The sequence below is a fragment of the Odocoileus virginianus genome, chromosome 5, assembly GCF_023699985.2.
Source record: "Odocoileus virginianus isolate 20LAN1187 ecotype Illinois chromosome 5, Ovbor_1.2, whole genome shotgun sequence".
NCBI classification, from domain to species: domain Eukaryota; kingdom Metazoa; phylum Chordata; class Mammalia; order Artiodactyla; family Cervidae; genus Odocoileus; species Odocoileus virginianus.
In genome coordinates this window covers 2,439,452-2,561,347 of record NC_069678.1, presented here as the reverse complement: position 1 = coordinate 2,561,347, position 121,896 = coordinate 2,439,452, and the positions used below count along the sequence as shown (strand labels likewise).

The 121,896-nt window shown below is 39.5% G+C and overlaps 1 protein-coding gene across 1 annotated transcript; it reads right to left on the bottom strand.

Annotated features, from left to right (window-relative positions):
* Nucleotides 1–732: 732 nt before the first annotated feature.
* Nucleotides 733–103,912, bottom strand: WARS2 (tryptophanyl tRNA synthetase 2, mitochondrial). Its single transcript, XM_020911317.2, has 6 exons — nucleotides 103,793–103,912; nucleotides 49,126–49,383; nucleotides 21,669–21,749; nucleotides 18,151–18,236; nucleotides 3,231–3,349; nucleotides 733–1,346 (listed from the first exon to the last, which is right to left on the bottom strand). Exons 1-6 carry the CDS (start codon nucleotides 103,880–103,882, stop codon nucleotides 898–900), a joined length of 1,083 nt encoding a protein of 360 aa, XP_020766976.2. The 5' UTR covers nucleotides 103,883–103,912; the 3' UTR covers nucleotides 733–897.
* Between the last annotated feature and the right edge of the window lie 17,984 nt (nucleotides 103,913–121,896).

Here is a 121,896-nt window from a genome sequence, read left to right as displayed (position 1 = left end):
ATGTGCTGATGTAAAAAGCACTACTTCGGAATAAGGAGTAAAGGTTTTGATCTTTTCTTTTTCATGGAGAGATACTGTACAAGCTAATAGTACTCTCTGAGCCTCATGTTCTTCAAATAAAAAATGGCAGTTCCTCTCCTGTAGATTCATGATGGGCTGATGACATTAAACTGAGGGACAAATGCGAGGCAATACATATTAAGAACATAATCCATGGACCTGGGCTTTAGTACAATAAATAGATCAAGTTGAAATAATTCAACCTTCTCAGAAGGTTATATCATGTATCTCTGAATAAAAAATATGATAATAATACTGTCTAGAAAAATCAGTGTGGTCTGTTGGGAAACAAGCAGATTAAATACAATAAAGCAGGGATCATCTCAGTGACAAATGACTTATTTTTATGAGCTTTGATATGAGATCTGAACACAAATTGGTCCAAATGGCATTCCAAGGATTATAAGTCTAAGACTTCTACACATTACTTTTTAAAAAGGTTGGGATATATAAAGGGAGCACCTGTGATGGTAAGGACTCCAGAGAGAGACAAAAAATGAAACACCCATTGGCCAAATTAACTACTACTTACCTCAATCACATTTGTGTGAATAAATTAAGGCAATGAGCATGCATCAAATAATTGAGGATTCAGATAGTTATCTGAATATAGTTATGCCTTCTGGGCTTTTTTTTTTTTTTTGCTAGAGAATTTGGGATTCGGAACACTGCTTTATTTGAAACCTACAATTCTTTATTCATCAAATGAAACCAATGATCAGATGTACCAAATTATGTGTCCCTAAACTCTAATTGTTTGCTTGTGAGAAAAGCTGCTTTTATCGGAGTGCACAGACCACAAGATAGAAAAGTCTTTTGGGGACTCACTGAAACTTCTTATAGAAAGCCCACCAATTTCATCACCTCCTGACAGACGGGATATGCTAATTCTTTGGCTTTTGCCGACCCAACTTGCAAAACTTTCTCTAAGTGGTCCTTGTTCATCTTCAGTTTTTCAATCTCACTCCTAATTGGAGCAAATTTCTCAATCACAGCATCTGCCACCACCAGCTTGTAACGAGCAGTGTCCATCCCAGCACTGCGGCGGACCACCTCCTCCACGGGGAGCCCGGTCACCGCTGCGTGAATGGCCACCAGGTTGGACACGCCCCCTCGGCTGGCGGGCTCGTAAGTCACCTCCGACGTGAAGTCCGTCATAGCCTTGCGGAACTTCTGCACTATCTCCTCCGGGCTGTCGGTTATTCTGACAGTGGCCAGTTTATCGGGGTCTGACTTTGACATTTTGGCAGAGGGATCACGCAGGGACTTTACCTTCTTCATTGATGCTAGGTAGAAACACCAACACACGTCCCGGGGTGGGGGTGGGGGGGTGGGGGGAGATGTAAACAAAATAACAAAACACCAATAGGAATGTTAGTGTCTAGATCTTAGAAAGCAGTGAGAACATCAAATAACTTCATTATTTTTATCTGGTTAAATAAATAACAAACATTCACTGTAAAAAATTCAAGCAATTTGAGCAAGCATGAAAGTAAATGTGTACTATATGTAATAAAATGTTAATATTTTGGTCATATTTTCATGTAGCTTTTAATGCATATATGCACATAAAAACATATAATTTTATACAAGGGAATTTGTATCAACTATACTGTGGTGCCATGCATAGTTTAAAAAGTATTCTCTGTTTCTTTCCTCTTTGCTCTTCTCTATAGGCTAATCACTCCCTGCCTACGACTACTGCCCTTCCTACCTCCATGCCAGTTTTCACAACCTATGGCTTCTTTCCATTTTTTACCATTAATTAGGTAATTATTACCTAAAATTACCAACACACACACACACACATGCACGCACACATGCATGAGAGTGAGAAAAGTGACTTTATTGCTCTGATAGAATAAAAATGTTATGCTGTGCTTTATAAAACCAGTATTATTAATAATTGCCTAATTTATGGCTATTACAGAAACATATAAAGTTTATATAGGTAAAATAAAATTGTCCAAAGCAAGAGAATAGTCCTTATTGCTAAAAGAAGTTTGATTTCAATGCATGGGGTGCCCTAAATATATTTGTATGAACTGCTGGAATAACTTAGGAATTTATATCCATCTTCTGCTTCTAAATTGATACTAGGCACATGTTATACTCTTTAAAATGCTGTCAGCTTAATAAAGATGGGCAGAGTTTAGGTTCACTGATCTCTGATCCTGCCATAAGTTAACATTGCTACCAAAATATTGATAGAGATTTACAGTTTCTTTCCTCGATAAGATTCCAAACTAATGTAGCTTTGCAAGCCACAGGTGAGGTTTTGGACTCAGTAGGTAGAACTGTGTACTCCATCTTAGTTGCACGTTGTGCATAAGAAGACAAAGTATGAGGATTATCAGTGCCCTCTTGGTTTATCTAGATTATGATCCAGTGGTCTCACTCTTAGTACTTTTGTTCTACTGTGAACAGAGAAGGCAAGGTCAGCTGGCTTTGGAACAAGAAGAGCTTGGTGTAGGGTCCAGGTTTGCAACCAGCTAGAAATATGACTTGGGCACAAAGCCAGCCTTGCCAAACTTCAGTTTCCTCATCCACAAGCTAGGGAAAGATACCTGCTCTACCAAAAAAGATGTGTTTAGAAATACATATATATGTATGTGTGTGTGTGTGTATATATATATATGGCTTCCCAAGTGGTGCCAGTGGTAAAGAATCCACCCACCAATGCAGGAGATACAAGAGACACAGGTTCAATCCCTGGGTTGGGAAGATCCCCTGGAGAAGGAAATGGTAACCCACTGCAGTATTCTTGCCTGGAAAATCCCATGGACAGAAGAGCCTGGTGGGCTATAATCCATGGGGTTACAAAAGAATCAGACACGACTGAGTACACACACACACACACACACACACACACACACACACCCGTGTGTGTGTGTGTATATATATATTCTATTTTATAATGAAAATTATTATTTCTAATTTCCAGTCTCTCTTATATTTTTCAAACTTCCTTGGTTATTTTATTCAATAATCCAATGAGGCCTACTAGTCCTAAATTACAGAAAAAGATGGGATTCTCATTACAAATCTTGACGCCTGTTCATGACAAAGCCAAATATAATCCCAAGAAAGTTCCAAATCTCTTACTGCATCATCCAATCCTCTCTCTTCAAAATGCAACCTGATTTGACAATCTCATATTTGTTACTTACTCAGAATGGACTTGGGTACTGGGAAGAACTCCCCATACTTCTTGTTAAAACTCTGTGCTAGATCCTGAACTAGCTCCATGTGCTGGACTTGATCCTCCCCAACAGGAACGTGTGTGGACCTTTAATAAAAGACAGACAGAAGAACTCAGCAAGGCTCCTGCTTATAATGAAATGATATTGCAAGCAGCTGCATTTCCCGTGCCTATGTCACTGTTGGTGTTCAACAAATGTTCACCAGCTATAGAGGGAATGTTGAGACTCAAGTCTTTATCTGTGTATCAGACAGATGCCATGGAGATGTTTGTCTACCCTAGTTCTGTGTCTTCCATAGCAGAAGAATACAGCCTTCAGCACCAGTGTGACAGGATCTTGCTGGGAGAGAGGAATGGTATCCTAAAGAGCATATGCTCCAAGCATAATTGTATTTTAAACCACTCCTCTTCCCCTCACCCAGTCAGCACATATTATCCTAGCTTTGACCAGATGCTTTTTACTTCAGCGCTTGCACTCACACTGCAAAGACACTCCACCCCACTCTTCAAATCACAGATGGCAGAAAGTTCTTCAGGCAAGAGTTTCCCTTTCTGTCACACAGGGAGTGACTCAAAGTCTTTTTTTGGAATATTGTCTGTTTTTATGTAAATTGCAATCACAGAATAATCAATATGCTAAGGGAACTTGAACAAAATCTATTAGTACAATGTAAATGGATCTCAAAAACAATGTTGAGTGAAAAAAGCATCACAGAAGATGTGTAGAGTACACTGACATTTATCTTAAAAGTACATATGACAATATTACATATTGTTTATAGATGCATATATAAATATAAAAACATGCTGGAAGGTTCTCCAAAGATTCATGATCATAGCTGCTTCTAAAGAAGGAAGGAGAATGGGTCTGGGGAAAGGAACAAAGGAGATCTTGATTTTATCTGTAATATTTTATTTTTATTTATTTTAAAAAATAATTTATTTGATTTTGATTGCACGATGTTTTATTTTTTTTTTCCATTTATTTTTATTAGTTGGAGGCTAATTACTTTACATCATTGCAGTGGTTTTTGTCATACATTGAAATGAATTAGCCATGGATTTACATGTATTCCCCATCCCGGTCCCCCCTCCCACCTCCCTCTCCACCCCATCCCTCTGGGTCTTCCCAGTGCACCAGGCCCGAGCACTTGTCTCATGCACCCAACCTGGGCTGGTGATCTGTTTCACCCTAGATAATATACATGTTTCGATGCTGTTCTCTTGAAACATCCCACCCTCGCCTTCTCCCAGAGTCCACAAGTCTGTTCTATACATCTGAGTCTCTTTTTCTGTTTTGCATGTAGGGTTATTATTACCATCTTTCTAAATTCCATATATATGTGTTAGTATACTGTAATGGTCTTTATCTTTCTGGCTTACTTCGCTCTGTATAATGGGCTCCAGTTTCATCCATCTCATTAGAACTGATTCAAATGAATTCTTTTTAATGGCTGAGTAATATTCCATGGTGTATATGTACCACAGCTTCCTCATCCATTCGTCTGCTGATGGGCATCTAGGTTGCTTCCATGTCTTGGCTATTATAAACAGTGCTGCGATGAACATTGGGGTGCACGTGTCTCTTTCAGATCTGGTTTCCTCAGTGTGTATGCCCAGAAGTGGTATTGCTGGGTCATATGGCAGTTCTATTTCCAGTTTTTTAAGGAATCTCCACACTGTTCTCCATAGTGGCTGGACTAGTTTGCATTCCCACCAACAGTGTAAGAGGGTTCCCTTTTCTCCACACCCTCTCCAGCATTTATTGCTTGTAGACTTTTGGATAGCAGGCATCCTGACTGGCGTGTAATGGTACCTCATTGTGGTTTTGATTTGCATTTCTCTGATAATGAGTGATGTTGAGCATCTTTTCATGTGTTTTTTTGCCATCTGTATGTCTTCCTTGGAGAAATGTCTGTTTAGTTCTTTGGCTCATTTTTTGATTGGGTCATTTATTTTTCTGGAGTTGAGCTGGAGGAGTTGCTTGTATATTTTTGAGATTAATCCTTTGTCTATTGCTTCGTTTGCTATTATTTTCTCCCAATCTGAGGGCTGTCTTTTCACCTTGCTTATAGTTTCCTTTGTTGTGCAAAAGCTTTTAAGTTTCATTAGGTCCCATTTGTTTATTTTTGCTTTTGTTTCTAAAATTCCGGGATGTGGGTCATAGAGGATCCTGCTTGATTTATGTCGGAAAGTGTTTTGCCTATGTTCTCCTCTAGGAGTTTTATAGTTTCTGGTCTTACATTTAGATCTTTAATCCATTTTGAGTTTATTTTTGTGTATGGTGTTAGAAAGTGTTCTAGTTTCATTCTTTTACAGGTGGTTGATTAGTTTTCCCAGCACCACTTGGTTAAAGAGGTTGTCTTTTTTTCCATTGTATATCCTTGCCTCCTTTGTTGAAGATAAGGTGACCATAGGTTCGTGGATTTCTCTCTGGGCTTTCTATTCTGTTCCATTGATCTATATTTCTGTCTTTGGATTGCACCATGTTTTAGTTACAGCATGCGGGATCTTTGATCTTTGCTGTAGAGTGCAGGATCCTTTTTTTTTTTAGTGTGACATGTGAACTCTTGGTTGTATGTGGCATGGGAGATCTAGTTCCCAGACCAGGGATTGAACCTGGGCCCCCTGCATTGAGAGGGCAGATTCCCAACCATTGGACCACCAGGGAAGTCCCTGCAATATTTTGTTTTATTAAAAAATGAAAATGGAACTTTCCCTGGCAGTACAGTGGTTAAAACTCTGCCCTTCCAATGCAGGAGGTGCAGGTTTGATCCCTGGTGGGGAAACTAAGATCCCATAAGTTTTGTAGTGTAGCCAAAAAAAAAAAGAGAGATATGTAAGATGAAAATTATCAACATATAAAGACATAGTGTATAATGATTTTAATCCTATATATAAAGTTTGCTGTGTTGGAACATGAGGAGGTATATCAAACAAAGGAAGATGAACCATTATAGAGAAGTCTTGATGGGGAAAACATTATACTGAAATATTACTAAGGAAGGAGACAGGTGATTTTAAGTATGTAGTGTTGGTCTAGGAGTTGACATTTGATAATACAGTTAATAACAGTGTTGTAGTTTCTTGATCAAGGACGTTTAATATTCTGCCTGTGGAAGCATCAGCCTTAGAGTACACTTGAATATTTAAATGACAATTGTACATATGAGTGGAAAAATAATAACTTTTCAAAACAGCCACAGAAAAGAAAAACTGCTAGAAAACTATGGTTATAGAGAGAATCTACTAGCCTCATGGTTAATTAGTGGTCCCTGGAAAACTGGAAGAGATTATTTTCCTTGTGCATTACTGTCCACAGGCTACTGGTTTATTTGAAAAAATTGTCTAGAGTATGAGGAAGTGAAGGTAGTTTTGACCAGCATAAAGACTAGCTACTTTATCCCTGATTTAAAGCTATATTACAAACCTACAGAAATCAAAACAATATTGTACTGGCACAAAAACACACACAGAGACCAATGGAAGAGAATAGAGTCCAGAAATAAACAAGTGCATGTACAGCTAATTAATCTATGACAAAGGAGGCAAGAATATACAATCGAGAAAAAACATTCTCTTCAATAAATGGTGTTGGGGAAAATGGACAACTACATGTAAAAGAATCAAACTGGACTGGTATCTTATATCATATTCAAAAATTAACTGAAAATGGATTAAAACCTTGAATGTATGGCCTGGAACCATAAAATTCCCACAAGAAAACATAGGTGGTGATCTCCTTGACATTGGTTCTGACTTCATAGGGAAGGACAGCAAGAGCAAAAATAAACAAATGAGATGGTACCAAACTAACAGGCTGCTGTGTGAATGAATTAAAAGTAAAGTGCTGAAGGTGAGAGACAGAAGCAGGATGAAACCTGGGAGCAGGTATCCTGGTGACTGTTCTTTTTCATGTAATACATCTGCTCAGAGAATGAAGGAGCCAGGCAGGCAATAGGAGAAAAATCTATCTAAGGCACAAATACTAATCTAGTTGAGCAACACAAGCAATTGGGCTGGGGCACAACACACGATTCTGCCCTGCTGAATTCTGAGCAGGGAACTCAACTAGCGTCCCAGTAGACAAATGGCAGACACAAGGGTCTTCATAGATTTTTGTCTGCTGGCAAACACTATTTGAATATAGTTTTCTTGTTCTGATATGGATTTTAAAAATCCAACACATAAAAACGAATCTAGGTGGCCCAGTGGTTAAGAATCTGCCTGCCAATGCAGGGGACATGGGTTCAATCCCTGACCAGGGCAGATCCCACATGCTGAAGGGCAACTAAGCCTGCACACCACAACTAGAGAACTAGACAGTAGCCTCCACTCCCCACAACGAGAGAAAAGCCTGTGCAGTCACAGAGACCCAGTTCAGCCCCCTCCCCAAAAAGAAAGAAATCAGTTGATCAAACAAACAAGTGAAAGACCTCAATACAAGGCCTATGAAAAATATAGAATGAAGCAAAGGGAACTTTACTCTTCAGACCCTGAGCAAAGTCAAACTTTTGAAAATGAACTTTTACAAGAAACAACTGTGTGTGTGTGTGTGTGTGTGTGTGTGTTTTTTAACGAAAACTGTTGGGTAACCTCAATAGGATTCAAAAGGGCATGGCTGTTATTACACACAAACAAGAAATCACAATAGAAGAAAAACAAACATAGGTGTGGTGACAGAAAACCATGAAATGAAGAGAAAGTAAGTAAGATGATGAAGGAAACCAAACAGATAATAGAAGAATTGGGAGCAGTAGGAGCAGAATGCTAAGGATGGGATGTATCAGTGACCTGGAAGAGAAACTTGAAGCTCTTCGAGAACTCAGAGCAAGAGGAGAAAGAGAGAAGCATGATGCGCAAATGACAGGCTGCAGGGCCATCCTCTGACCTACAACATGGTCCTCCTCGGGAAGACATCAGGACCGTGTGAACAGAAAAAATAACCTAAAACAGAAGGAGAGATTAATGAATTAAGAACAAAGAAGTAAGCAAACAAAAGTGAGTATACTTACTGAAGGAACACAGCAAGTTTCAATTATAAAAAAAAAAAAGAAACTGGGACTTCCCTGGTGGTCCAGTGGTTAAGACTCCACAGTCCCAATGCAGCAGGCATGGGTTTGATCCCTGGTCAAAGAAGATCCCACATGCCTGGTGCAGAAAAAAAAAAAAAAAGGAAAAAAAATCCTAGAGAGTCACACCAAAACACAATCCAGAAAAAATGTTAAATTACAAACTTAAAGAAAAATCCTATAAGCCAATAGTTAGAAATAAAGACAGAAATAAGAGAAATAAGGTTGATAATACAACATTGAAACCATGTTTATAGGGTTGTGAGAAAAAAGTATTAAAAACCTAGCCAAGCTGTGTTTTATATGTGAACTATACTACTAATAATTGAGGATTTCCCTGGTGGCTAAAATGGTAAAGCATCTGCCTACAATGTGGGAGACCCGGGTTTGAGCCCTGCGTCAGGAAGATCCCCTGGAGAAGGAAATGGCAACACATTCCAGTACTCTTCCCTGGAAAATCCCATGGACAGAGGAACATGGTAAGCTACAGTCCATGGGGTCGCAAAGAGTTGGACATGACTGAGCAACTTCACTTTCACTTTCATACTAATAATTGGGCTTCCCTCATGGTTCAGTGTAAAGAATCTGCCTGCAATGCAAGAGACCCAGGTTCAATCCCTGGTTCAGGAAGATCCCCTGGAGAAGGGAATGGCTACTCACTCCAGTATTCTTGCCTGGAAAATCCCATGGGCAGAGGAGCTTAGTGGGCTACAGTCCATGGAGTTGCAAAGAGTTGGACACAGCTCAGCAACTAACACTTTCATAATAATAATGATGATGATGATGATGAGGATAAAATAACTGATAATTGAACACTTCCTATATGCTTCACACTTTGCTAAGCATTTTTAATGCATTCTTATTGTACATAAATCAATTCTACAGATGAGGTAAGCTCAACAGAAAGAAATTCTCAGACTGGAAGAAAAATTATAAGGACTGGAAAAAAATTTGAAGTAAATCTATGGACTAAAGAACTCAGATATGGAGATGCTGAGGTATAAGGACTGGCTAAAAAAGACTAAGAACATAAAGTCTAAATTTTGGTTACAATTTGAAATAGAAAATGATATAGTTTGAAATCAAGTCATTTATGTAACAACAGTCAATTGAAAATCCCAGGTTAGTTTACAAAATCAAAAGCAAGTGTGAGTATAGACTCAGGATCTGCAAGTGTAATGAATAACTCATCTTAACCACACAATATCACAACATTTTTTACTTGAAAAGATTAATGAAAGAGTCAAAAATATATTTTCAAAAAGAGACAAATTGGTATACAAATGGACAATGGTCAAACATTCTATGACCAAAAATCTCTGACCCAAAACCTCTGGAGCAACCAACCAAGGAAGACAAATCAGTCCCTGCAGGAATGGACCCAGCATGGTCAAGACTTGGTTAATAACTGCCAACATCGCAATTCTTTGTCAAACTTAGGACCAACCAGAGAAAGTCAAATATATTTTCCAAACCAATCACATAAGATGCCCCATTTCTAGTTAGCCTCCAGCTTCCCCCTGGCAACAATCTCTAAACAGAGCATCTCTGAAAGCATCTCCTTTCCTATAAAGCCTCTCTACTCTCCCACCTGCCTGCAGAACACAAGTGATGGTGGCTGAGTCTCTTGCTGTGGCAAGCTCTGAAAGCCTATTTGTTCTCATTTGGGTGGTCTTTGTTTAAAGATGATCACTACTAGAATTAAAACCAGAAAGCACATCTTCAAAATCACTGGAATAGATAAAAGCAAAGAAAACACAATCTCTCTATAGAGCAAAAGGCCCAAAACAAAGAAAACATTAAAATCATTAAAAACATAAAATATTTAATGATGTGGAAAAACATAAGACAAAAGAAAAAACCCATTCAGGATGCAAACTTTTTGGAAAATATATATAATGTGCAGTCAGATAAAGAAGAGGCCATAGTGGTTAGTGTGGGTGCTCTGGTGTTAGGCTGGGGTCAGGTTCTTGCTCTGCCACTCACCAGCTGGGTGTTCCTGGGTGAGTTGTTTAAACTAAATCCCTTTTTTTAATTTTTAAAGCTGACTAATAACAGTTCCTACTCACAGAGTTGCTTGAGGAATGAGTAAAATAATGCATGCAAAGTTCATAGTTGGTGCCTGGTATGTAGTGTGCAAACAAGGAATGTTTGCTGCAAAATCCGGTTTGGAGGAAATGGCATGTGTGTGAGTGTATGTGTGTGTGTGCGCATCTGTGACTGTGTGCATGTGCTCAGTCGTGTCCAACTCTTTGCGACCCCATGGACTGTAGCCCACCAGACTCCTCTTGTCCATGGAATTTTTCCAGGCAAGAATACTGAAGCAAGTCACCATTTCCTACTCCAGGGGATCTTCCTGAACCAGGGATTGAACCTGCATCTCTTGTGTCTCCTGCATTGGCAGGTGGATTCTTTACTACTAGCACCACCTGGGGGAAATGTACCAATATGTTAAAAAGCATAGAAATAGTAGAAGTGATTTCTCACTTTTTCCTGGTTGAATATAGAATGCTTAAATTATATCAGAACATTGAAATGAATTTATGAGAGACTTGACTCTCCTGCTACTGAACTCTATAAAGACAGAAAACAAGATGATGAATCCTGGAAAGTTTATAATTCAAATATTTAAGGCAGGGAGCTGGATCTATTGACTGTATTGCTCTTGTATTCTACCAGAATGTTCCTCTCTTAACTCTTACTGGTGCCTTGATTTCAGGTCTAAGCTTAAATAACACCTCTTTGGAGAAGCCTTCCCTAACTCTACTTTCCAAAGTTAGCTTCCCTGTTATTCTTTTTTCACAATATCTTATTTATTTTCTTTATAGTGTTAATCCTGGTCTAATAAATTTACTTCATTTGTTTGCTTATTTAATTGTATCTTGCTTTCTCTCCTGCTAGCAAATAAGCTTTTTGAGACCTTGTCTTGCTTTTCAATCTATTTCCAACACCTAGTAGAGTTGCTTGGTAGGAGGAGCACAATAAATATTTATTCAATAAATGAATGATCTCAGGAGGGAGTAACTATAGTCTATATAGGTTTAAACCAAGAGAAAATTATAATAAAATCCACTCATGATCAGAATGAGTTAAAATCATAGCTCCGTTAGCTACTATTGAGTTACCATAGCCAAGTTTCTCACTGTTCTAAAGCCTCCATTTCCTCTATTAAATGAGGATCATAATGGTGCTGACCTCTTACTGTTGTTTCAAAGATTAGATAAGCTAACCAAGCATAATCCTTGATAGTAAGAGCTCAATATACATGGGTTATTAGTATAATGTAAATGTATTAATATCTGACAGCATGAAGGACAAAATGATACAAGAATGATAATATTGGGATCTTGATGTGTGGTACATTGTGACTTTTTTCAAACCAGGACTGTTTTCCTTTTTGATAGCAGACTCATACCACAAACATAAATATCAACATAGAATCCCAGAGACAGCCACAGACCTGGGCAGCAATCCTGACTTGGGTAGAAAACATATTACAAACTGGCTGTTCATATATCTGATTAGGTAATCCCCAAATATAAATGGTATGATATAGGACTTCCGAGGAGTCTTTTAATTTAAGGAAAATAGGGACAGGATAATGAAGGGAAAGGGAAAATCCAGGGACCATGACAAAGGGTCAGGAAGTCATTTCTCTTCTTCGAAGGTCAGTAGATTTATTTAGGAAATTCTACAAAATCATGTCCAGTGATGTCCTTTCACATAGCCTGGAGCAGAAAGTTACTGACTTGATGAGAAATGAAAACAAAATTTTTCCTTTTTAAGTTTCCCGCAGTATCCACAATCCTGTACATGCCCCTATCTGAGGTATACATGTACTCACCACACCTTCCTAAATTTCTCTTCTGTGACTGGACTTTGCACTCCTGTCTTGTAATTATAGTAAGGGTGACATGCAGAGGTCATCTTGACTGCCCCAAACCAAATTAGCCAACAGGGTAGGTTAAAAAGCAATTACAGTAGCCCATAGGAAATCACAATGGACTGCAACTAGCACAGAAAAAACAATTACCATAATCAATACACTTTAAGCACATCAAAATGAATATTTCCACATGTCAAAATGGTTCCAGATTCACAAAGCAACCAAACTAAACAGAAAACACATTTAGTTTTCATAATGACTCTGCACAAGTCTTTGCCTTCTGTTGGATCCTTGCCTCTTTGCTAACAATCCTGAGAGGTTTTGCTTTTACAAAAAGGGATTAAAATTTTTTTTAATTTTTTTCACCTGGACTGATTGCTCCACTTGGCTTTTTCATCTGATTTTAGTTTGTTTGTTTCTAGTCTTTCCTCCCTCTGCTCCTGCTGCTCCTTTCACCTCCTATAATTCATTTTGGCCCTTCCTTCGCATCCATTGAGTTTACACTTTACATTAATTCAGCCTGTCTTTGATTCTGCTCACTTATGGGGCTTATTCTCTTCACATTTTCAACCACTCTCCTCACAGTCTTCCTTTCACTTCAAATAATTTAGTGCTGTTCTTTTAAAATTTATACCCTACATAATGATCTCCATATTAATGTCTTCTCTTTTTCCCCATTTTCTTTTTTTTTCCTTACCCTGACTGTACTTTCTTAGACACAACATAAAACAAAAGTCTTTCATAATTTTGATTGTTATAACTTCTGTCACACAGCAATGCGTCTGATCTTCTTTGGTGACTAAACCATGTTTCTTTTGCTTCGTTCCTTGTTGCATCTACATTCACTTGGGATCCACCCCAGCCCACAGGCAGAATTAGTGTCCAGATGAATAATCATTGCTCACATGTATCGGCTCACAGAAATTTGTTCCTTTTTTTTTTCTTTTTCTACTTCTTTGGCTGTGTTTGTGCATTTTCAGCGCTGCTGCCTTTAACCAACCTGGCTGGAATAGGGCTTTGGTGCTGCTCTTCCGCTCATAAAGGATGAAATCACCACCACTGGTTGCTTGTCTGATATACGGTAATGACTCCTTAATTTAGCAATTATTTATTGAAGATCTACGCTGTGGAAGGCCTGGTGTCAGGACTATGCGAGACATAAAGAAGGTTTTAACTTGCAGGGAGTTAAAGCTTCCAGGAGAAGAGAAAACACCACATGAAGTTATAAATCTTCTGGCTAGTCCTTCTACAGTACTCCCTATCTCAGTGACTGGCAACACCACCATCAATCCTGCTGTTTAAGTCAGAACCCTGGGGACATCCCTGACGGCTTTTTCTCATACACATCCAATCCATTATGAAGTCTTAGCCATCTTACATCTTAGCAACTTTTAAATTTGTCTCCTCCCTTCATCTTCACTGCCACCTTCGTGGTCTAAATGGACTAATGAAAGAGCCTCTTAGTAGCCTACCTACCTTGGCTGAGCCCCTACAACTCATCCTTTGTATATTAATCAATTCTCTTTTAAAAGTATAAATCGGATCATTTCACTCTGTTCTTAAAAGTGCACAGATTCCTTCCCCCTGCTTTTAGGAGAGTATACTGAATTGTCTGGGGCTTCCCAGGTGGCTCAGTGGTAAAGAATCTGCCTGCCAATGCACGAGATGAGGGTTCGATCCCTGTGTCAGGAAGATCCCCTGGAGAAGGAAATGGCAACCCACTCCAGTATTCTTGCCTGGAGAATCCCACGGAGGGAGGAGCCTGGTAGGCTACAGCCCATGATGTCACAAGAGTTGAACATGACTGAGCAACTAACACTTTCACTTCACTTTCTCAAGCTTAAGATGGTCTCAAAACCTCCATTCTTGGGTTCTTACCGAGTTCTGCCAAAACACTTACATAAATCTTTCATACACTTAACTGGAAAGCTCCTCTTCCACTGCCTTCCCTCATATTTGTTCTCTAGCCCATCATGGGCCACTCATCCTAATGCCGATTTTGACAAAAGAAACTTGAAATCTATAATAGCTCTGCACATCAACATATTATGAGGGGCCACATATAGATTTGCTCGTGAGAAAAAAAATATGAATTTTTTGGTATATATTTTTGTTTTTTTGTATTTATCTATATTTATAATGTATATATTCATAAACATTCTAGTTATCATAGTTTTCAAAATTCAGAAATATCTCAAACAAAAAATACCCCAAGTGCTTGAGCTCTGTTGTAGGGGAAACAATGGTACAGGCTAAAAATCAGACCTGGTTGAGTTCTGCCTCTGGTACTTATTATCAAGCAATTAGGAGTTTCTAAACTTTGGAAGGAAGCACAGTAAGACAGATGAGACATGTATGTCAGCAGAGTAAATGTTGTAGTAAGCAGAGCTGAGTTTACTGTACTTGTCTGCACACTTTGCAGTGGCCCCAAGGACACACATGCCCAGGAAATGGGGGGTGTGCACAGTGTGGCAACAGTACTCCTGGGAATAGTCTGAAGGAAGATGGCAGGAGAAAAAAGTCCAAAGGGACAGAGTCTGTGAGCTGGAGCATGTGTGGCTGGTAACAGGATGTCTGGCCTGAGACCAGACAGGACAGAAACATAGGGTTGTTTCTCTTAAGAAAAGGAGCATGCAGTTTCTAGCTCCACATCTTTGATCTGATTGTGGCATTACAGGTAGGTAGCTTCTAGGCTAAGGTAGGAGACAATCATCTTGAATATAGATAATTACCTTGGATTTTTAAAAAAATTATTTATTTATTTTAGCTACCCTGGGTCTTAGTTGTGTCAGGTGAGATCTTCGATCTTCATTGTGACATGTGAGGTCTTTTAGTTGTGGCATGCAAACCCTTGGTTGTGGCATGTGGGAACCAGTTTCCTGACCAGGATTGAACCCAGGCCCCCTGAATGGGGAGCACAGAGACCTAACCACTGGACCACCCGGGAAGTTCCAGTTCCTAGTTTTATGGAAAAATACTTTTGTTTAATAAATTAACATCAGAATCCTGACAGGAATAGACAAAAATCTGCCACCGTAATTTTCCTCTCAGAAAATAGGAAAAATGAGGGAATCTAATGGCATTCTTAGTGTATATTCTAACCACTAAATAGATCAGGAAGAGTTAAAGAAGGAATATTTATATTATGAGTTGTTGTTGTTTTTTTTTTGGATACAGGGGGATAATTGAGGGTGGAAAAGAACTACTAATCCTTAAGTCTTAACCAACTGTGAGAACCTGCTGACGCTGGGCAGAGTGAGACAGACAGGAAGCTATTGGAAAGCTCTTGGTGTTTACCTGCTACATCTGAAATAACTATTGTTTTATGTAAGAAAAGAGGACATTCTCAACCTCACACTTGGGGTGAAAGAAAGGTAGATGACATGATAAATTTGAGGATGTTAAGGAGCTACTTTTGCCAATGTCAGTTTTTTAAATTGTTGTTTGTACTCTTAAAATCTCTGTACTGAGTATATACTAGGTGATATCAATTTATGCAGAATTTAATACGACCCTGAGCTATGTACCATGAACCCACTTTAGAGATGAAAGAAACTGTAGGATTTTTATTATTCTGCCAATTATATTTTTGGGCAACGGATGAAAACAAATTCACCATCACTTTGGTATACATGATCTCATGCTGCTCTGGTTATTCATGTGATGATCTCGCCTCCTCACATAACTCATGACGGGCTCCTGAAGGAGGGTGAGCACTGGCCTCAGGAGACCATGATCACACCCGAGCCTACTCTGTCCACTGTCTGGCTCCGCAGCTTTGGGCAGATTGCTTAGCCTGCCTGGGCCACATCAGTAGAGCAAGGGATGTGGAGAAGAGGCACTTTAGAGCTCCCTCCCACTCTCTGTTCCACAGTATTACAAAAAGGTCAATCGTTCTTGTTCAAGCTCGCCTTTTTTTCATAGCGCTGAGTTTAGAGGACTCTCCCATGAGAGCTCTTGAACTGTTAAAGAAATCTGCTGTGCTTGTGTGCTTCCAAACCCTGGTGCTGAAAAATCAGCCTCTGGTTCTATGTAGAAGAAGCCCTTAAAAATGGAACTAGACATAAGACTGTGATAGTCAGAGATATCACCATCAAGCATAGACAAGGGACGTATTTCATTATAATCCTTTAGGAAGGATTTTTCTCATCTTTACAGGTGGCAAAATCAAGGTTCTTTGTAGAACCTTTCTAAGTAAATATGCTACTTCAGTGGGGAACTATATTATTAGATCCTTCTTAGACTTTCATTTGCTTCTCCTGGAGAAAAATGTTCTAGATTTCCCAGGATAAGTCAAAAGTTTCTTATTATAAGTAATAAATGCTATCAGGGGCTCAGCATTCAAGTTAAAATAGCAAACAGACACATAATCATAACGTGAATCAAACTTAATGAAATGAAGACAGCTTGTATGTGCTAATGGACATTCCTTATATGCAAAGCTGAGCAACTATTTTTCTGGCTGTTTCCACCATCATTGCACAAGGGCTCTGGGGTCATGTCACAAGGAACATGCACTATCATCTCCACGCTATTATCACATTTACATGCAAAGAATTCCAGTTTTCCCACAGAAGAGGCACTTTTATGGGGGTCAGGGCTTTAGAGGAAGGGAGTAAAAAACACTCATAGAATTTCTCCTTTTCCTCAGAAGCTTTCACTTTAACAATGCTTGGCCATGAGTGCCTGCTGACTGGGAGGCTTTATCTCTAAATGGCCAAATAGGTGTCAAGGGAGGTGATGTGGGGATAACAGGGAAGAACTGGAAGAGGAATGGGGTCGGAAGCCCTGGCCAGTCCTACAGAGAGTGGAAGGCATTGGCATCCTCAGGTTGTAGAGTCTTGAGACCTGTAAGTGGCGGCAGTAGCTGATTTATAGATTATGGGTTCAGGAAAAGTGAGGGCATCTTATAGCATGTTGAAAAACTTGCTCTCAGGTCCAATACAGTAGCCGCTAGCCACAGGCAGCTCTTAACCAACTAAAATTAAATTAAAGTTAAAATTCAGTTCCTGTCAACATTTCAAGTGTTAACAGTCACATGTGACTAGCGGCTCTGGTCTTAGAGCAGATAGAGAGCATTTCCATAGCTGCAGCAAGTGCTATGGAATAGCATTTCTTGGGATGCTAGATTATCTGAGAAATCAATATTTAAAACTCTTGAAGTGAAATTATTACTAGGGAAGGCTATATCCTATACTGGTTAAGAACACAGACTCTGTACCTAAACTTCATAGACTCAAATCCTAGGTCCAGGCCTTGCTATCACCTGATCCCAGGCAAGTTACTAACCACTCTGTGCTTGGTTTCCACATCAGTAAAATGAGGATTCTGATGGTACAGATTCTAAAGGTTGTTGTGAGGATTAAATGGGTTAATGTATATAAATTACTTATGACTGTTTGCAACCCATAGTAAGTGCTATTTAAATGCTACTTCTTAAAATTATTAGTTTCACATTTAAACATATTTCTATTTGTTGTGGTTCAGTCACTCAGTCGTCTCTGACTCTTTGCAACCCCATGGACTGCAAAATGCCAGGTTTCTCTGTCCTTCACTATTTCCTGGAATTTGCTCAAATTTACGTCCATTGAGTTGGTGAGTTGGTGATGCCATCCAACCATCTCATCCTCTGTCGTTCTCTTCTCCTCCTGCCCTCAATCTCTCCCAGCAACAGGATCTTTTCCAATGAGGTGGCCAAAGTATTGGAGCTTCAGCCTCAGCATCAGTCCTTCCAAAGACTGTTCAGGGTTGATTTCGTTTAGGATTGACCGGTTTGATTTAGCATTATTACCGGGGAATAGATGCAAATAGATTTATGTGTCTGCCCTGTGCTGTAACCATCCTTCCCCGTGAATTAAATCTTTCAGAGCTAGGTGACACTCTCTTGTCAGCATGACTACATTTAGGGCTGGCTGAGCGCTGCTCCTTACTTGTACAGCAGAATGTCAGCTGCCTGGAGCACCGGGTATGTGAGCAGCCCCACGGTTCCATTCTGCTTCTCCTTGGCAGTCTTTGCCTGTAGGGTGAAGACAGGAGAGAAACAAATCTGACATGAGCCTAATTATAATGCTAAATTAAGAAATCTTAAAAGCAAGCAAAGGGTGATCTGAAGCCACCTGTAACAACATCCTGACTCAGTTCCTTTTAGCAAATCTGGCCATCTTCCGGCTGGCTTGTCTCCACATTCCAGGCCTAGGCAGGAAAATAAGGTGAATCCGCTTCCCCGCTGTACCTTGAAACGATCCTGCACTGCCACTATTTCTTTTCCATTTTATTAAAATAAAGGTCCAAGATTTTCTAGACTCCAAATCAGATAAATTCCAGATTTCACAGGGAAGGTCAGAAAATATCATGGAATTATATCAGTTAACATCAAATTGTTTGTGGAAACTTTCCAGAAGTCTCATACTGTGCTATTGACAAAACTGTAATGCCCCCTTAACATCACATTAAAACAAAACCCTGAAAATCATGGCTTTAAAAACAACGAAACTAAGAGAAATTTTCATCTTACCAATTCTAATGATCTGTCATGATCTTCAGGTGGGAAAGCAGTAAGAGTAAAGTGATTTCAATGAACAGTACAGGTTGTATAGACCAAAATATTTCCTTAACAGCAAAGCTAATGGAAACACCAGAGGTGATATAAGAAATATTTAACAACTGGTGAGTACTGGGTGCTGACTATAAACTACTGGTATGCACACCATTAGTATCAGCCCTAGTGGTACTAACCCCCTTGCTACAGGAAATTTGGCTTTCTGGGTAGAGTCGCTTATTAGCAGGGACTATTGTTGCAATTCACTGGTAACTGCTTCCAAGGTCTAGGTATATCATACCTGTAAACTGATAAATGGGGCCTCCCATGAGGCACAGTAGTAAAGAATCTGCTGGCCAATGGTTCAATTCCTGGGTCAGGAAGATCCCCTGGAGAAGGAAATGGAAACCCACTCCAGTATTCTTGCCTGGAGAATCCATGGACAGAGGAGCCTGGTGGGCTACAGTCCATGGGGTAGCAAAGAGTTGGACACAACTAAGCACGCACGCTAAATTGATATTTTGGTGTGTAAATAAGTTTTATTTGTTTATCTAATATGAATTACCTCTCTGAAATCCAGTGATTCCTGAATGAAATGAACAACTCAATTTATAAACTTGCGTGATTCCGAGAATCAAGCTCATACATGCCCTCACAGCTCAGGCTTCCTAAACGAAAATGCAGACATACGTTTTGAGGCTGGATCTGAATACCATAGTTTCTCCCTTTAATCGTCTTAATGTTCCATAATTTAGTTACAGGCTTTTCTGATTACTTCAAGCAATTTTTGGCTTGTTTTTGCTGCTTAGTCTCTAAGTCATGTCCAAGTCTTCTGCGACCCTACGGACTATAGCCAGCCAGGCTCCTTTGTTCATGGGATTTCCAAGGCAAGAATACTGGAGGAGGTTGCCATTTCCTTCTCCAGAGAACCTTCCCAACCCAGGGATCAAACCCGTGTCTCCTGCATTGGCAGGAGGATTCTTTACCACTGAACCACCAGGGAAGCCCAGTTTCTGGCTTACAGCACTACTACTGCTATAGGCTATTCATAGGAAATTTGAAAGTTGACCATACAATTCCTTCAGTACATCTCATTATAATGTCCATGATAAAGGTCAGTTTGCACTGATTATCAGGTAATTCTAACAAAAATTTAATTTGGAGACAAACAAATGAGAAAAGAACCCAACTTTTGAAAATTGCTACTGTATTAGATTTATAGTCTTTTTATATTAGAATACTAGATCTTGAAACCACAAAGGAAGTGGGGAGATGTGGGGAGTTCTAATATTTATTGGATACCTATTATGGGCCCCAGATGCCTCACACCTGTGTTAGCTCATCAATCTCAGCAGCCCTGATCCTATACTTCTACCCCGCTGTTTTGCCCCTCACTGCCCCAATCAAAACCAAGCTAGGGCTTCTTAGATCTTCCCATAGAACTGAAACCTTGTTCTCTTAAAACTTTTCATACTTTGATTTTTTGTTTAACTGTGCATGCATGCTAAGTCGCATCAGTCGTGTCCAACTCTGTGCAACACTATGGACTGTAGCCTGCCAGGCTCTTCTCTCCATGGGATTCTCCAGGCAAGAAGACCAGAGTGGATTGTCATACTCTCCTCCTGGGGATCTTCCTGACACAGAGATCGAACCCATATCTCTTAAGTCTCCTGCATTGGCAGGCAGGTTCTTTACCACTGGTGCCACCTGGGAATCTGTTCCAAAATAGACTACAAACCTCACAAGAGGTGCTGCATCGATCCATCTTGGCGACTGTGATATCTCCAGCACTTACCGTGCTATGAGACTAGCAGAAGGCATCATCAGTATTTGTTAATGAAAGAATGATGCTCAAAGGCATTTTCAAGCTCTAGGATAAGACTAGCTTTGAAATCCGTATTTTCCCCACAAATAAGAAATCACAGACTAGTGGAAGACTTATTCAGAATGCATTCACTGGCAACATGTTACCAGGAGATCCTCAGACACTATTTTAAAGTGGGAGCATTTCCCATTAAATCAGTTCTTTTAAAAGTGTTTCAGTGTTCAGTTTAGCATTACCATATTATGATAAAATGGGAAAGTCTTGCCGCAAACCAACATATGATAGAGAACATTATCAAATTTTGTTTCTAACTCCTGGCAGGTAATGATTCTACAGCACCACCAGTATGTCTTATTCAAGTACTGCCAGTTTAAAGCTCTGTTTCTCTCTGTAGTGTATGTGAAGCCTTCTGAACAACATTTTAAGGAAATCAGTGGCCCTGAAAATATGCTAGAAAGAAGTCTGATACTAAAATTAGTGTTCATGTCCTGGAGGGCTATGTACCTTCAGGTGTGATCCAATTACAAAATTACATGGGAATACTATGAATTACCCAATTTATATTTCTCAGTTGAACTTCTTAGAAAAAGAACAGACTTAATTTTTCTGTGAGTTTGAACTGTTGCTTAGACTCAATTTGTTTAAATGTGGAATAAAATATGTAGTCTCTTCTCCCCACAATGATAACCTTCAGGCCTTAATGGCCAGTTAATTCTGGTGGAGGCAACCTCAGGGTCTAGTAATCCAGAAATGGTGATTGTTTGTTAATTAGAACGTGGCACATTCAAAGTTATTACCAAGTCTATCTAACGGTCACTCAGGACTGACCAGGCACAGATAAAATCAAATAATGGATATTTTAAACCAGTTTTTCAGTTCGAAAGAATCTTGGAGAAACCTTTTATTTTCTGTTTCATATCCTGAAGCGATGAGGTTAAAGATACTGGTCTTGCTAGCCACTAGTGCATAGCAAGCCAAAAAACTCAGGATTCCCAGAGCCTAACACAAAAATAAACAGAGGGGGAAAATAGCTGCAGTGGGGACTGAACTTCTTTCTGTTTATTAATCAGATCACTGGCATTTACCTTCCATTGGTGTAAATGTTGTAATCGAGGTAATCTGACCATGCAGGTAAGGATCCAACTTAATTGTGTGTGCTCAGACACCTGAAGAAATAAAATAGAACATTAACAAAGGTGGTCAATATCATCTTGCATATAAGGCAAAACTAAATGGACAACAGGTATTACCTTGACTAAAATATCCCAGATCATGGTAATTTAAAAAATCAAGGGAGTTAATTCATAATGCATAGAATTTTAGATGCAGAAGACATCTTAAAAACTACCCAATACCATTACTAGTCTAGTATTTCAATCTTCTTCACAACATCCCTAGCCAGCAGCTGACCAGACATTGCTTCAGCATCTTCAGTGAGGGGACTTCATTATGTCCTGAGGCATCTATTTCAGCACAGGGGATCTAGTCAGGATTTTATAATAACTTTGTATGGGGTGTAATCTATAAAAATATGGTATCACTATGCTGTATACCTGAAACTAATATAATAAGTCAACTATATGTAAAAAAAAATAAAAGCCAAGGAGAAAAGACACCCATGCACACGCATAAATACGCATACACACTGGTCCAATCCTCTAAATATATGAAAGCAGCTGTAACATCTTACATGTAAACGGCAAAAAAAAGGTACTGGACTGAAAATTAAAGATTGAGTCCTTTAGACCCAGAGTAGTTTGAAATTTAGGAGTCAATTTATCATCTGAAAGGGTGTTTTTATAGTTTCTATTTTTCCTTTTTTTTTTTTTTAAGAAGAGGTTTAATCAACAAGAAAATATAACCTTTTCCCAATTTGTTTTTGTTTTAACCAAATTAAATCAAGTCACCAAATCTGGCAACAATTGGGATGATTCTTGGGTCTGGGCCAGGTTCTAACTGGTCACCGAGAATTTAAGGCCTATGCATCCCGTTTCAGGACCCTGGGGATTTTGAGCCCTTCATCCATTGTGGCTTTGTGTGTGTGTGCCCATCTGATTTCCTTAAAAAGCAGAGACTGTTGCCAGCTCTGGAAAGTGGCCCCAAATGTGTTCTTTGTGGGTTTTGCAAATGGAACATAAAGGAATGAAGCTGAATCAGCCCAGGCCTATTTTACTAGCAAGGAATCGCCATCTGGCATAAGATAGTTTCTCGGTTTTTTTTTTTTCCCCTCAAGTCATGGAGAGGGAAGAGTTGTTTTTCACATGTTTGACAAGGAATCGCTTTTAAAGTTTTGCAAGTTGCTGGGCTGAATCTGTCATCTTTCTTCCAAGAGGCATTTGGGGTTCATCGAGGGCAGTGACTTTGACAGCACTGTCCATGCAAATTGCTAACTGCTGCTGTGAACAAACAGCTATCAGACAGAAACAGGAACCCTGGCTGGAAGCAAGAGGGTTACAGTCGCTTCCAGTCACCAGCAAAACACATTGCCACTTGAGCTAATAAAATAAGAGCTGTTTTTTGACATGAAAAACTAGGAGAGACTTTTTTTTCCTTCTTTACTGAATTAGGAAAGGAATAAAAACACTGAAAATAACCATGAACATGTGGAAAGAGACAAGATGATCCCTTTCCTTCAACTAGGGCTCAAGAGCTCAGCTTTGGTGATATGCAAACAGATACCACGACGTCTCTATAAAGTCAAGTATTTTCCTTGGAGTAGCTTTATATTTGGATATATGGAATGAGACCTACTGAATATTCTGCAGAGATCTTCCTGGTGTTTCCAAATAATGTGGCATAAAATTAATTCAACTATTCTTATATAGAAAAAAGTAAGAGTTTTTGGTCAAAGACAATTAATTTTCATAATTTATCATTAATAAGTACATCAGAAAGGTACTATACTTTAGGATTTGGCTCTCTTAATTTATTCATATTCATGGCTACTGCTTGGAAGCGATCAGATTTCTATCTGGAGAAAGTGAAAATGGTATTAAATATAGTACATGCTAACTATTCTTGTGAAATCACAAATAAAATAAAAATATAACCCGTTTCAGCCACAGAAAAACAAAAGCATGGAACAATAAAGTGGTCTATTGACCATCCACAAACAAGTCGGCAGTGATTTAAGATTTCTGACCTCTTAATCATAACAAATGAAGACATACGTCTTCTGCAGTTACAGTCATTTTGCCTACCTTGTCCACTGCTGTAAAACAAGAGTCTGGCACACTACAGGGGCTCAATAAATATCTGGTGAATGTATCAACAGTAACAAAGGCTGCAGAAAGAATGGTTAGGACCACAAAGAATCCATTAGCTTTAGCAACAGACTTGGTAATCTGGCCAAAATCAGTTTCAGGGGAGTGACTGGGATGAATGCTGAACTATAAAGCGGTGGTTGAAATGTGACTAGGAGGCAGCATATAAAGATAGATGTACAAGTAAAGCATTAAGCAGAGTTCCTTGTGCTACACAGTATGTTATCATTTGTTATTTATTTTGTATATAGTATCAATAGTGTATATAAAGCAACTATATGCCAGTAAAAATTAATTAAAAAAAGAGTAACTAAACAAAATGTATGGCAAACACCTGTGAAAATATGAAATGTCAAAGTAGTATCCATTAAATATGGAACAAGAAAAAAAAGGAAATAAAGGAAATATAGCAGAGCTCATAAGAGCTCTCTCTCTGAGGTTAAGCCATGGTTTCTGAATGCTAGTTCTGCCACTCATTAGCTGGATAACCCTGTATAAATGACTTAACCTCTCTGTGCCTCAGTTTTATCATGTATAAAATGAGATAGGTTAACAACAGTATTCACCTGACATTGCTTGGTAGAGTACCTAGCATTCAGTAAGCACTCAATACATGATTGCTATTCTTGTTCGGTCCCTAAGTGGAATCTGACTCTTCGTGAACCCATGGACTGCAGCACGCCATCCTTTCCCATCATTTACCATCTCCAGAAGTGAAGTCGCTCAGTCACGTCCGACTCTTTGTGACCCCATGGACTGTAGCCTACGAGGCTCCTCCATCCACAGGACTCTCCAGGCAAGAATACTGGAGTGGGTTGCCATTTCCCTCTCCAGGGGATCTTCCCGACCCAGCGATCAAACCCGGGTCTTCCTCATTGCAGGCAGACGCTTTAACCTCTGAGCCACCAGGGAAGCCCCTTCTCCAGAAGTTTGCTCAAATTCATGTCCATTGTTTCAGTGATGCTATCTAACCATCTCATCTTCTGCTGCCCTCTTCTCCTTTTGCCTTCAATCTTTCCCAACATCAGGGTCTTTTCCAGTGAGTCAGCTTTTTGCATCAGGTGGCCAAAGAATTGGAGCCTCAGTTTCAACATCAGTCCTTTCAGTGAATATTCAGAGTTGAATTCCTTCAGGATTCACTGGTTTGATCTCCTTGCTATCCAAGTGATCTCAAGAATCTTCTCTGGCACCACAATTCTAAAGCATCAATTCTTTGGCACTCAGCCTTCTTTATGGTCCAACTCTCATGTCCTTACATGACTACTGGAAAAACCACAGCTTTGGCTATACAGACCTTTGTTAGCAAAGTGATGTCTGCTTTTTAATACACTGTCTAGATTTGTCATAGCTTCTCTTTCAAGAAGCAAGCATTTTTTAATTTAATGGCTGCAGTTACCATCAACAGTGATTTTGGAGCCTGAGAAAATAAAATCTGTCACTACTTTTACTTTTTCTCCTTTTATTTGCCATGAAATGATGGCATCATATGCCATGATCTTAGTTTTTTGAAGGTTGAGTTTCAAACCAGTTTTTTTTATTCTCCTCTTTCACCTCATTAAGAGGCTCCTTAGTTCCTCTTCATTTTCTGTCATAAGGGTGGTGTCACCTGCATATCTGAGGTTGTTATTTCTCCCAGCAATCTTGATTCCAGCTTGTGATTCAGTCATTATAGTTATAGAAATTTCAGAAAGAATCTTTTAACTTTTTATGCTGAGATAATTATAGATTTACTTATAATTGTAAAAAATAATACTAATGAGAGATCCAGTATACCCTTCACTCAGTTTCCCCCAAAGGCAACACCTTGCATAAATATAGTACAATCTCACAACCAGGAAACAGAATTTGATACAATCCATTCACCCTATTTAGACTTCACCAGTATTACCTGCACTCATTGTGTGGGTGTATTTAGTTCAATGCAATTTTATCATATGTGTAAGACATTTCTTTTTTAAGGAGGATAGAAACAAAGGTAAGTGGTAGGGATTGAGAATTAAAAAATTGTTTTTTTTTTTAAAGTGGGATAAACCTACATCTTCCTCTGACACATGAAGAAAAGAAATAAATACAGATGAGGATCTATCTTGTGGGATAACAGTGGAGAGCAGAAAGTGAGAGAACTTCAACTCTAATGGGCTCCGTTATCTCTGAAAACAGAAGACAGGGGGATTACAAACAAATGGGCTAAGAAATATACTCAATGGAATTGCTGGGCTTGATAGGAAGGAAAAAAAGTATTCTGGAATAGAGCTGTGTAAGACTTGACTCTTTGCTGGTGCTTCTGTGAATGAAAGAGGACAATCATCTTTAGAATACACTCATGAGGAAACTGGTATTCTTCAGGGCTGGCTAAAATTTTTTTGCCTAAACATTTTTTAAAATTTGTAGAAAAAATAAACCAGTTCATTGCATCTTTAATTTCCTTTGGTCAGTAAGAATTTTTAATAGGATCTTAAAAGCACTAAACAGAAGGCAAAAATCTTGGTAATTGAAACTAGATTAAAATTAATAACATGTTTTTATCAAACACCACTATTAAAAGGGGCTTCCCTGGTGGCTCAGACAATAAAGAATCTTCCTGCAATGCAGGAGACCCGTGTTCGATTACTGGGTTAGGAAGATCCCCTGGAGAAGAAAATGGCAACCCACTTCAGCATTCTTGCCTGGAGAATTCCATGGACAGAAGAGCCTGGCGGGCTACAGTCCATGGGGTTGCAAAGAGTCAGACACAACTGAGCAACTAACACTTTCACACTGGTTGCTTTGCTTGGGAATTCTTTCCAGGCAGTAAACTGGAGCCATTGTCTCCCATCTCTCAGGGATCACTTCCTGTCCTTCTTCGCCTGATGCTGAAGTCTCCTGAACCATTAAAAGAGGGGCAGAGGGACTTCCCTGGTGGTCCAGTGGTTAGGAATCAACCTGTCAATGCAGGACATGGATTCACTCCCTGGTTTGGGAATATCCCACATGCTGGAGAGCAAATAAGTCCGTGCACCACAACTACTAAAGCCTGGGTACTTAGAGCCAGAGCTCTGCAACAAGAGACGCCACTGCAGTGAGAAGCCAGCGCGCTACAACGAAGAGTAGTCCCTACTCGCTGCAACTAGAGAAAGCCTACCTGCAGCAATGAAGACCCAGAACAGCCAAAAATAAAATAAATAAATAAAAATTATTTTTAAAAAAGAGGAAAAAAAGGAAGTCGCAGGGTGGGAAGGGATGTTTGCAAACAGAATACTCTGGTATACAGACTATGTAAAGAATGCCTACAAATTGATAAGAAAAAAGCAGTATAACCTTATGAAAACCAACCAAATGTTCTAAGTACAAATTAGTGATACCACTACACACTCACCAGAATGATTAAACTGAAAAACCCAAAATAATACCAAGTATGGTCAGGATATTGAGTAAACAGAACTCTTATACTGGGCTGAAGTGAAGTGAAAGTCGCTCAGTCGTGTCGGAATCTTTGCAACCCCATGGACTGTAACTCGCCAGGCTCCTCGGTCCATGGGATTCTCCAGGCAGAATACTGGAGTGGGTTGCCATTCCCTTCTCCAAGGAATCTTCCTGAACCCAGGGATTGAAGCCTGGCCTCCTGCATTGCAGGCAGATGCTTTACCTTCTGAGTCACCAAGGAAGCCCTTTATACCGTGCTGTGGGAATGTAAACACTGTTCCACCACCTTTGAATGCTGACTGTATCCACTAATACTCAGCATTCATGTAACACATGACTCAGGTATTCCATTTCTATGTACATACCTTAACAGAAATGTTTACATAAGTTCACAAAAATACACGTGCAAGAATGTACTGTAATAGCCTCATATTGTAAGTAATCCAAATGTCCACCTACACAGAATGCATATATTGTGGTATACTCACTCAAGGGAATACTACAGCAATGGGGAAGACTAAATTACATTTAACAACATGAATGAATCTCATAAACATAATGGTGAATGAAAGAATCCAGATGTAAAAGAGTATGTACTAAATTATATTGAATTTAAAACCAGGTTATCTTGGGAAAGGGATGGTTAGTAAATGGAAAGGGGAATAAAGATCAACACAAATTACCCATGTAAGCTACACATGGGTGTGTTCAGCTTGTGAAAATAGGCAAAAGGCTTGTAAATCTAAATACATTTGGTCTTGAATAAAACAAAATGAAAACTTTTCTGTTGCTTAGAAAAGGTGGAGGGACTGCTGGAACAGCAGAGTAACAACCTCTGAAAATCTGCTCCTCCATAAAAACTATGAGAACACAAGCAAAAACTATCAAAGTCAAGTTTTATAAAACTCCAGAAAATTAACCAAAGGCTTGCAATCATCCGAAGAATAATTCAGAAAAACATTACAGTCTCAGTAAGAACAGACAGCCTGGTGGCATTTTAACTTGCTTGATCCCCATCAGTCTCTCCCCGTGTCTGTGAGGCCATGAAAACAGCAGCCTAGCAGCCAATGGTAGGGAAAGTAGAGGTCTGGAGCTCCTCATAAAGACCCAACCCCAGATAATCGTCACTACTCAACCAGACAGCTGCCCATTCGGAAAATGGGGAAAAGCCCCTCATTTGCAGGGCTGGCGATTATTTGACCTGATTTAGAGTTCACTCAGTCAGAAATGCCTTCTCCTTAGCATATGTTTCAAAAATAATCACCAGTAATGACTTAATATTACTGCTGTCTGAGGGGCTGATACCAGGAGGAGAAAAACAAGATGCTGGCTAAAAAATCTTATGGAGAAAAGCTGGGAAATGATATGCTTATGGAGGGCTTTGAAAAGATATGACATGTTCCTGGGCCTCTGGCAAGGAATGCCCAGAAAAAATGTGAGAAAACCCCAATCTCTTACCTCTGGCTCATCTTGAGGCCCTGTGTAAGCCCCTCAGCAAAGGGTTGAAATACAGGATCAAAGCATTTAGACATTTCTGCTCAATCATTGGTGGGCTCAGTAGTAAAGAATCTGCCTGTCAATGCAGGAGACACAGGTTTGATCCCTGGGCTGGGAAGAGCGCTGGAGAAGGAAATGGCAACCCACTCCATTATTCTTGCTGGGAAGTCCCATGGATAGAGGAGCCTGGCAGGCTACAGTCCATGGGGTCACAACGAGTTGGACATGACTAAACAACAACAACAACCAGCTCAATCTTTACCTGAACACTAAGCTAACCCAGCAGAGATTGTAGTGACCACACAGGACTGTGAAGATGGACTTTACAGATTTGCTGCAGAAAAGTCAATCAGCAGACACAGCAACAACAACGAAATGAACCCTCAGTGGTGGGCAGAGAGCAGATTTCACTAGTAAATTCCTATAAACATTGAAAAAGTCAATACCAATTCTTCACAATCTCTTCCAAAAAAATAAGAGAAGAAGGCACTCTTCCTTACTCATTCTAGGAGGCCTGTATTACACTGAAACCAAAACCAGGCAAAGGCATCATAACAAAATAAACTATAGACCGATGACATGAATATACATGCAAAAGCCCTCAACAAAACACTAGCAAATTAAATTCAGCAACATACACAAGGCATTACACAACATAATCAAGTGGGATTTATTCCAGAAATGCAAGCTTGTTTTAACATCCCAAAATCAATCAATGTAGTACTATACTAATTTAGAAAATGTAGTACTGGTATAAAGATAGAACATCACTGCAGATGGTGACTGCAGCCATGAAATTAAAAGATGCTTGTTCCTTGGAAGAAAAACTATGAGCAACCTAGAGAGTATATTGAACAGCAGAGACATTACTTTGCCAACAAAGGTCCATCTAGTCAAAGCTATGGTTTTTCCAGTAGTCACGTATGGATGTGAGAGTTGGACTATAAAGAAAGCTGAGCACTGAAGAATTGATGCTTTTGAACTATGGTATTGGAGAAGACTTAAGAGTCCCTTGGACAGCAAGGAGATCCAACCAGTCCATCCTAAAGGAAATTAGTCCTGAATATTCATTGGAAGGACTGATGCTGAAGCTGAAACTCCAATACTTCGGCCACCTGATGCAAAGAACTGACTAATTGGAAAAGACCCTGATGCTGGGAAAGACTGAAGGCAGGAGGAGAAGGGGAAAACAGAGGATGAGATGGTAGGATGGCATCACCTACTCGATGGACATGAGTTAGAATGGACTCTGGGAGTTGGTGATGGACAGGGAGGCCTGACATGCTGCAGTCCATGGAGTTGCAAAGAGTTGGACATGACTGAGTGACTGAACTGAACTGAACTGATAGATCAATGGAAAAGAAGTGAGAGCTCAGAAAGAACAGTCTCTTCAACAAATAATGCTAGGACAACTGAATATCCACAGACACATAGCTACATGCATAAGAATGAGGCTGGGCCCCTACTTCTCACCACATATAAAAATTAACTCAAGATGGATCAAGGACCTCAGTGTAACAGCCAAAAGTATAAACTGCTTGGGAAAAAAACTAGGAGTAAATTTTCCTATTTGACCTTGTTGTTAATCAGTGATTTGCTAGTCCATGACTCCAATAGCACAAATAACAAAAGAAAAAAAAAAAACAGATAAACTGGTCTTTTTTTTTCCCTCTCTTTTTTTTTTTAATTAGTTGGAGGCTAATTACTTTACAATATTGTAGTGGTTTTTGTCATACACTAACATGAATTAGCCATGGATTTACATGTATTCCCCACCCCGATCCCCCCTCCCACCTCCCTCTCCACCCGATCCCTCCGGGTCTTCCCAGTGCACCAGGTCCGAGCACTTGTCTCATGAATCCAACCTGGGCTGGTGATCTGTTTCACCCTAGATAATGTACATGTTTCGATGCTGTTCTCTTGAAACATCCCACCCTCGCCTTCTCCCACAGAGTCCAAAATTTTCAAAGGAACCATCAAGGAAGTAAAAGATAATTTACAAAACAGGAGAAAGTGAGTGAAGTCGCTCAGAAGTGTCTGACTTTTAGTGACCCCATGGACTGCAGCCTACCAGGCTCCTCCATCCATGGGATTTTCCAGGCAAGAGTACTGGAGTGGGGTGCCATTGAAGTTACCTGTAAATCATGTCTGATAAGAAAGTTGTATCCAGACTATGTAAAAAACTCATCCTTCAACAATGAAAAGACAGATAATCCAATTTAAAATGGGCAAAGGATTTGAAAAGACACTTCTTCAAAGAAGATACACAAATAACTAACAGGCACATGAAAAACTGCTCAACATCATTAGTCATTAGGAAAATGCAAATCAAAACTAAGCTGAGAAAAAACAATACATTGAGCTATCACTTTACACTCATTAGGATAGTTAAAATTTAAAAAAAAAATGGACAACAAAAATGCTTGAGGAAAGAAATGAAGAATTTGGACTCCTATACAGATCTTCTTCAACTTACAGTGGGGTTACCTCCTGATAAATCCATCGAGTTGAAATATCCTAAGTTGAAAACGCATTTAATACAGCTAATATATAGAACATCACAGTTTAGTCTAGCCTACCTTAAACATGATCAGGACATTTACATTAGCTATATTTGGGTAAAATTATCTAGGACAAAATCCATTTTATAATACAATGTTGAATGTTTCATGTAATTCATTGAATACTATACTGAAAATGAAAAACAGAATGGTTGTATAGGTATAGAATTGTAAGTGCGTCAGTTGTTTACCCCTGTAATGATGGGGCTGCCTGGAAGCTGTAGCTTGCTGCTGATGCCCAGTATCATGAGAGTTGCTAGCCTGGGGGGAGGGGGGGGGGGATTAAAACTCAAAATTCAAAGTACCATTTCTGCTACAATATTTATTGCTTTTGTACCATTGTAAAGTTGAAAAACTGTAAGTTGAACAATCCTAAGTCAGGGACCCTTTGTACATTTGTGGTAGAACTCTCATACCAAGTAGTGTAGCCACTTTCAAAACACTTTTTAACAGTTCCCCAAAATGTTAAATATAGAGTTACTGTATCACCCAGCAATCTCATTCCTAGATCTACACCAAGATAACTGAACTATACAACTATAAAAAAACTTTACAGAAATTTTCTGAGTAGCATTTTTCATCTGGAAAATATCTGGGAAAAATGCATGCATGTTCTGCTGCTAAGTTATGTCCTACTGTTTTGCGACCCCAAGACTGTAGCCTCCCAGGCTCCTCTGTCCATGGGATTTTCCAGGCAGGAATACTGGGTTGCCTTTTCCTTCTCCAGGGGATATTCCCAACCCAGGGATCGAACCCACATCTCCTGCATTGGCAGGTGGATTCTTTACCTCTGAACCACCAGGGAAGCCCCCTGGAAAAGTGGAAACAACCCAAATACTAACTAATGAATTCACTGACTAATGGATGAATGAACAAAATGTGGTATATCCATACAATGGAATATTACTCAACAATAAAAACAAATGAAGTACTGATAAATATTACCAAATAGACAAACCTTGAAAACACGATGCTAAGTGAAAGAAGTCAATCACAAAATGCACTTGTAAGAAATGTTCAAAACAGGCAAACTCATAGAAAACAAAGTGAATTAGAGATTGCCATGGAAAGGGGAGAGGAGCAAAGGAAGTGACTGCTCATGGGTACTGGGTTTCATCATGGAGTGATGAAAATGTTCTAAATTTGACTGTGGTGACGGATGCACAACTCCGTGAACACTAAAAGTCATTTCACTGTACACTTTAAATGAGTAAATTGTATGGTCCTTACCATGGTCTATCATGATCATCTCTTCCTACTCAACCCTATAATGTCTGGATTCTAATCCTCCTCCTCACTCTCTTTGCTCTCCCTTCTCCAGCCATGCTGACCTACTTACGTTTCCTGAATATACCAGACACACTCCCCACTTAGGGGCTTGGCACTGATTCTTCTCTGATAGCAATTCTCTTTCCCCACATTACTCACCTCACTAACTCCCTCACATTAAATCTTTGCTATAATATTATCTTATCTTACCTTATCTTACCCAGCCATGCTGTCTAAAATAACAACCTGTTTCCCTCAACACCACTCCCAATTCCCCTTAGCCTTTTTCTATATAACCTATCACCTTCTAATATACTTTGTTCGGTTTATTTATTATAATCATTATTTATATTGTGTCACTTAAATACAATTTAAGTACCATGGTGGCAAAGATTTTTGTCTCTTTTCTTCATTGATATGAGTATCTGACACAGGATCTGGGACACTGCAAGTATTCAATAAATATTTGTTAAATGAATGCATGAAATGAAAACATTAAAGGTTTGTCAACAGGGTGATATCTAGATAAAAGGTGGCATATTTGTATAATGGCACACTAACCAAATATAAAAAATTAACATGAGATCACAAAAACATACTGCTATGTGGGAAAGGGAAATTGCAAAAAGATTCTACAATACAGCACCGCTTGTATTATTTTTTTTAAACCACACAATTAAAACTATTGTATATTGCTCATGGGATTGCACATGAAAACAGGTGTGACAAATTGGCTAGACTGATACAGGCCAAGTCCAAGATTTCATTGCCTGAGGATAGAGAAAAGGGATGCAGGGAGGAGGGGTGAGAGGAGCGGGCAAGGAAAGAAGGAAAGGTTCCTTCAACTTTAATACAGGAGATTTAATACAGGAGATCAAGCAAATATGACAAAACGTCAACAATATTCATCCTTTGTTTTGGGAACATGAGTGTCTGTTATACTATTTCCTGTGTTTTGCTGAATTTAAATTTTTTCAAAAACATTTAACAAGTACAGCAGAGCATGATACAAAAAAAAAATACAGTTGCCAGGTATTGATCAAATCCATTCAAGCAATTAGCTAATTCAATAAATCTTAGATCAACCATCTAAGTGCCCCTTGGGATTTTACTATTTCCTACATAAATGTTATCTTCCCAGGAATCAGGTACTTTTAAATTTTGGTTTGGGCACTTGTAAGACTGTTCAGATACAAATTCCCATTTATTGTTTTCTCTCAAAAACTAGCAATTTCATGCTGAGTTATCTTTATTAGACTCTTATCATCCCCATCACAAATCCCCCTAACAGGGGCCTTGTTTGGGGATCTGATTTTAATTAAAAGAACTCTGATTTTAATTAAAATTAAAAGTTTATCATTGATAAACTTTCATTCACTCTCTTCAACTGGTCTGCCTCCTGTTGGTACTTCTGTTTGCCAATGAATATCTATCAGTACACATTTGGATTTTTCTAAACTTTTTTCTTAGTCCAATACTTGCAAAGATAAATAAGTAGCTATTTAAGTCTACTCCAGACTGAAAAGTCACCTCCCTCTAAGTTCTATTGCTTAATTTATACATGTGTATGTGTAAACATATGTATTTTTTTTAATCTATAGCAGTATATTAGTCTGCTTTTTTTAGCTTATGCTGGGTAACAACCCTAAATAAGCCGCTCCTATAGCAATGGTTTCTTCTTCATTCACATCATGTATTAGTAGCTGTAGGCTGGCGTGTGTGTGTGTGTGTGTGTGTGTGTGTGTGTGTATGTGCGTGCACGAACTCAGCCATGTCTGACTCTTTGTGACCCTATGGACTGTATCCCACTAGACTGCCTATACGATTTTCCAGGCAAGAATATTGGAGTGGGTTGCCATTTTCTCCTCCAAGGGATCTTCCCAAGCCAGGGAACAAACTCGGGTCTCTTGTGTCTCCAGCTTTGGCAGGTGGATTCTCTACCACTGGTGCCACCTGGGAAGCTACTTGGGAAGTTTACTCTACTTTATTTACCTTCTCATTCCAGGACCTAAATTGAGTGAGGAGGAAGGAAAAAGAGCAAGAGAGTTAGAACAAACATGGAATGGCTTGCAAAGATTCTGCTTGGGCATGGTGTGTATCACTCACTTTCCATTGGCTAGAACAAGTTATGTGGACAAGCCCAACAACAGTGGAGTATGACCAGATGGTTCTCCTATCTGATGCACTGCCTGCTGGTCGCATGGCAGTGGATGAGGACATATAACCCTCATACAGTAGGGGTTAGCAAACTGCTGCTCAGAGGCCAAATCTGTGGTTTCAGATATGTTCACATTGAGATTTTTTGAAAGATCTCATAGAGAGATGTCTAGAAGATAGCTAGAAACACACAAAAAATGTCTGAAGTTAGGAAGAAAGGTCGAGGATAGAAACAAAATTTGAGAGAAAATAGCTGAAAGTTATAGAAGCAGATGAAACTTCACGAGGGCAGAATATATATAATAGATCTATCTACCTACCTACTACTTCAGGACAGAATTATGGAGATTAAAGATGAATCAGTGAAGGAAATAAATGAATTATCAGAGTAGAGGAAAAATGAAGTTACTGTCTTAACATTGGGATCAAGAGAAAATCCTAAAAGGAATGAGGGAATCAATATATCAATGAGTCAGGGCAGTAAAGAAGTATAAGAAGAAAAGACTAAGGACAGGTAAATTAGAGGTCACATCGTGCTTCATTAAAAACCAACAAACATTGAGTTGTGTTCTTTATTTTGTAATATACAACAAGTAAGTACAAAATATATTTGTGAAAGGCATCTCTCCCTACATATATTTGTTGCTGTTTTGATTGGGATAAATAATATTTAAACAAGGAAAAATATAAATTAAAAATAGTTTAAAAACAAACAAAAATGATGGAAGTCTTAAATCATAAGATGATTTTCATATTCTTAAACTCTTTTATCTCTTGACTGAAATTCCCTACAATTCTTGGCAGAAAAGATCTTGTCAGTCTGATTCAAAGCACTATCTCAGGCAAAGCTTCTTTCTTTAATACTTTCCTTGGAGAGAGGTCAACAGTTGCAACAGTTGGTTTCACAGTGCTTCTTGCTGGTTTTACAAGATGTTTATGGAGCATGTTACAACAACATATCAAATAATTAGTTTACTGACTAAATTTGTGAGCAAGTTGTTTTTTAGGTACATTGTGAATAGGTGACTCGAAGCTCACATGACATTTTCATATCATATTTACTTTGCCTTTATCATTTTAAATGTCTGAAAGACAACTACATTGAACTATCTATAATGTTCTCACACAGTTTCATGGGTTTTTCTCTTTTTTTTCTTTTGACTTATACAACATTCTAAGTGCCTACTGATTATAAAAAATTTTTAATATTAAATAAACTTTAGTAAGGCATAATGTACAAACAGGAAGACAGACCCATTGCAGCTGCTCAGTCTTAGGAATTTTAATAAATCCATACACATGTGTAACGACCACACCAATCAAGATACAGGGCAGTTCAGTGCCACCCAAAAGTTTCTTCATACCACTTTGCAGTTAATTCTTCATCCCTTTCTCACCCTTGCTCCTGGAAACCACGGATCTGCTTTTTGTTATTATGGGTTAGTTCTGTCTGTTCTAGAATATCAAGTAATGTTAGTACATAATATGAATTATTCTCTTGTAGGCTTCTCTCGGCATAAAGTTTCTGCTAGTCCTTCATACTGTTACATACTACTTTTCACTTTGAATAGCAGTCCATTGACTGAATATTCTACAATCATGTGTTTATTTGTTGATGGACATCTGTATTGCTTTTAGTTTGGGACTACTGAGAGCAAAAACATTACGTACATTTATGTGGTGTTTAGTCACTAAGTCATGTCTGACTCTTGGGACCCCATGGACTATAGCCTGCCAGGCTCCTCTGTCCATGGGACTCTCTAGACAAGAATACTGGACGGAGTTGCCACTCGGTTCTCCAGGGGATCTTCCCAACCTAGGAATTGAACCTGGGTCTTCTGTATTGCAGGCAGATTCTTTGCCAGCTGAGCTACAAGGGAAGCACAAGTCATTTTGTAGACAATGTTTTCATTTCTCTTGAGTAAATGCCTAGGGAACTGCTGGGTCACATGATAAGTATATGTTTAATTTGATAAGAAACTGACTTTTTATACTCTTAATAGCAATGTATGAGCTCACACTGCTCTATATCCTTACCAAAACTTAGCCATATCAGCATTTTTCAATTTTAGTCATTCAAATGGGTAAAATGGTTTTTAAAAAAGAGTCATGTATTTGGAAATTAAAACACCTATTTCTAAATAAATCACAGATCAAATAAGAAATAAAAAAACTAGAAATCATTTACAAATGAGTTATGGTGAAAATACTACATATCACAACTTTGTGGATGCTGATAAAGCAGTACTTACAAGGAAATGAATATTTACATTTATATTAGAAAATAAGAATGGCTAAAATTAATGAGGTCCACTTAATAAAAATAACAACAAAGTAATATCAAAGACAATGGAAGCAAGAGAGGAAACAACAAAACTAAGGAAATAGAAAAGGAAGATATAACAGCGCGCACATGCATGCTAAGTTGCTTTGGTCATGTCAGACTCTTTGCGACCCTATAGGTGGTAGCCCTTGACTCCTCTGTCTGTGGGATTCTGGACAAGAATGCTGGAGTGGACTGCCATGCCCTCCTCCTGGAGATCTTCCTGACCCAGGGATCAAACCCGTGTCTCTTATATCTCCTGCAATGGGAGGTGGGTTCTTTCCCATTAGACCACGTGGGAAGCCCAAGATATGGTAGAGTCTCTCAAAACCAAATCTGTGCTCCAGAAAGATTAACAGAGTAGCCTCGAGCAAAAGTCATCAAGGGAAAAAAGGGAAGATGGGAATCTCAAGGAAAACAACTCACAAAAAGTGCTGCTAATGATAAAACATCAGATTTCAAGCAAAAGTTAGAATTTTGGAAAATATGCATCTATTACATGGGCTAGACATCTTCCCAATACTTAAAGACACTCCTGATATGATCTGTGCTGATAATTTCAAATGTGGTTTTTTTTTAAATAATGCAAATACAATCTGCCAAAATGTGTATGATCTAAAGATGGTAAGATTTATTTGTAGATAATACTTAAATGGGAAAAGCAAAACTTTAAAACATTTAGAAAATAATCATAAAGAATAGCTTTATGACATCAGGCCAGAGAACAATTTCTTGAAAAGACAACCAGAAGCACAAAACCATATAGGCAAAGGCTGAATTGTCTGCATTAAAATAAATACTTCCATATAATAAAAGACAGCATTTACAAATTTAAAAAGACAAGCCATAGACTGAAAAAAGGTAATGTAAAACAGACAAAGGATTAATATTTAGGATACATAAAGAAATAACTTCTACAAACAATAAAAAAAACACAATTTTTTAAGTGGGGAAAAAGGGTTGAATAAATAATTCACAGAAGAAAATGAAAGGTTTTAAACATGAAAAAATGCTTAACCTTACCAGTAGTCAGGGAAATGCCAATTAAAACAACAATGAGACAAGATATTCCATCTTTTATAATGGCAAAAATAATGTCTAATTATACCAAATATTGCCATAGACCAAAGGGAACTCTTCTTTTGGTGGGAACGGAAGTTGGAATGCCAGTTTGGAGAGCAATCTGGCAATATTCTTGGAATATTTTTTCCAATAGTCAGGTACGGATGTGAGAGTTGGGCAACAAAGAAAGCTGAGCGCCAAAGAATTGATGATTTTGAACTGTGGTATTGGAGAAGACTCTTGAGAGTTCCTTGGACTGCAAGGAGATCAAACCAGTCAATCCTAAAGGGAAATGGTCCTGAACATTCATTGGAAGGACTGATGCTAAAAGCTGAAACTCCAGTACTTTGGCCACCTGATGCTAAGAACTGACTCATTGGAAAAGACCCTGATGCTGGAAAAGACTGAAGACGGGAAGAGAAGGGGATGACAGAAGATGAGATGGTTGGATGGCATCACTGACTTGATGGACAAGAGTTTAAGCAAGCTGATGGAGAGGGAAGCATGGCGTGCTACAGTCCATGAGGCTGCAAAGAGTCAGTACTTCTGAGTGACTGAACTGAACTGAGCTGGCAATAATTCACTAACATTGATGTCATATATCCTCATGATTCCACTCTTGGGTAAATACACCTAGAAAAGCCTTTCAGAGGTGAACAAAAAGCATATGTAAGTATGCCCACTGTAGTATTATTCAGAGTAACAAAAAGTTAGAAAAAATCTAAATATCTTTTGCCAGGAAAATAACAATAAATTAAATAAACTGTGACAGAGCCAGGCAATGGTATATCATACAGCCATCAAAATGATTAAATCTCAAACACATAATTAATGCTGCATACAAAAAATATAGATTCAGGAAGATATGTGCAGCATAAAGCTATTTATGTAAAGTTCTAAAACATACAAAATAAATAATATGGATTGTTATGGCCAAATCATATGCAATAAAAATGTAAACAGGTACATGGGAATGATGAATATTAAATTCAGTAGAGTGGTTCCCTCTGGGGAGGCTTTCAGAGGTGCACAAAAAACATATGCAAGTATGCCCATTGTAATAATATTTACAGTAACAAAAAGTTGGAAAAAATCCAAATATCTTTAGCCAGGAAAACAACCAATAGATAAATAAATTGTGGTAGAGCCGGACAATGGGATATCATACAGCAGTCAAAATGATTAAATCTCCTGCCTGCAATGAGGGAGACCCAGGTTCAATCTCTGGCTCGGGAAGATCCCCTGGAGAAGAAATACTCCAGTATTCTTGCTAGGAGAATTCCATGGACAGAAGAGCCGGGTGGGCTACAGTCCATGGTGTCACAAAGAGTTGGACATGACTGAGTGACTAACATGTTCACACACATTTTCTGGGGAGGCAGAAAGCAGAATGAGACTAGAGAGAGCATAACAGTTTTGATTATACTTGTAATGTTTTATTTCTTAAAAAATAAAAACTGCATTCAGCAAGTATGCCAAAAGGTTAGCATTTCAAAAAGCAGCCATCCATACTCAATCTCTTCTCAATGTTTGAAATATTCTTGATAACAAACTCTTGTGAAAATATTTTGTCATTGGGAATACAAGAGAGGCACTGTTACTAATTTGATCTTCATCTTACAAATGCACTCTATCCTTAAATCAAGAAGCCTGGATTGGGGACAGTATGTGTGTGGTGAGGTAAGGTGAGAGAGAAAGTTAACATCTGTCAGGAATCATATATATACATCATATTATTTAAATATCCGTATTATAGACATTATAAAGGGGGTTCAAAGAGCTTCAGTAACTTGCCCAGTATGCCACAATGAGAAGAGATCACAGTGAGATTCAAACTGTATCTGGCTTCAGAGCCCATACTCATTGCCCTGACAGTAAAAAAGCTCTTCTTGGAGGTGTAATTAAGATATGACCTAACTCTGTGCTCCAGGATGGAAGCAACATAAATACAATAGCTTCTCATCGAACCACACATGAGTATAGATCTAGGCAAGGAAGTGATATTAGTGGAAACCTTTTAGAGAAGGAAATAACATGAGACATTTGGGTATTTTAATAATTTTCCTAACTTCTCTTTATTATTTATTCCATGGGTCATTTAGAACCTCTGCCTCTCCCTGGAAACTCTGGAAGTATTGCCAATTTTACAAATAGATTCCTCAACACCACTGACTTATATAGAGGTTTGTTTGCTTCCTTTCTGAGTTGAACGTATACCTGTTGTCAGTGGCCTAACAACTTGAGAGTTTAACAAATATAAATACATACTTAAACATGCTTCCAAAATTATGAGGATAAATGAAAACACAAGAGATTCCCTGTCCTAGTTTAGGCTTTGGCTTTGTATCTCTAAGACAAGCACCATGGGTCAGGTACAACTTTTGTTTGTATTCACTGAGCCAAGATTCACGTAGTCAGTTCCGTTGGCCCTCATTCGGAAATTGGTTCCTTCATAGTCCCCCTTCCTGTATTACTATTATTGATTTCTGTTTCCTGGGTAACCAAACCTCACTCTAATTAGAGAACAAGGCCACATTCTGAAGCTGCAGATTTCGTTCTTTGCCCTGGACTCTTCCTGGACTGTTTCGGACCCTCTGTAACAGGAGGTCTGATGGTCAAAGCTGTCCTTTTCTCTTAGCCTTGGCAGAAAGCCAGTGCCTAAAGCTATGAACTCCAGCTTTTATCTTCCATCTGCAGGGTGACTAAACCCCAAGCAAAGTAACAACTAGAGATGCGGAAACATGCACCTCAGAGACAGCTGCGAGAATCAGATTGGATCTGCATTCAAGCCTGCTAGAAATAAAAGACCACTGACTTTGGCATTTGGATGGAAAGCTCTGCCAAACACACACTCAGGCAGGCGTCTTCTCTCTCCCTCTCTCACTCACACACACACACGCGCATGCACATAGGCACACCTTTTAGAGGAGAGGCACTGAAGAATTCCCCACATATGGCAAACATATTTTAGGGGAAGCACCATGACTAGAGGCCAGTGGGAAAGAAAGAAAAAGAAAATAATGAGAAAAATCTTCAATAAGTCTCAATCGTTCTAGTCAGACTGCTGAGAAAGAATGCAAAGGACTGGAGATAAAAATAATTGATAAAATCAGCATCCCAACATAGCTAAATTCTTTCCCTATTTCAAACAATTACTAGAACTTACTCTGGTAGACAACAGTGGCCCGGGGAACTGGTCTCTATATTTATCTGTAAGTACTTTGCTTAACACAGTGGATGAACAAGAAAAAGACACTTACATATGTAAAACAATATTTCTTTTCTAACTCACAATTTCAAAAATTTTTCTTTTTACTTGTAAATAATTGTGTGTGTGCAAATGCAAAAATAACCAATTTTAACTGGCACTGGCTCCCAATACTTTGTTTTCTAAATTCCTATCATATTTTATGATCAACTAAATGCTTAAAAGCACTACAAAATTCCCAATATTAAAAAAAGTCCTTGTTATAATTACATAACTGATCTCTAATTTATGTTTTATAAGTTAAGAATTGATTTATCAAGTTTTCTCAAAATAAAACATGAAAATATTCTAACTTCTGCTTTAAAGAATTCTTGATAAAAGTTAATCAGATCATTTGAACACAAAATAACTTGTGACAAAAAGTGATGGAATGGAAGAAACACTGACCTGATGTTCTCAGGGACCTTATGATTGAAGGGTTTTCTAGAAACTGAGTTTAGATTTTTTGCCTTGAGGGTAGGAGAGAGGTGCTGGTTTATTTTAAGTAGAAAGAGCACATGGCTACAACATGCAGAATGGACCATTGATTGGAGAGACTGAGGCAGGAGTGAAAGGGTAATGTTAGTCCAGGGCCTGGAGGTCAACTCTGGCTCTGTGCTGCCTCTCTGCCATCAGCTCCTGAGGCAAAGGCAAGGTGGGAGACAGAATAAGGTTCTCTCTCCAAGAGTACTCAACTTACAATGGAGCCACGTCTTGATAAACACACCATTAAGTTGAAAATATCCCAAGTCGAAAATACATACAACACACACAACCTTCCCAACATCATAGCTTAACCATGCTCAGAACACTTACATCGGCCCTGGTGGTGGTGGTGGTTTAGCTGCTAAGTCGTGTCCAACTCTCGTGACCCCATGGCCTGTAGCCCATCAGCCTCCTCTGTCCATGCGATTTACCAAGCAAGAATACTGGACTGAATTGTCATTTCCTTCTCCAGGGGCTCTAACACAAAGCCTATACTATAATCAAGTGTTGAATATCTCATGTAATTTATTGAGCACTGTACTCAAAGTGGAAAACAGATTGGTTATGTCTTGATCGTGATCTTGTGGCTGACTTGGAGCTGCCCAGTATCACAACAGAGTATCTTCTATACATTATCAGCCTGGGAAAAGATCAAAATCTAAAATCCAAAGTACAGTTTCTACTGAATGTATATAGCTTTCAAACCATCATAAGTTTAACCACTGTAAGTCAGAAACTGCCTATATAACTTGCAAAAGTAGTGCCTTACGAAGAAAATTAAGGTTCATGTTTATGTCCAAAAAGGCTAATTTTATAGTGAGTAAAAGAAAAGCTGATTAACATATTAAAGGCATGAAAAAAGTGGTAGCACAAAACTCAAAGTTTTAAATGAGGAAAGATTAACTTTACAGAAATAAAATGATCAACAAATCAAAAGGCATGAAAAACGAAAGACTTAAGAACCATAATCAAATGTTATTTGTAGACCTTGGTTGGATCATCATTTCAATAAGCCAACTATAAAACACATTTTGGGAGAACCAGCATAGTTTGAACATGGACTGGGTATTAGATGATAATATGGGATTATCATTAACTTTGTTAAGTTTGATGACACTATTGTGGTTATGTAAGAAAACTTCCTGAGTTCATAGAAAGGCATGCTAAAATATTTAGGGCATGAAATGCCATGATGTAAGAAAGAAAAAAAAGAAATGCCATGATGTGTGATATCTGCTATAAAATACTTCAGCAAAGAAAACAACATGGGATCTTCCATGGTAGTCCAGTGATTAGGAAGCTGCCTTCCAGTACAGGGGATGTGGGTTCAATTCCTGGTCCAGGAACAAAGATCCCACATGCCTCAGGGCAACTAAGCCTGCATGCAGCAACTAGAAGCCTCTGTAAGCCAGAGTGAAGATCCAGCATAGCCAAATAAATAAATAAATAAATAAAATCGGCAAAGATAACCATGAAGAAGTATATATAAAAAAAAAAGAAAACAAAATTGGAGAGACTAATCACAAAATGTTAATAAATGATGGGGGTAAAGTATACTATTCTCCTACTCTTCTACATATATTTCTAGTTTTCTTCATTAGATATTTTAAACAGGAAAGAGAATCTGATACAATAACCAGTCTACCCATTGAGCTGTAATAATGTTGGTCACCTGAGTTCAAGAAGGAAATGGCCCAGACCAAGAATGTCTTGAGGACAGAAAGACATCTGAGGAAGCCTTTCATACTGTCTTTGTGTGACAAACTGTGGAATATGGGCTGATGAGTACTCTTCTCAAATTTTACCTGGCAAACTATTGAAATTCCCCCAAGGGAGCTGAAATCAGGGATGATAGGAGGGGACATGTGAGACAGTTTACAGGCCACCGAGGAAACAGGCAGCACAAGTTGCCTCCACTCTCTGACCTAGACCTACAATCAGTTGGGGAACCAGAGAGCTCACTGTGTAACATAAAAAAACCAAAGGGACAGTGAATTTTACTATCCCTCACTTATGAAAGAGTTCTTATAAAGCTCCCCATATTGTGGGTTACTCTTTCAATTGCTATTTTGAACAACACTATACCATGTGGAAGAAGATACCTCAATAATTGCAAATTTTTATATATTTATGGAGGTCACTGCCAAAAACTCTTTACAACAGAGAACATATTTAAAATAGAAGAGCTCCTTCTGGGGCTATAAGCTCAAGGTGCAAGTATTGGATGCAGTTGTACATAAATCTTTAATTTTAAAAGTTGCTTTAAAAAGCAGCCTGACAAGTAGCTACTTTGTGGAGATTGGATATTTTCACCTAGAAGAATTATGGAAATAGAATATAATTTTTTAAATTGATACAACCACTACAGAGAGTGGTATTGAGATTTCTTTCAAAAAACTAGGAAAAGACTACCATATGACCCAACAATCCTACTACTGGGCATATAGCCTGAGGAAACCATAACTGAAAAGGACACATGTACCCCCATGTTCATTGCAGCACTGTTTACAATAGCTAGGACATGGAAGCAACCTAGATGTCCATTGACAGATGAATGGATAAAGAAGTTGTAGTACATATACACAATGGAATATTACTCAGTTATAAAAAAGAGCATATTTAAATCAGTTCTAATAAGGTGGATTAAACTAGAGCCATTATACAGAGTGAAGTAAATAAGAAAGAAAAAAAAATGAATGTTATATATCCACATGTATATATGGAATCTATATATACATATATTAACATGTATATATGATCTCTGTTCCTTTCCAAGGCAAACCATTCAATATCACGGTGATCCATCTATGCCCTGGCCAGTAATGCTGAAGAAGCTGAAGTTGAAAGGTTCTATGAAGACCTACAAGACCTTCTCAAACTAACACCCCAAAAAGGTGCCCTTTTCATTACAGGGGACTGGAATGCAAAAGGAGGAAGTCAAGAAACACCTGGAGTAACAGGCAAATTTGGCCTTGGAGTACAAAATGAAGCAGGGCAAAGGCTAAAGAGTTTTGAAGAGAGAATGCACTGGTCATAGCAAACACCCTCTTCCAACAACACAAGAGAAGACTCTACACATGGGCATCACCAGATGGTCAACACCAAAATCAGACTGATTATATTCTTTGCAGCCAAAGATGGAGAAGCTCTATACAGTCAGCAAAAACAAGACTGGGAACTGACTGTGGCTCAGGTCATGAACTCCTTATGGCCAAATTCAGACTTAAATTGAAGAAAGTAGGGAAAACCACTAGACCATTCAGGTATGACCTAAATCAAATCCCTAACAATTATACAGTGGAAGTGAGAAATAGATTTAAGGGACTAGATCTGATAGACAGAGTGCCTGAAGAACTATGGATGGAGATTTGTGACATTGTACAGGAGACAGGGAGCAAGACCATCCTCAAGAAAAAGAAATGCAAAAAAGCAAAATGGCCATCTGAGGAGGCCTTACAAATAGCTATGAAAAGAAGAGAAGCAAAAAGCAAAGAAGAAAAGGAAAGATATGCCCATTTGAATTCAGAATTCCAAAGAATAGCAAGAAGAGATAAGAAAGCCTTCCTCAGTGATCAATGTTAAGAAATAAAGGGAAAAAAATAGAATGGGAAAGACTAGAGATCTCTACAAGAAAATTAGAGATACCAAGGGAACATTTCATGCAAAGATGGGCGCAATAAAGGACAGAAATGGTATGGACCTAACAGAAGCAGAAGATATTAAGAAGAGGTGGCAAGAATACACAAAAGAACTGTACAAAAAAGACCTTCATGACCCAGATAATCACGATGGTGTGATCACTCACCTAGAGCCAGACATCCTGGAATGTGAAGTCAAGTGGGCCTTAGGAAGCATCACTACAAACAAAGCTAGTGTAGGTGATGGAATTCCAGTTGAGCTATTTCAAATCCTAAAAGATAATGCTGTGAAAGTGCTGCACTCAATATGCCAGCAAATTTGGAAAACTCAACAGTGGCCACAGAACTGGAAAAGGTCAGTTTTCATTCCAATCCCTAAGAAAGGGCAATGCCAAAGAATGCTCAAATTACCGCACAATTGTACTCATCTCACACGCTAGTAAAGTCACGCTCAAAATTCTCCAAGCCGGGCTTCAACAATACATGAACGGTGAACCTCCAGATGTTCAAGCTGGTTTTAGAAAAGGCAGAGGAACCAGAGATCAACTTGCCAACATCTGCTGGATCATCGAAAAAGCAAAAGAGTTCCAGAAAAACATCTATTTCTGCTTTATTGACTACGCCAAAGCCTTTGTGCATATCACAACAAACTGTGGAAAATTCTGAAAGAGATGGAAATACCAGACCACCTGACCTGCCTCTTGAGAAACCTGTATGCAGGCCAGGAAGCAACACTTGGATCCAGACACGGAACAACAGACTGGTTCCAAATAGGAAAAGGAGTACGTCAAGGCTGTATATCGTCACCCTGCTTATTTAACTTATATGCAGAGTACATCATGAGAAATGCTGGGCTGGATGAAGCACAAGCTGGAATCAAGATTGCTGGGAGAAGTATCAATAACCTCAGATATGCAGATGACACCACCCTTATGGCAGAAAGTGAAGGAGAACTAAAGAGCCTCTTGATGAAAGAGAAAGAGGAGAGTGAAAAAGCTGGCTTAAAGCTCAACATTCAGAGAACAAACATCATGGCATCCAGTCCTATCACTTCATGGCAAATAGATGGAAAAACAATGGAAACAGTGACAGACTTTACTTTTTTGGGCTCCAAAATCACAGCAGATGGTGACTGCAGCCATGAAATTAAAAGATACTCCTTGGGAGAAAAGTTACGACCAACCTAGATAGCATATTAAAAAGCAGAGACATTATTTTGTCAACAAAGGTCCATCTAGTCAAGGCTGTGGTTTTTCCAGTGGTCATGTATGGATGTGAGAATTGGACTGTGAAGAAAGCTGAGCGCCGAAGAGTTGATGCTTTTGAACTGTGGTATTGGAGAAGACTCTTGAGAGTCCCTTGGACTGCAAGGAGATCCAACCAGTCCATCCCAAAGGAAATCAGTCTTGATATTCATTGGAAGGACTGATGTTGAAGCTGAAACTGCAATACTTGGGCCACCTGATGCGAAGAGCTGACTCATTTGAAAAGACCCTGATGCTGGGAAAGGTTGAAGGTGGGAGGAAAAGGGGACAAACAGAGGATGAGATGGTTGGATGGCATCACCAACTCAATGGACATGAGTTTGAATAAACTCCAGGAGTTGGTGATGGACAGGGAGACCTGGTGTGCTGCAGTACATGGGGTCACAAAAAAGTCAGATATGACTGAGCGACTGAACTGAACTGATGGAATCTAGAAAGAGAGTACTGATGATCCTACTGGCAGGGCAGCAAAGGAGACTCAGACTTAAAGAATAGCCTTTTGGCACAGTCGGGAAGGACAGGGTGAGATGATTTGAGAGAGCAGCATTGAAACATACACAACACCATATACAAAATAAATAGCCAGTGGGAATTTGCTGCATGACACAGGTAACCCAAAGCCAGTGCTTTGTGACAACCTAGAGAGGTGGGATGGGGAGGGAGGTGAGAGGGAGGTTCAAGAGGGAGGGCACATCAGTATACCTATGACCTATTCATGCTGATTCATAGCAGAAACCATCACAGTATTATAAAGTAATTATCCTCTAATAAAAATAAATTCTTTAATAAAAGAGCATCATATAAGGATTAAAAGAGAGCTTATATCAAAAATAGCTAAGATGGAGTGAAGATGGTATGCCTTGGAAAATGCATTAGGTGACTCAAAAACTGGCTCTGATAATTATTAGACTGGCTCTGATAATTATAATGTGAGAGAGGGGTGTGAAGGGTTTGGATAGACATTGTTTCATGAAATATGAGAGGCACGATCTTTTCAGAGAAAAGGTAGGAATGCTTCTGAGGTAGGACAACCAAGAGGGTGAGATATCTAAGGACAGCTAGTATGAAGAAGGTAAGTCCTATGGAACAAGGACCTGGAGGGTAAGGATGATGCACAACCAATACCTCAAGCATTGGAATAGTAGTCATGTGGAAGACAGAGTTTATTTATTATGTATTTTCAGAGAGAAGTTAAATGAGTGGCTGAAAATTACAGGAAGGCAGATGTTTGCTCAACATAAGCAAGTTCTTGATAACAATTATATCTGTCCAAGTTTCAATCTGAAAAGTCATATGTAAAGGCCTTCCTGACCAACTGTGAAAAAGGAAACTGAGGTAAATTGCCTTTAAAATTCATGTTAATGATTAGATTCTATTATTTTTTTCAGATTATCTCTAAGCTGGCAACAAGTTTAAGTTGATAACTACATTTATTTTTTTGAAGATATTCTTCTCATTCATTACATATTTTTAAATGGTTGCTGTGTGTGAATTATTATATTAAGTTCTGTGGGTGATTAAATATGCCTAAAAATGAGTGTCAGAAGTTTATGATCAAGAAAGGAGCTGTACACATGTATAACACGTACCACATTTGCATACATGTTAAATTATGCCAAAACATGTATAACATACTATTCCTTGGCTGGGGCTTGTCATCAGGTTAAAGAAAACATGTAATGTAAAGCATGATTCAGTTAAAACTCTCATCTTCTTTTCTAGGGAGTCTCTTAAGTGCTCTGTCTCTAGGCCAGGTTATCTGCCTGTCCAAGAGCAAACTGATTCATCCATAGTAAAGATATGAGTCAAATATTCTGGCTGTGTTCTGAGGCCTTTCTTGGCTTGGACTCAAGACACTGGACATCGTCTTCCAATTTCCCAGCTAGCTCTTTCAAATCTTCTCAAAAGTTATTATACAAAGAATGAACAACAGGAATCATCCAATAGACCTTCCAAATGCAATACCCAGCAAAGCAACATTGGAGTTACGTAAAACCATCAGTTGCTAAATTCTATCCCTCATCACCAGGAAACTAGTCAACAGCATGAATTCATCAGTTTGAATGCAACCCAATATAGAAAAACAATTCTTGAGTTAGAAGTAATAATAGGATACAATTTTTTGATATATGAAGCACTATAAACTTACCAAGTACTGTTGAGGAAAAAGCTGAAAATATTATTGCATTATAATAATACTTAATGACATGAACACAAGGAAAAATGAAAATGAAAGAGTTACATTTGATGAAGTCACCTTTGAACACTCAAAAAAAAAAAAAATCACAAACAGGAGCTGTATAAACCACTGAATTTTTTCCTCAAATAATCTGAAAATAAAGGTTTTCTCAGTTCTAATCCGAGAAGCTGACCTGAGATTGCTGGAAGAGGATGCTCTTCTCTGGGTTTATGCCACAAGCGAGAAGAGCAGCAGTCATGTCCAAGATGCTCTGCCGGAGGATGGCTGGGTCTTGGGGGACAGTGATGGAATGTAGGTCAACAATGCTATACATCACGGAGTCATGCTCATCCTGTAACCTCACCCAGCTCTCAATGGCTCCCAGATAGTTGCCGAGGTGGGGGATTCCTGTAGGCTGAATGCCCGAGAATATTCGCTTCACAGCATCTTTCTGAAACAAAGGAGGACAAACAAAATTGCTTTGAAGCAGAATCCACAAATCTGATGCCCATGTTACCACAGCTATGATGGCGACTCCTATTTTTTTTTAAATAAAATCTGACAGTCATCATCCTTATGCATTTATTTTGTTCCTACTTGGTGCAAAGCACTATGTTTGGTGGTATTAGGGGACAGAAGATGATAATATATATATCTTTTCTTTTTGCACTCAAAACCTTACAAATGCAAAGGCACGTAAGAAAAGGTCTGTATCTCCAATCTAATTGGAGAGAGAAGATATGCTTATGAAAATAAAAGGAACAATACAACATGACGACATAGTCATAACCAGTTTGGAAAGATAAATAGTGGGGTACAGGCAGGAATTCCCAAGAGCAAAAGATGACTGTGGTTCTGGTGGTCATTACAAAGACTTCAGACATAGAAGTGAAATTTCACTGGAGGTTAAAGGGGCTCCAAGGGTTTGTTATGACATGATTCAGTCATTGTGCAGGTAAGGCGATGAAGGCCATAGCATTAGGGCTAAAGGTTACTGCTACTTAATTCAGTTTTCTTGCTGATATAATTCAATGTGCAGAATCTTGGGTTTCCCACCTAGATAGCATATTAAAAAGCAGAGACATTACTTTGCCAAAAAGGTCCGGCTGGTCAAGGCTATGGTTTTTCCAGTGGTCATGTATGGATGTGAGAGTTGGACTGTGAAGAAAGCTGAGCGCCAAAAAATTGATGCTTTTGAACTGTGGTGTTGGAGAAGACTCTTGAGAGTCTCTTGGACTGCAAGGAGATCCAACCAGTCCATCTTAAAGCAGATCAGTCCTGGGTGTTCATTGGAAGGACTGATGCTGAAGCTGAAACTCCAATACTTTGGCCACCTCATGTGAAGAGCTGACTCATTGGAAAAGACCCTGATGCTGGGAGGGATTGGGGGCAGGAGGAGAAGGGGACGACAGAGGATGAGATGGCTGGATGGCATCACCAACTCGATGGGCATGAGTTTGAGTAAACTCCAGGAGTTGGTGATGGACAGGGAGGCCTGGAGTGCTGCGATTCATGGGGTCGCAGAGTTGGACACGACTGAGCGACTGAACTGAACTGAACTGATACTTCATTTCTGATATTACTTCTTGATAAAGTTATTTAAATTTTCATGTTTTGGTTTCCTTTGACTTTTGATAAAATCATACTTGGTTTTTTTTTATTTCTTCAAAAGAAGTTTTTAATTTTGCATAATTTTTAAATTATAAAATCATTTTTGACATGCTTTTCCACTGACCTAATTTGCTGTTATTGAAGTCATAATAGGAAGTGAGAAAAAAAAATGTGCTTCAGTATTTGAAAGATTTTGAATGCAAAAAAAATTTTTTTTGCCATACCACATGGCTTGTGGGATCTTAGTTCCCCAACCAGGGATTGAACCTGTGCTCCCTGTGGTGGAAGCATGGAGTCCTAACCACTGGACTGCCAGGGAATTCCCCTGCAAATTTTTTTCAAAAAATATTTTCTGTCCCTAAAACAGAGTGAAAAAATGCCATGTTTCCTTTTAATCATTTTGCATTCTATAGTGAAAAACCAAAAATGAATGTATATAAATAAATGTGCTATAACTAAAAGGCTCTGAAAAAATAAAATGCATCCTTATCATTTTTAACAATAGCAAAAATATTACTAAAAACAGTTGTAATTTACTGGATAACTACAATGTTGCTGGCATTTATGCTCAGTGCTTTATATGCATTAATATATTTACCCCTTATAATACACAATATGGTAGGCATATGATTACCTCCAATTTGCAGATGAGAAAACTGAGGTTCAGAGATATTCAGATATTGACCATGGTCACACAACTCATACATGAGACTGAAATTTCAAGCCACTTATCACTGACTTCAGAGCTCATGCATGCTCCTTCCACTGGCTATCACGTTTTGCTTAGCCACCAACTATTAAAACTTTTTACATTCATAGCATTATTTTGCAACCTCTGTCGCAAAAAAAAAAAAAAAATGTTATGGGTGAAAAAGAATATTCTTATGTTTACTTCTATACAAATTCCTATAGTGTACATAGTTAGGAGCTGAATTGCTGGGTCATATGGCCCAGCCAGGAAAGAATCTGTCTGCAATGCAGGAGACCTGGGTTCGATCCCTGGATTGGGAAGATCCCCTGGAGAAGGAAAAGGCTACTCACTCCAGTATTCTGGCCTGGAGAATTCCATGGACTCTATAGTCCATGGGGTCGAAAAGAGTCGGACATGACTGAGTCGACTTTCACTTCACTTCAAGGAATGCATTCAGTTCAGTTCAGTCGCTCAGTCATATAGGACTCTTTGCGCCCCCATGGACTGCAGCGCGCCAGGCTTCCCTGTTCATCACCAACTCCTGGAGCTTACTCAAATTCATGTCCATCAAGTCAGTAATGGCATCCAACCATCTCATCCTCTGTCATCCCCTTCTCCTCCCGCCTTCAATCTTTCCCAGCATCAGGGTTTTTTCTAGTGAGTCAGTTCTTCAAGGCATGCATATGTATTTTCAATTGTACTACAGTGTGCTAAACTGTTCCTAAGTATGCGGCTTCTACCACCAATTCCTGCTGGTCCACATCCTCACCAACACTTTGCCAGTAGTTTTAATTTTAGCTAACTGGTGATATAAGGTAGAATCTTATTACAGTCTAATTGCATTTCTTTGATTATTTAAGAAGCTTAGAACTCTTATGGTTATTGCTATTTTAATAACCATATCGCTCTCCCCTGTGGAGAGCCTATTCAGGTTATTTTGTCTATTTTCCTGAAGTTGGAAAATGTTTTTATTGATTTAAGAATTTTTGTATATCTGAATCCTGCTATTTTGTCAGTTACATGTGTGGCCAATATATTCTCTCATTGTGTGGCTATTTGCTTTTTTATCTTTTGATAAAGAGATGTTCCTAATTTTACCAAATATGTAATCTTGACTACAGATTTTTATGTCATAGAACAAATCTTCCAAAATTCCACATTTATGAAGATATGTGTATTCATATATAAAACATATATGTACCTGTATGTTTTAAAGTTTTATCTTTCACATTTAAGTCTGTATCAATTTGGAGATTTCTACATATGGTGTGAGGCAAGCATCTGCTTTATTTTCTCTCTTTTTTCTTTTTCCCTGTGTGGATACCTAATTATGCTAGCACCATTTATTGAAAAGATTGTCTTTCCCCACTGCTCTAGAATGCCACTTCAGCATAAATCAAATATCTCTTTAGGTCTGAGTCTGTATCTGGTCTTTCTATTCTGTCTCATTGGTTCACTGGTCTCTTTGTCTATTTCTGCACCAGTATTACAGTTGTCTTTTTAGTAAGTCTTGGGACCTGGTGGAGCAAGTCTTTCTGCCTTATTCTTCTATAGTATCTAACCCACCCTTGGTCTTTTACCCTTCTCAATGCATTTTAGAGTCATCTTGTCAAGTTCCAAGAGAAAAAAAAAAAACTGTTGGGATTTTTGATTGGGATTACATTGAGTCCATAGATTGCTTTGGGGAGAACCAACATCTTTATAATATGGGGTCCTCCAATCTTGAAAACCATACAGCAAAAGAGAATTAATGCAAAACATGATGACTATAGTTGATAACACTGTGTTGTATAATTGAAATTTGCTAAGTGAGTAGAACTTAAATGTTCTTAAATGTCCTCTCACACACACAAATATGTAAGGTGTTGGTTGTGGTAATAATTAACTAGATGGGGATCTTCTTTCCTTAATTTATTTACTTTTACTTGAACAATAATTACAATACTGTGTTGGTTTCTGCCATATATCAACATGGATCAGCCATAGCTACACATGTGCCCCTCCCTCATGAGCCCCCGTCCCATCTCCCACCCCATCCCACTCCTCTAGGTTATCACAGAGCCAGAAGGGGGGATCTTTGCACAATATATATCAGATTACCATGGTATATGTGCACTTTAGATATCTTACAATTTAGTTGTTGATATATATCAACAAAGCTGAACATTTTTTAAAAAGAATATAACATTTACCACAGAGTTTATATATAACATTAGCTCTTAAGAGCTAATCTACTTCAGATATGGGAGTGCTAAGACTACTTAAATTTTGCCCTTTCCTATTTCCTAGAATTTCAAATCCTAAAATACAGTCTATTTCCCCCATATCTGCTTATTTTCCTCTTTATTCTTCAGATGACAGCTATAAAATAGAATGCTACATCATAGTTCCATGATCCAGAATTGTGCTTGATCCAAGCACTCAGGAGACCTAAAAGATCTGTGGCTCTGAGAATATGAAAAATACCTTTTAAGTAACCGAGAACAAATATGATCTTGCACTTAGAATCACACACATGTACACACACATACACACACACACACAGACTCCACACGAGGACCTCAATGACTAACTCCTGAAATCATAATTTAGAGACATTATTTTAAAAATAGTTGGTAGCTGAGAACTGAGGCTGAGAGACAGAGGTGGGGTTGGACAGGGGGAAGGGGAGAAAGAAAAGAAAGGGAGAGAGAAGAGTTAGCATAGAATAAGTACCTATCAGGGAGGCTTTCTCTAGTGCCTTAGGACTGTAGTAAGCCCTGGGCTCCTGATATGGGAATAAGTAAAGGAGTTTTCAGTGAGGTTAAAAATGATTAATGGGCTTTAGGGACTGATTGATGAAGAGACAAAGCAAAGCAGAAAAACAAGCTCTGAACTTAATAAATGGAAAGGAAAAAAAAAAATACCATCCAGAAACGCTTGACCCAGGATGAAAGGGGACTGTTTATGGTCATGTAAAAGATTATAAGGACCAGGACTATCAAGCTGGGGGAAAAAAAGAATATTTCCACACAAATTCCTCCATGTTCAGGAATTATCCCCCAGGACAAATGGAGACACTAATTCTTGAGAAAACTAGAAAAAAAAGCACTAGAGGACAGAGTGTGGGAAAAAAAGAACTGTGACCAGTGGGAATGAACTAGACATGATCTAATACATCTTTTTCATTCTCTAGTTTCTGTGATTCCATACATCCAGGCAGAGGGAATGATGTTATCAAGAAGTAAGAGCAACAAGAAATGGTTTGTTCAATTTTCAAGGAGCTATTAAGAAAATACAGGCTCTAAATGAGAACTGGATTCCTGGCCTTAAAAATATACAGAGAGTGTCTTGCTCTTCTGTGGTGAGTTTATGTTCCCGTCTGTTCCCCCTGCAAGAGTCAGCAGGCAGCCTGACGGCATGGCAGGGGAGATACGCCTGGTACCATGAAATCATGGGGCTGGAATGTGGAGTTTGGGTGGTGGGAGGATGGGGGTTCTGTGTTCAAAAGCAGTAGAGCTGGAAAAGAATGAAAATGAAAGGAGCATGGGCTTCCCAGTGGATGGGAGGCAAACCACAAAGAAAACAGCTTCAAGACCAGCCCACAGGCATTCACTCCTCGGGCAGCCTGGAGCATCAACCTTCAATCCCTTTGCAGTGTACAGAGACTAAAAAAAAGGTCTATTTTACAAAATAGGTCTTCATTTTTATTTCAGATGTATTTCTTTAACAAAGGCCACTTCCAGTCAATGCAGGCCTTGGCTCATTTTGTTAACAGAATTAGCATCACCAATGGGCAACTTCAGCTCTGAGATTTGATATATTCCAGAAGAGAGGATCGGAGTTTGAATCTGAATCAGAGAGAGGACAGATTTATCAATCTGACAGATGTAGCTCAAATCATTCCTGTTATAAGGTACTGAGCACATTCCAAATTCATAATTATCATAATTTCAATGATTGCATCCAAAAGCAGTTGAAAAATCCCAAGCTGCTAATTATGGCAAAAGATAATTTTTCTGATCAACTAAAGAGAGCTTCTGATTTTATTCCCAAGTGCATAATATACATCCAAAAAATCTTGCCTACAAGCTTAGAAACACTTTCAACTTTGGTGTGGAGGTGGCAACCAAAGACTTTAACTAAAGATTTCAAGATTCTTAATACAAAGTCCTGCTTGTGTCCAGCTGGGGTATCAATTGTGTATTCATCATACCTGTTTTAACTATAGTCAATGGTAGACCAAAAACTTGGCTGAACAACCATCATTTCTAAGTGTTTCCATGAAAAGCATGTTATCACAGACTGTGATTAGAAAGGAATCAGCATTATCAACTAATTAGGTTGAAAATCTCTTTTTGTAAGTCTGTTTATTCTGCTAAATAAAAAATACAGCTTAAGGAGCTCTCTGTTAGGGCTTCTCAATTCTATCATGTGTATCACTCCATCATGTATATCTAGGCCCCTTGCATATAATTTTCAACACTTCCTTGAAAATGTCTCTACCACCAACTAGTGATTTAAGAGCTGAAACATAGGAGACCCAGCATAGAAAAACAGCACTTCCATCCTGGTTGGGAGGATCCAGGTGTTTCTCTGAAGCTTTCTTTGGCCGCGGCTCAGCATTGTTCTGCCACAGTCAGCGCTTTCTTTCAGAAAGCACAGAGAGCCATGAGTCTGGTGAGAAAATGCTGACTCAGCATCAAGAAAAAAAAAATTGGGTTCATTTCTGCTTAGAAATGAAACCAGATGCTCAGACCTGGGAATCAATATAGTAAATATTAATTCAATATAAGAGAAAGCAGGTCTTATGTCATCCTCAAACCAGAAGCAATATGTAGACCAGCAATTAAAACTGTAGGAAAAAAATCATTATCGAAAAGAAAAAAAGAGGATTGACTAATCCATTAGACTGCGAGTTCCATAAGGGCAGAGACGAGAAGCACTTTCCACATATTGTTAGGCCAGGAAAGTAATTTGAAAGGAATAAACTTGAGTTTTTAAAACAGTTTTCTATAAACTTATTTAAGTCACCTCCAAATTTTAAGAGCTTGCATCTGTTCCCCACCCCGTGCACTGTGCTGTCCTTCCATCACACAGCAGAATGCTTTCATAGATGTATTTTTCATTCTTGTGCTGAACTCGAGCAATCAGAAAGATTCCCTGGCACTTGCATGGACCTCACTGCATGTGACGGAGGCAGGAATTACTGGCCTTACTTTCCAGGAAGGACACTGGAAGGTTAAGTAACCTGCACAAGGTCACAGGCAGGTGGTCAGATCTGAATCTCAGCTCTCAGAACTGGACTCGCCCACCTTCTCACTGGTCTGCATTCAGGTTAGAACATCTTGACTTAAAGATTGGCCTGAACTTTAACTACCTTCACTCCCACCCACAGCTCCCCTCTCTACACACATGCTTCTCAAAAAGGGAAGGTGTGCTTCTCAGAAAGGGAAGGAGATGTTTCCTGAGAGGCCCAGGTAACAGCTGGTGGCATAGCTGGGACCAGAATCCAGACCTCCAGAGCTAGGCTCACCAGACCACATGATGCTTTTCTATTTACATTTATCACATTCCTTTCTCCTGCAGCTATTTCTTTTGTACCTCAGCATATCTTTGGGCTTATTTTCTTCATGCCTTTCTTTTGTTTTCTTTCTTACACATCAGTGAATAGCACCTCAGTCAATGTCTTTTCATCAGATGATGAAATATAAAATCTAGGGACTCTGGCTCCTAGGAGAGAATGCATTGTCACCCAAGGGAAGCTAAGCTATGTTGAAATGCAAAACTTATATGTAGGTACAGAATAATCTGGCAAGTCCTTTTAGTTTTTATTGGAAGAGTGACTCAAATATATTATCTAAACACAACATAAATAATTATAACATGATATGTAGTGAGAAACACTTTTAATTTCTAACAATAATACTGCTTCCTAAACCAAGTGAGCCAGGGTCAAATTCTTGACATAAACATCTTAACCACCACTACATAATTTATTTTTACATTGAATGGAACAGTAAATACAGGCAAGAGATCAAGAATACTAAATTTTTTTAAGTATAAAGAATGATCTGAAATGCTTAAGAAAACATTAGTTTTTCCCCACAAGAAAATTTGAACATTGATCTTAAAGTGTTAGAGAAATCATTGCCTAGAAAGACACGACTTTTTTTTATCATTGCCTTTTTTGGTAAAATACAGGCTTATGCGTGCATGCTTGGTCATGTTCAATTCTTTGCGACCCTATGGACTGTAGCCCACCAGGCTCTTCCATCCATGGGATTTTCCAGGCAAGAATACTGAAGTGGGCTGCCATTTCCTCCTTCAGGGGATCTTCCTGACCCAGGGATAGAACCCGAGTCTCAGTTTCAAATGTAATATTCTTACTAGATATGCCCAGTGTGTAGAAAAGTCCAAAGAAAAGCTTGGTGTGTAGACAACAGGCAAGTCAGTGAAGGAGTCCCAGTAATCAGCGCTCCGTGGGCTCTTCTGCCTTCACTCCAGCCTCTTGAGGAGCTTCCTAGAGCACAGCTTTGGAAACAACTTGATCCAGTATATTTTTGAAATATTAATATATTGTTGAAAAAAATATTCCTCGTCAGGGTAACAGGAAATACACAGAAAAGAAAGTTTTCACAGAAAAAAGGTTGGGATAAAAACGTAAATACCACATACGCAGACTTAGCTGTATGTATACATCTTTTCCTTTCTTCCTCTGGGGTAAGGCTCAGACATTATGTGACCATTAATCCCCTTCCCAGTCGTCCTCCATTATCTTCCATGAGGAGCGGACCTAGTTACTTGCCACTCTTGTGTTCGTTCCCCTCTGCCCTCAGACTCTTCCCTCAGCCTGGATATCCTTCATCCTCGTCTCTGCCTAGAGAACCCCCTCATAGTCTTCAAGGCCAAACAATCTTTCCCTGATTTTAAACTTGCTAAATATACCTTCTCCCTGCCAAACACACACACACACACACACACACACACACACACAGTCACTCTCTCCAGGCAGAACAGATCCTTCTTTCATCAGTTCTTCATTATTGCACATATCACACTGGTAACTTGGTAAATATTTTCTTATTTGCTTAGTAAATATTTTCCCACCTAGAATATGAGCTCTCCAGGGCTGGGGCTGTCTTTTTCATCTTTATATCCCTAGTACATAGCAGTGCCAAGTACATTGTGAGCATCTAATAAGTGTTAGTGGAATAAATGACAAATCTCCCACTCCTACCCCTGACTTTGGCTCCATGTAAAGGGCAAAATAACTATACACAAAATGAACCGAATGTTCCAGTTATAGGGAGTTCCTAAACAAGTTATGTTCATGTTTGAAAACTGGTTTTCTGAAACTCAGAAGCTCAATTCTTTAAAAGGCGGTTAAACTCCTGGAAGGCAGCCCATGGAAGCCTCATTGGACCCACAGCAGTCCTGAAGGATAGCTTCAACAGCAGTATTTTAGCTGCACCTAAACACCATTCATAAAATCGTTTCTGTGGGAAAGTGAAATCCAAGTTCTATTTTGAGACACACAAGAACTACCTACCCAGTGGTGTCTCTGACTTCAGAGCAGAAAGCACTTAAAGGAGCAATCTGGTAGGAAGAGCAGGCTGTATTTGCATACAGACTTTTGAGACTACATTTATGATTATCTGGAGGTGGAGGGGACGACAGAGGATGAGATGGTTGATGGCATCACTGACTCAATGGACATGAATTTGAGTGAACTCCGGGAGTTGGCGATGGAAAGGGAGGCCTGGCATGCTGCAGTCCATGGGGTCGCAAAGAGTCGGACACAACTGAGCGAATGAACTGAACTGGAGGTGGAGCAACATGAGGGAGCTTCCTCCAGCATTATCAGCTTACCTAACTCTGATATTGTGTGTATATGGTCTGTCCTGGAGGTGGCTGCCCTGGCTGCCACTGTTGAGAAGAAAGTTCAAAAGGTGGAAGGCAGGCACTAGAGCAGAGCTTCCCACCCTGTCTCTGTACCTGCAATATCACCTGAACAGGGACCTCTTAGGAATGCAGATATCTGGACTCCAATCCAGACCTACCAAAGGTGGGCTTGTTCCAGGAGAAAACTTACAAGAGTTATGCAAGCTGCGCTTTGACAAGCCGTCCAGGTGACTCTAACGATTGCTCATTTGAGAGGGGCTTTGGGGGCACTCATATGTAGTCTTAAAATTCACTTCAACTACATAAAATGAGGTACAGATGAAAACATTTGAATAAAAGAAGATACCTTTCTTAGCTACCAGTTCTCAATCTTGTCTGTACAGTGATCACCTGGGAGCTTTAAAAAATACCAATGCCTGGGTCCCATCCTCAGAGATTTTTTATTTAATCAGTTTGAGATGTGGCATGAGCATAGGAAATTTTTAAAAGTTCCCTGTGTGTTTCTAATGTGTGTCCAAGATTGAAAAACCACTATTCCCAGCCAACTACTACATAATTACTCTCCAAAACTGCCAACCTGATTGGAAACATAGAAATACACACACATAAACAAACACATACACACACACACAAACATATAAATGGACTACAAAAATGTGAAAAGTTCACTTGCTTATAATTTACATTTCAAGGTAATAAAATCCCTGAGCATTTATGCTTTAATCCATGGTCAAGGATCCCTTTGGCTTCAGGCAGAAGTTCAGCAAATTATGGTCAACAGATCATGAAGGTGTGGCTAGAGTCCCTACGTTGGTGAGAAAAGACCAAGTAAGCACACCACTTTGCACCATTAGGCAAACTTACTTGATAATGCCCAGTTTCATAAATCCTTATGGCTCAGGGATTCAAGAAGCTTCCCAGGTGGCACTAGTGGTAAAGAACCCACCTGCCAATGCAGGAGACATATGAGATGCGGGTTCAGTCCCTGGGTCAGATCCCCTGGAGGACGGCACGACAACCCACTCCAGTGTTCTTGTCTGGAGAATCCCATGGACAGAGGAGCCTGGTGGGCTACAGTCCATGGGGTCATAAAGAGTCAGACAAGACAAAAGTGACTTAGCATGCAAGCAAGGACTCAAGACGCACATATAGCCTAGGCACTGACAAGAAAATAATCCTACTAAGATTTTGATATCAGAATTGTAATGGATAGAATACAAAATTATCACTGTATAGAATGCTCTTTTCTACCTATTTCCCTGTGTGAAAAAAACTCTAACTTCCTCTCACCCCTACAGAGTTTGAATTCAACACTCAGGCAGTTGTAGCTTGGATTCATGGTCAGCTCAGTCAGTTGAGGAAAACCTGAACTAACCACTGGTGGCCTTGGATAAGTGAAACCAAGATGCCAGAAATTCTTATATACAACAAATGAAGGAACTCCATGACCTCGGTGTTCTGAAACTTTGAGACAGCATGAATATCTTTCAGAGTTCCCTGGTGACGCAGACAGTAAAGAATCTGCCTGCAATGCAGGAGACCCAAGTTTGATCCCAGGGTCAGGAAGTTCCCCTGGAGAAGGGAATGGCTACCCATTCCAGTATTTTTGCCGGACAGAGGAGCCTGGTGGACTTCAGTCCATGGGATCGCAAAGAGGCAGACACGACCGAGCAACTGAGCACACACATACACACAATACTACAAACAGAGAAAAAAAAAATTCTAAAGTTATTTTCTTGGTATAAAAATATTTCACCAAAAAAACTCTTTGACTGTCCTAATACTACTAGGTGAAAGAAGTCTCATTTTGCAGGACCCATGGCCCCCTTTCTCATCTTCCAACCTGTAGACTGATACAATTCCCAGGGTTGTTTGAACAGCATTTATTTCAGTTCAGACCCTTCTGTCAGCTCATTCTGTTAAAGCAACTTTAGAATAAGTTAGAAAAATGACAAAGTCAAGCAGTAAAATATGATGACTGTGATAACTTGTCTGGTTATTTATTGTGGTTAAGCAGTAGGCTTTAGCACCACACTGCCTGGGTTGAGTCCTGGCTCTATTACTTATATGGTCTTGAACATCTACAATATGGGGATAATAATATACCAGACTCCCAGGGTAGATGACAGGATTGTGATGAGTTTATTAGTGTAAAGTGCTTAGTGCCTGGCACGGAGTAAGCTCTCCAGATTATCTGATCATAGATGGAGGTCAAATTTTTAAGTGTTTAAATATTTTCACCCAACCATCCAACAATAGGGCTTCCCAGGTGGCGCTTGTGGTAAAGAACACACCTGCTAATGCAGGAGACACAAGAGAAACAGGTTTGATCCCTGGATCAGGAAGATCCCCTAGAGGAGGGCATGGCAACCCACTCCAGTATTCTTGCCTGGACAATCCCATGGACAGAGGAGCCTGGCAGGCTACAGTCCATAGCGTCACTAAGAGTTGGACATGACTGATGCGATTGAGCATGTACATATGCATCCAAAATACAGAAATGTGTCCTACAGAAATACTCATATTAGAATGTAAGTCTACCTGGCATTCCCCATATGACTAATGACAGAAGGACTACAAGTTACTAAATGTCCATCAGGGAACATACTAAAGAAACAGTAGTTTTATTTTTATGTGATGGAATACTATGCAATGATAAGAATGTAAGTACTAAGAGCAGAGTGTAGGTGAAGAGGCCCAACTCTGGAGTCAAAGGGCCAAATCCAATACCAGCTCTGCACATACTAGCTGTGTTTCCTTGTACAAGTCACCGAACCCTCTCATCTGTAAAATGGGTGTAATAATAGCACCCTCCTCAAGGCCTGAGAACAACGCTTAGCCCACAGCGGTTCTATATAGACATTTATTAAACAGACGAATGCTGACAAGGAAGGCGAATACACATTTAACTTAACAGTGGTTACCTCAAAGAGTGGGAATATGCAGTGATTACCTTTTTGACACTCTTGTATTTATTTAACTCTTTTTAATGGCATGAACATTTTTTGTAGCCAAATTTAAAAAAAATAAATGCCTGGTTTTACTGCATATGGCCTGATGATGATTAATTGACATATAATTACAAGAGTCTCATACCAAAAGGAATGTCAGGTATTATCATTTTCATTTTACATAATAGGAAATAAAGACATGAATAAAGTGAAGTGATTGACCAAGCTCACACATGAAGTTATCTGTAAGATGGAACTAGAACGGAAACAACATATTGTAATAGAAAACACATTTTGGGGATCAGAGAGTCCTGTATCAGGTTCAATTCCTTCTACATATCCCAGCACTTTGTGCAAATTATTTAATCTCTCTGAACTTCAGTTTGATCATCTGAACAATGAGGTTAATAATGGTTAATATTTGTTGAGTGCTTACTGTGTGCAAATACTCTAGCAAGAGCTCTGAATACATTATCTCATTTAATCCTTACAAAAAGCCTTATGAGGTAGGTAGTATTATCAACTCTGTTTCACAGATGAGGAACCGAGGTGCAGAGGGGTCCAGTGAGCAGTGCATAGCTAATAAATAGTGGAGTCAGGGCTTAAACAGAAGCAGATCAAATTCAGCTCTGCATGCTTCCCTTAGTCCAGAGACGGTGCAGGCACGTGGAGGAGAGGGACCCATCGCAGGACAGAGTGGACTCCTGGAACTACCAGCACGCCTCCCTGTGAGCCTAGGCTCTCTGCAGATACTACAGACAGAGTGTATGAGAATACAACAAAGCACTCGATAAATTGTTTGCTTTTATCCCTCTGCTTCAATAAGTGACGCTGCCTCCTAGACTATACAACCTCAAATCTGCCGTAATTTTATGTTCACATAATGAACTTCTATGGGGATGTGTGATTCTCTCTCTTGCACTGCACACAGTAAAGATAATTGCCCTGTGTACTTCTTGTTTTCCTTTAGAAGTGGTGGCCAGTACAGGGCAGGTGACAGGGACAGTGGTTCTTATTCATCTGGGCAGCAGCTTCGGTGCTAATTCTAAACACAGGTGGTGAGAGAGACAGCCAACAGGAAGGGGGAAGGAATCACTGCTGACATGTGCAACTGGCAAGATTGATGGTTTCCCTCTCCCTTTCTCCCCAGTGCGTCGGCCTGGGGGCAGAGACGCAGGAGCTGCTGTGCTGGGGACAGTAAAATACACAGCACAACGTCTACCTTGCGGCCACGCTGATTAATGAGACTGAAATGACACAGAAAACAGGCGGTGCTTCGCAAGGAGAATTCACAGGCCTTTCTTTCTTTAATGATTTCAACAAAAGCAGTTCCCATAAACAGCTGGGTTTGAACTGGAATACCCCGTGGTTAAAGCAAGGCAGGGGTGTATTTGGTGGAATGTGTGGAGCAAAGGGTGAGGGTATAAGGGGAGTTTGTAATGAATTAAATTCACTTGTGATCACTGGGTACAAATCATAATGAATGAATTCCTTTCCTCTGTCTGCTTGGCTGAACAATGTCATAAAGTTCTGGGTAAGATATTTGCTTACCTAACCATATAAAGAGGACATAGGAATATATTCACAAAGACTTTTTACCCCAATGAAGGCACTCACTTAGATTTTTAGAGCTGAGAGACGGTATCATCAATTTGTCATGTTTTACCACAGCTACATAATGTATGTACTAAAACACAGTACTTTCTTTTTGAGAAAAGATGGATTTGAATACCAAATATTATTTCTAGTACTTACTATCAACTATTTACAAGGTATATTCATTTGGATTTCCCACCAGCAGCTCTTCAAACCTAATATGATATCCAAAATTAGATCTACTGACTCGTAACCTTACAGTAAACTGCCCACAAACCTGCTCTTCTATATTTTCAATCGTGGCTAATGACAGAACCATCCACTCAGTCTCCCAAATGTAGCAGCCACCCAGATTCTTCCGTTTCCTTCACCAGATTCTGTGGGTTAAAATCCTGACTCCTTCAATCACTAGATATGTGATTTTGGGCAAGTACTGAATTGAACAAAAAGTTCATTTGGGTTTTTCTGAAACAATGTATGGAAAAACCCTAACAAACTTTTGGGCCAACGCAATATTTGTGCCTCAGTTTATTCCTCTGAACCAACAATTTAATAGTATTAATACTACTTCATAGGGTCATTATAAGAATTAAATATATTAGTACATAAAAAGTGCTTAGAATAGTGCCTGGCACAAAGAAAGTACTCAATAAATATTAGCTATGATTGATCTTAAATGTGCTCACTGCATTTATACACATAAAATTACATGAGGTGGTGAGTGTGTTAACTAACTTCATTGCAGTAACCACTTCACAATATATATGGGTAACAAACTATCTTGTTGTTCACCTTAAACATTCAATATGTCAAATATAGCTTAAGCTGGAAAAAAAAAATAAGCTGTTATTATTAACATTACCTAACCAATTGCTAAATCTTCAGGGATAGTTTCCAACACAATTTCACTACTCCCTCTCCATCAACAGTCTAATCTCCAATCACTTCACCTGTGCTGTTTCAGTGGCTTCTATCTAGCATCTATATCTACCATATCACTATCTGAACTATCTTTAAAAGAGTGAGTCTCCACTGGTTTATGCTTTTCTACAGAGTCAAGTCCAAACCCCTCAAGTTAGTGTATAAAATCCTTCATAATCTGACTTCACGCACATACAGATAACAGAGCTGGTAGGGGCAAGTAGCTCCCGGAATGAACCCTAGTTAAGCAACTGAGAAGTCTCATGAGAAATTCCAGGTTAATGATTTATAGTTAATATTTTATAACATGCTATTTTTCATTTATCATCCTTAGCATCAGAGCCAATATCATATTCAATTAAAACCACAAGAGCAATCTTCAGGATCTATAATTTAAAACCCAAATGTAAAAAATATTTATATGCCAACTGATATTATTCTAGGTCAAATTAAATTTGGAGCATTTCCACTGCTGGGTGTAGTGGGTTGAGTATGTCCCTCCACCAAATTCATGTCTAGCTAGAACTTCAGAATGTGACCTTACACAGAAGTAGGGTCTTTGCAGAAGTAATCAACTAAGATGAAGTCATACCAGATCAGAGTAGGACCTAAATCCAATGAATACTGTCCTTATAAGGATAGGAGACAACACATAATGATACAGAGGGGAAAAGGTCATGCGCCGAAGGAGACTGAGATGGTAGTGATGTAGCTACTAGTCAAGGAATGCCAATGTTTGCAACAAGTCACCAGAATCTAGAAAAGAGTCCAAGAAGGATTTTCCCCTAAAGCCCCTGCAGAACAGCATGGCCCTGCTGACACCTTGATTTTAGACTCTGAGCCACCAGGCATGTGAGAGGATACATTTCTGTTGTTTTAAGCCATCTGTTTTGTGACACAGTTAACGCAGCCTTAAAGAATAATACACTTGGATAATGTGGTAAACTAATATGATGAGTCTTTCAGGGTCAGTCTGTTAGGATACCGAGTTTCTTCTCCAGAGCTGCCCAAGCCCATGCTGGGGCCAGGCAGACTAGAGCACGACATTCTGCACTGGCTCTCGTGAATGGTCAGACCACAACCACACATACGCAGGTAGTGGTGCTGAGGTGCAGGAAGCATTTTTATTAGGTAGACCACATCAAATAAACAAATAGCTAAGATCAATGACAGGGATGTAATAAGTTGCTATTACTTTGTTCTGGGAAAAATCAAAATTCTAGGATCATATTTGCATTGCTTCTACAAAATTACTGTATATAGTTAGCGTTGCTCCTTTTATTCCTTCCATTTAAACAGTAGATCTAAAATTTCCCCACACTATAATGACTGAAATAGATGGGAAAACAGTGGAAACAGTGTCAGACTGTTTATTTTTTTTGGCTCCAACATCACTGCAGATGGTGACTGCAGCCATGAAATTAAAAGATGCTTACTCCTTGGAAGGAAAGTTATGACCAACCTAGATATCATATTAAAAAGCAGAGACATTATTCTGCCAACAAAGGTCCGTCTGGTCAAGGCTATGGTTTTTCCAGCGGTCATGTATGGATGTGAGAGTTGGACTGTGAAGAAAGCTGAGCGCCAAAAAATGGATGCTTTTAAACTGCGGTATTGAAGAAGACTCTTGAGAGTCCCTTGGACTGCAAGGAGATCCAACCAGTCCATCTTAAAGCAGATCAGTCCTGGGTGTTCATTGGAGGGACTGATGCTGAAGCTGAAACTCCAATACTTTGACCACCTCATGCAAAGAACTGACTCACTGGAAAAGACCCTGATGCTGGGAGGGATTGGGGGCAGGAGGAGAAGGGGATGACAGAGGATGAGATGGTTGGATGGCATCACCGACTCGATGGGGATGAGTTTGAGTAAATTCCGGGAGTTGGTGATAGACAGGGAGGCCTGGCATGCTGCGGTTCATGGGGTCCCAAAGAGTCGGACACAACTGAGCGACTGAACTGAACTGAATAATAACTTAGAAAATGTAAACTTACTCTTAGCAAATACCATTTCCTTTGGTCCAAAAAATATTGATTGTGCACCATTCTTTTGATAAAGCAGTATGATACATACTATTTGAAGAAAAGCTACGACAAACCTAGAAAGCATGTAAGAAAAGCAGAGACATCATGTTGCAAATAAAGGTCCATATAGTCAAAGCTATGGTTTTCCCAGTAGTCATGTACGGATGTGAGAGTTGGACTATTAAAAAGGCTGAGGGCTGAAGATTTGGTGCTTTAGAACTGTGGCGCTGGAGAAGACTTTTGAGAGTCCCTTGGACAACAAGGAGATCAAACTAATCAATCCTAAAGGAAATCAACCCTGAATATTCATTGGAAGGACTGATGCTGAAGCTGAAGCTCAAGCTCCAATACTTTGGCCACCTGATGCGAAGATCCAACTCTTTGGAAAAGACCCTGATGCTGGGAAAGATTGAGGGCAAGAGAAGGGAAAAATAGAGGATGAGATGGATAGATGGCATCACTGACTCAATGGACATGAGTTTGAGGAAACTCAGGGAGACAATGAAGGACAGGGAAGCCTGGTGTGCTACAGTTCATGGGGTTACAAAGAATCAGATATGACTTGGCGACTGAACAACAATAACAAACACCACTGTTCTTCTCTGAAAGGACTTTTTTTTCCTTTGAAATCTTAAGAGATTATTTTTTGGCATAATGACCCTGGCCCAAATCATTGTGAGATACAGGTTTTCTTAGATAATAAACAGTGAACTATTTCTCTTAAAAATTAAAAAAACACATCTATAATCTTTCTTTGAAGCTCTTTAGAAAGATCTTTTTTTTTTTTTTTGGCTGTGCCATGTGGCTTGTGGGATCTTAGTTCCCCAACCGGGGGTTGAACCTGGGCTTCAGCAGTGAAAATGTGGAGCCCTAACCATTGAACCACTAGGTAATTTCCTAGAAAGAATTCTTATAATGCTTTGTATGAAATAAACTTGGGGGGGGAGGGTAAAATTCACATTTGGAAACCAGTGTCAGCTGATCATTAATTCATCATCCCTCTTTATATTTGAAAGATCTCAGGAAGTTATCAATGATAGCCCATAATGTTGAAGAACAAATAATCCAACATATTTTCAATATGCCACATAGTTTCCTGCTTGTCATATTTTTGAGTCTCTTATACATGTTCTGAAAAATCTGGTAACTTATGTAGATCCAGAGGCTGTCTTGTCAAAGAAGTATCAGCATAGAGGTCATTTCAGAGTTTCCATCTCTTTATACTTATCAATGTGTGTCTAACTTTTCTGCGACCCCATGGACTGTAGCCCACCAGGTTCCTCTGTCCACAGGATTTCCCAGGTAAGAATACTGGAGTGAGTAGCTGTTTCCTTCTCCAGAAGAATCTTCCTGACCCAGAAATTGAACATACATCTCCTGTATTGCAGGCAGATTCTTTACCACTGAGCCATCAGAGAAGCCCCACTCTTGTTAACAACCTTAGAATTTTTCACAGTTGAGTTTTTAGCCCTTCCTCTAAAACTTCACCACCCCCACATTTAATTTTCCATTTATGTTTAATGGAAATGTCTTAGTTCTGATTTGTATTCACTGTGTGTGTACACATGTACAAAATAACTCTGCATTCCTTAGTCAGTTGTCTCATTGTGCCTAATGAAATTCAAGAATATTTCTTTAATTAAGGGAGACTTGTTTTTTCTGATTGTTTATACAAATTGATGACATTTTTTTCATTCTGCTTTAAATTGTCTCATCATTTATCATCAACTAAGCTGAAGAAACATTTATCTCATTTATAAAGTAATGCAGTGTCAGTTTCGTTTCTCTGGTTCCAATTATTTAGAATTTGTGTATTTTTGTGCTGATCAAGTTGTAAAATAGAAACCAAAATAATTATTCTCCTTTATATTTTAGTTTGATTTTCAATTCCAAAAACCTACCTTTATTCATCAATGAGTATTTATCATATACCTTTTGCAGTAAACACTGTTTTCCAATAAATTTCCAAATATGACTATTTTTACATAGTTTATATATCTATATGAGCATATTCTATTTTTATAAACATACTTTGAGTCAAAAATGAAAAATTTTCAACAACTTCACCACACATCAGCACTCACATTAAAACTGTAATGATTTTAAATGCAATTTCCCTTGGCATTGTTGAGACCCTTTCCTCTTCAATTGGAAATTTATTGGTTGTACCTAATTCTTTTTTATGACTAAATATTAGTAAGTAAAATAGTGTAAGTAACAAAAAATTCCCATCTTCAACAGTTTCAATCAGATGGCTTGAAAGTATATCTTGAAAATGGTACCTTATTTTTCAACTACTTAGATGACAAATTACTATATACTGAGTAATGATTAGTGATGAAATACTTAGTACTACAAACGACACTGGTACTTCCTCAGTTCTAACATTTTGATGAAAAATAACACTAACTTTTTATGTTACTATTAAAGAATCACAGTTATTGAGAAAGTAACCGCAGATGCTTATGTCATAACCATCAAATAGTGAAGAGCGAGAAATGTATGTACCAAGTAAAACAAAGCTGTTTTGTGCAGACAGGCAGAGCCCCAGCTGTGTAAAAATGATACTATTGAAATGTCACCAGTTGAGTTATACTAAAGTATAAAACAGAGATGATTTTCTTTTTTTATTTTCCATCTTGATGACGATTTTTTTTAAAAAAAAGCATGGCTGGAGAATAAATAGCCCAATGACCTATTAGAAGAATTACATAACAAAGTATTTTGCAAGTTCTCTTGTGTTTCTAGCAATTTTGCTGGTTCCTATAAGAAAGGCAATCCCAAAGAATGCTCAAACTACTTCACAATTGCACTCATCTCACAAGCTAGTAAAGTAATGCTCAAAATTCTCCAAGCCAGGCTTCAGCAATACGTGAACCGAGAACTTCCAGATGCTCAAGCTGGTTTTAGAAAAGGTAGAGGAACCAGAGATCAAATTGACAATATCCGCTGGATCATCGAAAAAGCAAGAGTTCCAGAAAAACATCGATTTCTTCTTTACTGACTACGCCAAAGCCTTTGACTGTGTGGATCACAATAAACTGTGGAAAATTCTGAAAGAGATGGGAATACCAGACCACCTGACCTGCCTCTTGAGAAACCTGTATGCAGGTCAGGAAGCAACAGTTAGAACTGGACATGGACCAATAGACTGGTTCCAAATAGGAAAAGGAGTACGTCAAGGCTGTATACTGTCACCCTGCTTATTTAACTTATATGCAGAGTACATCATGAGAAACACTGGGCTGGAAGAAGCACAAGCTGGAATCAAGAATGCCGGGAGAAATATCAATAACCTCAGATATGCAGATGACACCACCCTTATGGCAGAGAGTGAAGAGGAACTAAAAAGCCTCTTGATGAAACTGAAAGAGGAGAGTGAAAAAGTTGGCTTAAAGCTCAATATTCAGAAAACTAAGATCATGGCATCTGGTCCCATCACCTCATGGGAAATAGATGGGGAGACAGTGGAGACAGTGCCAGACTTTATTTTTGGGGGCTCCAAAATCACTGTGGATGGTGACTGCAGCCATGCAATTAAAAGACGCTTACTCCTTGGAAGGAAAGTTATGACTAACCTAGATAGCATATTAAAAAGCAGAGACATTACTTTGCCAACAAAGGTCCGTCTGGTCAAGGCTATGGTTTTTCCAGTGATCATGTATGGATGTGAGTTGGACTGTGAAGAAAGCTGAGTGTTGAAAAATTAATGCTTTTGAACTGTGGTGTTAGAGAAGACTCTTGAGAGTCCCTTGGACTGCAAGGAGATCCAACCAGTCTATCCTAAAGGAGATCAGTCCTGGGTGTTCATTGGAAGGACTGATGCTGCAGCTGAAACTCCAATACTTTGGCCAACTCATGTGAAGAGTTGACTCACTGGAAAAGACTCTGATGCTGGGAGGGATTGGGGGCAGGAGGAGAAGGGGATGACAGAGGATGAGATGGCTGGATGGCATCACCGACTCGACGGGGATGAGTTTGAGTAAATTCCGGGAGTTGGTGATAGACAGGGAGGCCTGGCGTGCTGCGATTCATGAGGTCGCCGAGAGTCGGACATGGCTGAGCGACTGAACTGAACTGATCCCACCAGCACTGATGAGTTAAGAAGACCCAAGAAGACTTAAGAAGTGTATTTTTTCAGCCTTTTTTTCTCACTGCTTTACTCCATGAATTGTCTACTTCTTTCAGTTACCTGAAGAAGCCATATTATTTCCAAAATTGAACCCTTTGCACATTCACTTCTCTCTACCTGGTGTGCCTTTCACCTGCCAAATTTCAATTTATCTTATAAGACTCAGTTCAGTTGTCACCACATTCATGAAGTCTTCCCCAGCTTCCCTAGGTTTAAGTTGAGTTACTTGCTCCTTTAAGTACCCACAATGCTTTGTTCTCCCTCTAGCACAGCATTTGATGGTGCTATAATTTACTTTTCCAGCAAGTCTGCTACCCTCACCAGCCAGTGAAATTCTCAAGGGCAAGATCCATGTTTCTTAACATTCTTAACATCAACAGACTGGAGGTTTAATATATGTATATAAGTGAGGTAGAAATGAATACTAACTGTACGATACTTCTACAGTGCAGGAGCTGGAAGTCTGTTATCTTACTCAGCATCCCCAGGGAAGATGAGAATGAGGGAAGGATATTCATAAGACTAGAAGGACATTTTCAAATTATCCTTTCCCAGGTTACCTATGCATCTTTTAGTCAACAACACCTACAGCTATCAGAACACCTTTCCGAATTCTTAATGTATAGCAATCTTTTTAAGATTTTTTTGATTCTTTATTTAATTTGTTACATTCTTGTTTCTGTTTTCTGTTTCGGTTTTCTGGCCCCAGGGCATATGGAATCTGCACTCCTTGACCAGGGATCGAATCTGCACCCGCTGCACTGGAAGGCGAAGTCTTAACCACTGGACGGCCAAGGAAGTCCAGTGTAATCTTAGTTGAATCTATAATAACACACTATTAGAATAAACTGTGCTGAAAAAACTATTTTTATGAACCCTTGATAAAGTCCAACTCTGCTCAGAATGTAAGCAATCTTACTTTAAGGTTCAGAATGGATTTTATGTGATAATTTCCTGATTTTAACAAGGTACAGTCAGAAGGCAATTTGCAAGTATACAAGGAGCTCGTAGTGGAAATTCAATTTGACTTTTGACTAGTCCTGCCTTTAGTAGAGTGTGTCTACCCTACGACACAGCACTATTTCCTTGTTCTGGAAGACAAGAACAGCCTGCACTGCTTCCAGCCCAACTCTCTGGCCCCCGCCCCTGCCCCACCCCCAAGGAACCCAGGAGCACGCCTAATCCCGCAAGGGCAGAAACACAACAGAACACTGCAGGATCAGGATGTTTTGAGTTGAGTGAGGGGATGGGATTTATGGGAAAACTGAGTGGAAATGTGTTTATGTTTTTTAATCTGAATGCTTAAAAAGGATACATTAACAATCTCAAAATCAACATCAGATGTTGTGTGATGACTTCAACGTAACAAATAACCTCTTAAAACAAAATATTTTGAAATCCAGTTCCTCCTTTGCTCACCTGCTGTTGCTCTGGTTCAAGGGGCCAGGGCTTCCACTGTGACATTTCCGAACAACCAAAAGCAACCTGGAGAAAAATGCTTTGGTCCTACTAGTGTCTCTGGTGGAAATGAAACAGCAAGCTCCTGGCGTTAACTGGCAAGTTGAGCAGAAATGTATGTTTTAGTATCAGAATTACTTTAACTTCCACTCACTAGGAAATAATCAGTTTGGAATATTAGTTCACTGATTTAAAATAAAAACAAGCCCATGCTATTTTTTAAATAAAGGATAATAAAACAGTTTTCCCAGTGAAAAAGTTACACTTTACTAGTCTCATGCTTCTGTATACCACAGGTGCTCCAACTATAATCACTGACTAACGAGAGTGTCATCACCAGTTTCTTCTCTTAGAAAAATAAAAGACTAGAAGTCTTTTTTCTTTTCTTTTTCAAGCACTGTCTGTCCTTGCCTTCCTTTCCCTTCGTCTTTTACTTTTTACTTGTAAAAGAACAAGCCATTAAATCTGAAATCTGGATCTGCACTTATTACACCTGATAGAATTCCTAACATGGGTTCCAAGTCTAACACACAAGCCAATCATTCAGCTTTAAGTAAGGACATCTGAATTATCTACGTTACCAGAATTTAGTAACCCAGATGAGGGGGCAAAAGTAGGAAGGTACAGGTTCTTTGGGGGATCCTGAAATTGCAAATACGGGCCCAAATACGACATTTCTGAACCTGGGCCAGAAGCTATAAGCAGCAGAATAATGTGTGCTAGATCTAACAACTCAATCAGCCAGCATTGCCAAAATACCACTGCCATCCCTCATCCCAAGGAAAGTGAACAAAAATTGAGGGTTCAGAGAAAAGGTGTCATATATTAAGTCCTGTTTCCAAACTGCAAACTGTTAAGGGCTTAGTCTAATGACTATACTTGATTTCACCTAGGTCCTCATTTAGGGTCAAGAATAGTTTAATTCAATTAAAGTAAACTTTCAATACACACATGTAGGTAACAGACCATCCATTCATCCACCAATCCTGCTTTCCTTCCTTCCTTTCTCCCTTCCTTTCTTCTTTCCTTCCTCCCATCCATTTATCCATCCATCCACCCATCCTTCCACCCATCCATTCAAATATTTATTGAGGACTAACCACAGTACAAACACTGTGCTCTTGTATCAGTGGGGATACAAGAGCAATACATGATCCCTGCCTTTGAGAATTCTGTAGCTCAATGACTATTGTGCCATGTCTAGCAATTCACTGGTCCATTTTATTTATAACTAATTAATTGATGCTTTTGAACTGTGGTATTGGAGAAGACTCTTGAGAGCCCCTTGGACTGCAAGGAGATCCAACCAGTCCATCCTAAAGGAGATCAGTCCTGGGTGTTCATTGGAAGGACTGATGTTGAAGCTGAAACTCCAATACTTTGGCCACCTGATGCGAAGAGCTGACTCATTGGAAAAGACCTTGATGCTGGGAAAGATTGAGGGCAGGAGGAGAAGGGGACAACAGAGGATGAGATGGCTGGATGGCATTATCGACTCGATGGACATGGGTTTGGGTGGACTCCGGGAGTTGGTGATGAACAGGGAGGCCTGGTGTGTTGCGGTTCATGGGGTCGCAGAATCGGACACGGCTGAGCGACTCAAGTGAACTGAATTTTAAATCTCTAGTCTACTTAAGACCCAGGAGCTCCCCTCTTATTAGATGACTCCAATCCATTTTTACTGAGTTAATATGTAACATCAGCTTCCCTACTCTGTACAGCCAAATATCTCCATGTAGATAACCATCTTCTTTCCTCTTTTGTTTTAGAGAGGAAAATCCCTCTAAGATTAATCTTTTCCCACAGTGCTACGGATTTTATACCTTCTTGTGTTCTTAAGACTATTTCGCCATCAAGTTTTCTTTTGCTTTCTTCCATCTTAAATCTTACCTGTTATACATTCTTTCCCATTGTGTAGAAGTACAGAAAGAGGTCTAGCCCTATATGGAGTTATTTCTCCTTTTTCTACTCTTCCCCCAAATTACCATGAGAACCCTGTACTTGCCACCACCACTCTAACTCCCCATAAAGTGGTTTCTCAACCACCAAGTTACTACAGCTCTTCTAAATCAATAATGCTTCCTAATCCTTCACTCCAACAGCTTCATCTGCCTTGCTGTTCTTCAATCACCTCTTTGAATCTAACAACTGACTTTCTTTATTATCATACTTCAAAACCCTCTCCTTGATTTCCACAAAACTACACTGTGTTGTTTCTATGTTTGCCTACCTGGTATCTCCAACTTTGATTTTGTGGATTCCTGATTTTCCATTCTTACTTGCTAAATGGGGTCCTATGCCACAGGAGCTGTTTTTACCTTTGTTCTTCTATAATAGATAACGCTCACTGAAGGAAGAGACTCCCTTCTTCGCCTTTTCTTGCTCCCCGCTTGGGTCAAAGAATGGCTCATTGAATTGATCAGTTTCAAGGACCACGCCTGGGTCCTGTTTGTTACCAGGTGAATTCTGCCCTTTCTGCCATCCCTATGAGCCTGCCTGGAGCCAGGTTCCCCAGACTTCCCTTTTCCCTCATTAAGAGGTCAAGTTGATCTCTTGCACCCTCTATCTCAGGCTGCTGGTAATTCACATCCCAACATTTGGGTCTCGGTTTAGGTAAAGAATCTCTGGCCTAACCAAGTTTATCAGAGCTACACATTAGGGTATCAGGCCCATGCTAAGTTGATGATAAAACAGTATTTTAATTCTCATAGGCCACCGTACCCAGCAAAGCTCACACAGAGGGATACTTTAAAATTAAGAAGGGGCCCAGACAGATAATGGCACTAAATAAAATTTTCTTTAAAGGACAAAAGTAAATAAATATCTTTTAAAAAGGGACTCCCTGGTGGGGCAGTGGTTAAGAATCCCCTTGCAGTGCAGGGGACTCAGGTTTGATCCCTAGTCAGGGAACTAAGATCCCACATGCAGTGGAAGATCCTGCATGCTGCAGTTGGGACCCAGCACAGCCAAGTAAATAAGTATTTAAAAAAAAAAAAATCACAGGACTCTGTGAGGGGCTGAGCTGAGATAAGGCACAGTTCTAGACACTAGTAAAACAAAGGTGAAGGAAAAGATGTAATCCCTGCATTTCTGGAGCTTATCTTCCAGTGAGCTGAGCATGCATGCTAAATTGCTTCAGCTGTGTCTGGCTCTTTGCAACCCTATGAACTATAGCCTGCCAGGCTCCTTCGTCCATGGAGTCTTCCAGGCAAGAAGACTGAAGTGGGTTGCCATTTCATCCTCCAGGGGACCTTCCCAGCAAAGGGATTGAACCTGTGACTCCTGCATTGCAGGCAGATTTTTTACCGCTGAGCCCCAGGACAAGCCCCCAGCTATAGCTATAGGGACTTCATATAAGAGATGGGACCACTCGGTTCCTCCTACTCACTGTGTTCTGCTGCAGCTTCAGAGCCAGCAGGGCAATAACGTGATCTGAAGACCCTCCCCCGCTCCAGTCTTTCCTGCTTAGGCATCCCTGAAATTATTTTAGCAGAACTCAAAATCTTTTTCATGTTCAATGAATAAAAAAGGACTCAAAGTGCTAAATATTTGAAGTAAAAATAATAAAATCCATTCATATTAAAGTACATCAAATAATAACAACAGTAGCAAATATATATTTGAGCACTGTGGTATGCCAGGCTCTTTTCTTCACATTGCTGCTTAACTGTTGCAACAAACCTACGACAAACCAGTAGGTGCTATAACTAGTCCCATGTCACAGATAAGGGGACTAAGGAACAAAGAGGGTAAGTAACCTGGGAAGGAGGTGGCTGGGCCAGAAAGTCTGGCTCTGATAATGACTTGACATCACCGCCTTCACTTTAGTTTGCTTTTAAGCCAGGGAGGGGATCTGAGAGCAGGTAAAACTATAGAAAAAACAACTCGCCAACTACAAAAGGGGTTAGCCCAGCCCACAGGAGTGTGTGCATGCTTAGTCATATCTGACTCTTGCAATCCTTTGGATTGTAGCCTGCCAGGCTCCTCTGTCCATTCTCCAGGCAAGAATACCGGGATGGGTTGCCATATTCCTTCTCTGGGGAATCTTCCCGATACAGGGATTGAACCTGAGTCTCCTGTGTCTCCTCCACTGTATGTGGATTCTTTACCCACTGAACCACCAGGGAAGCCCCCAGTCCATCCTGGTAGTAACCAAACAGAAGCTATGAGCATGTACAGAGCTTAGCAGGGATAATGCTGCTTTGCTTGATGTATGGTTTGGAGATTTCACTTGTGTTTCTTAACGGAGAAGTATTTGTTGTTCTCAATGCAGTATCTAAATGGAAAAGAACAGGAAGATTCTGAGAATAAAGTCCTAAACAATGAGAGTGTGGACGGTACCATTTTGGAGCAGAATAATAGCTCAGTAAAGAATCTGCCTGCAATGCAGGAGACCCAGATTCAATTCCTGGGTTGGAAAGATACCCTGGAGAAAGAAAGGGCAACTCACTCCAGTATTCTTGGCTGGAGGATCCCATGGACAGAGGAGCCTAGCAGGCTACAGTCCCATGGGGTCACAAGTCGGACATGACTTAGCGACTAAACTACTACCACCATCTACTGGATAACCTGAACAAGGTACACAACCAGAGTGCTACTGTCCACGACACCCCTTTCAGTAAGCTAGCCAGAACCCAGCCAGGGTTTCTCCAGCTTCCGAGATCAGCATGGGAGACTTGGGAATTGCTTGGCGACCATTCCTGTCCACAAGGAAAATTAATGTCCATGATTAGGGCTTGGCAACTCTTCCTGCTGCCCCCTACCAGCATAAGAGACAGAGCAGCAATTGTCCTACAATTATACCTATTGCAGAAGCTATAAATTCATCCCTAAGTACAATCTGCAAAGACCCAAACTAATCTTGCTTTATCAGAGCTTAAAGTTAGATGGCCTCCAGCTACCTTAAAACACAGCCACATGCCCCTGATATTATAGTACCTATTATGCAAGGCTCCTCCCAATCCCAGGGGATACCAAATGACATGCCATTGCTTGCTGTTGCTTCCTATCCACATTTTTAAATAACAGAATAAAATGGGGGGAAAAAAAATCCAGCCACAATTGGCTCCAGTTGGTGTGAATAATGAGATGTGGCTGTCAGAATCCTGGAAAGCTGCCAACTTGGTCATTAGCTGGCCAGATACTGGGCCCACTTATAAAGAGGGTAAGGAATACAACTTTAAATGAGGTCAATTTTAAGGAGACTTAAAAAATGTGGCATTTGGGTGTGAGATGAAACAATCTGAGGAATTAAAATCCTCCTTGTATTAAGTGCTCTCCTTAAGAAAGGGTACAGGTTGTGATGAGATGAAGCTTCCTCAGTTTGGGGAGTCAAGCTTTGCCCAATTAAAATCTGGCCCCTTTTTTTGAAGTGTATGATGGAAGAATCCTAGCTTTGACAAGTTGGCAGTAATCCTTGTGATCTATTTTACTGGGATATATATTGTCACTGCAAAAATAAAACATACTACAAAACTGGAGAGCAGATCCTGCCTGTGATCATTAGACAGACTGGACCAAGTGCCTCAAGCCTTTGATGCCCCTGACATATTATTTTCTGGATGGTGTCCAGCAACCCAATGCAGAATAGCTTTTTCTCTACTGTATCCAGATGGCAAATGGAAGAGATCAAATTCAACAGTTTCAGAGCTAACCTTAATGGATGTGAAAGGCTGGCTTCTCCACCAGCTTTTCAGGGATCTACAATACAAAAAAGGCCTTTGAACAAAGAGACAAATAATTGACTTTTCTTCCCCCCTCTCTCTTCAAAACTAAACCATAGACGTAGTAATCTGGTTCAAATCCATCTTCTGGTTGAAAAGGACAGCCAAATATCTGATCAGTTCTAATCACTGGCACTCTCATGACACTTTCTGTGAAGTTCAGATGGGTGTTGCTCTTAATATTCCGGACAGCTTTTTTTTCCCCACCTTTTAAGCAAATATTTTCAATCTTCTTCTGTTTCCTCTAAACTTTAATTTTATATATATATTCTTAAATGTTTAGGCAGGAGAATTTTATAGTAAGATTCACATACCACTTACTAAAGACTGAATTTCAGAATTGGTGAGCAGGAACCTTGCACATTTGTGTTACTGTATACACACACACTAGAACTTCATTGAGTCCTTTTGTACAGGAAGGCACTTGGTATGACAGTCTACCTCCTTCTTCAGACAAAAGATTTCACTTATTGAAGTGAAATAATTCACTTAAATAATTTCACATGAAAATCCTATGGTGTAGATCATAAGACCAGCTTTGTAACTATTAAGTGGCACAGGAGACAACAATTAGGAAGAGGGCTTTCAAAGAAAGGAACTAAGTTTACTTTCTACGGGCCAACAAAAGAGAAAGGTCAGCTTCAAGTAGGAGTTTCTAAGCTGGGTTCATGGACTTGTAAAACTGAACACAAAATTTTGAGAGTTTATGTACATATTTTTCTAGGTAGAAGGTCCATATTTTAATCAAAGGAAATAGTGACATGCCCCCGCCCCCCAAAGTATAAGAACTCTGAGGACAAGACTTAATGGAAACAAGATGAGGTACATTAACATATCTAAAGAAAGAATATGCCTCCTGGAGGGGTAGAAGCTTAGAAAAAGCAGCTCCTTTGGGAAAACTTCGGCCATCTGTTTTAAAGCCACGTCCAAGGGAAATGGTGTTATGACACCAGTCAGGAATATGTTGTCCAAGGAACATGTATGCTCCAAAGTGAGGGTGGAGTTTTGGGTTATCACAGTTCAATTACAGTCACCAGTGAGGTGACCCAAAGACCACCTCCCCACCCCCACACACCTTGTTCTAATTCCACACCCATCAAGCTACCTTATTTAATCACCTGGTTTCCCAATTAATTTCTCCTACAAGTAGAGAAATTAAATTTTCCTGCAAGTAATCAGTAAAGAAAAGTAGCTGGCACCCCTGATCATTCTGTCTTCATATAGGATATGATGTGTGCACGTATGCATGTGCGAAAACTTGGATGTGTGCCTGTCTGTGTGTGCTGCGCAAACACACAGATGCATGTGAACTGGACTCCTACCTACCTGGCTACTACTATCTTGGCTAGTTCTCATCATTCCAATCTCTTAATGTTGAAATGCTCACAGCTTTAGTACTCAGACCTCTTCTTTTTCTAAAAACACTGCCTAAATGATCACACCCAAACTTACAGCTTTAAGCACAGTATACGCTGAAGACTTACAAATTTATGTCTGCATCTGGATGTCTCTCTTGAGGTTGGGTCTCATATATTCAACTGTCTACCTGACATCTCCATTCAAATGTTCACTAGTCATCTAAACTGAAGTCTAAAACTCAACTCTTGATCTTCAACCCAATCCCCAATGTCTTACTCCTCTTGCTGTCTTTACCATCTCAGCAAGTGGCAAATTCATTCCTATACTTGCTCTAGCCGAAAACCTTGGAATCAATCTTGACTCCTTCCTCCCACCGTACTGATTATATAATCAGTAAAAACCAAACAAACAAACAAACAAAAAAATGTGTTGACTGTACATTCTTTAAAATAAATATCAAGAATCTGACCACTTCTCATCTTTGATGAAATCAACTTACTGAACTTCTCCGGTGGCTCAGATGGTAAAGAATCCACCTGCAACATAGGAAACCCAGGTTTGATCTCTGGGTCGGGAAGATCACTGGAGAAGGGAATGGCTATCCACTCCAGTATTTTTGCCTGGGAAATCCCATGGACAGAGGAGCCTGGTGGGTTACAATCCATGGGGTTGCAAAGAGTTGGATACGACTAAGCGACTAAACACACAAGCACATTTTTATTACTCATCCTTATCCAAGCCACTATCATCCCTTGTGCAGATTTTGTACTGGCCTCTGATTGATTTTACTTCCATCTTGCTCTTCTATTTTTAACATAACAGCCAGGGTAAGTTTAAAAACCTGTGTCAGCCTTCCTTCCCCTAAACAAAGCCTTCCAATGGCTTTGCAACTCAATCCTAATAAAAGACAAAGTCTTTATAATTGCTTCTAGATACTACACAATTGTCTTCCCCACGTCCACCCTCCTGTTAGCCATCTGATTTCATAACCCCATTATGTCCTGACAGCCATGCAGAAACTCCAATCCTGGGTCAAGGCTAAAAAGCTCATTCATCACTTACATATTTTGGTAGTTGAGCACTTTTAGTGAGAAATCTGAAAACAATGTAGAATCTACCCATAAATCTAAGTTATAGTTTCTTAGGCCCTCGACTCTCAATACTGCTTAATGAACCATTTTCAAAAACTTATGTAGTACTATCCATGTGCCTGGTACTGGTCCAGACACATAAATATTAACTCACTTAATCCTCACAGTAATTCTGGGAGGTAGACATTTTTATTGTCTCCATTTTACAGATGAAGAAGTTAAGGTATAGAAAAGTTAAATGACTTTCCAAGTACGCATTGCTAGCTGGCAGGAGAGCTTACCACCTCCAAACTCTGGCAGCCTGCCTATGGAGTTCAAGCTTTTAACTCATGTTACAGATGAGGAAAATGAAGTATAGATGTCAGTAACTTGCCCACGGACTTCCAATTACCAAACAGAACTTGACTTTGAGCCCAGGCAGTCTGACTTTTAGTGCTCATCTGCTAAACCATTACCTGATTCCATTATCTCAGGACTTAAGCTCCCTGAGTGAATTTATACCCATCAGGTTTTGGGGTTCCTGAATTTCCCACCCCAAACTCATCTAGACCCACAGTCATCTCTACCCCCTTTCTCCCAGCTTCAAAGTTGATCTGTTTTTCCTGGTGTCCAATCATTTGCTCTGGATTGCATTTCTTTCCATCTCTTTCCTGTCTGTATCTGCAATCTCTCCATCTTTACTGGCTCCTGCAATCATGCTCAAGTCTCCACCATCCCCAAAGACCTTACCTCCAAAAAATTCTCTTGGTCAGACCATTCTTTAAAGCTCCCTTCTCCCGCTCTGGCATGTCATTCTCATTCAGGCTCCTCACAAGAGCAGTCCCCACCTCCTCACCTCTAATCTCATTAATTTGCACCAATGACTCTTCTAAAGCTGCTGTTGTTGCTGATATCATTAGTGATACACCAGTTATAAACCCTGAGAGCTAATTTTTAGTCTGTATCATACTATAGCACTATTTTGCTCTTCATTTTTCCTTTGAAATTCTCTACCCCTTGGAATCCTTCGACCCACAATTTTATGATTCTTCTCTCATCTCTCTATTGGGTTTTTCAACTCTGGACTATCTCTCTCAGTTTAACACTATGAAGGGTTAAAAACTGCTAATTTTTGAAAATTATTTTTCCCACTTTATGTGATTTTCTTGATGATCTCTCGAAACACATAATTTAAAGTGCTACTCAGCTGACAGCTATCTTGTCAGGGATCTTGGCTTTGTTATTTTTTTTTTGGAAGAGCCCCTTCTTTCTCTCCCCATTCCTTCTTACATGTGGTCCATATGGAAGCTGGATGACCCTCTCTCCACAGTCAGTGTAAAGGCAGGCGTTTGACTTTCAGGAAGACAGGAGTCACGGAACACTGACCAAAAGTCTGCTATTTAGACAGAAAAGTAAGATGAGGGGAAAGCTGTGTCTCTGTTTGAGTCATAGATATGTTAATATATTCCCAATCAAAATTAAGGACACATGGTCTGCTAAAGAATTTCTGTTCTATTTTAGAATGTGAAAAACAATGTGGGAGATGTCATGTGGATGCTGAAACATTGGAATTTCCAAGACATTTTAAAGATTGATGGGTACAACTCATCCTGGGTTTAACAAGATATTTTGCCACTGTAGTCACGAACTTATCAGGAAGATGCTGCAACTAAACCCCATCTAACAGACAGACATCCTATCATAAAACAGTTCTGTGATTATGCTAGGTTGATTTTGGGTTTTATTAAACATGTACATGATAAATTGGTAAGGAAGTATAACAATAAACTTTCCTTAACAACTACTAAAATGTCAATAGGTCATTTTAAAAGAAGAAAATGTAAGTTCTTTGTAATGCAGATATAAATTCTTCTTGAACCATATAATACTGTACGTGTGTGTGTGTGTGTGTGTGTGTGTGTGTGTGGCATGCTCAGTCACTCCAGGAAGTTGTGTCTGACTCTTTGCAACCCCATGGTCTATAGTGCACCAGGTTCCTCTGTCCATGGGATTCCCCAGGTAAGAATACTAGAGTGGATTACCATTCACTTCTCCAGGGGATCTTCCCAACCCAGGGATCAAGCCCACGTTTGCTGCATTGGGAGGCAGATTCTTTACCCGTGAGCCACCTGGGAAGCCCCACTGTACTCTATCATGGTTCAAAGTAAAATGGAATAGCACTGGATGGGAAGCTTGTTATTGTTGTTTAGTCACTTAAGTTATGCTTGTTTTTTGCAACCCCATGGACTGTAACTTGCACTCCTCTGTCCATGGGATTCCCCAGGCAAGAATCCTGGTACGGGTGCCATTTCCTTCTCCAGGTGAGAAGCTTACAGATGGCCTTACTGTCTACACAGTGTAGACTTAGGGCTGTTTTCTATATCTCTGCAGAGCGTATCAAGATCTGCAGAGCAAAGGTCCTAAGGCATGCCTTCACAGGTTGCCTTAAAGGAACTTACAATGAACGATTAAGAAAAAAGGCAATGCTGATACAATAAATGGACATTTTACTTCCTTCATGAGTTGAAAGCATACTCTTAATACTACAAAGCATGATGTCATTTGTTGTATAGATAATACTCATGTTTGTTGAACTAGATAGTCTCTTGAGGCAAAACTACACTCAAAATAAAACCTTCTCATCTTAATTCTCAGTTTGTTTATGCTTTTCTATATACAAAGGTAACAAACTTTAGTATAATTTACAGAGGTAGCAAACTCCAGGATAATTAGATACACTTATGAAAAATGGAAGCTGCACCTGTGAAACAATGTATATATCATAAACTGTTTCTTGGTGGAGTGTTCACAACAAAGCCTGAATAAAAAACAACTCCGTCCCCAAATCAAGCTTTCCATCTGTCTTAAAGCAAATGTCCATAAACAGAGAGAGTATATAAGGAAGGATTTGTTAATTTCTATAAGAAAGGTACAAAGTCCTATAAAATTTCAGAATGGGAGCAATCATTTCCAGCTTAAGAACAGTTTTCCACACATGAGTTTTGTTTTTGTTGTTTGCTTGTTTTTTCTTTTAAAGAATCACCACTCTTTAAAGGTTGATGGGTACATACAAATTAAAATGGGAAGAAAGGTTTTTACAAGGAGAGACAGTGACATTAACGAAGAAGTCAAAGGAAATAGCTCTGAGCAAACTTGGAAATTCTACTAACTCCAGGGCAGGGGACCCATGTAGGACAGCAGTGACCTGGAGAAGTGTTTTGGATCTGGACTGTGAAAGGAAGGTCGGCATGTGGGGTTATAAGGAGTCTAAACTTTATGAGGAGCCCTCAGAGATTTCTGAACAAGGGAACAACATCATTAGCACACTGTTTTGGGGAGGCTGATCTGGTCAGATTGATTTTGGGGGAGGATGAGGGGAAGGATAGCGTGAAGATGAGAAGAATCACAAGGTTCTTAAGATTGCTAAGAGGTAAAGGAGAGCAGAGTAGGTGATAAGAATTATATATTATTGAAGACATAATCATCATGAAGCACAGCATACCCACCAGGTGCTATGCACTGGCCAGAGGACTTTACACATATGATAGAATTTTGAATCCACATAAAAGTTTTACCATGTGAGTATTACTATTAAGACTTTGCAGATGAGGAAACTGAGGTGTAGTGAGGTTGCATAACTTGCCTGACATCACACAGTCAGCATGTAGTCTGACTGATCCCAAAAGCCATGTCCCTTCTGCTTTACCACACTTCCTTTTCGTGAGAAGTCAGTCAAGTTCAAGATGACAAGTGTAATGTTTGTATGACTGTTGAGTCTCTACACACCGGCTTCTCTGGGTTACTGAGTTTCACAGCTTGGCAGCATGGGGGTGCCTGGAAGCCCGCCAGCCATGGGAGAAGCCAATATTGCCTGCACAGAAGGAATTTCCTTCACAACCAAGATGGCCAGGTAACCCGTATCCACGGAGGGCCAACCTGGCTCTCTCCCCAGAATTGGCAAGGGCTCCACATCATCTGGTCCTTAACGTCTCCCTGGGGACTCCACCTTCACGCTGCACACTTACCCCCAACCCAAGAGGCTCTCCTCTCTTCCAGTAAATTTATGAACTGGCTGCTCAGACCATTCTCCCCCTGGGAGGACAGGAATCCAAATCAGGGATTTAAGTAAACAGCTCCATTTCCCTTCACAATTACATTCTCCTGCTCCCCAAAAGGGGCTCAAACTATTAAAGAGTGAGGCTGAATGAATATAAAGTAGAATGGTCCCTGCAAAGTCTCTGTTCATGGCAGTTACAAGGAAATGTTCATGAGAAGCCCTTTGTCTGGTGTATAAAATAAATTCTATTCAATGTTGGTAATTGTGAAGCCTCAACAGCATCCCAACTAATGTACTAATTAGTAATAACACTTCAATTCAATTCATAACAGGCTCTACTAAGAACTTATTGGAATGAGAATCTTTTAGAATAAAATTCTTACTTATTCCTTGTAGAAATGCCACACAACACTAATTACTTTAATCTTTCCCATCTTCTCACTTTGCACCTCTGTTACTTTTGAAGAAAGTATCTAGCCATAAATCCCAATTAGAGCCTAGATAGTGGTCCCCTGGCCATCCATAAGCTTCAGCACTCACCACCTCCCCTCCGCCTGCAGAGCGGTGCACAGGTTGACCTTGCAGCTATAGACTGTGTATAAACACAGCTTCCTACATGCACCTAGGGACTTATGTGTTAAAAGCCCTTATTTTACACAGGGTAATCCTAGTGGCAGTAGCCAAAGAGAGACATGGAGATAAATTTATAAGGCAGCTTTGCTCCTTTCTCATAACTCATTGAGCCAAACAAGACTGTAGGCTCAGCAACAACAGAGGATGATTTATAATTTCTACTCTGCATGTTATCATGGCAAGATATATAAGTGACTTTCACAGAACAGATTTAAAAGTTTGCATGGCAGTTATCAGCATATTAACATGGGTAATTTGCTTCAGAATTTAACATCTTTTAATACATTTAATACACAGAATTTGGAATCAGTACTGCCTAGGGTTACCATCTTGGCTTTGATACTTGCTATGTGACCTCGGGTGAGTTATTTAACCTCTCAGTAGCTTCATCTGTAAAATGGAGCTAATATTAACAATGACCTCATTGCATTGTTAGGATTAAACAAGCTAATGCGTGTCAAGTGCTTCAAACAATGTATGGTACATGGTAAACACTCAATACAAGTGTGCTGGTATCATTTCCTGTCTCATCATATTCCGTAATAACTGAAATGATCACAGTCCCATCAGACCAGGGTCCCAAAATGAATTAAACATTGAATTAATTTTAGTACAAAGGAGAAAATAATACCTATTGAACTAAAGTTTTAAAGGATACTGACATTTACTTATTTAATTCATCATCATTACAGAATTGGTAATAAATAAATAAATAAATTCTTCAAGGGCCAGGCGCAATTCTGAACATTCTATGCTCTAGAAACATATGTATCTAGAGTGAACAAAGTCTTTCCAAGAAGAAACAAAGGTCAAGCCTAGAAGCGCTGTGTGGCTTTTAATAGCCCTACTGCTCAGGAGTGCCCTGGGCTTCAGCTCAAAGTTGGGCCCAGCTGGCTAAGAGCTGCAGAGAATGGCCAGGTCCCCTCTGTGTCCTCAGCCTGAGGACATAGGTGACTCCATCCTGTGTCTCAGGTTATCTTTTTTAGCAATGTCCCAATACTGAATACGTAAACAGTTCCAAGAAACCCCAGCTGCTGGGAAGTGAAAATTTCATCATTGAAATTGCCAATATCGCCAGGCTTCTTTTCTGGGAATTGTTACATTCAACCTCAGGACAGCTTCATATTGTGCTGATTTGGTTCCAGTTATTTTTATTATCCTAAATTGAGCATGCACTGGTGGATATATGTACTATTAGTTACTAAAGAACACATTTGTAAAGTCATACCCTCCTTTGGATATATATTACAAGGAAACACATTTGAAGCTTGCCTCCACAATTCCAAATTTTGAGTAACTGAAAGAATATGGATACTTTTGTTTTAAAAAGTTTTCCCACCTGCTGAAATACATATAGAACTGACTGTTTAAAAAGGCCAATGTGTTGTTCCATAGAAGCTAATTTTTTGTCTTATTTTTTAGAGAAAGGCAAATAAATATACAGTGGATTCTTCTAACAATAAATGATGATGATAATAAAAAATGGGAAGATACAGTGAAAATTTAATCAATAAGTAAAAATTTTAGACAGCTAAATAACAAAAGATTGTATTTTGTCCTCAAGATTAAAAGAGAAAATGGGAAGCATTCTGAAAACTATGAAGTGTTATATTAGAGCAGAATATTATTAATGGAAATAACAGATTCCACTTGAAAATTGTTATTTGTGATACATTATGTTATTTTATCACCACCCTTATGGCAGAAAGTGAAGAGGAACTAAAAAGCCTCTTGATAAAAGTGAAAGGGAAGAGTGAAAAAGTTGGCTTAAAGCTCAACATTCAGAAAACTAAGATCATGGCATCTGGTCCCATTACCTCATAGGAAATAGATGGGGAGACAGTGGAAACAGTGTCAGACTTTATATTTTGGGCTCCAAAATCACTGTGGATGGTGACTACAGCCATAATATTAAAAGACGATTACTCCTTGGAAGGAAAGTTATGACCAACCTAGATAGCATATTAAAAAGCAGAGACATTACTTTGCCAACAAAGGTCCGTCTGGTCAAGGCTATGGTTTCTCCAGTGGTCATGTATGGATGTGAGAGTTGGACTGTGAAGAAAGCTGAGTGCTGAAAAATTGATGCTTTTGAACTGTGGTGTTGGAGAAGACTCTTGAGAGTCCCTTGGACTGCAAGGAGAGCCAACCAGTCCATCCTGAAGGAGATCAGTCCTGGGTGTTCACTGGAAGGACTGATGCTGAAGCTGAAACTCCAGTACTTTGGCCAGCTCATGCGAAGAGTTGACTCATTGGAAGAGACCCTGATGCTGGGAGGGATTGGGGGCAGGAGGAGAAGGGGACGACAGAGGATGAGATGGCTGGATGGCATCACCGAATCGATGGGCATGAGTTTGAGTAAACTCTGGGAGTTGGTGATGGACAGGGAGGCCTGGCGTGCTGCGATTCATGGGGTCACGAAGAGTTGGGAACAACTGAGTGACTAAACTGAATTGAACTGATGTTATTTTGTATTTCTGAAAGCACTGATGAAAAATCTACAATCATTATCCCAAGAGCCTTAAAGAAGAAGCAGTGTAACCAAGGTCAGCAGGGGCTCCGTCACGGTGGAGTTATCCGGGACTGTAGAGTCTCACTAGAGCACCAGGACAGGAATGCAAAGGGGAAACTGACGTCTCTGTCTGTCCACTGGTTGGTGTCCCAGCCTAGAGGGCAGGGAATGTAAAAGTGGAAATTGAGAGAACCTCTGTGGGTCAGAAATCAGGGTGGTCAAGCTGTGCTTTTGAAGAGACAAAAGGGCAGTCAACAATGCAGTTCTTAGCCAACCAGAAGTAGGCTCAATGCGAGGAAGACTGTGCCAAAGAAAAATGAGAACGGTAGATGAATTTTGGTAAATGATTACAGAACCATAAACAGTCAGATGATGGAGTGGGATGAACCTAGATATGACTCTGCTTTGCTCAGTAAACAGGGTAGTTAAGAAAAAGTGTTAACGCCAGTCAGGATGGGTGCTATCCAAAACTCTACAAGCAACAAATGCTGGAGAGGGTGTGGAGAAAAGGGAACGCTCTTACACTGTTGGTGGGAATGCAAACCAGTACAGCCACTATGGAGAACAGTGTGGAGATTCCTTAAAAAAACTGGAAATAGAACTGCCATACGACCCAGCAATCCCACTCCTGGGCATACACACCAAGGAAACCAGAATTGAAAGAGACATGTGTACCCCAATGTTCATCGCAGCACTGTTTATAATAGCCAGGACATGGAAGCAACCTAGATGGCCATCAGCAGACGAATGGATAAGGAAGCTGTGGTACATATACATAATGGAATATTACTCAGCCATTTAAAAAAATACATTTGAATCAGTTCTGATGAGGTGGATGAAACTGGAGCCTATTATACAGAGTAAAGTAAGTCAGAAAGAAAAACACCAATATAGTATACTAATGCATATATATGGAATTTATAAAGACGGTAACAACAACCCTGTATGCGAGACAGCAAAAGAGACACAGATGTACTGAACAGTCTTTTGGACTCTGTGGGAAAGGGCGAGGGCAGGATGATATGGGAGAACGGCATTGAAACATGTAAATTATCATATGTGAAATGAATTGCCAGTCCAGGTTAGATGCATGATACAGGATGCTCAGGGCTGGTGCACTGGGATGACCCAGAGGGATGGGATGGGGAGGGAGGTGGGAGGGGGGTTCAGGATGGGGAACATGGGAAATAGCAACCCACTTCAGTATTCTTGCCTAGGAAATTCTGTGGACAGAGGAACCTGGTAGGCTACAGTCCATGGGGTTGCAAAGAGTCGGACACAACTGAGCAACTTCACTTTCACTGATAAGAAATGATATAGAGAGAAAACTGTTAATGCCTGAGCAGGGTTAAATTCAGTCATGCTGGAGTCAATGTATCACCTCTGTGCCTATAAATTATCTTTCTGCATCTAGTGTCTCACATGGGCAGAGCAGCTTCTATGGTAAGCCTGCACATTTATCCTGTGGAAATTCAGGAGGAAGGCTTAGGCCTCATGCTGATAGGAGAGAGATTCCTGAACCCCTGATAGGTGGTGGTAAAACAGGATCAAGAGCAGAGCTGAAGAAAGTACTCTTTAGGAGGTGGCTCGAGGCCAGGTGGGATGATGGTGAACAACTTGCCTGCCAGTGCAGGAGACATAAGAGATCTGGGCTCGATCCCTGGGTGGGGAAGATCCCCTGGAGGAGGGCGTGGCAACCCACTCCAGTATTCTTGCCTGGTGAGTCCCACGGACAGAGGAGCCTGGCAGGCTACACATAGGCTCACACAGAGTCAGACACAGCTGAAGCAACATAGCACGCATGCACAGAGACTAGGTTGTACATAAGCACCTGCATATTATGCAGAAGTAAACTGTGTCTGGATGAAAGAAAGAAGTTAGAAAAGAAAAAAAGAAAACTGACTGCTATTATCTCAAGTACTCTCCTAGCTTAAGATAAATGGAACAAAGGTTGCATTTTATTAATAAAATACATACATACCAACTCATTTATAGAGCACCTCCTTAGAAATTCATCCATCATATGTGGTCCTAAGCCAACAAACTCACTTGGATATTTAAGGAAGCTGAAGTATTTTTCAAACTTCATCTTAAGAAATCCAAGGGGAGAAGCCAAGATGGCGGAGGACTAGGACGGGGAGACCACTTTCTCCCCTACAAATTCATCAAAAGAACATTTGAACGCTGAGCAAATTTCACAAAACAACTTCTGATCGCTATCAGAGGACATCAGGCGCCCAGAAAAGCAGCCCATTGTCTTCGAAGGGAGGTACGACAAAATATAAAAGATAAAAAGGGAGTCAAAAGAGCTACAGACGGAGACTCGTCCCGGGAAGGGAGTCTTAACAGAGGAAGTTCCCAATCACCAGGAAACCCTCTCACTGGCGGGACTGGGGGAAGTTTTTGGCAATCTAACTGGGAGGAAAAATTAAACAAGGCCCACAGATTACGTGCCTAAAAGCAACTCCCAGCAGAAAAGTACCCCAGAGGCCCATACCCGCCAGCAACAAGCGGGGGCGGAACGGAGAGGAGGGGGCGGCATTGCTTAGGGTAAGGACCGGCCCGAAGACCCTGAGAGCAATCGGAGGGAGCTTTTTTAAACTGTGGGATAGCAAGGGTCAAAATTAACCGGCCCGAACACACTGCCGGCGGTTCGCAAAACAAAGGGACTGAGAAAGTCCAGAGAAGAGCCGGCCCATCCACGCTGGAGGTAGGAGGCAGGGGGAAGGGGAAAAGGGCAAACTCAGCCCCTGAGAAGCCACCCCCTCCCACACTGCAAACAGGCCCCCGGTTCCTATCTAAAGACTTCCTGAGACCCGACTGGCGGTGCGTGCTGGGGCCACGGAGGGAAAAAGCGCGCCGTACCCGGGGAGAGTGCGCCCAAGCCTCTGGCTGCCTGGGCCGCTCAGGCCGGGGAAGGCACAAAACGCAGGCGCAACCGAATCCGCGCATTTGTGGAGTACCCGAAAACTGGAACCGCACTCAAAACGCAGGGCCTGCTCCATATAGAGCAGCCGTGAGCCTGAGCAGTGTAGACGGGGAAAGCACTGACACCCGTGAGCGGGGCAAACCCAGTGTGGCCGGAACACGGTGAGTGCTATCCACACAGAGCGGTATCTGTCTGCAGCGCCCCGCCCTCCCCGTAGCAGGACTGAACTGAACTAGCGAACCTAAATAAGAGATCACCTCCGCCCGCCTGAAATAAGAGATCACCTCTGCCCGCCTGTGTCAGGGCGGAAATTAGACACCAAAGAGACGGCAAATAGAAGCCAAATAAACAAAGGGAACCGCTTCAGAAAGGACCAGTGCAACAGATTAAAATCCCTGAAGGTAACACCGATGACACCGGAAGGGGCCTACAGATATCGAGAAGTGTAAGCTGGAAAGAGGAGCTATCTGAAATTGAACTGAACCTACACTGACCGCAACAACTCCAGAGAAATTCCTAGATATATATGTATATATATTTTTTTAATTTAAAAAGAATTTTTTTTCTTTCCTTTTTTTTAATTTTTTATTTTTTCTCTTTTATTTTCTTTTAAAATTCCCTATTACTCCCCCATTACTCCTCAACTTTCATTTTAATATATTTTTACGATTTTTTTCATTAGGGAAAAAAAAATTTTTTTCTTTTTCTTTTTCTTGTTTTTCTCTCCTATTTCCTTTGAAAGTCCTCTAATACTCCTCTATTATGCCTTAATTTTCATTTACATTTCACTATAACCTTGCCAAAAAAAAAAAAGAGAGAGAGAAACTCTGTTTTTAAACCAAACTTCATATACATTTCTAATTTTTTGTGTGTTTTTGTTTTTAAATATTGTATTTCAAAGAGTCTAACCTCTACACTAGATTTTTAATCATTGTTTTTCAGTATGTGATATAAATTTTGGACATTTCAGAATCCAATATTCAGTGCCCATTTCTCTTCAGGAGTGTGGTGATTACTCTCCCACTTTTGACTGTCTGTTTTCTACCTCAGAACACCTCTATTTCCTCCTTTCCCCTTCTCTTCCCAATCCAACTCTGTGAATCTTTGTGGGTGTCTGGGCTACGGAGAACACTTTGGGAACAGATAACTGTGTAGATCTCTCTCCTCTTGAGTCCCCTTTTTCTCCTCCTGCTCACCTCTATCTCCTTCCTCCATCTCCTATTCTTCATGTAACTCTGTGAACCTCTCTGGTTGTCTCTCACACTGGAGAATCTTTTCACCATTAACCTAGAAGTTTTATTATCAGTGCTGTATAGTTGGAGAAGTCTTGAGACTATTGGAAGAATAAAACTGAAATCCAGAGGCAGGAGACTTAAGCCCAAAACCTGAGAAAACCAGAAAACTCCTGACTACACAGAACATTAAGGAATAAGAGACCATCCAAAAGCCTCCATACCTACACCAAAACCAACCACCACCCAAGAGCCAATAAGCTCCAGTACAAGACATACCACGCAAATTCTTTAGCAACGCAGGAACATAGACCTGAGTGTCAACATACAGGCTGTCCAAAGTCACACCTAACACAGAGACCCATCACAAAACTCATTACTGGACACTCCATTGCACTCCAGAGAGAAGAAATCCAATTCCACGCACCAGAACGCTGACACAAGCTTCCCTAACCAGGAAACCTTGACAAACCAATCATCCAACCCCACCCACTGGGTGAAACCTCCACAATAAAAAGGAACCTCAGACCACAAGAATACAGAAAACCCACTCCAGACACAGCAATCTAAACAAGATGAAAAGGCAGAGAAATACCCAACAGGTAAAGGAACATGAAAAAAGCCCACCAAGTCAAACAAAAGAGGAGGAAATAGGGAATCTACCTGAAAAAGAATTTAGAATAATGATAATAAAAATGATCCAAAATCTTGAAGACAAAATGGAGTTACAAATAAATAGCCTGGAGACAAAGATTGAGAAGATGCAAGAAATGTTTAACAAGGACCTAGAAGAAATAAAAAAAAGTCAATTAAAAATTAATAATGAAATAAATGAGATCAAAAACACTCTGGAGGGAACCATGAGTAGAATAACAGAGACAGAAGATAGGATAAGTGAGTTAGAAGATAAAATGGTGGAAATAAATGAAGCAGAGAGGGAAAAAAGAGAAAAGAATCAAAAGAAATGAGGACAACCTCAGGGACCTCTGGGACAATGTGAAACGCCCCAGCATTCGAATCTTAGGAGTCCCAGAAGAAGAAGACAAAAAGAAAGGCCATGAGAAGTTACTCGAGGAGATAATAGCTGAAAACTTCCCTAAAATGGGGAAGGAAATAGCCACCCAAGTCCAAGAAACCCAGAGAGTCCCAAACAGGATAAACCCAAGGCGAAACACCCCAAGACACATATTAATCAAATTAACAAAGATCAAACACAAAGAACAAATATTAAAAGCAGCAAGGGAGAAACAACAAATAACACACAAAGGGATTCCCATAAGGATAACAGCTGATCTATCAATAGAAACCCTTCAGGCCAGAAGGGAATGGCAGGACATACTTAAAGTAATGAAAGAGAATAACCTACAACCTAGATTACTCTACCCAGCAAGGATCTCATTCAGATATGAAGGAGAACTCAAAAGCTTTACAGACAAGCAAAAGCTGAGAGAATTCACCACCACCAAACCAGCTCTTCAACAAATACTAAAGGATCTTCTCTAGATAGGAAACACAGAAAGGTGGTATAATCGTGAACCCCAAACAACAAAATAAATGGCAACGGGACCATACCTATCAATAATTACCTTAAATGTAAATGGGTTGAATGCCCCAACCAAAAGACAAAGGCTGGCTGAATGGATACAAAAGCAAGACCCCTATATATGCTGTCTACAAGAGACCCACCTCAAAACAAGGGACACATACAGACTAAAAGTGAAGGGCTGGAAAAAAATATCCCACGCAAACGGAGACCAAAAGAAAGCAGGAGTCGCAATACTCATATCAGATAAAATAGACTTTCAAATAAAGGCTGTGAAAAGAGACAAAGATGGACACTACATAATGATCAAAGGATCAATCCAAGAAGAAGATATAACAATTATAAATATATATGCACCCAACATAGGAGCACTGCAATATGTAAGGCAAACGCTAACGAGTACGAAAGAGGAAATTAATAGTAACACAATAATAGTAGGAGACTTTAATACCCCACTCACAACTATGGATAGATCAACTAAACAGAAAATGAACAAGGAAACACAAACTTTAAAGGACACAATGGACCAGCTAGACCTAATTGACATCTATAGGACGTTTCACCCCAAAACAATCAACTTCACCTTTTTCTCAAGTGCACACGGAACCTTCTCCAGAATAGATCACATCCTGGGCCATAAATCTAGTCTTGGTAATTTCAAAAAAACTGAAATCATTCCAGTCGTCTTTTCTGACCACAGTGCAGTAAGATTAGATCTCAATTACAGGAAAAAAATTATTAAAAATTCGAACATATGGAGGCTAAACAACATGCTTCTGAATAACCAACAAATCAGAAGAAATCAAAAAAGAAATCAAAATATGCATAGAAATGAATGAAAATGAAAACACAACAACCCAAAACCTATGGGACACTGTAAAAGCAGTGCTAAGGGAAAGATTCATAGCATTACAGGCCTACCTCAAGAAACAAGAAAAAAGTCAAATAAATAACCTAACTCTATACCTAAAGCAACTAGAGAAGGAAGAAATGAAGAACGCCAGGGTTAGTAGAAGGAAAGAAATCATAAAAATTAGGGCAGAAATAAATGCAAAAGAAACTAAAGAGACCATAGCAAAAATCAACAAAGCTAAAAGCTGGTTTTTTGAAAAAATAAACAAAATTGACAAACCATTAGCAAGACTCATTAAGAAACAAAGGGAGAAGAACCAAATTAACAAAATTAGAAATGAAAATGGAGAGATCACAACAGACAACACTGAAATACAAAGGATCATAAGAGACTACTACCAGCAGCTCTATGCCAATAAAATGGACAACTTGGAAGAAATGGACAAGTTCTTAGAGAAGTATAACTTTCCAAAACTGAACCAGGAAGAAATAGAAGATCTTAACATACCCATCACAAGCAAGGAAATCGAAACTGTAATCAGAAATTTTCCAGCAAACAAAAGCCCAGGACCAGATGGCTTCACAGCTGAATTCTACCAAAAATTTAGAGAAGAGCTAACACCTATCTTACTCAAACTCTTCCAGAAAATTGCAGAAGAAGGTAAACTTCCAAACTCATTCTATGAGGCCACCAACACCCTAATTCCAAAACCAGACAAAGATGCCACAAAAAAAGAAAACTAGGCCAATATCACTGATGAACATAGATGCAAAAATCCTTAACAAAATTCTAGCAAACAGAATCCAACAACATATTCAAAAAATCATACACCATGACCAAGTGGGCTTTATCCCAGGAATGCAAGGATTCTTTAATATCCACAAATCAATCAATGTAATACACCACATTAACAAATTGAAAGATAAAAACCATATGATTATCTCAATAGATGCAGAAAAAGCCTTTGACAAAATTCAACATCCATTTATGATTAAAACTCTCCAGAAAGCAGGAATAGAAGGAACATACCTCAACATAATAAAAGCTATATATATGACAAACCCACAGCAAGCATCACCCTCAATGGTGAAAAATTGAAAGCATTTCCCCTGAAATCAGGAACAAGACAAGGGTGCCCACTCTCACCACTACTATTCAACATAGTTTTGGAAGTGTTGGCCACAGCAATCAGGGCAGAAAAAGAAGTAAAAGGAATCCAGATAGGAAAAGAAGAAGTGAAACTCTCTCTGTTTGCAGATGACATGATCCTCTACATAGAAAACCCTAAAGACTCTACCAGAAAATTACTAGAGCTAATCAACGAATACAATAAAGTTGCAGGATATAAAATTAACACACAGAAATCTCTTGCATTCCTATACACTAACAATGAGAAAACAGAAAGAGAAATTAAGGAAACAATACCATTCACCATTGCAACAAAAAGAATAAAATACTTAGGAGTATATCTACCTGAAGAAACAAAAGACCTATACATAGAAAACTATAAAACACTGATGAAAGAAATCAAAGAGGACACAAACAGATGGAGAAATATACCGTGTTCATGGATTGGAAGGATCAATATTGTCAAAATGGCTATACTATCCAAAGCAATCTATAGATTCAATGCAATCCCTATCAAACTACCAACAGTATTTTTCACAGAACTAGAACAAATAATTTCACAATTTGTATGGAAATACAAAAAACCTCAAATAGCCAAAGTAACCTTGAGAAAGAAGAATGGAACTGGAGGAATCAACCTGCCTGACTTCAGACTATACTACAAAGCCACAGTCATCAAGACAGTATGGTACTGGCACAAAGACAGAAATATAGATCAATGGAACAGAATAGAAAGCCCAGAGATAAATCCACGAACCTATGGTCACCTTATCTTCGACAACGGAGGCAAGGATATACAATGGAAAAAAGACAACCTCTTTAACAAGTGGTGCTGGGAAAACTGGTCAACCACCTGTAAAAGAATGAAACTAGAACACTTTCTAACACCATACACAAAAATAAACTCAAAATGGATTAAAGATCTAAATGTAAGACCAGAAACTATCAAACTCCTAGAGGAGAACATAGGCAAAACACTCTCCGACATAAATCACAGCAGGATCCTCTATGACCCACATCCCAGAATTTTAGAAATAAAAGCAAAAATAAACAAATGGGACCTAATGAAACTTAAAAGCTTTTGCACAACAAAGGAAACTATAAGCAAGGTGAAAAGACAGCCCTCAGATGGGGAGAAAATAATAGCAAACGAAGCAACAGACAAAGGATTAATCTCAAAAATATACAAGCAACTCCTCCAGCTCAACTCCAGAAAAATAAATGACCCAATCAAAAAATGGACCAAAGAACTTAACAGACATTTCTCCAAGGAAGACATCTGGATGGCAAAAAAACACATGAAAAGATGCTCAACATCACTCATTATCAGAGAAATGCAAATCAAAACCACAATGAGGTACCATTACACGCGAGTCAGGATGGCTGCTATCCAAAAGTCTACAAGCAATAAATGCTGGAGAGGGTGTGGAGAAAAGGGAACCCTCTTACACTGTTGGTGGGAATGCAAACTAGTCCAGCCACTATGGAAAACAGTGTGGAGATTTCTTAAAAAGCTTGAAATAGAACTGCCATATGACCCAGCAATCCCACTTCTGGGCATACACACCGAGGAAACCAGATCTGAAAGAGACACATGCACCCCAATGTTCATCGCAGCACTGTTTATAATAGCCAGGACATGGAAGCAACCTAGATGGCCATCAGCAGACGAATGGATGAGGAAGCTGTGGTACATATACACCATGGAATATTATTCAGCCATTAAAAAGAATTCATTTGAATCAGTTCTAATGAGATGGATGAAACTGGAGCCCATTATACAGAGCGAAGTAAGCCAGAAAGATAAAGACCATTACAGTATACTAACACATATATATGGAATTTAGAAAGATGGTAACGATAACCCTATATGCAAAACAGAAAAAGAGACTCAGATGTATAGAACAGACTTGTGGACTCTGGGAGAAGGCGAGGGTGGGATGTTTCAAGAGAACAGCATCGAAACATGTATATTATCTAGGGTGAAACAGATCACCAGCCCAGGTTGGGTGCATGAGACAAGTGCTCGGGCCTGGTGCACTGGGAAGACCCAGAGGGATCGGGTGGAGAGGGAGGTGGGAGGGGGGACCGGGATGGGGAATACATGTAAATCCATGGCTAATTCATTTCAATGTATGACAAAAACCACTGCAATGATGTAAAGTAATTAGCCTCCAACTAATAAAAATAAATGGAAAAAAAAAAAAAGAAATCCAAGACACCGTGGCACCGTCTTAGCAGTCCCTGGTTGCATGTGGAGGGAAGGTGACAGACAGGCATAGGAGGGGCCAAGCAAGTGGGGCCAGAGCTACTTTACTATTGATTAAGTCAGAAAAGCTCCACTTTTTATTTTTAATTGGAGGATAATTGCTTGACAATGTTGTGCTAGTTTTTGCCATATGACAACGTGACTCAGTCATAAGTGTACATAGGTACCCTCCCTCCTGAATCTTCTTCCTCCTCTCCTAGGTTGTCACAGAGCCCTGGGTTGAGTTCTCTGCGTTATAACAGCAACTTCCCACTAGCTGTCTATTTCACACATGGTAATGTGTGTGTTCCAACGCTACTCTCTCAATTTGTCCAGCCCTCTGTGTCCTCTGCTTTCTACATCTGTCTCTATTTCTGCCCTTCAGATAGGTCCATCATTATCATTTTCCCTAGATTCTATATCTATTCACTAATACACAGTATTTTTCTCTTTCTGATTCACCTCACTCGGTATAACAGGCTCTAGGTTCATCCACCTCACTAGAACTGACTCTAATTCATTCCTTTTTATGGCTGAGTAATATTCCATTGTACATATGTACCCCAATTTCTTTATCCATTCATTTGTCGATGGGCACCTAGATTGCTTCCATGTCCTAGCTGCTGCAAATAGTAAGTAGTGCTGCAATGAACATTGTGGTACATGTGTCTTTTTGAATAATGGCTTTCTCAGGGTATATGCCAAGTTGTGGGACTGCTGGGACATACAGTAGTTTTATTCCTATATTTTTTAAAGAAATATCCATATTATCCTCCACTGTGGCTGTAACAGTTTACATTTCTACCAACTGTACAAGATGGTTCCCTTTTCTCCACATCCTCTTCAGCATTTATTGTTTGTACATTTTTTGATGATGTCTGTTCTGACTGGCAGGAGGTGATACCTCGTTGTAGTTTTGATTTGCATTTCTCTAATAATGAGCAATGTTGAGAATTGTCTGTGTTTATTGGCCATCTGAATGTCTTCTTTGGAGAAATGTCTGTTTAGGTCTTCTCCCATTTTTGATTGGGTTGTTTGTTTTTCTGATATTGAGCTGCATGAGCTGCTTGTAGTAATATATTTTGGAGATTAGTCCTTTGTCAATTGCTTTATTTGCAATTATTTTCACCCATTCTGAGAAAAATGCTCTACTTTAATCTACTTTATCTAAGAGGGATTCATACAGGATTTTATTTGATAAGAGACCACTGGTCAAGTAGGAAAAGCTCAGAAGAGACTGAGTGGGAATCCTGGCACTGCCATTTACCAGCTCTCTGATGGGAATATTTCCTAACCTCTTCAAACCTTAGTTTCCAGTTTTATAAAATGAATAGAAAAATATTTACTGGATTTTTGTGAGAAGTAAATAAGATAAAGCTGTATAGTACATAGCAAGAAGGCTTAGCACATAACAAGCCTTAGCTAAATGTTAGTTCCCTCTCTGAAAAACAGAAGGCTATGCATACATATATGCTTAAATATACAAATAGATACATTATATATATGTGTGTGTGTGTATATGTGTGTGTGTATATAGATATATACAGAAAGAGACTTCCCAGTTGGTGTTAGTGGTAAAGAACCTGCCTGCCAATGCAGGAGATGTAAAAGATGCAGGTTTGATCCCTGGGTTGAGAAGATCCCCTGGAGGAGGGCATGGCAACCTATTCCAGTACTCTTGCCTGGAGAATCCAATGGACAGAGGAGCCTGACAGAATATGATCCATAGGGCTGCAAAGAGTTGAACAACACTGAAGCAACTTAGCATGCATGTGCTCACACACACACACACACACACACACACACACACACACACACACACTTGCATAAGCCTCCACAGACAGTTCTATAACCTGTAGACATGCAATAGGTATACTGAGAAAGATTCTGGCAGTCAGCAGCCTCACCCTCTTCAGCATTTCCTGACTGTGGCTGCTAGTATAAATGCTCAGCATTGATTCACACTTTCTCCTCTGTATTTTCAGCAGTTACCCTCAGTTTTCACCAGCTACACAAAGAAATTTTCAAAGATTTTTAAATACTATTGTTTTGAATAAGCTAAGTCAGTTCACATGGAAAATTAACCTAAAAAGCATTTTAAACAAATGAACTCATAGACTGAGCTTAAAAGGAGCTTTAGAGTGGATCCACGCAACATCCTTATTTAAGAGAAGCACAGAGATGAGGTAACCAAATCAAACTGGCACAGTGAGCAGCTAGTACAATTTCCAGAGGGTCGTAGCAGTCCTGACAGCTTTCCAGGCTGATTAGTTCATGTTGCCAGTTGGACAGACAATGCAAGGCAGAGAAAAGCTAAAGGGAAGAGTCACTGGGAATACTATCCCAATTTAATGCCATTAAGATCACAGAAATCTCTAACAACAAATACTAATTGCAAAATACAGAATGAAATGCCAACAGTCAATTTTACCATCCTAATTCATAGTTAATTAGCTTTGTGACATTAGGCAAGTTACTTAACTAAAGTCTACTTTGGATGCTTAAAATAAGATGTTAATACCTATCTTAAAGCCTTGTTATGAAGTAGTCTAGAGGATTCTTGCCAAAATCCATAACCTCAGTATAATCATGAGAAAAATATCAGACAAACCCAAACTGAGAGACATTCTATAAAATAAATAACCAATTCTCTTCAAAAAGGCCAAGGTCATGAAAGACTGAGGAAGTGTCATAGGTTGGGGGGAGACATGACAACTAAATGCAATATGGGATCCTGGATTTGATTCTAAACCAGGTGACTAGTGGAAAAATCAGTGAAATGTGAAATTGTCCCATGTTAATTTCTTGGCTTTGGTAAGTATATTATGCAAGATGAAGCTGCTTGGTGAAGCATATACAGGAATGTACTATTTTTGCGACTCGTTATCCCAAATGATTTTTTTAAATGCTTTTAAAAAAAGAGCAATTTTTTAAAAAGCCTTGCTGTAAGAACTAAACACAAGATCAGAAATCTAATACATTGCTTATTTTTCTGCAGGCATGATTTCTTCATTGAATAACCATAGGTCACATTTAGTGACCATAAACAGTAGAAACAGTGTGTTAATACTGGCCAAACCCAGGATGGGACAGCTAATAAGAAGCGTGTTGTTCAACAGTGATAAAATGTGGACATTTTATACTTCACTTGAATGATCACAAATATTTTTGCAAAAGTCTACTAACCATCAATATTTCACTCTTTGCACAATACAATCATAAGTTAGTGCTTAAATAAGTGTGGATTCTGGGTTTGGTCAATGATGACAGGCTTAAATTTACCTAATGCCATCAGTGTCTAAGCATAAAATGTCAGATCTCCATTCCTCTGACTCTGTGACTACTCTCATCTTGTCAGATTTCAATGGTTTTCTGTCAGGTAACACCTGGCAAAATAAACCGCTTTCATATAAATTGTAGACATTCCTAATGAGTAAGGCTTGATATACCATTATTTCTGTTTTCTCTCTAGCTTTCATTTTAAACTTGATTCTACATTTAGCCTTGAAGGGCAAAAGCCTCCTCTTGAGATAACTAAAGGTCCCCAATGCCAAGGTTATTAACCAAGATTTTGCTTTCATAGGAAATCATTAAAACAACCTATGAATCTCAATACTCTGGCAATGTACTGCCGTGGTTCATCCACTTTTGCTCCTCACCTCAGGAAGTAACTGTACAGCCAAAACTAATAAGAAGCAAATCGCTATTTCTTACTTGTTGATAGAATCATTCATGTGATAAATATACATTTCTTTCCATTATATTATAGCCCTGCAAAATAATTTTTGTTTTCTACAAAGGTTATGAGATATCATAAAAGTGTCTAATGCATCTGGTTTAAGAATCCAATTCTTCCTTCACATATTTCTGCATCTGTTCACAAAATCTCTTTGACTTCAAAGGAAGCTTTTCAAGTGAAAAAGAAGATACATACAAGAAAAACGGCCATAAATTTTTCATTTTCTAAAGCCATTTTAATAACTTTTCTAAGGCCATTTTAAATAACAGCACTGTGGGGCAAGTACTGTCCCACAAACTCTCCCTCAGAGATCTACAATAGCACAGATGATATAATGGCTATGCATTTATCTGAAGATTTATGTTTTAAGACTTTTTTCTGGGTCTGAGAGTGGTATCTCTTCAATTTAGAACATGTGAAAAATACAGAAAGCTTAAAGAAGAACACTTAAATCACTTTTAATCCATTATTTAGGAAGACCAAAGAGAAAGCAAAAAAAGTTAAGAATAGTTGTTTCCTTCTAGTCTTTTTTCCTGTACATAGATACTTACATAAATATTTATTTGCAAATATAATATTATAATGACAATGTGAATATAATTTTATACCTTTTCTCAATTGGTCTTTCAAAAGACTGCACTAGTCCTTCAAACCATCATTTTTAATTACTGAAAATTATAGGAGGCAGTGGAGGGGTAAATTAGGAGTTTGGAATTAGCAAATACAAACTACTATATATAAAACAGATAACACGGTCCTACACCATAGCATAGGGAACTATATCCAATATCCAGCAATAAGCCATAATGGAAAAGAATCTGGAAAAGAATTTTAAAATTTATATGTAGAATTATGCTTTAAGAAGTGCTCTTTCTTATTTAATTTACCAAAAGCTACATTATAGGTTTGAGAACACTATTTTGGAGAATCTACATCTTGAAACAATCTAGATTAACAGTTGATTAAGATAACTGTATTCATAAATGCCACTGAAACAACAGTAGAGATTTCAAATTCTATTCTTTAGTGTTTATACTGATTTAATGCCCTAAACTTCCTGGGACAAGCATTAGCAGACTGTAGTTTTTCTTTTCTCTTTGATTCTGTTTCTCATGACATTCACAACTTGAGTTTGTTATGAGAGGGAGTTTGGGCCTAAGATTTAGTAACTTTGGATTCACAGGTTTTATTATGCTACTATTAGCTAGAAATATAGTATAATTATAGCAATCAACCAAATCTCCCCCCACCCTCAGCTTGTGGGATCTTAGTTCTCCCACCAGGGATTGAGTCCACACCCTCAGCAGTGAAACCTCAGAGTCCTAACCATAGGACCGCCAAGAATTCCCAGTAATCAACCAATTCTGGTACTACAGAATCAAATCTCCAAACTTCAAAGTGGAGGATATTTGCTGTATTTATCTAATTCTCAGTCAATTCTTACCTAACTATGCCACCCACAATTTAAAACCACATTTAAATAACTGTTTTGATAAATAACTTTCCAGCGTAATATTCTCTATTCCTATAAGAATCTGGTTAGGCCAATATCTATGAAGAACACTTAAGTACAGAAAGTTAAGTAATTATGGGACAATTAGAAAACCAAGTTGAATTTATACCTGGGTTTTGATAATTAATATCAATGCTTTACTTTGGCTTCATTATCGTGGAGCCACTCATTTTTCAAAGCTTGAAGTAACACTGCCATCAGTCTAACCCTTCCTCCAGCCATTTTGCTGAAGAAAGTAAGTCCAGAGAGACAAAGTGATTTGTCACTTCCTTGGTGGCTCAGATGGTAAAGAATCCGCCTGCAATGCGGGAGCCTTGGGTTCAGTTCCTGGGTTGTAAAGATCCCCTGGAGGAGGGCATGGCAACCCACTCCAATATTGTTGCCGGGAGAATTTCATGGACAGAGAGGAGCCTGGTAACAGCAGTGTTACCAGGACAAGACCACACTTTTGGAAAGCTTGCTTAAATTCCTTCATAGAACCTTCTAGATACAGGTCTGCTTCCGGACAATGGGGAGAAATCAAGAGTGTAAGATACACTGACATTGCTCAAGTATCGCACTGCCAGAGGGAGGATGCCAAAATGGTGCACCTTAAACAGTCTAGTTACTAATGAGATGTCTTCTCCAATTTCTCCGCCAGGTCCCTTGGCTTACTGTTAGAGAAAGGAAAGTAAAAACAGCAACAACATCAGGACTAGGTGCGCAGTGCCGGAGGGACTAGCTCTCTGGTGTCTGACATCGTCAGACAGGGAAGAGCTTCCCGCGTTGCCCGGCAACAGTGGAGGTGCGGCGCTCAGAGCGGAGGGTACTAAGGCCAAGTGGGCAAGCGGCGGCGCGTTCCTCCCACCAGGGGCCCGTTACGTCACGCGTATCTTTGCGACGTCGCCACGCTCCGAGTAGGAAGGCAGTCTTAGGCGAATCAACCTTAGGAAAGGAAGAGCTCGGTACTCTCCAGAGAAAACGGGAAGGGTGAAGCAAAAGGAGGGAGGAAAGGGGGCTGAGAAGGGCCTAGCGAGATGGGAAACCGGCGGAAGAAGGGCTAGCATTGGTTACCTGGGGAACGGGAGTAGCGTCGGGTCCTTGATGAAGTGCCCGGATGAAGTTCCAGCACTCACGCGCTTTCCGCATTGAGTGCAGCGCCATGTTGAAAAGGGCGGAGCCGTCTTGTCTTGAATGACATCTGGTCGGAGGAAATCCCAGATTCGCCGCGTGTGTGCTTGCTGCGCATGCGCCCTTGCTCTCGGGGCGGTCCTCTGAGCTGGTGCACAGTGGGCCGGGGGGGGGGGGGGTCCGGCATTCGCAGAGCAGGTGTGGGTTAGGGTCCGGATGGGTCTTGACTTTAGTATTTGCCATGGAGACCTAGTATTTGTGCAGGTTTCTTGAAGGACGGGATATTAGTAACAGCGTTTTAAACTGGAAGAAAGTAAAAAAGCCTTTCGGATCCTAACCGTCCTGAGGCAAGCTTTTAAGAAGTTTCTCTGGCAGTGGGACCTCCCTAATCCTTTTAGAGGGCAGTAGGTGGTCTTTTGAGACCTCTGTGGCCTCATTAATGCATTTGATCTGCGAACGTTTGCTGAACCCGGCCGTCTGCTAGGTATTGAAAAGTGCGAAGAAAGACATAATCTTGCCTTCAGGTAGTGTGTGGGGTAATGGGGTAGCAGATAAATGACGCACTGTTGTAGGTGTTAAAGAAGTAAATGCCAACACTGGGAACGTGGGATGGTAAAGACTGTGGTGCTTCAGCCTCCCCTAAAGAAGCCTTCAGAAGGAAGAAGGTAGTTGATAGAAGAAAGTGTTTTGAGTTTTAGCTTAAATTATGAGAAGAGTTAACAGGGTACTCCTACCTCTGTTAATGCACCCAAAAATCTGTCAGTAAAAATATAATTGGGAAAGATTTGTTAGAATTCCTTTATGTGTTTTGTTGTATTTATTCATTAGGGAGAGGTAGGAGATAAATGCAGGAGATAAAAAGATACCGATACACTTAATGGAACTGAAATCTAACAAAGACAAAACTATTCAACTAAAATCATACAGTAAAAATCTAAGAAAGGTACAGAGTACTGGTGAAGTTCAAGCATAATTAATGTAATTCGGAAATAAGCAGAGAAGGAATCATAGGAATGAGGGCAAAAAGAACAAACAAAAACACTAAGGAAATCAAGTCTCATTCTTCGACAGAACTAATCTGTTTGGTTGTCTCTGTTAAATATGAGGTGCTTGTAGTACTTGCAAATATGGCACCAATTAGATAGATAGGTCTGGACCTCAGGAAAGAGGTCTGAGCTACAAAACAGATGGTAATTGAATCCAAGGAAACCTTTGAGACTAGGAGGTAGAGTTTGTGGAATAAAAGTAGTCAGATGATAGAAATTGAAAGGAGTTGCCAAAATATGTTTTAAAGTCCCCCAAATGTGATATTACTGAAACCCAGGAAAGAGACCTTGCCAGTAGAAGTGATGATTGATCCTTATAAAGATGTAAACTTACAAACGTGCAGTTTTATAAATGCCTTGGTGTTTTATACTAATGTGTACAGTGAAGCATTAACATTCTAAAACACAGGTTTTTTTAATGGTATTATTAATTAGATTTAATGAGCCTAGGAATTAGTAAAATTAGACTTCTGACTTCCTCAGCAATCTGAATTGTAAGATAATGCCTAACAATTGAAGAGGAAGGTTTTGGCTGTCACAGAACCTGCCCACTCTACTTCCTCAAGCAGTTAAGTTTAGTCTTTTATCTCTGGAGACTCAACATGACTGATGATATTTTCATGGGACGTATTTCCAAGACACGCTTCCAGTGAAGAAGGTCTGTCAGGACAGCAGCAGTGTAATCACTAAAGTATATATTTTTTAAAAGTAAGTTCTTAAGGACCTACTGTATAGTGCAGGGTGCTGAATCTTTTGTAATAACTACAAGGGAAAAAAAGTCTTCAAAAAATGTGTGTGTGTGTAGGGGCTTCCCATGCCTGCAATGCAGGAGACCCGGCTTCAATCCCTGAGTTGGGAAGATCCCTTGGAGAAGGGAATGGCAACCCACTCCAGTTATTTTTGCTTGGAGAATTCCATGGACAGAGAAGCCTGAGACTACAGTCCATGGGGTTGCAGACACAACTGAGCAACTAGTATACTATACATATATATATATCATATATGCATGAGCATAGAATATATACACACATATATATATCTGAACCATTTTGCTGTACTTCTGAAATTAACATTATAAATCAACTATTCCTCAAAAAAAAAAGTTATTTTCAAACATAGAATAAACTGTGTTTCCCACCAGAGTGGTGACCTGGTAACAGAGGTCACTTAACCAGCGTGGTGATTCCTTTTGTATTTCTTAAATTTCCTCAACATCTAGTATATAGTACCTTGCACAGAGTAGGCACATCTTTTAAATCTAAATTTTAGTTTGACAAAGTGGGCAAGCAAATAATTGACAGGTTGATACACCTTTAGATGGAAGGGACAACTGACAGCAGAAAAGACACTAGTGAAAGCAAGCTAATTTTGTCTGCTTTTACACTTTCACAATGGTGTTCTGAAACCTTTTGGTGTTGGTGAAAGTGTCACCAGAAAGCTCACCATCTTCTGCTCCTCTAAGAAGTGCAGTATATTCAGCATATTTTAATAAGCATTTTAAACCTTAACCCTGAATCTTCAGTGTCTCTTTTAAAGAAAAATTTGTAACTTTTGGAAAAGTTTCCATATAAAATGGTTAACATTTTAAAGGTTTGTATAAGGCCGGTTCATTTGGTTACATGGGAAGTTCTCTTATAGAGTATTTCATTGTGCAACAGTGTTTTTTAAATGAGGTGCCACTGTATTTATTGGCATTATTTTACCACGGCTATCATTTGGTAAGCCAAAGAGCTTTAGTAAAATGAGATATAAATGTATTAAAAGCAGACTTTAGATATACTTACAGTTAAAACCTTTTACTGTCTAATACTTGTAGCGTGCACTGTATGTCTACATATGTTCATGCTTACAATTTTGAAAGCTTGTTTAAAATTTGATTTCTCATCAACACTTTTATAGTAAGTTCTGGTAATTTTGCTCTTTCCTTAACATTCCCCGCAAATCCCATCTTGCTTGAAACAATAGATTAAAACCAGACTGGCAGTTGGGGAAGGCTTTCTATTGCAACCATGTGTGTCAGAAGAAAGGATTAGGTTTCCTTGTCCAAGAACATCAAGGGGAAACCTCCACCTCTGTAGACACACCTCTATTCCTCAGTAATGGAGAGTTTATATCTAGTTAGATTTAAATGGGATAAGGAAAGAGTTTAAGTCCAGTCTTAGCTCTTGTAGTATAATCAGCCCTCAAGTCTCAAAGTATCCAATTTTGTTTTCTCTAATTTAATTCTAAGTGTCAGGTTGGTATTAGATGCTGATCAAGGTAATGGAGAGTTACCCTACACATTTATTCACTTAAAGAAGAATTTTGCAGAATGCAAAGACTAGATGGCATCTATGTTCAAAACTTACTTGAAGCACAATCCATTCACCTCTGACCTTTCATTTATATTGAATATGTTTTTAAAATACAGAGGGAGAGATTGCACAATGAAGGCAAACCTTTTTCTCCATAATCTGGATATACAACCACAGTTCTCTGGCCATACCATCTTTTGCTGGACTCATTTTATTATGATCTAAATCGAAGTGAGGCAGAGTCTACCTTAAAGTGAGACAGCTTTCAAGAGTCACTAAAGTACATGGGAAATAATAACAGTGATTTGGATAATGTTCTTTTATACTTTTTGTTTAATTCTAGTTCTACACCTCATTTTATATCTGATGAAACTGGTCCAGAGAGACTCCGTACCTTGCTGAAAATGACACAACAGATAAGAGCAGAAATAGGAAGAATTTGTTCCAGTTGAGTGGTCTACTTTAAGTGACACCACTGTGAAGCTGAAGGAGATAAGGCTGATGCTGGTCCAAGCAGGGGACAGTTTCACCTAAGAGCACATCCTTGTCATACTTCAAACTTGGAGTAACTAAATGGCTGAATCTTAGAGGGTTGATGGGCTCATCTTTCCTTCCCTAACATTCAAAGATGCTGTTTTTCCCTAGTAGTTTTTGGGGATGTGCAGGTTGTAGCATCTTTGAGTGAAGGTAGTAATTAGGAGGCTTATCTGGTCTTTAGGAAAGCTAGGGCTTTAAGGGTGCAGTACTATCACTTTTTTCCTGGAAGATGCCATCTAGTAAAAATCAAGGGAGAGGCTAGGTGATGTGGATTGCAAAGTAGAATTTTTCTCAAAGTATGTTTTTCTTAAGCTTAAGGATAAAAAAAAAAGTTTAAGGATCAAGGTCATAGTGTTTTTCAGATTCAACTTCTTACCTTAAAGACTCTTTCTTAGTGAACAACAATGAAGACATTTTGATCGGGGTTGGGAGAAGGTGATAAGGATGGGGAAAGCCAGAGCAGACATAAGTGAATAATTTATTGATCTTCAAACAACTAACTGCATTACCTGTAGAATTCTTTGTGTGCAATACTGGAAGACTCTTTATATGAGGATGTTACAGGCCCTGGGATTCCTGTTCGTTTTCTATGTTTTCTCTTCATATTCTTTTTCAAACTGCCTTTTCAATATTAGAATACAGATTTTCAGAGAAGATAGACAATTGCTTCCTTAATTTCCTTAATTTAAGTGGGTCTAGAATGGCGAGAATAATTTTGGAGAAATGTAAGATTTTTTTCAATGTTTCCCAGCCCCACTGTTTACCCACAATTGTAGGACATATGTTCCTTGCAGGAAATGGAGCTTAGAAATGAGCAAATTAAAGTTTTGAAGGAGCATCTTACTTTGCTGTCTGTTTTTGCATGCCATATCTTTTCCAAATGGTGTGGCCCTAAAGACAAGCTCTATATGTAACATGCACAGTCATTCTGTCTTTAAATCGCCACTCTTCGCTCTCAGCTACTTCATCACTGGGGTGAATAGACTTACTTCTTCTGGATTTATGTTTTACAAAATGAACTATAGCAGGGCCTCCAAAAAGCTTCCTGGAGTGTCTTTAGATAGGCTCTTTTCTATTTTGTCTATGTAATCAAACTACATCATATTCCTTCCCACACTGTACCCATCTGGTGTGATTCCAGGATCCTAGCTGTGAGCACAGAAAGTCAGACATAACTCTTAGGTCTTGATCTTTCTAAAAACAACCTCAAAAGATACCTGAATTTCTCTAAAATCAGTGATTGTTTTTTCACTTTTTGTCCTTAATAAGTAGAACTGAGCATGAATTTGGAGAAAATTTGCATGGCAGTTCAATTACTGATCTCAGTGAACCATTTCATCATCACGTACCTCTTTTTCCTTAAGTAAAATGAATAAAAAAAAAAGAAGGAGGGCTAAATGATGCACATTGTAATTCTTGGAATTCTAGGAACTGGTTTCTGTCAGAGAATCTAATTGTCCCAGATCAGATACAGTCAGGATCTGCATTTCAGAGCATATGCCCTGACCCATACCCATGGATGATACTGAGATACAGATACTGAGAACAGGCCTCAAAACTTTTTCAGTACTGTGCCCCAGGCAGCTACTCTCACCCAAATAAAATTGGGCCTACTTGTCGTCCTGGTTTGGGGGGGGTTATCTTTATGAAAAACAGAGAATATGAAACTTTTCACAACCAACTGTGAACATGAAGTGGCTTTGCAAAGATCTCTTTTCAGAGGGTAGGCGGGCAGAGTATCTTGACCTGTGACTTTAGGTAGCAGTTCACCTTGCTCCCAACTACATTGGTTTTTTATATTTCTCAGAACTGTATTTATGTCAGTGATTTATAGGACAGTTGCTAATCCAAGAGTTTTAGGAGAGGGTGGTATACCTAGCAGGTGCTGTAATCTTTAGGAGAGGGATGTAGCCACTGTCCACCCACAGCTTGGCAGGTGTGGGGAATGAAAATAGCCTTGGCCTGTCTCTCCTCCCATGTTCTTATCTTCTGATCTGTTGATTTCTGTCATTCTCTGAACTCCAGGGCAAAAGGACACGAAGATCCCTACTCCCCAAGAAGCACAGAACATGTTGCAGAATGGTACAGTGTAGATCTGGAAGGCCAAATGAAATACTCAATACAGAAAAAATCCATTTATAGAACTAGAAATATAACTTTAAAAAAGTGAAAAAAAAACTCCCAGTCTTCTTAGGATAACATTTAATCGGGCATTAAACTTGAGGGAAAACCATGTTTTCATCTCTAATACCTGGGACATCAGAGAAGGGTTCCATAAATATTGGCAGATTAATTAAATTAATAAATGAACACTTGTGAGAAGGAGGAGGGGGAGTGTCCAGTGGGATAGTTTAAAGAGACAGTGCAGGGAATTGGGGGAAAAATGTAAAGCCTAAAATAAGTCCTGGAAGCAGTTTTTAAATCTCTAATATATACTTTCTTTCTTGTGGTTCGCTTTTTCCACTAAAAGGCAGAATGCGTAAAATATTCTGATTAGTTGAGGCTTATTACTCAGGTTCCAACTAATGTTTTATCTATAAATCTCAATTACTTCTTTTCCTCCATTCTACTTCTCTTTCTGTTTGGTCAGATCCCTGTGGGATGGAGTAACATTCCTGCGGTGGGTAAAATAATTTCTATGGAAATTATTCAGAATGCAATTTCAGTAAACACTATGTGAAGATATGATTTATTTCTGGATCCAGCTCTTGTGCTTGCATCATCTCCCTATTTATCATCAAGTTCTCTGCCAGCATCTCTTTTTAAGGATTTGTTCATATCAGTTTTGCATCTTAGAGGATAAACTTCCATCAGGAAGGTTGAGGCAATGGGAAGCAAGAGAGATGAGATTGTATGAGAAGAGACTGTTCCAGGAAGTGATGAGAGTTCTGAATGGACTTCATTACGAGTCCCAACTCTGCCATAACTAGGAGAGTGACATTGGAAAGTCCTTAACCTCTCAGCTTGCTTTTTATTTGAAAAAAGTGGGAGTGGTTGAGCCAGATCGTGTTCAAAACTCCCTCCAGCCCTTAACTATATAAGCTTATACTCATGCAGGTGTTACATGTTCAACCCAGAGGTCTCCTAGTGCTTTGCAAATACATCTACAGGCCAGCAGGCTGAACTGTCTTCCCATTTTGACGAATAGTTCCACTGGCACCTCAGTGGCTCTGTAATCACTTCTTGTAAGTCTATGAAAGATCTAGGAACTGTGTCTTGAGTACTGTGTTGGAGGCATCGAACCAAATTGTGACTAACTTGAAGAGAGTGTTGGTAGTGAGAACATCATTAGATAGTAAATTTTTTAAGTCTTCTAATATTTTCTAACAAATAAATATTTTTTTCCAGGAATGACTGAAATGACTCCTTTTACAGTTCTCTTTGATCGCCCCATGTGGTGGTATTATTATTTTAGGTTGGGTCTCCAGTAAACTTAATACTTTATATAGTAAAAAAAAAAAGAAAAAAAAAAAAAAATAAATATTTTCTAATATTTTCTCCTAATATCTTCTAACAAACCAGTCTTCTAATATTATCACATGCACTTGGTTAGGGGGAGGTGGTGTTTGGGAGCTGGTGCCAGGGAGAGAGCCTGGAGGCAGAGGAAGAACTGGAAGAGATAGGAGAACCATTTAGCTGTAAAGTTGTCTGACAAATGTACTATTACTTTTATTGATTCATACTATTCATGCCTTCAAAAATCATTTAATATGTGCCTACTGCATACATACTCCATAAAACTAAAGGACTAAGAATGTAATCTTTCTGTCCCTACAAGTACCATGTGATACTTCTTATATTTTATCATATCTATCACCTCCTTTGTTTGGCTCTAGTTTTCTAGTTCCCACTTTGAAACCTCAGAGACAAAAGGAATTGGAAAGCCAGCATTCTTTCTTGCCTCTCTCCTATCCTTCCTTCTTACTTCCTTGTCATACTTGTTGACCACCTACTGTTAACCTGAGACTGTCTGAAGTGCTGGGGACACGCAGAGTATCAGGACATGGATTCCACCGTGGAGAAGCTGAGTATTACAGGGAAGACTACTTATAAACTTGTTAAAATACAACAGCATCGGAACCGTTCTCAGGTACCCCAATTTCTAAAATATTAGCAAGCAGATCACTAAATATGCGTCCCCAAAGCCCTTTACAGAACAAGGATGCACTTCTTGGGACATCTCTCCTGGTTGACACGCACAGCTCTTATGCCAGCCCCGGCTACACTGATCAATTCTATTATCACTGTAGTCGGGAGATGGTGAAGGACAGGGAAGGCTAGGGTGCTGCACTTCATGGGTGGTAAAGAATCAGACATGACTGAGGGACTGAACAACTACAACAACATCTAAATAAAAACAAGATCCACACACCTAAGGCACAGAAGGTCACACAAAATAAGACTGGGTTCTCCTCAATGACTAACACTCCACTAGAGTTTATTTTGTTGCTGCTTATTTTATTCCTGTTGTCTTAGAACCACTTGGGAATCAAGGAGGGAGGGTAAAGAAAGGGTTCTCTAGCTCTGATCTTTACTGTTTCAGGAAGATCCTGCCCCAATCCTGTTGCAGATCCATATGTTAAATAATAAGGCCCCTTTTCCTAGAACACTCAACCTAGGTCTTGGAGAGTCTTAGACCTTTAAAGTTGTCTGACACTTAATGCCAGGAGGCGCTGGGGTGAAATTTGACAACATGATGCTAATTAACACATTCCTCAGGGCTTGATATTCTGTTACTTATTCATCTAGCAAAAACTTACTGGGTGTCTAGCCTATGCCAGCCACCATGCTAAGCAGTAAGTACACAAAAATGAATAAGATAGTGTCGATGCTCTTCCAGTTCAGTTTAATGAGGGGAACTGCAAACACAAACAATTTCAGGGAAAATATCTTTGCATCAAGAAAATCTTTAAATTTTCTTCAAATCACACTTTAGGAACAGTCCTGGGTCCACTACTTACTATTTGCTGTGACCTTGGACAGGGTATTTACCCCACTCTCCTCACCCAAAGAAAATGAGTTACTGAGTGCCGTTACAGCTCTGAGATGAGTGCTGAGCTGGCTCATGAAGGAGGAACTAAGTGGAATTTCAAATTGGAGAGAGGAGCTGGATGCCTTTAGGAGGGATAACCACGTGATGGAAGCATGGATATGCAAATATAAAGGTGAACAGAGGAGTGAAGTTAGGAGAATAAGGTATTAACATGTCTCCCTGCATCCGTTCTTGTCCTCTTGAGTTTATTCTCAACCAGCAGCCAGAGTAAGCCTTTAAAATTGTGTTAGATCATGGCCACTCTGTTCAAAAGCTGCTAGTAGCTTCTCATGTCATTTGGAAAAAACCCAAGGCCCTGCCAAGACCTATAAGGCCCCCATGGTCCGCTTTCTCCATCCCAGCCGCGCTTTCTGGCCTCTGACCCACTGCCTTCCTTTCACCTGGTTCTACCCTGGACATGCTGGTCTCCTCAACAGGCCTCAGTGCGTATCACCATCTAACATATTTTAGTTTACTTTCTCATTCTCTAGAATGTAAACATCATAAGAGCTGGAACTTTTCTCTGTTTTATTCTATATCTAAAATTTAGAAAGTGTGTGGCTAGCAACATGCTCATTAGATGAATTTCTCTATTTATGGATTAAGAAATTAACATCAAAAGAGGGAAAGTAAGTGAGGTCAGAGTGCTCCTTAGAAGGAGAGGCTGGACACAGTAAGACTTAGATCTTCTGTCTCTCTGCTCCCTAGGCTCTATGGTAGACAGAATAATAGACTCCAGAGATGTCTACACCCTAAAGCCAAGAAATGTGGCAAAAGGGCCTTTGCAGATGTGACGAAGTTAAGGATCTTTAGATGGGGAGATGATCCTTTGGACTGTTGGCTTAACTTCTGTTCTGACATTCCTTCTCTCAGGTTCTTCCACTCTTAGATTTATTTATTCACTTAACCAACATTTACTATATATATATATATATAATATATATATATATAAATCTATTTTAGCAAAAGAAAAAGGAAGGATATGAAAAAGGAATTTTTACATCCCTGTGTAAATTTTTTTTTTTTTTGAGCTGTGGGATTAAGTATGTGTGTTTGTTCTGCTTCAATTTGCAGATGTCTAGTGTTTTTTAACTTAAAAGATTGTTGTTTTTATTGTTTAGTCATATTCAACTCTTTTGCGACCCCCATGGACTGTAGTCCGCCAGGCTCCTCTGTTCATGAAGATTGCCCAGGCAAGAATACTGGAGTGGGTTGCCATTTCCTTCTCCAGGGAATCGTCCTGATCCAGTAATTGAACCCACATCTCCTGCACTGGCAGGCAGATTCTTTACCACTGAGCCACCAGGGAAGCCCATAAAAACAATTTTCTGAGAGGTACTCTGAGCCACATACTATGGTAGATCCTAGAGATAAAAGAAAATTCTTCAACTACATACACTTAGAGCTTTACAGGGATGACAAGTGAGCAGAGAATCGGATTGTCCCTCCTCAAGCAAGTGTCACCAGGGAGGAAAGCAGGGTTTCGGTGGAGGCCCAGAGGGGGAAGTGAACTCTGCCTGGAGGACAGCACCGGGGCGGAGGGGTAGCTATTGGAGAATCCCAGAAGTAATATCTCAATTCAGTGGTCTGATCCTTATCAAAGTGTGCCTGTCCCTGGCCTCGGGTGTTTTGCTAACCAGAGCCAGCTGTTTTGTGGGTGCCTTCTCCCCGCTGTCCTCCTGTCCCTCCTTGGCCCCCCCACTCCCTGCCGCCCATTCCCTGGCACGACATAGACATTTTCAGGCCCTTTTCCCAGGAATTTATTTAGAGCCAACATCCTGTGCGGCTCAAAAGGAACCACAGCTCATGATGAGACATGGGAGGGATTTGGAAGAAAACATGATGAACGTGGACAAAGTCAAGGGGGAAGTATGCATGTTTTCATTTGCTTTCGCCAAACAGGATGCTTTCATACCATTTCCCATAATCCAAGCAGTATGTTTCTCCTTAACATACTGTGAAGATGTGGTGAACATCTATTTTAAAGCCCCATGAGACATGTTTTCCTCCCAAAGATGAGGTTAGCGTGCCAGCTGGTGCTCCCTCCAGCACCCTATGCTCCCACACCTTAGAGGGTCACTCACACTCTGTCCCAATGCCATGACTGTCTGTGTTCTCCGTGGACGTCCAAGACCCTTCTAGAGCAGCCACCAGTTTTCCTGCGGTTGTACGGCACAGGCCCTGCATGCAGGCGGTGCTCAATAAACAATTGCTTAGTTGCATTGAATACTATAAAACAACATAGATGCTAATTTGGGCAAATTTTGAAACATCTGAAGTCAAATTCTCATTTTGGATGGCTGATAAATCATTTTCAATTTTAATTTATTATTTTTGTGTGCTGTGTTATGTCCAACTCTTCAAGATCCCATGGACTGTTAACCTGCCAGGCTCCTCTGTGCATGGAACTCTCTGGGCAAGAATACTAGAGTAGGTTGCCATTTCCTTCTCCAGGGGAACTTTCTCACCCAGGGATCGAACCTGTGTCTCTTGAGCCTCCTGCATGGGCAGGTGGATTCTTTACCACCATGCAATCTGGGAAGCCTTATTATTTATAAGGAAACATAAAAATGGTCACACAATTCTCAAGTTAATATGGACTGATGACATTTTCAACCTGATTTGAGAGACCAAGGAAGAAAGGTTAGTTGCACACTTAAGAGAAAATTATATTTTAATTGCCCTCTAATTTGTGGTTGTATGTAAAGAAGGAACACAGAATATTTGAGGGGAAAATGCTTTTTTGGGGGGAAAATGCTTTGAGAACTCTCAAGTGGGCTGCAGACTTTGGTTTATGTTTCACACAACTGAAACAAACTGCCTCTGTGCGCTCATTCCCTTGCAGACTGAAGCAGACATCAGTGTTTGGATGGGATACAGGAATGGTGGGAGGAATGGATACTTTCTGCACAGAGAATTCAATTGTTCTGGGCTTAGCCAGAAGGCAGATGGTTTTCCATTGCTGGAATTGGTGGGGGAAGCGCTTAGGCTGTGCTTTCACTGAATTGGCAATGCAGGCTTTTAAGAAATCTTTGAACAATAACACTGTTCAGGTACCTACTTGGAAAGGTCAACTGCTTGATTCATTTTTTTAAAATTCCAATCAAACAAGTGACGGTGACATGTCTTGGTGCCATTTCATCCCATCCCTGACTTCTCAGAAGCAGTTGGCTCCAGTTGTCTTCCCTGGCAGGGATCGCTAGCCCTGGCTTTGCAACAGTCCAGAGAGACTGCAGTTCTCCAGGGGAATTGCAAAATACTTTTAAATATTCTAGAAATGAAATTAAATATTCATTTTATTTTAATTTACGTATGCCATCCAGTACTTTTACAAGATGTCAGTACTGTGGAATGACATGGCCAGCCAGCGTATGTTTCAATTCTGACATACAGCTGTGAGTCCTCAGAATAAGATGCTGATAGTCCAATGGTACAGCGTTGATTTTCACCTTGGCCAGCTGTGAGGTTTAGCCACACAAAAATAAATATTATCTTTCTGTGGGGCTGTAAAAAAATTTTGTAGGTTCAAGATGGTCAGATATTATTCCATAAAGTCTTATTCTAATGAGTTCTAGCAGTTCTTAATCTTTCTCAAATAAATACTGGTGAGATATTCTCCAATAACAAAATAACTAAGCATCCACATTTTACAGCTGTAATGTAATTTTAGTATGAGAAAACTATTTCCTGGTCTCCAAGATCTATTTAGTAAACATTTAACAAATAATTAGGAATGTTAGGATCATGGTTGGGGGGGCAGATGTTCTGTGCATCTCCATCCCAAGCTCTACACCTCAAATTTCTTGCTTTTTTTTTTAAAGTATATCTTGGTGTGTTGCCTGGGAGTGTAGATGTGTTATTATAACACAGAAAAGAATTATGTAAGACAAAGCCCAATTTGCTTTTCTTTCCGCTTCCACTCCTACTATATCTCAGACAAAACTCAACCATTTTCCAACATTATGTAGGATGGCTACTAAAAAGGAAGGTTGTAGAAAAAAAAGCTTTCAGGGAAAAATGAGAAACAAATGCATTATGATTTGCTTAACTTGGGACTGTGAGTAAGAGTCGTGCCCAAGAACATGGAAATGGCTTCTTGAAAATATCTGGGTTTTTTTCAGTTTTAAAATGTAAACAAAAATAATTCAAATTGTAAGAAAAATACAAAACAAGAGCAAAAAATTCTCTTTTCCAATCCTGTCTGAGATCCTGAATCAAAGAAGTATTAGCCATTTGTCATGCATCCTTCTGAAAATATTCTATGCAAATGATAGAGATGTCACAACACCCACATGTTTTCTTTCCCTACAAGCCCCACAACTTCATTTTTTTCCCTTATTGTGTCACAAGCATCTTAACATATCAGTAAACATTTATAACTCAGTTTTAAAAAAGCGATATGCTTCATGGCTTTCCTTTGAATGAGAGTATCTTTATTGGTTTATACAATCTCTTTTTGGTAGACATTTGGATTTGCTTTTAGATTGTTACTATTGCAAACAGTGATTCAGTGAACACTTTTATAAATGCATGTCTGTACATATAAAAAATAAATCTAATATCTACAAGGTGAATTTCAAAAAATGAAATGACTAATTCTGAAATTACGTGTATTTGCATCTTGAAAACTACCTCCTCATTTATCTCCAAAGATGTTAACCTATGTGTACATCCAGCAACAGTGCATGAAAGTATGTTTCCCGCCTGCTCTCATCACTAGAAATTTGTTTTTATAAGTAACATATAAACACTCTCATAGGTTGTACCTTTTGCTATCATACATGTTTGTCCAGTGCAAATTTGATACAGTGACAATGTTTTCTTTTGTAATTAAAAAAGATTAAAGGTTCCAAATACTTGTTTGTAACCATTGGGGGATAAAATTTCACTTGTAAAACCCAGAGTGTGAGACCATTCTCAAAAGAAGACCATGGGAGGGAGCAGTTGGAAGCAGAATTTTGTCTGATACAGGTAGGCTGAAGGAGGGGAAAGGAATACACTTTATGGGGTACTCACCTTTGACAACTGGAGGAGATAACCTGTGTACCCAGATGCAGGAGCCCAGAGATAGCTGTAAATCTCTTGCAGCGTTGCTCTTTTCCCATGAGGTGGTTATCCATAGAATAGGGCTTACTGTAAAAATTTTTATAAGCTACACGTATAATGCAAAGGACAAGCTTAAGGACAGTACAATCTGTGTTTCTTATTTTAAGTTCTTTGGAAATAAAGTCTGCTCAGTTCCTTTTCCCTCACATAGGCTGGAAAACTTGGATCCATCCCCAGCTTTATACATTTTCTTTAGTTGAGAAAACCCACATGTCCTACTCTCAGAATCACTACTGTAGTAGAAGAGGTTTTTATTCAGGGCAAGAATTCTTTGTAAAACAATATCCAAATTCAGGATAAGACATCCATGTCATAACAGTTTAAAGTCCAATTTGGTCTGCTACAAAAGATGTTTCTACAACATCAAGTATCTCATATGCAATTGGTAAATAAGAAACTAACATGGGATTAGTGGAACTGAAACTTGATTTTCCTAGATAAGGAGACCTAGAGTAGCTGGAAGAAAATTGTAACCTTCAGTATGAAAGAAAGAAATTTTAGTGTGGCTACTGCTAAGCAATAGTTCTTTCAGCTGTACCTTAAGAAATTTAAAAATAAGTGCTTGATTGCTGGTGGTAGCGCAAATTGTATAAACTGATGAAGTGAAATTTAACAGTACCCAGATTGATTTGGGGCCAGAAACTGTCCCCTCCCAAATTCATATATTAGAATTCTTAACCCCAGTACTTCAGAATTTGACTGTGTTTGCGAATAAGATCTTTAAAGAAATAATTAAGGCAAATGAGTTTAGGTTCTATAGGTGCTGCCTTGGCTTCCCAGGTGGCTGAGTGGTAAAGAATCCTCCTGCCAATGCAGGAGACACAGGAGACGTGGGTTTGATCCCTGGGTTGGGAAGATCCCCTGGAGAAGGAAATGGTAACCCCCTCCAGTATTCTTGCCTGGAGAATCCCATGGAGAGAGGAGCCTGGCAGGCTACAGTCCATGGGGTCAGAGAGAGTTGGACACAACTTAGCAACTGAACAACAGCAACGTAGACCCTAATCCAGTACAACTGGTATCTATGTAAGGAGATATTAGGACACAGACATCAGGCAGAAAGAGGAAAGACCATGTGAGCACACAGCTAGAAGGTGGCTATCTGCAAGCCGAGGAGAGGCCTCAGGAAATCAAACTTACCAACACCTCAGTCTTGGATTTCCAGCCCCCGGAACTGTGAAAAAATTAATTTCTGTTGTTTAAGCTACCTAGTCAGTAGTATTTTTTTTTATGGCAGCCCTAGCAGACTAATACACTCTTGGGTACATACATACATACTCAGTATATTTCTACCACAAAAAATGAAATAATGTATAATTAAAATTGTTCATTGTGATAATATTTGTGGTAAAGCAGAAACGTCATAGTTTCCTTCCACAAGAGATTGGTAAGCTATGGTATATCCACACAATGGAGTCTGATGCAGCCATGATGGACAGCAAGGAAGACCTCTGTGAACCACTATGAAATGATTTCCAGGACATCCTGTTAAGTGAAAACAAAACAAAACGAAAGAGCAAGATGCTACAGCGTATATGTAGTATATTATGTTTTGTGTTAGAAGGAAGGAAAAATAAAAATATGTGTGTATTTGCTTATTTTTGCACAAGATAGACACAGAGTAAAAATAAAAAATGACAGTGGTACCTGATATAGGATAAAGGGTAGGTAATGAGTTCATTAAGTTAGGGATGGGAGTGTGGTATCCCTGAGTATATGTTTAGTGTAGTCTTAGTCTAATTAATTAATTTATTTGGGGCTGCACTAGGTCTTTCCTGCTGTGAGCTTTCTCCAGTGGTAGTGAGTGGGGACTGCGCTCTAGTTGTGGTGCGTGGCTTTTCATTGCGGTGGCTTCTCTTGTGGCAGAGCATAGGCTCTGGGGCATTCAGACTTCAGTAGTTGTGGTGCATGGGCTTCGTTGCCCTGTGCCATGTGGGATCTTCCAGGACCAGGAATTGAACCTGTATTCCCTGCATTGACAGGCAGATTCTTAACCACTGTACCACCAAGGAAGTCTGTAATATAGTTTGAATTTTTGAATTACATAGATGTTTTACAAATTCAAAAGTAAATTAATTTGAAAAGACTGAAAGAAGAGACCCCTAAAATTGAATATAATCAGAAAAAATAAACCTAACCCTTTATCAAGTTGATAACCCTGCAGTTAAAAAGAATTAAGGTAATTTTTGAACACTGTAACCTGAGTGGTTTATTTTTCTCTTGCTCTTTTCTTTTAAAAAATTCTGTGCTTCATTTTATCAATAGACAGTTGCTATTGGTATGTCTCCAAGTTCACTTACTTTTCTTCCATGATATCTAATATGCTCTTAATCCTGTCTAGGGTATTTCTTATTTTAGGTATTTTAGTTTTCATCTGTAGAAGTTCAGCTAAAAAAAATCTTCCCTGTCTTTACTTGTTCAATCTTTCTTTTGGTTTTTATTGAACAATGGACTAGAGTTATCATAAATGTTTTACTGTCCTTTATTAGTGCTATTATCTATGTAATTGTTAGTATATTTTGATTGATTTGTTTTCCCTCTTCATCATGGGTTTCATTTTTCTAACTTTTTTTTTTTTTTTGCATATTTGGGCATTTTTTATTAGATGCCCAACATTATGAATTTTATCTTGCGGGATATCAGACATTTTTGTATTCTTAAAAATATCATCCTACTTTGTTCTGAGATGTGGTTGAACTATTTGGAAACACTGTGATACTTTTGGGTCTTGCTTCTAGGCTTTGTTTGGTGGGACCAGAACAATATTTAGCCTTGGGTTACTTTTTCCCCACTACTGAGGCAAGAAACTTCTTGTTACTGATCTCAGCCTCAGGAATTCTGAAGCTTTCCACGCTGGCTGATGGGAATGGCCATTTTCCAGTCCCTGTATGAACCCCTGAATAGTTTGCTCTTCGGGTTCATTTCCTAGTCTTAGGTAGTTTACTCACTGACATGCTTCGTCAGTTACCTACTGAAAGTTTGAAAGGGACTCTCAGTAGTTCTCAGTTCTCTGAGCAGTTCTCTCCTCTTGTTCTCTGTCTGAGAATTCTAGCCGTGTCAGCTTACCAGGACTCCCAAATTCATCTCTGCAACTCTTCTCTCTCTGTCACCTGACTGGAAACTCTTCAGACAGTAAGCTAGGCAATCCTAGAGTTCACTCAGAGATCATTAGTCTTCATTGCTTATTTCCAATATCTTGAGAGCTGTTGTTTGATTCATATATTTGTCTAAGCTTTTTGTTGCTATTGTTGTTCTTTTTTATTTTTTTTTTACATAGTAAAATAAATCTAGTCACTGATAATTTACTCACATTTTCAAAACTGAAAGTACATGGTCAGATTTTTGAGGGTAGGTTTCATTTTGTATAAGTCATTTTATTTCCTTTGTAGTGCCCAGCATGTAGATTCTCAAAATAATTTCTTGATTTGTTATAATAGATTTGTTAGTCCAGGAATATATTATTGTCTTCACTAATATGATGATGACTAGCTATGATGTGATGACTGTCTATGTTAGGCACTCTACTGGGAACTCTATACAATATCTCATTCAGTCTCCACTGTTGCTCTATGATATAGAGATTTTTAGTCCCTTTTTATAGACAAAGAAAGGCTTCCCTGGTGGCTCAGTGGTAAAGAATCTGCCTGCAGTGCAGGAGACGCAGTTCGATCCCCGGGTGGAGAGCATCCTATGAAAAAGGGTATGTCAACTCACTCCAGTATTCTTGCCTGGCTAATCCCATGGACAGAGGAACCTGGTGGGCTACACAGTCCATGGAGTTGCAAAGAGTCGGACAAGACTGAAGCAGCTGAACACAATAGACAAGGAAATGGGTTCAGGGGAGTTAAATAAACTTTATTAAAGGTCCCACATCTAGTAACTGATCCTGTTGAGATTCCAAACTCAATTCTATCTGATTCCAAATCCCAAGCTTCTTGTATCGCTTTGTCCCATTCAATAATGCATAATGAAACTTAGTGGTTCTTTTCTCGAAAAGGGAAAGAACTTAACAGGTTCTTTTCTCTTATTTTTCTT

What these genes read in the sequence shown, in the direction of transcription:
- WARS2 (XM_020911317.2), bottom strand. Translation starts at nt 103,882, where the DNA reads ATGGCGCTGCACTCAATGCGGAAAGCGCGTGAGTGCTGGAACTTCATC. An exon ending in TCCTCTTCCAGCAATCTCAG is followed by an intron (nt 21,750 to 49,125) that starts GTCAGCTTCTCG and finishes TTATTTCTTCAG; the next exon opens with GTGTCTGAGCACACACAATT. An exon ending in GCTGACATTCTGCTGTACAA is followed by an intron (nt 3,350 to 18,150) that starts GTAAGGAGCAGC and finishes CTTTTATTAAAG; the next exon opens with GTCCACACACGTTCCTGTTG.